Source organism: Ixodes scapularis, unplaced genomic scaffold (assembly GCF_016920785.2).
Source record: "Ixodes scapularis isolate PalLabHiFi unplaced genomic scaffold, ASM1692078v2 PGA_scaffold3__209_contigs__length_174095766, whole genome shotgun sequence".
Classification (NCBI taxonomy): domain Eukaryota; kingdom Metazoa; phylum Arthropoda; class Arachnida; order Ixodida; family Ixodidae; genus Ixodes; species Ixodes scapularis.
Window position 1 is genome coordinate 146,729,102 of NW_024609868.1, and position 144,179 is coordinate 146,873,280.

General features: G+C 46.4%; 3 protein-coding genes, 3 long non-coding RNA genes and 1 pseudogene across 7 annotated transcripts in view; 2 read left to right on the forward strand and 5 right to left on the reverse strand.

Annotated features, from left to right (window-relative positions):
- The first annotated feature begins 17,126 nt into the window (after nt 1-17,126).
- LOC120849806 lies at nt 17,127-77,380 on the forward strand. The gene is made up of 11 exons (XM_040222042.2): nt 17,127-17,162; nt 28,630-28,716; nt 31,097-31,182; nt 38,220-38,427; nt 39,885-40,181; nt 43,444-43,538; nt 48,238-48,454; nt 56,759-56,853; nt 62,476-62,689; nt 65,021-65,197; nt 77,109-77,380. The coding sequence occupies exons 2-11, from the start codon at nt 28,653-28,655 to the stop codon at nt 77,216-77,218; spliced, it is 1,563 nt and encodes a 520-aa protein (XP_040077976.2). The 5' UTR covers nt 17,127-17,162; nt 28,630-28,652; the 3' UTR covers nt 77,219-77,380.
- Nucleotides 77,381-111,655: 34,275 nt separating this feature from the next.
- Nucleotides 111,656-112,552, reverse strand: LOC121837421. 2 transcript variants are annotated; one of them, XR_006078162.1, is made up of 4 exons: nt 112,449-112,552; nt 112,250-112,357; nt 112,051-112,158; nt 111,656-111,760 (listed from the first exon to the last, which is right to left on the reverse strand). It is a non-coding gene; the product is annotated as an uncharacterized LOC121837421 (long non-coding RNA). The 2 variants fall into 2 exon arrangements; XR_006078161.1 differs by lacking the exon at nt 111,656-111,760 and adding an exon at nt 111,858-111,959.
- Nucleotides 112,553-116,854: 4,302 nt separating this feature from the next.
- Nucleotides 116,855-117,522, reverse strand: LOC121837422. The gene is made up of 4 exons (XR_006078163.1): nt 117,424-117,522; nt 117,225-117,332; nt 117,026-117,133; nt 116,855-116,934 (listed from the first exon to the last, which is right to left on the reverse strand). It is a non-coding gene; the product is annotated as an uncharacterized LOC121837422 (long non-coding RNA).
- Nucleotides 117,523-117,626: 104 nt separating this feature from the next.
- Nucleotides 117,627-118,637, reverse strand: LOC121837423. The gene is made up of 5 exons (XR_006078164.1): nt 118,618-118,637; nt 118,220-118,327; nt 118,021-118,128; nt 117,822-117,929; nt 117,627-117,730 (listed from the first exon to the last, which is right to left on the reverse strand). It is a non-coding gene; the product is annotated as an uncharacterized LOC121837423 (long non-coding RNA).
- A 217-nt stretch (nt 118,638-118,854) lies between these two features.
- Nucleotides 118,855-119,964, reverse strand: LOC121837424 (annotated as a pseudogene).
- A 19,936-nt stretch (nt 119,965-139,900) lies between these two features.
- On the reverse strand, nt 139,901-141,941 carry LOC120850061 (protein RFT1 homolog). The gene has a single exon (XM_040222400.3). The coding sequence runs from the start codon at nt 141,634-141,636 to the stop codon at nt 140,017-140,019; it is 1,620 nt and encodes a 539-aa protein (XP_040078334.2). The 5' UTR covers nt 141,637-141,941; the 3' UTR covers nt 139,901-140,016.
- Nucleotides 141,942-142,278: 337 nt separating this feature from the next.
- The window catches only part of LOC8041913, a 71,398-nt gene continuing 69,497 nt past the window's right edge, over nt 142,279-144,179 (forward strand). The window contains exon 1 of the mRNA XM_042292641.1: nt 142,279-142,532. Coding sequence (XP_042148575.1) covers nt 142,336-142,532 — 197 coding nt within the window. The 5' untranslated portion in view covers nt 142,279-142,335. The remainder of the gene's footprint in view (nt 142,533-144,179) is intronic.

Below are 144,179 nucleotides of genomic sequence, written 5' to 3' on the forward strand. Positions count from 1 at the left end.
ACTCCTCCACGGGCGGTAGAGTATAAATTACGTCCACTCCTAGTTCAGCACATTAAGAGCGTACATGAACAGGGAGAGTCCCTAATTTCATCCCCCTTCAGTAGCACCGGTCTTGGTACAATACAGATGTTTCACTTTCTCTGTTCAAAGTCCTAGTGGGCCTCACACGGAAGCCGTCTCTCACCAGAGAGCCCTTTCAAAAGTAGCTAACTAGCAGCGGCAGAATATTGTTTTAATGGTGGCCTCTGCTCCCTGTTCCACCGGAAATAGGTCAGACGATCCTCACACGCAAAAACTTGAAAACTTCGTGATTTGTCACCATACCGCTGACACTACTTAGGATTTCAATCCAGCGCGGTTCCTTTGCCATGACATGGCAGCTTCCTTTACAAAGTACCTGCGGTACAGGTCTCTCACTGCGGTGGCCACTGTGTTTCATTTTCCGGCAGATTGGTCGACGTGCCGCGATTTCAGCCTCGGTAGGTAGAGGAACGCGTTTGTCTGTTGAGAGACCTCCTTGCGCCACTGGCCATCAACGATGTTGCTGAAGTGGTCGACTTCAATCCGCATTGGCATTTCGCATGGGCAACTTGTCGTCTTGTAGGTAGTTGTGCAGTACACAAGCTGCGCGGACGACTCCAGTGGCGTGGTCTGGGAGGAGGTCGATTGGCCTGCGGAAGATGCAAAATCTAGTATCCAAAATTTCGAATGCGTTCTGGACGCCCCTTCTTGAAATGGGACAAAGACAACACTGCGATTTTTGTTATTATAATGCAATTAAAACAATTTTTAAGGTTACCTCGCCCTACAAAGTCGATAGTTGAATATTTTTAGATAATCGCTGAGGTATCAACCAGGACAGGGCCTCAGAAAGTCCGACCTCAGTTGAAATGCCTCCTCTCCAACGAAGGCGGACGCGGCGATAACATGGGAAGATGGCAGCAGATTTGGTGGTGGACAATTCAAGGCAGCTTGACTGAGGCACTGTCCTATCCTTGACGCCTTGAAGACGCCACCATCACTTTGGTGGCCATACGCTCCAGCGTCTATGGCCATAAACCTCAACTTGCTGACCACGACGGCCATCAGCACTATAGAGTAGGTTACCCTGGAAAGCCGAATGTTACCTCACTTCATGCGCTCTTGCAAAAGATGATATGTGTTAAAGTAAATTTGTAGACCCATATACAGCACCTCGTAGTTATAGTACAGGCTTCCAGAATCGGCAAGGGCTTCGATATGTCCGTGTTTTCCGTCAACGCTCCCCACACAATGAGGAAAATTCCGCCCTGTCTCAAAGCCCTTGGCAATTTCCCTTAGTCTGTGATTCTTGATGGGAGCTAGAAGTACAGCACAACGTTCACACATGGTTTTACGTTGTTATTTAAAAGCCGTTCATGTAATCTTACTTTACCTCTAGTAATACTGGTAATAAATGCATCCTCAAATATGAGAAATACTTGTTGACGCTTAACAATTGCGAATACTTTTGTAACTGAATCTGAAAAGCTGTGTGTCTGTTTTTTTTTCTCCCTCGCTCCGTTTTTTCTACGTTCAGCTTAAACTTTTAGAAGCATGTTTAGCCAACTAGCCCAGCTCCAGGAACTCACCACTTACTTTTGTAAGCTATCATATTATGCCCAAGTCAGGCCGGTGTCAGACTGCTTATACAAAAGACAAAAAAACTGTCTGCAGACATCGATCGAACACGACTCACTGACGCATCCGTGTTTCATAGGCCGCGTGCCAGGCTGCTCCTTTCATTGGTTGCCGTGCGACATACAAAGCAGGGATGCTGCGGTGCCTCGAATTACTATTTGTCTGCAAACTGTATTCGTAGGATGCGTAATGTGTGACCCCGTCTTTCGAAGGTGGCGCAGTAATAGCATTGGGGCCCTCAACATCCTCAGGTCTGCAGCGCTCTCTTCCCCAAGTTCGTCCCTATAATCATAGATCAATGGCTCTCTGTTGTGTAAACTTTTTGAGAAACCATTTTTGACAGTACAGCTTTCAACATGATTCATTTAGATATTTCGGCTGCGAATAGTTAGGAGCAGCTACAAAGGACGAGTTTGCTGCAGTGATTTGTACACCCGACTCCCATAATTATCTTGAAGTGGGGTGTGACATCCCCCCCCCCCAGAATGTCTTAAGCAATGTATATAAACGTAAAGCCAGCCCCTTCCAACACCCCCCTATTTATCTCCAGGTTGGGGCGACACCCCCCAGAATTTCTTGACCAATGCATCTAGACCTAAGGCCACCCCCTCCCAACAGCACCCCCCCCCCCCTCGAATAATTGCAACACCCCTGATTTCGAATTCTGGATGATTCCGTGGTTTGGTAGTGTGTAGAAAGAGTACACCGGGGCATTGGGGGGGGGGGGGGGGGGGGGGGGGGGGACTTGAATTCATCAATTTCGCAACACCACCACAGCGAGTCTTGTTGTTCGCAATGATCTACATCTTTAAAGGCGGTATTTAGTGGACGCCGTATTGGCGCGCATTGTTCGCAGCTAGAGCTCAAAAAGAACTGCTACGTACTGCTGGCAAAGATAAACAAGCTTGACGGTGTGAAATATACGTTGCAGAAGCGTTGTGCAAATTCACTAACAGCACGTGCTCTCAACAGCAACCGGCGCAAGCTATGGCCCCCAGTGAATACCACACGACTGGAATACCACCTCCATTTTCAAGTGTTTTTTTCATTACGAGACGCCAGCGACTCTTTCACAGCATGCATGCGACAATAAGAATATGGTTGGTTTTGGATGAGGCGCATTTTTATTGGCTGTCTTTTCGTACCGTCGCAGCGGCGCTGGTGACGTCTCGAAAGATGTTTGGCAATTGACACAGCTCCGATTATTTCATAATCGCATTGAACCTGCCTGTTTGCCGCAACAGCGCCGTCGCAACTGCGAAATCGCAACTAAAATCGGCTCCATGTGAAACCGTCCTCTTTTCCACAAGTTACCAAAAACGAAATCAGATGTTTTTGCTTACCTTCATGTGTTTTGGGCGAAGCACCTTTCATATATGCGGACATCTCTCATGCACGATGGATGCCCCTGTTGACACTCCAACCTTGAATTGCAGTGCGAGATCCTGCATTGACGTAGCCGATGACAGGTACCTGAGTAAAAACAAAACATTGCTGTGTACGTTAATGTCTGGAAGCCGAGAAACTAGTAATGAATTCGCCATATAAACCAGTTTAATTGCACCTCGTATTCACGCCAAACAGTGCAGTTTAAAGAGAATACCATTTTACCTCAAAGTGATAGCAAGCCGCACCCGCGACGAAATGGGCTCTCTGACGACATATTGCTTCGTAAGCTTTGTTTCCAGGCAAGCGTGTAGTCTTTCAAAGGCGTTCGGCATTATCCGGTAATATCTTCGAAACTGCTCCGGGTCCCTGTGCAGCATAAAGAGGGTCTGCAGAGAAAAAGTATTCCAGAAACCTGCTCGCAGAAAAGCACAAGTCGACTTACCAATGAGTAAAACTCCGATCCTTTGGCTCTGTTTTGCCAGCACGGCCTGACCCACCATCACCACGGGCTTCCGTCTAGGAGCAGCAGTTTTTTTTTCGCAGAAGTAGGTATTCCTTTTTACAGAGCAGTCTGAACTCGTCGGTCATCTAGAGTAGCGGCCATCATGCTCTATGAAAGTCAAGACGCGCTGCTACTTGCCCTCTTTCAATATGGAACATCGTCCACGTGACGAAGCCACCGGGACAACTGTTCGCCTTGCGCGACATGCCAAGCAACGCAACAACTAGCTTGCTCAAGCAGTTATGAGCTGTGGCTCTCCCGGTGTCCTTGTCGCATTCGTCGTACTCGTTGTTTTCGTCGTTTTCGTTTATGCGAATGCAGTCGATGCAAACATCTGAATCGGCCCTAAATATAAGTATACCGCGTACTTTTTACAAACAGCTAATAAATAAATCTGAAAATTTTATAGTTTTGTTAAATATCGAAATTAGTATCGTCAAACGAATTCAAGGGTTCCAACCATGTGCTTCGCAAGTGCGGAAAATCGCATATGTTCTCAATCAATGTGAAAGGCAACGCGAAATTTCGCATGTGCGGTTCATCGCTTCACCGATTTCGCAGAAGAAAATCGCACCATGTGAATCAGGCTTAAGAGGTCATTTTTTTGTAGTGAAGATTGACGTTTGTGATTTTTTTAATTTCAAAGGTCTAGAAAACGGAGCAAACTGCCCTCCTGACATCAATGTGTGGCACTGGCCTTCACTTGGCCAGTGACGGCCGTACAGACTCGCCCGGCTATTCTGCCAAATATGGGACCTATAGCTTGCTAGATACCAACATCAACAAGATCCTGCACTATGAGGTTGTCCAGGTAAATACTGGTTACAAATTTTTTGGAAAAGTACTAGCCAATCATGTTGCGTACGTGAAATTTTCTGCAATACTCTGCCTTTTAACGTATGAAACACAATTGCCTAGCAATTTGCCATACATTTTAAATGCGAAGCATTTCTGAGTGTACTCTTCTCCCTTTCCACGTGGGCTGGTTGGGTCGCAGGTCACCGCGAGTTCTGTTTGTAACCATGAATGCGCAAGACGCCAGAAGGTGTCGTTCGTGCATTCATGTACAGCACTCTTCACCAGAAGTTTAATGTGTACCATGTGTACACTTGATAGTTGTTCCTAGAATGAAGCGATACTGGTAATGATAAACCTGGCGATCTTCCAGAGCCTTCCATATTCGCAAGCTTCTCTTCGTCAGTGCGCACAGGCGGCCGAGCACCCTCTTGCCTACTTCACGCGTCGCCTACCCCTTCTGGTCATGTGACCTCCCCCATATACCAATCGGCATTGAGCTTGAAAGCCACGCTACCTTGCACTTCACTTTTCAGGCTTCACAAAATGTTGAGCACCTAGCCTAACCTAGCTAGTATGTTTCACAGTAATAGAACTATTCTTTGGTCATTGCATTGCTTGAGTAATGATTTTGTTACCCCTCTCTTTCTACATCAGTCGAGCGAGGTCAAGTCAAGCAACCACATGGAGACGGAGGGCCTCAAGCGTCCTTTCGACTACCTCAAGGGTTGGGGGTTCTTCCCGGATGTACTTGTGACAGACCGGCACTTTGGAGTGAGTGCCCCCATGAAGGACAGCTACCCGAACACGAAGCACCGTTTCGATGCTTGGCCCATTGCTAAAGGTAACTAACCTTATTTTAGAAAATATTTACAACAGTCGCTACCCTACGGGACCACCTCAGATTAGATGTTTTTCTTCAATAAATAGGATATTTGGGTTCTCCCATATGCATAATATATTTTACCAAGCTATGCTGAAACTGGTTTTCCTCTTATAGCATAATTTCGTCTATATCAGGATCTCCTCATCACACAATCAGTATAGTGTGACATGCTCAATAATCAAGTTTTGTAAAGTGATATTCCATAATGGTTTTATTCGCGTCTCGAGCTCGACGCTCGCCCTCCCGCGGCGGAAACGGGAAGCACTCCAGCGAGGGTCCCCCGATTCTCCTGCTCAGCGGGCACGGCGGAACTGCTCGCTATCATGGTTCGCGAAATGTCATTTCCGAATGCAAACAACACTCTTCACTGTCCCAACGGAGTGCTGCAGCCGGTATGGGATTGTACCTTACAGGAGAGTTTTAGTATTGGGCATAGAAGCAAACGCAGGTGGTGTGCGTTTGCGTAAGAGTTGCAAGCCCCACGTTGCGCGTGCGCCTCATCGCCATGCGCCATCCAAGACTGCAATTTTAGGCTCCGCGCTTGCGCAGTCTGGAACACGCAAATCTAACGCAAACACACAGCACTTGCGTTCACTCGTATACATAATACTAAAACTTACTACTGTTTCACCGGCTTCCAACGCCAACGAAACGTGCTGCAGTGAGCAGACGTGCAAGCAAGTAGGCGTTCCTTCGAACTGGAAAGGCTGAGATTGGCAAAACGGCAAAGCGTAAAAATGAAAGTAACTAAATGTTATAAAAAATAATAATTAAAAAAATTATTTGGGCATTCGGTCTGGAAGGATATTGGGGCGAGTTACGCTGTGCCGATTGTCAGAAGTCGCGACTTTGATTGAAAAATATACTTTAACCACAATTAATGTAATTTTACATGGATTTCTCACATTAGCTAAAATGTTTTCATTGACTTTGGGCTATTTTTATATTATTACTTGGTAATTAAAAATGCTGCAATTGGCACCAGTGATGATAATTAGCACACTTTTGGTTGTCATATTTGTTCGCGCGTTTGAAATTAGATCATAAGCAACGCTTGAAAAAATTACGTATTAACAATATCTGAATTTTAATATTATTATTATTAATACCAATCACGGCAGTGTATGCCCCCAATTATCGCCGAGATCACGAAAATACGCCGTTTAACTATAATAGTCTTTCCAGAAAGGTATAATTTTGTTTTCTTTTTAGTATATGAAAAACTCTGACATCGTTATCAAGATAAACAAACAGTCAAACACTGGAGGTAATATAGAGTCCTATGCGACACGCGTTGCTATAAAAAACACACGCACACACTTTAGCTGTCTGACTCGGATTCCGTTTTTGGGTTGTTGCAGTGAGAACAATGTTTATTAATTTATACGGTTTGTTGGCACATTGCAAAAATTAGAATTATTTTTTATTCTTGTGCAGGGAATAATGTTAAACCAATTAATCATCTAAATACCCAACAACTCATTAAAAGGCCCGCAGTTCATTATTTCCCATGGCATTTATCTGAGCAGGAAAAGGCAGCGAGAACGCACAAATAGCAGGGATTTTTTCAACAACTACAAATATCAGCCTGGATTGAAACATGTATGTCACAAAATAAAGTTTCGGCAACAACTTCTTTAACTAAATAATTACAATGTGAGACACAACTTGAGGTATGAAAGAATCCGAAATTAAAACCTATATCGAGAAATTAAATCTAAAATAGAGATTAGTTTCGGTTTCGCTCCAGAATTAAAACACGCATCCTTGCGTAAATATTACGCTAAACACCGTTCTTGTTTTCAGCGTAAAGATGTGACCTGCGCCAATAACACCATAGCTTCCTCGTATTACCAGAAATAATTTGTGTCTCTCAGTAAAGCCAGCGCACTAGACAGGCTCAACAGCAGCACGCATCTCCAACCCTCACTATAACCGCCATTTTGGAAAATGAGTGGCGCCACCTATAGTTAGTTGGAGTCGCGAATACACTAACTCCTGTTTACAAGCTTGCCATACTCTGACGGTGTCCAGTTTACTTAGTCGTCGACGCTCATTCTCGCGTGCCAAAGTGCTATACCTCAGCTTGCCAAGCATGTACATTTTTTTAATATCTAGGAATTGGGAGCAAGCTTGCTACCGCAGGAGAGACAAAGCGAAACAGCATCCTGAATAACTGGGTGAAGACTCTTCGCGCTCATGTTTATGGGTGTGCTCAAACCAGTAACGACAACGGTGCAATGGTGCTGGCCAAATGGAAGTCGTCGATGCGACATGCCGTAGACGTGCACCAGCACCCTGACCCGATGTACACTGTGTGCACTCATGGCTCGACAGAGGACCGCTGGTGGCTTCTTTAAGGTAATGCTAATTGCTGTTTGATATATTTGTAATGTTAATTAATGGTCAGCTAGGCATCAATAACACGATTTTTGCTTCTCTTGTTTCATGCCACATTGTATTAGCAAAGAGAGAAGGAAACTGCAGATGCTGGGAACTAGTTTCAGGAAGTGGTTCAATTGGCCATGACTTCTGCATAACCTTGAGTAGATTAAAAAGTGTAATAAACAAAATGGAGGGTGATTAAACACTGTCTGCTCTTGATTGGATTAGCTGACAATAACATATGCAAAGAAAGAACAGATTCTGTTACTTCTATGCACCTTCTGCACTGCTGAATGAGGTGTATTCGGTGGTAACGTTAGTGTGGCTGACTTATGCTGAAAACCAATAATTTCGTGATCTAATATATGTAAAAATATGAATCCTGTGTGACTTATTTCTTTTGTCCATAATTTTTAGGCTAAATTGTGCGTATCTTCGCGATTTTACTTTACCCTCTGTTGTAATGTCACAATGCATGAGCTGCCCTGGCCATTTTGCAATACCATAATTATGGTATAGCAGCAATTCTTATTTTTAACCAGCAGACTTATTTTGATGTCATGAAGACGCACAGAATAAGAAAGCCAACTTTTTAGTCTGCACAGAGGAACTGTAGACATGACCCAGGAAGTGTTCTATGTGCATTGCCCTAGCGATTAATGTGGCGCTGTTTCTAACTGCAGGATCTGAGCCATACATCGCACTGGAAAAAGTTGTGATGTCGCGTCAGCTTTTGAGAGACATTCCAAGGATCTCTGAAGATGGCCAGACGTACCCCTTGGAGTCTTTCCACAGCCTGCTCATCCGGTTCACACCCAAGTCAACTCACTTCACTGTAGAGGGCATGGTGGCACGGTAAGCTTAAATAGTGTGACTTGCTGATGCCACGCTGTTTCCCTTTATATTTGTATATTGTGAAGTATGCTAGGAACATTTTTTATAGTCATGGGCTATATTTGGAATCTGAAAACTTTTCGAAAAAAAACGGCAAACATCTGCACACACTGAAACCCTTGCGAAGATTTTGGTTTTATTCCATGGTCATTCATACAAAACTAAACACAAAACTTGTACTGGACCTTACAATCCAAAACCCCAGATCCTCCCAGACTTTCTCAACCTTTGCATGTGTCCAAAACACACAAATCAGCATTTTTAAAGGTAGAAATGAGAAATCGCAAACATATATGGCTCCTACGTGCATGCAAAACTGACCTTGAATCAAAGAGCCAGCATAGTTATATTATTGTTACCAGGCACGTAGCCAGTATTTTGTTTCGGGGAACGCCCGCCCATGACAAAATGCTGTATGAGGAAAGGGGGAGAGGAGGCCCCAGCAAAAAGGAAGATTTCAAGGGGGGGGGGGGGGCCAAAAAAGGCCCCCCTCCCCCCTGGCTATGTCCCTGATTGTTACCTCTTCTGGTGGAGGCTCAGTATAAACATTGTTGTTACACTATTGAACGATTTCCACACATGAAAATCACTTTGATGCAATGCTTCTGTAGAATAGCAATAAACAAAAAAATATGTTTTAAAAAGCAGAAAAAATTTTTTTACAGAAGTAAAGCGTTTGCGAGATTCGGCAACCCTGCCCAATGTGTGTAAAGGTTAAGCAGGAAATTAAACACCATTCGGAAAAAGTTTGGCCCATCACTAGCAAACAATCGTGCCTGTTCTGTATTGCCTTCACAGGACTTCCATTGCTGTCCTCCACTAGAATGAAAATTCAGAACGGAAACAAGCCAAAACAAAAGACAGCAAGGAGCGGTACGCACTCCAATACCCGAAGGCAAGAAAAGGCGAATGGGTCGTAAAACAAATCATAGAGCCTGCGTCATACGGTAAATGGAAACATATTTATTGATAAATCGTCTGGGGTTTAGTCATCACCATTTTTACTTAGATTATGTCCACAAGCTTCTCAGCTGCTGCCTGGAGTTGGCGGAAGCCGTCCGCACCTACAAGGAGGCCGAAGCCGCCTATGTTCCCTGCTCTCGTAGGCAGCCTTTGTGCAGTGCATCCCAGAGGCCGAACAAGGAAGCTGCAGTCCTAGCCCACAGGACCCGGTTTCACACTCAACAACGCCAGGGCCAATGTTAGGCATGGGTGAGGAAAATGGCAAAATATTTTAAATTAAGTATTCTTACTACGGATTACAAATTAACTCAGTGTATTCTACGATTGAATGAATAAGAACCTGTATGCTAGCTAGAATGTGCATAGTATGTGTACACAAGTTCGACTGCCAGCTTTGCTTTATTTCTGAAATGAATGGGATGTTTTATAACTTTTCAAAATCAACTTCTTTATTTTTTCCCGTAAGCAATTACAATTTAACTTTAGAAATAACGGGCAGATGCCAGCGAGCTGGTGAACTTTCATCATTGTAAAACTGAAGACTTGGGGAAAAACAAAACAAAAAAGGGTCAACACAGAAACAGTTTAAGTTTGGGCTAGCTCATATGTCATGGTTAAAAATTAAAAGCAGGGGAAAGGCACGAACAAGAATGAGAAAATAGACAAACCTTGCACTTTTTTTAATTTTTAACCATGAATTACCCAATAGCCCAAACTTCAAATGTGTCTGCGTTGTCCCTTTTTTGTTTTGTCTTTCCTAAGTCTCGGCTTTTACAATGTTGATAATTTAACTCTTTGTTTACACAGCGTGTACACTTCAATCCCACTTTGGACGGTTCGCAAAAATCGGTTTCTCAACATATCGAGCTTGAATTTACTACAAAGGTGCGGCTAAGCAGTGCATGCCGGGAGGAATTTAAAATATCGTCAAATAAACTTGCCTTGTTCAAGAAATAAAAAAATGACCTGTTTCGGGCAATCTATAAAGTCTTTTTCGCAAGCGACGCAGACGGAGCTTGTTGACTTTGAAGTGCTGCCAACAGATGTTCCGCCTGCGCCACCCGGAAAACGGCTTCATAGACTGCCCGAAACAAGTTATTCTTTTTTTCTTATTACTTGAACAAGGCAAGTTTATTTTATGATAATTTAACTCCCTGTGTGCACTGCTTAGCTGTACCTTTGTAGTAAATCCAAGCACAATATGTTGAGAAACCGATTTCTGCGGACAATTCAAAGTGGGATCGGAGCATTAGTGCACATGCTGCATATAATAGATCAGGTACAGGCGTGGACAGTGATCAACAATACTGGAAGCCCCTTTATGTTGCAGATGGAAATCGCTCCCGGATCTTGCCGACCACACAGCATGGGAGCCTGACACGGCGGTGACGGCCCAGCTTTCCCCAGACCCACCACATGAACTGCTTGTAGGCTGTGAATCTGTATGTTCTGCAAATGATATGCCCACAAACACTCATTAGTTTGCGAAAACAATCACGAACAGCGGTGCGTGTTGGGAACAAACACGCAATGCAGTGTAATGAACATGTGATGCTGATGAACTTTCCGTAGAAGTTCACGAGTTCCAAAAATGCTCCGAGTTCTTTTTGGTCTTTGGGCGTCTTCACCTGTAGGATAGCATCCACCTTCTTGGGATTTGGGTGCATCCCTTGTTGGTCTGCGACATGTCCTAGGTAGGTACTCGATGGAGTCCTGCATGAAGCAGCATTTTTTTCTTTTCCTTGGCGAAGGCCACTTTCCTTGAGTTTTTGCCATATGTGATGTTGATCGTTCCTGCCAGTTACCACAATGTCATCCTGAAATGCACCTGTGTATGGTAAGTTCCCAATGAGTTCTTCGATGACGCGTTGGAAGATAGCTGATGCTGGGGGTTATTCCAAATGGCACTCTGTTCACCTGATAGAGCCCTTTGTGTGTGTTGATCACTGTGAGATCTCTTGATTCTTCTGTTCAGGGTGTCTGGAAGTAGGCTTGTCTGCAATCCAGCTTGGTGAACTTCTCTCTCCATGACCAATCTTCACCAAGAGATCTTCGGTATTGAGTGTAACCTTGTAATTCCCACATACGCGAGCGAACTTGTCCGTTTGCCTTCATCACCGGAACAATTGGAGTCGCCCACTCACTCCTCATCACAGGAGTCATTATGTGCTCTTCCTCAAGACGTAATCTTTTGTCGGAGGGCGTATGGATCTGACCTTGGTCTGAGAAGCTTTGGTTGAGCATCATCATTCACGCAGACTTTCACGGCGTAGTTCTTCAGCTCTCGGACCTTCAAAGCATGGTTGATGAAGCTTGGCTTTTCCTTTCTTCTTGAGTCTTGTGGATCTCGTTTCCTGTCACGGCAGACCATTTGGAAGTGTCCTGTTCTTCCGCATATTTTACAAGTCTTGTTATTTGTAAATCAGCTTTCAGGGTCGTGAATGGTCTTGCCACAACGGTGACATGGGGTCCTGCTTGTGCGAGATTTTCAACTTGTGAAGCGCCTAAAAAACACGAGACAGGACCAAGCGCTGCGCTTGGTCCTGTCTCGTCTTCCTCGTGTCCTCGTTTTTTAGGCGCTTCACACGTTAAACGTGTACCAACTAGCCCACCTATCCATTTTACTGCAAGATTTTCCTCTTCCCTCGTTTGCTTTTTTCGGAAATGACGTCTTGTATTTTCACCCTTGCACCAAGCGATTGATATCTTGTTGGGTCTCGGGTCTCGCTCCTTATTTCCTTTGCATCCTTCATGGCTGCCTCCATCGAAGTGGCAAGATGCGCTGCTGCCTTGAATGTTGACATCAGTTCAACCAGCAGTTTTTCGAGGATGTTTTCGTCCTTGATGCCGATAATGAGCTTGCCTCTAAGTCGGGCGTGGAGGGAAATACCAAAGTTGCATTGCAGCGAAAGCTGTTTCAGTGCAGCTACGTAGTCTGCGACGGTTTCGGATTCCAACTACTTCCAGTGATTGAATTTGTAGCATTCAACCATTTGATTGGGCAATCAGACCGATATGGTTCTACACTAGTCGAACGATCACATGCGCAATCGTCACAGGACGATTCGTCAGATAGAAATATTAGTCACAGGATGACTCGTACTGCGGGCAACTGGTCACATTGATCCGGCAGGGGACTATAGTAAATTTCAACAACTGCCCCCATTCCCGGATGAGGAGTTTCACGACTTCCCACTGTCACATAAACCAATGAATAAAAAAACTAATCGCACAATACTCATCCGCTTTTTCTTGCATTATATTACGAGCCTTCAGCAAGTTGACCTCAGTTGCTGGCTTGAACGAGCAATAATCCGACTGGCAGCCAAATCAGTTTTTACTTTTGCCTTGCATACACCTATTCGACAAAACCAATACGTATCGGAATTCGTTCTGCTGAATGTGTACGAGTAACCCTCGTGCAGCATCATGGCTCTACCTCTCTCTGTTGCGATCACCTCCATCTTTTTTAATGTAGTCCGAGTTCAAAAATAGTCACTCTTATAAGCCTCCGCATTCACCGTTCGGGACGAACCCAGAAGTTAAAACGTCTTTTACAAATTCTTCGCCATTCAGAAGCCAAAGACATACTAAGATAGGAAGTGAGCCGCTTTGTCCGCCCAAACGAAATTGAACAATGCATTTTTTGGGGGACGAACTATTATTGGACCGGTTGGCCACGTGGCGAGTCATCCTATATGACGAATGTTCCGGTGTGACGAATCGTCCTGTGACGAGTGTGCATGTGACGAATGGACCGCATCCCGTACGCAGACCATAATCGCGATTTATAATCAAATTCTTCAATTTTCCCGATGCGAGGGATTTTTTAGGTTTGAGATCGAAAATCACTCACGTTACCGCTGTCTCCTTTGTCGCTCAGTTGTTTACATCCGTCTTTGTTGCATGGATCTCATCCTCGTCGCCACTGTGATTGATGTACCGGTTAATTTGGGACAGTGCAGGATATAGTTATTTAACTGTTAGGTTACAATCAAGCCCTGCACGCTAGGAAAAAAAACAGACTGGGAATGGTCGCAGACCATGCCCAGTCTGTTCTTTTCCAGGCGTGTGGTGCTTCTCCCTGGCTCGCTCTCCCCCGCCAGCGTCTTCGGTACACCCGCGGTTGCCTTAGCTCAATAGGTTGTGTTCGCTATACATGGCGAACATGAACATAATAGATGGCAGAACCCAATGATTTTCTTATTTATGATCTGTAGTGTTTTTGTACTAAAACAGATTTATCAAGGGGGGAATCTATCTTTTGCAATATATACTACCCAAGAATTGATTTCACAGGCAAGCAGTGCATTAAAACATAACTGTTATCGAAGAACTGGTCTTACTTGTTCTGGTCCCTAGCTGCTGGCTCGAAATAAATTGGCTCATAAGACGAGAGCTGCTTATAGGCTATATTGAGCAGCCTCTCGTCCAAACACACGAGTCCGAAGAGTGCGCCGTCTGTGATACATTTCCCCACAATCTTTCCGGCTACCCTCGGAATGACACGGCAACAGTGCCCCTCTTCCTGGGGGCAGCTTTTACAGGTGCACCTGGAAGAGTGTAAACCACGAAAGAATTGTATTTTATCCGCAAAGTTTCACTGCAGCTGCCGCAACCATCAAGTGTTGTTTCATTCCTATAATTGTGGGTTTTCTTAGTTTGCTGTGTTACATCTATCATGAACCAATTCTAGTGGATGTGAAATTCTGAACCGATAACTGAAATAAAAATGATTTTGTAGATACTTTTGGTTGTTTTCTGGCAATCAGAGGAAGTACATATATACTGATTGAAACAAGGCATGCGTGGACTGATCAAATAATTTACCTGACTTGTGACACGGGGATGTGATCTCTGTCACGTCGTTCCCTCGCTGGTAGTGGAGGGTCAAACCGGTACGGATCGGGGACATGCATTGCCCCTTGCAGCAAACCTCCAAAGTCTGCCTCGCGGGGTAGGCTGTCGTCGTCTGACATTTGTGCTGAAAGTAAGCGTATGGATTAATTGTCAGATTCTAAAAAAACACCCATAGAGGCCCACTGAAGAGGAACACACGCCTGCTAAGATGTAAACTTTATTGTTTAAATGGGACTAGTAAATTGTGTATTCGAGGTAAGTTCCAACTTTATACGTTGGGCCACTTATTTTTTAGCGTCTCAAAATAAAGTTACCCGCCAAAAATCTGCGATGGAGATATTGACTTGAAATTCCCGGTTGAAACTCCAGCCTCTAGTACGAAAGAAATGAAAAAATAACCCAATCGGGGCATTTTCTTTGTACTTGGAATTGAGACCTAAAATTTTAATGTCCAAATCTGACCAGTAAAAGACGTATTCAAGGTAAGTTTCAATTATATGAGAGTTCCTGATCTTTGCTGGCGATTTTAAAGTCAAAACTTTTAATATGCCTGAGCGTATGTGTTGTAATTCTGCATTCCTGCTTGAGGGAGCCAATAATACAATTGATCTCAAACTGATTATGTCATACAGCGACTCCATATAAAGAAAGTAATATTACTTGGTAACTTACATAATGTCACTAACCACGGTCGGCTTATGCTAATAATACTTCACTCTCTAGGCCCGTTCACACTCTTGCAACCGAGTACGACCGAAAGAGACAAGACAGGTTTTTAAGAATCTTGCGACCTCTTAGGACCAGCTCCGCTGCATCGCATCCGGTCCTAAGTCACAAAAGGCTTAAAAACCGGTCTGGTCTCTCTCAGTCTTACTCGGACGCAAGAGTGTGAACGGCCCACTGGCCACAGAAAAGTGAACGCAAATTTGTTTGTTTGTACCCTGCAGTACGTATGCACACGTTTTGTAAGATTTACACGCGATATTTTTTCTGGCATTGGAGATACAGAGGGGTGGCTCTATCGTTTCCGTTTCGCAAAAACCACCGAAACGAGTTGCCGCCGCCTGTGTATGGCTTTGCTGTTTGACTCGAGCACATCGCTTTGGCATAAGTACGTGTTGTGCGATTGATGCAAGAAGGGAATTTCAGTAAAACGCAGCATAATGTGCGATCGTGAGCTTTCGAGAGGTCATACCCTTCACGCAGCGTTCACACGCTCATTCACACTCGAAGCGGATCCGCGTTCGCAAAGCGGTTGCGCACGCGGTTGTATAAAGATCCAGTATAATTGCACGCGCACTCGATGACATCAAGTGCGCGTGCAATTGTACTGGATCTTTATACAACCGCGTTCGCAACCGCTTTGCGAACGCGGATCCGCTTCCAGTGTGAATGAGCGGTTAGCGCTAACACGGCGTCGGCGTTTACTCGCGTCTTGCTGAAACTGTCAAATTATGAGTGGAAAGGTTTACCATCTGAGCTGTTGACGAGAAGAGCCATTTTTACCAACAAAGGGGGACAGTCCTATACGCGTACATTAAACGCACTGAAACAATAATTTAACTACACACAATCTAAGTTTTAGCAGAAATTGCCGGCGACAAAATACTGAAAGCAAGACACGTCTGAACCTCAGACTCAGCAAAGCGTATTTACGTGCGCTTTCCTGGAGTTTGCCTTCCACGAATTCCTACAAATTAGGCCTTCGGGGAAACTTACCTTTTCGTGTGTTTTTCCCACGAAATCTGTCGGACAAAACGATGTAGCGGTGGCACGTGCTTTGCAGACGACGCGACAATGACTGCGAAGCGGATGTCCGCGTGATAGGTCACGTGACCCCTTGTATATCACGTGGGTGTACATGGTCAGTGATGCCGAAGATACAATGTTGCCCGGCGTTGCCACCGTTTCGGTTTCGGTTTGCGATCATGGCTAAAGTAAAATTGCACGAAAAATATTTTATCTTTTTGCGGAACCAAAGGATTGGGGATTGTCTTTGAGTGCTTCTTAAAGCAAAATCGATCACTATCTCGAAATTTACGAAATTGAGCGGAGTTGCCCTTTAAATGACCATATGTCAAAAAATCAAATACATTAACATAAAAAATGTACCTGGACACAGAGTCCCTAATGAAATAAATATAAGATTTCAAACAAAAAAGGCTGAGGTGCAGAGCTCTTATTTCGATATACCGACACTGAGGGGGAAGAAACAGAAAACTGGGTGCGCTGACGGTATGACAAATAAGTGTGTAGCTGGCAAAATCAAAGCAGATACCTAACACTTCGGACAAAGAGGTATATTAAGGAACAAAAAGATTAGAAAAAAGTGCGACTTCTTATAATCTATAATATATTCTATTTCTCACTTTTTGTAAAACATAAAAAAAGAGCTGGTAATCTTGGTGTCTGTCGAGGTCTTGCCCATGGCTGTCCGAAAGAAACAACCAAACTAGTTGTTGAAAAACTCCTTGTCTGCATGGTTCATTTATAAAAGACAATACTTAGTACGCTCCGAAGAGAAGACTCCCAGCGCAAATATTTTGGAGTATATAACCTTGGTCGGTCACAGTGCTACCAGCCACGCTCCACGCTTTCCTTCGCATCTAGTGACCTCATGTAGGCAGACAGAAACTTGAGCTTATCCTTGAAACCCGATGCCAAGCTAGCTCAGACAACCTATCTTCTTTAAGACATTTTCAGTCCTAGAATGGGATAGTACACAACTGCAATCTTCATAGTAGCGGCATCACGTACCCCAAACACTTTTGAAGTTTACGATGAGCAACCCCAGCACGGTCACCTCTGCGGTCCCGATTTTCATCCTTGGTAAGTGCTTTAACACATTTTTTAAACAAACATACGAATTACGAGAGCGCGTTTAAATACACAATAATTTGTAGGTTTGGTGTCGATTACAAATTATATGTCAATTAATCACCACCCTTTCATCGATGAATTAATCGATTAATTGGTTTCGTTCATTCCAAGGTACAATAGTTCTTAAAAAGTAAAAATTTAATTTTTTGCCTCTGATGAATACATGAGGAACGGCAGAATGTACAATTTCGTAGATTAAATAAACCTTGACGTGTAGTTGAGAAGTCATAAAACACCTAAATTCAAAAATTATTGCATCAGCCGTGAATGCAAATAAGTTCCGTGATAATCTCAGGCAATACCGAACTCCTTTGATTGTTCACAGTCTCTGCCGCGCTAAACGGACACTTGCACGGCGTTAAAGTGTCTAGAAAACATATAACATTATCAACATGTTTGAAGCTACAAATCTCACACCTTTAGTTTACTTTAAGTCGAAATTTCACTAAAGGTTGCCTCAATGCAAGTGTACTCGTTCATGACTGAGAGGTGAAACCTTTGAATTTTTAGTTTTATTTTTTTTTAAGTTTAACCAATTAACCCCTTTGACAATATTATTTGTGACTGAGACATTAGCCGATTAATCGGTAGGTTAATTGAAGGAATTAAAAATCAATAGGTTTAAAATGACCCATTAATAATGCTCGGCACTTGAACGATGAATCAACCGATTCATCGATTAAGTGCCCTGCCATGTAATTAGTAATTTTTGTACTGTGTGATTTGTGTTCTGTCAAAAAAACGCACTATTGACGCAGAGTATTGACAGCAGCGTTAAGCCTAGGTGAGTTTAGAGCTTACTTATTTCAAGTGTGCTATAAAGGCTCCAATTACTAACACTGCATCACCGTTACCTAATCGATCAGTTATCTTCTACAACAGAGCTAAACGTAGCAAATGCTCAGTGCACAAAACAATGACAGAGTTAACTTCCTACTTTACTACTTATTTAATATCCCTGATTTTTAACAGACTTTCTATGGTCCAAGCCGTGTCGAGAGCCATATATATTTAAATGAAAACAGGATTTATGCCTGTGGAAAAATGCTGATGTTGAGCATAAGACACGAGTTTATTAGTGAAAGCTGGTGTTTGACATTCTGAATGCAGCAAATATAAAATTTAATTAATTTTTATGCTATACGCGCAAAAGTTAGGTCTGCTTATACATATATTTGTAGTAATTATAGTGTTATGTTTGGGGCGTCTCGGCCCGTATATCGACGGAGACCACTTCAGTCGCTGGCTGAGTACGAACTGCTTTTATTTCCACGATCTTCGTACGGCCCAGCCTGCTCGCGTTGCGGGCGGCTCGGCTAACCCGATCTCCGGATGCCGCAGCGGCGGGATGGCGGCACTACGTGATCACCCGAGTGGCGCCGTAGTGTTCCACAAAGCGGCGGAATGTTGCTCGTAGAGAGTTCCATAAAGCGGCGGAATGTTGCTCGTATTATACATAACATCCCTTCCTCCTCAGATTGAGCATCCGTAGCGGTCCGGGGGACGCCGTTCGCGCTGGGGTCTTGGCATCGCAGTGGAAACTGGCGCTGACTCGCTCTTCCGCTGGTCGGCAGGTACCGTGCCGCACGGGTCAGATTGCGCACCAGCTCCATCTTGGGACTCGGGCGCTGGAGGTCGATTGGATTCGGACGATGCTGGGAAGTCCGGCTGTAGAACATATGGAGCCGGAACATGGCTAGTCACCGGTTCCTTGCTGTAATTGCGTGATGTTGGGCTCGTTGTCTTATTCTCCTGTGCACCGGGTTTAATGTGATCCAGGTGTCGACGAACCGTTCCATTCTCGCACTTCACCAGCCAAGAGCGGTGCCCCAGTTCTTCATAACGGTTCCTTTAATCCAAGTAGGGTTTCCAACGAAGTTGCGGACGCAGACGAATTGTCCTACTGTAACTTCTCTAGGTGATTTTTCTCTGCGGCATTCCGATGCCGGCTCTTCCGGCACGCGGGGCTGTAGGCGTGTGAGCGCTGTAGAAAGTTCGCGGCTGAACATGAGCGCCGCTGGTGTTTTTCCAGTTGTTGTACAAACGGTTGTGTGCTGTTTTAGCAAGAACCTTGCCAGTCTGCACGCGAATGTTGCTGTTTCGTTTTGACTTTTTGCCAACGCCTGCTTCGTCTCGAGGACCATTCTTTCCGCCTGTTCGTTTGTGGCGGAATGGTAAGGCGCACTTGTTATATGAGTCACACCATTTTTCTTTAGGAAGTCTTCCACCTCGGACGAAAGAAAGGATGGTTCATTGTCCGTTACCATCTTTTTGGGGACTCCAAACGTTGCGAAGAGTTCCCGCAATTCCTCAATCAGCGTGATTGACTGTATGTTGCGCATGCAGCGTACTTCTAGCCACTTGCTGTACGCGTCGACAACAATCAGCAGCATCTTCCTCTCCACGGGGCCGGCGAAGTCCGCATGAATGGTCTGCCAAGGCGTCGTCGCGCGCGTCCATTCGGGGATTGGTGCCTTGGGTGGTGCCTTCTGGTGTCATCGACAAGTTTCGCAGCTTCTTGACAGTCTTTCAATGTCGCTGTCAAGACCTGGCCACCAAAAGTAACCTCATGCGCATGCCTTCATAGCTACTACACCCCTATGACCTGCATGCGCCAAGTCAAGCACATCTTTCCTCGCCTTTGTGGGAATGACCACTCTGGAACCTCTCAGGAGGCAACCTTGTTGCGCTGAAAGTTCTGTGCCGAGTCTGCAGTACGGTGAAAACTGTTTCTATGACAGTTTATGCAGTTCTCCACTTGAAATAGCTGTCAGCACTCGAGACAAGAGTGGATCCTGTTGGGTCATTTGAGCGAGTTTACGTGGCGATAGTTCGACACTTGGAGGTGACGCTAACATAAGTACGTCCGCCGGGGGACAGGGCTCGTCGGCTTGTGCCGGAAGCGGCAACCTGCTGAGTGCATCAGCGTTTTGATGAAGTCTCCCCGGTCTTTAGACTAAATTGTAGTCGTAAGTGGCAAGCTTGTGGCACCATCGTGTCATCCTAGGTGATAGGACTTGGGGCACTTGCTTTTTTTTTCCCAAGATGCCAAGTAGAGGTTGGTGATCTGTTAAAACTGTCACGTGTCTGCCTGCGATGTACTGGTGAAAACGACTGACACCGTAATCTACTGCCAAGCCTTCCTTGTCGAGCTGGGAGTAATTCTTTTCCGCGGCTCCCAGTGTTCGCGACGCGAAAGCTATAGGGGCCTCTCTGCCGAGTTCAGCTTTTTGGGTGAGCACGGCACCGACACCGTACGGTGACGCGTCGACAGACAAGAGAAGAGGCTTCCTCTCATCGTAATGAGCAAGCACAGTGGATGATTGAATCAAGCCCTTAAGTGCATCAAAAGCGGTCCAAGATTCCACGATCTTCCAAGATCTTCGTACGGCCAAGCCTGCTCGCGTTGCGGGCGGCTCGGGTAACCCAATCTCCGGATGCCGCGGCGGCGGGATGGCGGCACTACGTGATCGTCCGAGTGGCGCCGTAGAGAGTTCCACAAAGCGGCGGAATGTTTCTCGTATTATACATAACATATAGAATCATCAGGGGGAATGTGATAGCCATTTTCCCGGTAACAGTGCCGTAACATGACCCAAAGAACCCAACACGAAAAAAAAACGTAATAACGTAATAAACACTCAATCATTTTTAATTTGCATATATGTTAGTGATTTAAGCTTGTGCAAAAACCGGGTCGATTTTTGGTTTCGCATGTTCAGCTTAAAACATTTACAGAAGACAAATTTTATTGATTAGTTGCCAACCATAACTTAAAGTAATATCATATTTTTAGTATCCAAATATTCTGTAGACACCGAAACGCACTCTTGAAAATCTCTAGTACTTAGTAATGACCAACCGGCAGCGATTTTCTAAAAAAAAAAAATTGTTTATGTAAGTCGCACCTTCATGCTAGCAATTGGGCGTCAGATGATGGGCATCTCGGCACGAATTTGTACACGTGATAGAGATATTCGTCTGCCGCACCTTTTAGTAGAAGCGATCGTAGCATGGGACCGTATTTATTTCTGCATCCTACTACTTCTTCAGATAAACTTAAAAATTTAAGGATGCGGGTTGTGTGATGATCATCGATAGTCGTAACTCTAAGACCCATAGAATATCTAAAATTTTATTCATACTTTTCTTTCTTCCTATTTCCCCTAATAAAATGTCACCAAACTTCGCTTTACACCCTTCTTTTAACATATATCTTATCGGAGGGGGCATACATACACATATCTTTTGGAGTTCCGCCCTAAAAAAGTACACCTTTTATTTTTTCAATACCAAGATTTTATCTTTTCTTGTAATGGCGTTTAGCACCTGTAAATTCAAAATAGACTCAAAAAACGAGAAAGAAAGGCGATACCAATACCCACATGTGAAATATTCCGTGCTTTTCAGTGGCATGATGCCACTTACAGGCATCACTAGATTTCTGGAAAATGCAATATTTTGCGCTCGTTTTCGCGCTGGTGAGTGTGCATTAAAGAAAACTTCCACATAATATATGTCACCCAATGAAACGTCTTGCAATCACTTGGGAACATATTCTGCAGGACATGTTCGCACGTGAGAACTAGAGAAAATGAGTTCTAGAAGACGTGCCCGCGATGTATTAATTTTAAATAAATACCTTCATTGAGTAATCCATTTCCCTGTCCTTATGCCATCTGCCCATGTTTACGGTCCAAGGAATAGGTCTGCGACTTTCTTCTACTTTTTATTTTGTTAATCAAATCATCTCAAGTAGCCCCATGACTCTCATGAACCACTCGAATGACCGCCTCGGTGTATTAGATATTCACGTTTTTAACTCCATGTTTTCAGCATTTAGGTTGCCAGACTAAATTATGATTTATGACCAAGGTATCAGCAGTTCCTGAACACATTAAATAAATAAATTCTTTAATAAAAAATTAGTTTAAAAGGTCAACTTAAACCACATCATGTTTTTTTCTCCCGCGGGCTTCACTATATGTGGCGACTTCAGGAACTGGTATACACTCGAAAATACGCCAGAAACAACTTTACTAAACCACTCAGTTGGGAAACTCGGCCTTGAAACCTGGGCCGCTGGCGCCCACCAAGACCGAGGATGGATGAATGGATGAATGCGGCTGAGCCCTTTCGATCGGGCGGTAGCTTATGCCACCTAGCCATTTTGTTTTACCAGTTAAGCTTAGAATATTTAACTGTGAAATCTATATTCACTCCGCTCTGCAAAGAAAGGGGGGCTATAAAACCCCCTTGCCATTAGTTAATAAGAAAATACCTAGTTTTCCTTCGCTTTCTGCCACCATTATCTTAATCTTTGCTTGGTAATCTCTACAGTCTTGAAATCCACTCTCCCTTCACTGTCTCTAAAACCCAATGCCTTTATTAAGTCTATGTTGTCATCGGTAGGCATAGGGTGAAGCCCTTTACAGTAGATTATCAAGTGCTCAGACGACTCCTCCTCCTCTCCACAAGCAGTGCGCACTGTATCCATTTCCTGGTACCTCACTCTGTGTCTTCTGGTTCGCAGAACGCCCATCCTCGCCTCAAACAACAATGAGCTTCCCCTAGAATTGTCATAAATGCTTTCTTTGGCAATAACTGTTTTGTTTAATCTATAGCTTTGCAGAGCCGTCTTTGTCTGCATTCCGTCTAGCCACCGATCTCTTTCTGTGGCCTTAACTTTCTTCTTAACTGAGACCTGCTCTTCCCTATCACCACCATAGCCTAAAAACTTTCCTCTCAATTTCCTAGTGCGCTGTCTCCACTTTGTGTCTATGCTCCTCATGTATAAATAGCTGAAAACCTTTCGTGCCCATTGGACCCCATCCATTTGCCTCAACCGATCCTCAAATTCTATCTTGCTCACCGTTTCCCTGCTCCCAGAAGACGCCCATCTCATGTCTCCTTGTACTCCCTTGTTTGGCGTTTTGCAATGTGCTTCGAAAGCCAGCCTACCTACTCCGCGCTGTTGTGTTTCTAGTCTTGCATGCACTTCGGATTTCGTGCATAGCACTGCGTTTCCAAAAGGCAAGCCAGGGACCATTACCCCCTTTCCAAATCTATCTCATCACCTCATACCTGTTGTAATTCCAAAGTGCTCTACTTTTCATTACAGCTGCATTTCTGTTGCCCTTACTTATTATATACTTTTCATGCTCACTGAGATATTCTGCACCGTCACATATCCATACTCCTAGATACTTGTATTTACTAGCTGTCTCAACTGTAATATTCTGTATTTTCAGCCTCTCAACTTCATCATTGTTAAAAATCATGACTGCTGATTTTTCCCTACTGAATTTTAAACCTAATTCCTCTCCTTCCCTACCACAGATGCTCATTAATTCCTGCAACTTTGTCCTGTTGTTAGCAGTTAGTACGATATCATCCGCATACATAAATCCCGGTAAGGATTGCTGAATTTTTCGGCCTAGCTTACTGTACGAAAGGTCGAATCCAAGCCCACTCTTCTCTAGTCTATCCTCCAATCCTCTCAGATACAACATAAACAGCAAAGGCGATAACGGGCACCCCTGCCTAAGGCCTCGTCTTATCTCTATTTTCCCCGTCGCCTTTCCTTCCTATGTTATAATCACCATATTATATGTGTAAATGTTCCTTAATAGGGCTGTTAGTCCTTCATCTAGGTTTAAGCTCTCCACTATGTCCCACAGGTTCCTTTGGTTCACATTGTCTTAGGCACCCTTGATATCCAGAAATGCCAGCCAGAGCTCTCTTTTTTGTTTTTGCGCTATTTCTATACACTGTGTTAGAGAAAATATATTGTCCTCCAACCTTCTTTGTTTCCGAAACCCGTTCTGTAACTCGCCCAGTATGCCCTCGCAATCTACCCATTCCTCCAGTCTGTTCTTTATAATCTGCATTACCAACCTGTAAATAACTGGTGTCACGGTTATGGGACGATAATTCCTAATATCAAACTTATCTCCCTTTCCCTTATATATCATACTCAACCTACAAAGCCTCCATTTATCTGGAATATTTCATTTTGTTATCATAGTGCTCACTACCTTCCTTAGTTTTGCCTTAGATTTAGGACCCAAATTCTTCACCAGCTTGATTGGGATCCCATCTGTGCCTGTCTATGTGCCACTAGGGACTCTTCGTTCCGCCTTTTCCCATTCTCTTTGTCCAAAATCCGCGATGTCACAAGCTGGGCTGCTACTTCCTTCGGTTCTCCTATCTTCCACATGTACCCGTTCCCGAAATTTCTTCTCCATCACTGCTCCTATATATCGTATCGCATCACCTCCCTCTAATTGATCTCCCTGATGCGAGAGTATGAACCTCTGTCTAGCTTGCGTCATTTCACCGAGTGAGTTCAAGTGCCCCCAAAACTTCCTAGCTGCGTTTCTATCTTTCTTGCTTACATTACTCATCCATTCCTCACCCTTTCTCTGAATTTTCGCATTGATCAAACTGGATGCCTCTCGGCGACATGTCATAAACGTGTCCCATTTTCTCTTTACTTCCGTTTCTGAATCTCCACTGCGCTTGGAATACCTGTGTTCTCTAGAGGCTCCTTGACGTTTTTGTATCGCTTGCTTCACTTCTTTGTCCCGCCAGCTTTTTGGTCTATGCCCTTGCTTCCCCATTCGTTTGCTCTGAACTTTGTCAAGTTCCAGAGCAAAAAGCCTGGTTAGGCTCTCATAGGTCCAATCTGTATACCGTTGCCCTGAAACTGCTTCCTCTATTTTTTATCAACTATTTCCAACTTTTTGTCGCTGCAGAAAGTTTGCTTTGAATTGTGTTGTCTAGTTTCAGCTATTATTTCTCTGGCAAAATTCAGCTTAGTACGCTTGTGATCACAACCAAGACTTTTGGAACCTTCTTCCTCTATTTTCATTACTTGTAACTTACCATATATTTTGTGTGACATGAGTACGTAATCTATAGTTGAATGTAGATTGCCAGTTTCCCACGTTATGTGCCCGTCGCACTTCTGACTGGTATTACATAAAACTAAGTCATGTTTTTCTACCAGTTCTAGTAATATGCTTCCAGTTGAGTCCGTATACCCCTCCAGACCCTCGATATGGGCATTCATCTCTCCCATAATAGTTATTTAAGAACCTTCCCCTAGCTCACTAGTGTCTCTTGATATGCAATCAATCATTTTTCTGTTTTCCTCTTTAGCACCTGTCCCTGTCCAGAAGTAAACAACTCCAAAGACTGTTGATTCCCCAGCGACTTTTCCTTTCAGCCACAAATGTTCAGCGCACTCCTTTCTGATCCTTTGAAAGTTCATTGAAAGCTCTGGTGTACCACAAGGTAGTATATTGGGTCCCTTTCTCTTTAATATATACATAAATGACATAATAAATATAGATTCAGAAGCGAAATTTGTAAATTATGCTGACGACACAAGTATATTTTTCTCTGCAGAAAATACCGACTTATTATTTGATAAGGCGAACCGAATGCTCTCCGGGTTGAATTTGTGGAGAACATATAATTCACTTCAAATAAACACAGAAAAATCAAAAGCAGTGCTTTTTCGCCCTAAAAATAAAATAATCAACACTACGAGAGATCTTAGTTTAGACTCAACCAAGATTGAGATTGTAAATTCCTTCAAAATTCTAGGCGTAATTTTTTCGGATAATATGTCGTGGGATGAACATGTTAACTACCTTATTACAAAACTGTCTAGAACTGTCGGCATGTTAAACCGCCATCGTTATACCTTACCGATACACGTCAAGTTACTAGTTTATAATTCCTTGTTCTACTCGCACTTAAATTATTGTAATTTAGTTTGGGGTACCACCATTTCAACGAATCTTGAAAGGATACATTTGTTACAAAAAAAAGCAATAAGAGCCATAGCCGATGTCCCATTTCAATCGCATACATCCGACCTATTCAAAAAGTTCCGCATTATCAATGTACACACTTTGTATGCTTACAGGCTCAGTACAAGCCTTAAGATAGAACTAATTAGGAACACAAACTTTCTAGTAACCCTTGGCCGCCTCTCAAAAAATATTATTACTTATCCTACTCGTGGCGCTGAATGTTGGGGGGTGGTCACGCCAAGAACAAATTATGGCACTCAAATGCTGAGGCACAATATTCCTAATTTATTAAATCTTTACGAATCGAAAAACTTGGACTGGAATAAAATGTCAATAGGGGAAATCCGTTCATTATATATTATGGGTGGTCATGATACCTAGTTAAAACACTGTTCTCGTATTTGATTATATTGCTTTATCTGCCATGGTGAATTTTTGCGTGTTGCAACCTCTGTGTGTATGTATGTTTTTTTTTTTTCCTGTTGTGTTCCGTCGCCGTGCACTGTAGGCGGTCAAGGGCTCGTCAAGCTGTGTATGCAGCTTTTTCCCTTGGTCGCCACCATCGAGTGTGATGGAAATAAAAATATTATTATTATTATTATTATTATATTCTTCTTAATAAAGGCTCCAATTCCACCTCCCTTCCTCGTTCCCCCCATTTTGTTGCATTGTTCCCACACAAAGTCAGGGTTGCAAGGTGGCTGCTCCATGTCTCTGAGATGTGTTTCCACACACCCATACACCATTAAATCCTCCTTTCTTAGTTGCTCCTCTACCTCTTCTCATTTTAACCTATTTCTACCACCCTGCATGTTAATATATCCAATGTCTGATTGTGCTGTTTGTTTATACCTGTTCTTACGTTTTCTCCTCTTTTTAACCCTGGGTGCCTCTCCTGACTTTGTTGGGTTTTCAGTTACTTCAGTGCCCCCAGGGCCCTCGGTCCCCTCAAAAAAGCAGTCACCGTGCGGCCCATCCTATCCCCCACCCTGTAACCCGTGGCCTCACTGTAGTGAATGCCATCTGCAATAGGGTGGGAGCCAGCCTCGTACACTTCCCTGTTTACTTCCATTTCGTTGTACCGAAGCTGTCGACTCATACCTTTAATTACTCTGTTGGCTTCGACAACCCTCCTCTCCGTTGCCCCGGACTGCCCCCAAACTTCTGGAATGGTGCACACAATCAAGTGCACATTCTCAGACATGTCCCTCAGCTTACGCATTCCCACGTTTAGCTGCTTTCCAAGGTTCTGGCTCCTACACTTGAGCACATCATTAAGCCCCGCATGAACTATTACTAGGTTCCTTCCCTCCCGGTTATCCCACACCCCCTCGCGTGCTGCGGTCATAGCATCCACAACAAACTTCCCTGGCTGGACCTCTACGGTTACCCTCTGGTCTCCTTCACCCTGTTATGCACACCCCTCTCAACCCGTGCTACGTTAGAGCTCCTCACTACCAGTACCCTAGATCCCCCTGGTGCCTGCGCGCCTTTGTCCTGCGACTTATCTCCTGTCTCCTGACTGCTCGACGCCTGCTGCTCGAGGGCGCCATTGAGCTGAGTGTCACTCAGCTCCAGCGTCGTCGAGCCCGCCAGCCAACAGGCTGGACTCCCGACCACCAGTGACCCCAGCCTGCAGACTGGCGGTTCGTCCCGCTAGAAGTGACACTTCCTCCTTTCTTCCCTCGCTACTCTCACTCGCTCGAATTACCCCTTCCAGGCGCTCTACCCTACTGTCACACTCCCTCTTACGCTCTTCTAAACCCGCCTTCCATACTTCCCCCAGCTCTTCCGCCTGCTTCTCGAGGCCGACCCGCTGCTCCCTCTCATGAGTAAGCTGCCTAGTCAGCTCCTCAACCTGGGCCTCGAGACCCACCCGCTTCTCTCCTTCTACCTTAAGCTGGGCCTCAATTTCCCGAACTCTACCCTCCCATTCCCCAGTTACCTGCTGAAGCTTCACACAAAGCCGACACTCGAAACTCCTCCCCGCCGCCTCCTCCAGACTTCCGAAACCCGTCTCCTCTAGGTAACACCACCTCCCACACCCCTCGCACTGCACCAACTCGTCCCCACCCTTGTCATGCCGACCCAAATCTAGATCCATGTCCAGACCGGGAACAAACCGTCCCTTCCCGCCAAAAATTCAAAGAGAGCCTACTTTGCGAAACTAACTTCAAGTGCTGCTGTTCAAACCGGTTCAAACCTAATACTGCTACCGCATAGTCACGTCCAATCAACTCTCAAAAAAAGAGAGAAAAAAGAACAAAAACTGGCACTTAGCTTCGGATGCTCGAGGAGAACCAGGAAACACGTCCGCTCACCGGACGTGTTTCCTGGCACAAAATACGCGATTAAATATTTTTTTTAAGATACCTAAAGCTTGCAGTTCAAGGAATCAAGAATCTTTAGCCAAAGTTCAGTGAAAATAATTTAATAATAATATGTTCAACTCGATCTCCGAGGTTAATAAAATAACGTTTTACTGCCGATTAGCCCGTTGTTCAAAGTACTATGTTTAGAAGTAGGTTTACAATTTGTCTTGGTAATGCATCTGATCGGTGTAAATGACAATAATTGTACACTTCCCATAGGAGTGATCTGCACCTCAGCTTCTATGGAAGTTAACAAGCAGATTGAACAAATGCGACTGCAAGTAAATAATTCATCTTTTTTTCTGGGTGAGTTCTGTTACTCATTTCTGGTCATATCTTTAAAGAAACATAGTTTACATTTTTTTGCTTTAAAGCACTCGGTTTAGTTTTTGGAGGCATTTAGAGAAGCATGTTAGGGATACAAACGCAATGTTGCCATCCTCTAGCCAAACGAACAATAATTAAAAAGAGTGGGAAAACAACGTCCTTTGACTCAATTCGTTTTACCGAAAATTTTCAAGAGCAATTGCGATGAATAAAACTCTTTCGAAGGTGAGCGCTAGTATAGCTGCAGCGCGAATTGTTCAGTTCTAATATATTTTGTGCAGGCACTCAGGCATGCTTTGGGCAATAGTGTTCTTCACCTTTTGACACGAGCTCTAGTTTGATCACGTGTTTTACCCTCAGAGATCTGCACGAAGAGTCGGGAGTGGAGATGTTGGTGGGTGGGATTTGACAAAGGGTCAATTAAGGCATTGAATATGTTTCAACAGAATCATCTAAAATCAAAATGTTTCAGTTTATTCGTCCTTCCGTTTATTTCCCCAATACATTTTACAGGTATATCAAGGTCCCGCCACGTAACGTCTCCTGACGTCAAAATTAAGTGTCCCAAAAACGTTTTATCCGACCCGCTTTCTCACAGTGCATTGTTTAATAAAGATTTCACGGCGCGGATGGCCATAACAATGTCGAGTGATAAATATCCAAACACACCAACCTCTAAATTTAAAATTAAATTATACAAATTACAACCTTTTAGTTAGTTAGCAAGCTAATCTTAATTTCGCTTCCTTTCAAATAATTTTGGACCGACTAAGAAAACCACTTTGTATATGCCCTGATACTATTCATAATCGTAAATATAGAAACGCTAATACGAGCCATGGACAGCAGTTTAGGAACCAACTGTGTAAATGCATCCCTTGTTTGTCTCGTTGGAATGAAGAGATGTTTCCTCAAGACTGTTCAAAATATTAATAACGCCCTTGGGTCACGAGTACACGGAGAGCTTTACTGTCCATTGTCCCTTACTGGTAAAGTGACAAGACCTGGACACTGAACAATGGTTAAATTCGTCAGGGCCTTCCCGCATAATGAGGAAGTTTCTCTTCTCTTTCTATTTGTGTCAGGGCGGCGGATGACAAACGTGACGAGCATTCTCTAGTTTTCTAGACAACGATTGCTTTCTTAAGCGGGAGAGACATGGAGAATGTTCCTTACTGGTAGCAGATATTTTAAGTTTTTTTTTCTGTTTAATAAGGCATTAAGTTCCATAACCTATGACCAACAAAACGTTTCAATTTATTTTCTAAATAAAAAGTGTATTTTGGTGGCGGCACGTTCTGTTTGCTATTAGTGATCTCAACCTTGATTCCTTGTTATGCACGACTCACATCTAATTATAAAAGAATGTTATAAGTAACGGAGGCGTCCATATTGTGAGGGTATTTATCCGGTATATATTTGCTCATGAAATCTGGACAAAATTGCACGGATGGCCGGTACGAGTACAACCGAACTTCTCACACAAGAACAGTCTCGATTTGTGTGGCAATTTTTATGAAGCTGTCTCTTTTAGAGCGCAGCTCTTAGGCGCCCGTTTCCCGCTTGAGCGGAGTCGCCGTTGGTGTCGCCGTCGGTGTAACCGCGCGGTGCATTATGGGACGCGTGACGTCACTGATGATGTCATCGGCATCCGCATCGGCATCGTCATCGTCACTGATAACGTCATCAGTGACGTCACTGATGACGTCACCGGCATCCGCATCGTCATCGCCAGTGATGACGTCATCAGTGACGTCACTGATGACGTCACTAATGACGTCATTGTGATGACGTCATCGTCACGTGACCTCACATGGGTCACGTGACCCCGGTTACGTCACATAACCCCCATGAGGTCACGTGACTTTCATAAAGCGACGGCGACGCCGCTCGGAGAGAGGAATAGCAGACAGGATGGAGGAGGAGGAGGACGGGTATACTTTCCCTCAGTACCCTTCCCTCCTCGTCCTCAAGAGCTGCGCTCTAATTAGGTGTTACAGAGAGTTGTAAACGGCTTTCATTTTTTTTTCCTAACAATATTAACGATATATGAGTACATTGAGAACGTCGCCCATAGGCTATCTTGTAGCCCAGACCGAGCAGCCGGAACCATGACATCTAATCACAACCCGTGATTGCCGTTTTTTTTGTTTTTTTTTGTCGATTTCGCGTCTGCAGAGTGAGCTAATGCAGAGCTGTTGTTAATTCTGGCAATACCTTCTACTGTGCTACTGCAGGGATTCTAAAAAACATAATTGCAGGCGTTTTAACGCCAGTGGACGGACATTTTAGTGACAGAAATAAAGCCGCTTGCAAAGGCTAAAGTTAATATGCTTACAAGTTGATATAATATTTTCAGGGATAAAAGATGTGGGTTTTATTCCGTTGAAGCCATACTCTGCCCTTGTTACTTGGACGGCCCTTTGGGACAAGATGACTTTCAATGTAAGTATTAAACCATAGCAAATACAGAGAACCTATATCAGCAATTTAATATAAAGTGTACAAAGAAAACACCTAGTGAATTAAAGCATCTACAGCGATAAAGATTCCTATATGGTGGATTCCTTACATAACTCTAGGTGCAAAAAGCGTCCTCTTACAGAATTGTATTAATGTTCATTAACAAAGTCGAGCAACTGCCCAAGTTGTGCGCTGTTACGTTATTCGGCATGAACTAAAAACTCGTCCAGTCAGCAGTCTTAACAGCACAGTGCATTGCACAAGAACAAATCAAATGCAAATCTTAACTCAAAAAGTAAAAAAAAAAAAAATGCTGGCCAGAGTCTCAGTATTTCCTCCCTAAATTGAAACCAAAGTTCCACAGTTATGCTCCTGTGAGAGGGGCTAATTTCAGTCGAGTGCACTTGAGCTTACCGAATCTCACTTCAAGTGTTTCAATGCCACAGGGAAATAATTAGGTTCGCTCGCAAATGATGTCAATAACGATGGGTAAAGTACTATTAGGCAGGTCAAATGGGTATTTAATGAAGACACGTTACAAAAGAACGTTCTGTTTATGAGCGGTCTTTACGCCAATTGGATGATCGATCAACGCAAGCCAAGTTAAAAAAGAAAAAATATCCAACATTTGCGCTCCGCTTTGTCCCACTAGGGCAGTGGTTCCCAAATAGGGGTCCGCGGACCCCAGGGGGTCCGCGAAGCCACTTCTGGGATCCGCGAGACCCTCAACAATTTTTTTTTTTTAGTTGGCACGTTTTATTGTAGTTTGAAACGCGAGTTTTGATGAACTGACCAGAATGAAGTGATGTGGCACCTTTGTTTTATGTTTTCCTGCTACGTAGCAATAAAAGGCACCTGTTTCATGCTCCAGATGTCTTAACTTACTAACGTCCCCCCCCCGCTGGAAGGGGTCCCCCATCACTGCCAGCGGTCCGCAAGGGGTCCCCGACACATCTATGGCTGGGAACCACTGCACTAGGGTCTACGAAAAGGCTCTGACACTGCCTTGCTAAATCATGATTCTCGCGCTCTCTCGTTTAACAACATGCTGAAACGAATGCAGGCTCTATCTTCCTCTGCTAACCAAGATAACATTGAAATGACTGATAATTAAACTAGGCTTCGGTCTTCGTCTTTTATCGATTTACCGCGGCGATAATATTGGTATAGATCAGCCTAATCTTTAAGGTTTTATCCGCCACACTATCTTTTTGTTTTTTTTTTGTTTGTTTTTTTTGCAATGACCCCCCCTTTCTGTACTTTCAAAAAATTCTTAATACTATTTTAATAAAATTTACTCCAAGTTCTAGGTTTCTGTGGTGTTATGTTCTACTTTTGAAAAACTAATATCGAGGTTACGCACTGATCGAGTGAAGTAAGTTCGTCAAATTTACGTGAAACCAAGTGTATTAGTCAGGAAGATTTCGTGTGGCACACCACAGAATTTACACTCAAGGCAAGTGCACTTGGCGGAAGTGCAATAAATTATCCCCTCTGACTGGATCATTAGGATTAACTCTGTGGCTCTTATGTCGTCACCTGGTTTCTTTGGGCCTAGTTTCTGAGGGAATGCCATAATTAGGCTTAAATTGGGGTTCGATAATAATTTGGAAATTTGGGCCTAAATTGCCACATAAATGCCAAAACTAGGCTATGGGCTTTTCTTTTATTTTTTTTTTTGTCGGGTTGAGGTGGCATTCTTGCCAAATATCTGGCACTTTGGCAATTATAAGGCTAACCTGAGAAAAACTTACACTTAATAAAAAAAAAGAGTACTTCGGCAACAAATAACGCCTTGGGGCCAAACCTCACGAGACCCAGAAGAATTTAGAGTGTTCCGCTGGAAGGGAAATATTTTACTCAGAAATATCCATTAAAACATTTTCACGCATTACCCGACGCCCATTAAAGGAGGGTTAAAGTTTGGAAGGAAGGATCTCTTTATTTTAACGCTGTGGGGTTGCTCCATAATAATCGTGGCCCGATCGGTCTGCTTCGCTCCTCTCCCAAAGTGTGACACTACACAACGAGAAGACAGCAAACGAGTTTACTGTACTTCCCGGTTGACCGTCCTCGAAAGCCGGCAGTCCCGGACCACCGACCCCGGTTATCGCTCGCCGTTCAGAGATTGCAGTCGGAGTCACTGTCCAGGTGTGCGAATCGTCCTTACCACACCTGAGATGCGTAGGCTAGCTGTTCCGGGATATCATAGCCCGAGTCTGGCTGCGGAACCACTCCGTGATCGCCATTGCATAGACCGGTATGGCCAGGGCTTGCCGTTCCCGGCGTGTCCATATATACGCTATTGCCCATGCGCGTCAAGTTTTCTGTGTCTGTCAGGATAGCACCTCCGTCAGTCAGAACTTCCAGCGGTTTAAATGTGTGGGCCAACCCACTGCGTCGTACCTTTCCGAAGACAGCGTGGGTGCTTTCCACTCATAACGGAGTAGTCTACGCCGGTGTCTACGTGGGCCGATCTGTCGTGACAGTTTATGGTAGCGTTAAAAGGTTGTTAGGAAACTTGCCAGAAGCATCGCTCTGCTGACTGGTGATTTTCGTGGAGAGTCTTTGCACAGTTGGTCTGTGGCAACTCCACCTCCAGGAGTTGCCGCGCTCAGTTTCCCCGACGAGGGTCGAGAGGCTCTCACGACGACGTTTGTGCATTGGCGAAGCTGCACGCCATGATGACGGCGACCGAGATCCGCGGTGAGGTACAGAAGGGAGATACTGAGGTCGTCGAATGTACTCGTCGATTTCCCGCGATCGCTGACTTTAGCGTGGGTGTGTGTCGTTCGGGAGGAAGTCACGCAGCCCTGATTGATGGTAGGGGCAACGGCGGTAGATTCAGTCGAACTCCCCGTAATGGTAGCACAGCGACCAGTGATCGGCCGTTTGCCACACAACGGTTTTCCCCGGCACAGCTGGTTCCGAGCGGGCGTACTGGGCCTAGCCGTCTTAACACAGAGCATACACTTGCGTCGGTGTGTCCCGTCGAGGCGGCGCCGAGTATCGACGGCGCACTACAGCTGGCCTCATGGTCATCACGGTGAACGTCGCCGACGGCGCTTCCTCAAGCTCTGTTGCTAGGTTTAAGGAAGCCTCAAGTCGAATGGCTCGTTGGACCTCCTTTTTTACCATTTCCGCAAAGGAAATTAAAGACGGGCGATCGGCAGCAGGCAGAAATTTTCTGAGCTCCTCCCGGATGACGTCGCACATCATTTCTCGAGTGCACGGAAGCAGGCCGGCGCCGGTTTCGAGGCTAGCCAACGCAGAGCAGTGACGTTGGACAGTCGTTGAGTGTGTGGTTCGCGCTTGGTTGTTCGTGTGGTTCGCGCTCCATCAAGAATACGTCGGCCGTCGCAGGCGAGTTTCAAACGATGCCCCCGAAGATGCTTTTCTTTATTCTTCGCATAAGAATAGTGAGCTCCACACTTCCTGTGCTTGGAGATCGACCCGGTTCAATAGCTGGAGCACGTCTTCGACGAAGCTTTCAACGCTTTTAGTAGGTCCTTAAAGTTTGGCCAGGGGTAGTTCTGCGTGTTCCCGACGCTGCTGGATCGCAAGGACATGGTGCAGCTGCTCTTTGCAACGTTTCGTTGGAGGTGGGGGGTGCTTTGTGATTTTGGATCCAGAGACAGGCCGTTTAATCCAGTGAGAAGTAGGTGTTTTGGACACTCTGCTCTAGTGTCCATGGGTTATGCCGTGCTAATCGTTGTACTGCTCTATACAGTCGTCAAGGTATTCGTAAACTTCTCCGTGGTAGGGCGTCGGCGTACAAGGTGCGATGGGCAGGAACACAACAGCGAATGCAGCAGCAGGCGTCTCGATTGGCTAGCCCTGGAGCATACATGGGTAAATTACTTTCAAAATGTAATTTAATTACAATTACAATTACTTAGCTCCCAAAGTAGTTTAACTACAATTACAATTACTACTACGCGAAAGTAGTTCATTGCAATTACAAATTACTTTTTAAAAGTAATGCAATTACTTTACAATTACTTATTTCTGAGAGTTACCCACTTTGGGTCATATAACTGTAAACGAGTTATATGGCCGCTGTATAAATGCCACGCATTGTACTTTCCTTTTATGAAATTTGTTAAATGGATTATAGAACTTAATAGTTTGGAGTAATGAACTCCTGCATTCTTATATTCTCAAAAACTAAAAATAAATGGCGACAAAATTCACAGGTGCCATGTGAATCTCCTTAGAGCTTATGCAAACGGTATCCAAGTCAAACCAACGAAAAATAAACTTAAAAATAATACAAGGAAACAAATATGCGGCAGTACGGTATCATAAAACTCACGTAAAAATAGCTAATAAGAGAAACTTGTAAACGACGTCAAACATTTAAAGAATACGACAACTTACGAAAACATTTCAGCCACGATGATTCGCTGCCTCTCCCTGTCTGTGGACTTGTAACATGCCGGATGTGGGTAACCGTAGCACGCGAACTGTGGTCGCTTTCACAAAATTAGTGTCACAATAGCAGCAACTCTATTGCCAGGGATTCTGGGTTAATTCACTGCACGCTAACACCGAAAAAGCTCCTGATATAGATAATAAATTTAGGATTGTCATACAGCTAATCATTAGGATAGCAATGATTGTATCGATGTTATGCGTCTCATAAAGAAGACCGATTTGAATTTAGCATGGCAAGAACAACCAAATTACAGTGCATTATGCAAATTCATAATGCACTGTAAACGACTTTATTTGTGCGAATTTCGCGATTCGCCTACAATTCGCGAAAAATAAGTCCCGCGAGCAATTCCGGAAAATGTAAACACATTTGAATCTATAGTGCTACCCCACCGCGTCGCGAAAATTAGAATCCGCGAATTATTCCAGAACTGCGGCCTCTTGGATGCCTCAATTTCATAATTTACTTGAGCGTGTTGCAGCTGGAAGATATAGACGAGCCATTATTATTTTTTTTTTAAACTAAGTATTATTGAAAGTGACAAAAAAGTTGCTAACCTGCAAATGTTTCCGCAAATTGGAGGTCGCCTTTCGGTTTGTTGAATTTGTTTTCAGAGACGGTGCGGAGAGTTTTGCACCTCACAATTATATTTTTTACACTGCTGCTAATCTGTTTAAAGAATTTTTCGTAACAAGGCCCCGGCAGCCTTTTCTTTTCCATTGTAGATAAGACTGTTGCAGGTTCTCAATGCAAAGCAGCACTGCGCGCCTCGGAACGGCTCCACAGGCCAGGACGAGAGGACAACGCGTGGAGGGTCATGATAGAGGTGTAAAAACAAAGTGCAAGTCAAGCCCTCTATAAAAAAAAAAAAAGCCTTCAACGAACAACAAATGTAAAAACAAGCTCCCTACAGTCTAAAGCCGCGGTTTGTAAGTTTTGGAATCTCGTCCAATCAGGCTGACGAACGGTTGAAAGGGTTAGGTAGAGCGAACACTAAATAATGAAGATTTATACAAAAAGGCAGACGAGGATTGGGAGAAGGAAGAGCAGTGTAGCAACAACAGTTGGAAGTAAGGCAGGGTGCGTCGTGTTAATGAGACCTGCTGCTTCTTTGCTTCTTCGCCTCGATGTTAGAGTAGCACGACTTACTGTTAGTGGTACCAGCATACGAGATAGAAGAGAAGGACGTAAAAAACTCATAAAGAAAAGAGAATAATTTCATGAACAAAAAAGTCCCCAAACTTGACTGAAATATGTAAGCGAATATGCTAGCGGCGAAGACGCGTAAGGAGAACCTCGAACCTCCCCGCCTCGACCGGATGATGTGATCGGAGCCAACTAGCTCGACTTCGACCCCCGATGCCCCCGTGTGGGAATGAGAAATAAGAAAGACCATTAGAAACAGGAGCAACAGGAAGCGAACGAGACGAAGTGTCAGATTCAACTACGACAGGAACAAAAACGGATGCGAATGTAGCCCCCTCATTTATCAAATTATTTCTCAAATTCTTCATTAAATCGTTTTAAAGTCTACAAAATCCTTCATTCCGTTCTATCCCAGCGTCTCTTTCCCATCCCTCTTTTCCCTTTTTTTTTTTTGAGCAGGTTGGGAGACACTCTCTCCCTTGTCGCTTTGGCAGTGCTGTCGTCTCCGTGGCCAGGGGGGAAAAGCGCCGACGCCGCAAAATCTTGCAAAAGTAATTGTAATTGTGCCTGAAATTTAGCAATTACTGACGCTAGAAAGTAATTAAATTACAATTACAATTCCTTTTAGCCAAAAGTAATTATTACAATTACAAATTACCAGGAAAAGTATTTAAATTACAGTAATTTAATTACTGTAATTGAATTACTACCCAAGTATGCCCTGGAGTAACATATCCTGGCTCGTCGAATTTTTCATTTGTACTTTCACGAATGGACCAAATGCAGGCGGCTGGCCTTAGGTACTGTGACTTGCTCGGGTTTAGGGTTCCGCGCGGTCAACTTTCGGGGATAGGTTTACTTGCAAATTTTCTGCGCGGCTCCCCCCCCCCCCCCCCCCCCCCCCCTCGGGGTCGCACTTTCTTCACTGCTCCTCGGGGTGTACGAAGTAAGGGTATATAAATTACCCCGCACCTCTAGCAGAATTGCTGCGGATGGTGAGGTGTCGACAAGCGTCAAACTAAAATTCAAGCCTCCGAATCCCTATCAATTACACTCGGTGTAATAGGAAGCACGAATCTTCTAGAGGTACGGATAATAGTTCCTTCTCGGCCACGCAGGCGGTATTATTGCCCTCTAATAATCTCATTCAGTAACGTATTTGTAGCAGAGCACTGATGCGTTGTGGTTCTCGAAGTTGCGATCTTAGTTCGACTAGAAGTTTTTTTCGGTCGTTTCAGCAACCATTTTTTGTACTGGCGATGATAGCTTCCTTTGTCATTAGACCACGTTTTCTCATATCGTCGTCCTTTTTCGCAGTTTAGAATAGATAATCCATAAAAATAATTTACTGGTATGAAATGTTTGTTTCTTCAGTCATCATGATGTTGCAATAAGCGCTCATATAACCAGATGGTTTCCTTCGCTTGTATCTCAGGTGACCTACTTTCCTCGGGGTACCAAAGACACAGCAAAATACAAAACGGCGTCTGTGATTGGTGAAGATCTTTCAGACAAAAACCAGAAGATGGCTCGGCTAACGGAACTTCACCCGTTCATAAACTATACGGTTATTATACGAGGCTGTATGGAGAACAACACCTGCGGCTTGCCAACGGAATCATGGGTCCACGGCAAGTCCGAAGGTAGCTAAGAAACCTTACTAGCATGTTATACTTGATGCTACAAGTAAACAAGATTATTGTGTCTTGACAATAACCAAGGAGCGCGGAAATAGGTTTTTTGGAATTATCATAAAGCTAATTTAATAAAATTTAAAAACAAACTGTTTACGCAGGGGCCATTCAAACCAAAGCGCGCGCCTTTTTGCCTCGTCACTGAGCAGCCGGAGCAACGAAAACTTATATTTAATGTAGGTCTATGTAAAATTACCATTCCATGAAAACGATATAACAAAGGTGATGCTTCGGCAATAGGACGTTAGCATTCCAAGTGCCGCAGCGCAGGTAGGTTTTAAGGAAATTCATCAGCATGTTCACCGTTTACCTGTTGACGTGAACATTTAGGGACATACTGTGACAGCTACAACCGCTACCGCTTGAGTGAGAGCCTGACAAAGCGGGAGACGAAAAGTAGGGAACGTCACAGAACAACAAATGTTGACCCTGCAAGATGAAAGGAAGATTTGTACTGTCCTTAATTGTTTTGGTTTTATTTTTCACTTACGCTTATATTTGTAGCTTAACCAGCACACTTCAATACGCCGAGGAAGAATGAGTAACACAATATGTTTCAGGATATTTACCGGCGTAATTCCTCACTCTAAAAAAAAACCGTGCGTCTGCTTTCCCGCACAGCACTTGGAGAGCCAATCGCCGCAACATGCGGAGGCAGCTCAGCAAATGACAATGCCAAAACATAAGTTTAGACCAAATAACGCAGTCTGAGTTGTGACATTAAGCAATGCAAGCGTGACGTTTTGCATTGCTTAATGTCACAACTCAGACTGCGTTATTTGGTCCAAACTTATGTTTTGGCATCGTCATTCGCTGAGCTGCCTCCGTAAGTTGCGGTGATTGGCTCTCCGAGTGTTGTGCGGGAAAGCAGATGCACGGGCCTTTTCTAGAGTGCTCACTCAGTGAGATTGATTCACATCTGTCGTTTGTAGAGGTTTAACGTACCTGCTTAGTTTAACAACTTTGCGTCTTATCTTAGTCAAAAGGAAATAAATAATTTTCAAAAGTGACACACAAAAGCGTTCGGAGTCGCGTCTCACTTTTAAATACAATTGAGCAAAAACAAATTTGACATACATTACACTCAGCTTAATAAGGACCTTTGAGCAATTATTCTGCCGGAGAGCGTGGCGGATATGTAGTTAAAAACAACGATACTTATTGCTAGGCTAACGCGCTACATCTCCGCATGAGTCTGCGCTAGTTGCTTCTACCGTAGAACTGAAGCTATATAAAAATATAAAACACGCTATCGTTTGTTCTTGCTAATTACGGCGACCTCTGGTTGAAAGGATAACTGCAGAGCTTTAGGCATGCCAAAAACCAATTAATCCCGTCTTAAAATTTTAAACAGTTGTAGAGGCTGATGTTAAGGTACGCAACATTAGCCGCGCATTTTTTTTCAGGCTTGCTTAAACCAAGGACCACAACTGTTGAAGCAACTGGCCCATTCTCTCTACACGTGAACTGGGCCGAGTCAAGGAGAGAGCATGAGATGCTTGACACTTATTTGGTGCGGTGCTGCGTCGAGAGAGAAAGCAAGTGCGTCGAGGTCGAGACTACCAACAATTCTGTCATGGTCAGCAATTTATATGCGGACACCGTTTACACTGTCTACGTCGGTGCTGTGCTCATGGGCCTTGGATGGGGAAAGAACGACGTCGCGCGGTTCGCGCTTGAGCACGCTCGGACCTGGAGCCTGAGTGAGTTTGTCCATCGGCATGCTCTTCGCTTAAATGTGGATAAAAATACCGAACAAAAAGTGAAAGCCGTTTGTAACGCCGAATTAGAGTGCAGCTTTTGAGGAGGTGGATGGAAGGGTACTGAGGGGAAGGTATACCCCACCTCCTCACCTCCTTATCCCCCTCCTCTCCTCATTCTTGAATCTCCGGGGGGGGTTATATGACCTCGGGGGGAGGGGGGTCACGTGACCTCGGGGGGGGGGGGGGGGGGCTCGCGCGGTGCATTATGGGACATTTCCCATAATGCACCGCGCGGTTACGCCGACGGCGACGCCGACGCCGCTCAAGCCGGAAACGGGCGCCTAAGAGCTGCGCTCTAAAAAAATGAAAGCCGTTAACAATTCCCTGTAACGCCGGATTAGAGCGCAGCTCTTGAGGAGGAGGATGGAAGCGTACTGAGGGATAGGTGACTCCTTGAAGTCACGTTACCTCAGGGGGGGGGTCGTGTGACCTCAGGGGGGTCACGTGACCTCAGGGGCGTCACGTGACCTTAGGGGTGTCACGTGACCTCAAGGGGTCACGTGACCTCAGGCGGTCACGTGACCTCGGGAGTCATGTGACAAAAATTAGGGGATCACGTGACCTCATGAGGTCACGTGACTTCAGGGGGTCACGTGACTTCAGGGGGGTCACGTGGCCTTAGGGGGGTCACGTGACCCCAGGGGAGGGGGCCACGTGATCTCGGAGGGGTCACGTGAACTCGGGGGGGAGGGGTGGTCGCGTGACCTCGGGGGGGGGGGGGGGTCGTGTGACCTTGGAGGGGTCACGTGACCTCGTGGTCACGCCAACGGCGACGCCGACGCCGCTCAAGCCGGAAGCGGGCCCTTAAGAGCTGCGCTCTAAAATGCGGATCAAAATCAGCTACATCAACGAAGTAAAACAAAATATACTTGTTCAATTGTCCGCCGCACAGTTCGCTAAAATCGTGCTTTTTATGCACATGTTCACAAAATTAAAATAATTATAAACACAATATGAGCACGTCACGTTATTTCGTATTACCATAGCCAGTACAAACCAATGAATAAAGGCACATGGGTAAATATTGAAAATGTATTCGGAAAACCGTGAAAACTGCTGCGAGAAAAGCGCGAAAACTTGTTCTATCATATAGTGCCCCAGCTCAATCTTGATTAACTCCCAAGTTCCTTGTTTGTCGAAGCTATTCATTTGAAATTGAAATTTATTATATATGTCCTCAGTATACTGGTTTGTGCGTTCCATTCCAAGCAATTGTTATGATCTATTTTTTCGTCTCGCACTGTTCGCACCGTTTCCACAGACAATTATTCCAACTGGAAATGGAGAAGATATGTAACGTAATCCGAACATGATCGGGCGTACGCCTTATAAGAATCACTGTTTTTCATGCAGTTGAGAACTGTGTGGATAAGTCCAGGAAAATGTTGTACAATTTTTTTATGCTCCTACTGAAGCTAAAGACCATTTAGCCATTATTTTTAGCTGGAGGGTCGAAAAGTGATTGAAGAGGTATTGTTACATATTTTGCCGTTCCGTCGGAGCCATTCGATTGGATGGTAACTATAATCTGGTAAGGTATAAAATATTGAACTGCTAACTTTTTGGATATCATAGTAGTTTTTGTAGAGATTTCAAAACTATAAAATTGTGTGACTTCAACACAAGACGACGCAAATTTGTTCCGAAAAACCTCTTGCATAGTCGGGGATTTTATGGCGCTTTTCATAGCATAATATACCTGCACGTTATGTAATCGTAAACAATTTTGCGTGATGATTGGAGCGCTTTTATATTAAGATCACAAACCAAGCACAGCTGACTGGTCGCAAATCTTATGCCGCGTTATAACAAGTGCCTAAATCTATGCCGAGATTAGAAGACGAAGCAGCTTTAGTGTGAGGTAATGTGTATTAAAATTTTTATAGCCACTCTTATGTTTACACAGGTAATCGAACATTCATAAGAAAGTGACACCTCGTATCCTAAAAAAATAATCATTCGTGAAATATAAATACTCTAGAGCTGTCTCATATTTTTTCACTTAACTTAAAAAGTAATGCCCCTAGTTAAGTTTTAGAGCACTAGAATCAGAACCAAACTGTTCACCCCGAGAAAATATTAATTTTTTACGAGTGTTGTAAGCAGTAATTGTATTTCATATTTTCCGTTAAAAAAGTAACCAATTTATTTACGAAAAGCGTGAAGTTGTCGCATGTCAATAGCTTTAATCCGTCCCAAACCGTGTGCATGTGGCAGAATGCACTTAATTGGATGCTTCATACCTCATAAATTCATTACTATAATTTCTCCGCTTTTAATGTGCTATCCTTAATACTCACATGACACCGAAAAGCTGCCGGCGTTCGTCCGTGCTGTAAACAGTGCAAAGGAAACCGCTTTCCGCAGAGAAGAGGAGACTAGTGAAGGACAAAGGCGAGAGAGGCCACGTCACGAGGCGGAAGCCAGGGCGCGCGCCGATGCTGAGGCGAGTAAGAAACCGCAGGTGTGGGGAGTGCGTATGCTTTGGTTTGTGCTACAAAATGGAGTGTGCACTCTAAAAAAAAGCCCGTGGGTCTACTTTCCCACAGAACACTTGGAGAGCCAATCATCGCAGTTTACGGGGGCAGCTCAGCGAATGACGATGCCGAAACATACGTTTAGACCAAAAAACGCGGTCTGAGTTGTGACATTAAGTAATGCAAGCGTGACGTTTTGCATCGCTTAATGCCACAACTCAGACTACGTTTTTTGGTCTAAACAGATGTTTCGGCATCGTCATTCGCTGAGCTGCCTCCATAAACTGTGGTGATTGGCTCTCTGAGTGTTCTGTGGGAAAGTAGACCCACGGGATTTCTTTTAGTGTGAACTAAGTACTGGCGCTAGTCCAAGTAGGCGGCAAAAACAAATTAAAGAAAGTTTTATTGGCGGATCCATAGGGAATGCGTTAGCATGACCCTTGAGAAACGCCACATGCGGCATCCTTTGGAAAACGCTAACACAGACCCCGTAACAAAGCCAAAAATAGGCAAAAAAAATAGAGGGAGCGAAAGGGAGTCAAACAGAAAAGTGAAGGGCTCAGCGTTAGCGTTTCGCAAAACGGGGGCGTGTGCGGCGTTGCCCAAGTGTCATGCTAATACATTCCTTGCAGATTCATCAAGTTCTTCTTTCTTTAATACCCTTGGCTAGCGAAGCTTCCACCACATGCTAAATGTACTCTGACCAGCAACCACGTTCCTTGCAGTTCCTTCTGTACCGGAGCTTCAGCATTCTAGACGTAACCTCCACACCATCGAGATCCTGTGGCGTTTTAACAGAACTGCCCTCAACTTTTTACAGGTAAAGTCATTCGTGGTGGTATTAAAAAATGTTAAAAATGCTCATGGTATAACCACCAATTGTTGCATGCCTCATTCCTCATACTCAAATCTTTTACGGCGCGCCGCAGTTTCTCTCTTTGGTACGCTCAAAGTAATACAATCTCTGCTTAGAACGTTAGAAACTGCTGAACGTTACACAAACCTCCAAACACAACTTAGGTTTATTTTACGGAACACAACTTTAAATAGACGACCAAGACAAAGAACTTGAACATACCACAATAAGACACTTTTGACTATGTTGACGTCACGTGTACAAAAATCAGGATATCTGAAGGGGTTACACATCAACTCCTAAACCACTATTCCGCATAGAGGAAATGGTAGATTTCAACGTGATAAGTACAATACCAACAAAGCACATAGTGAAGAAAAAAAAAACGAATGAACGCTACGCAGGAAAAGAAGAGGGCAACCCGCTACTATATATTTGTGGGTATGTTAGTAGTTGATTACCTAATGTTTTTTACTGCTTAGGGGTCATTCGGTTTTTCACGTTCACTGTGTTCTCAGTTGGTCTTATACGTATCGCGGTGAAACCTATCATCTCCGATTTGTGGAGTCTGGACTTGGTTCGTTTATGTGTTGTGACCTCTTTAGACACTTATATTCTGATTGAATTCGGGAGAAAAGCTCACAGGACAAAATCTCACCAGAGAAAAGCTCACTCGAGAACTGGCGAATGCGGATAAAAGCTCACCGGCCATTGATCGTATATGCGGAGCAAAGCTCACCGATTTTTTTCTTTTTGTATAGAGGCTGCCTAATCCCGCGTAACATACACATATTATTATCATTAAAATTCGTCATTTTTGTTAAGCTTATTGGGTATATTCCCCATTTAAATATTCCGGCCCAGTGTCTTTTTTTTTGTGTGTGTGTGTAGTTTATTCTCTCGGCAACGAAAGCTAAACTGAAGTCTTTATGAAGTAAAAAAACAGGAAAAAGTTCAAAAACTCAATAATGTCCTCCTAAAACCTTAAAAAAGCAAGACTGTAGATGGCGAAAATTCGAATGGGCATGCGCAACAACGCGGTGCCTGAAATTCTTTTTGAAGCTTTTGTTAACCTTTGGAAGCAGGATATGACTGTGAGTAGGTTATCAGGTATCTTAATTCCACGGACATGCACGTTTCTTAGAAGTTCGTGCTGATTTTTTGACACGTTGTCTTTGTGTGATTGTGCCCCTCTCACCGTCGTTACACGTGACTGACCTGTATAAGAACTATTCTTCTGTTAGATAGCGGATAGGGCGAGTTGGTAAACGTTATACATGATGAAAACCGCTCAAACGACGACGACGGAGTGAAGAAAACAAACACGACAAGACGAAGCTGGTCTTGCAACTTAAGTTTTATTAGTGAAAAAAAACACAAATAAAACAGCGTAGCCGACACTGATCAAATCAACAAAAACTTACTTATCTATGAGCCACCACACAATATTCGGAGATTTATTTTAGCTCGTAAAAAAACAAACCTCGTTATCTGAGAGAGCTACCGACGGCGCGCTGTCAAGCTGTCAATATATTGCATTTTTTACGGGTCCCCCATGTTCTGATTTTATATTTACGGCGTCATTATTATAGAAAATAGGTGATTACTAATTTCCGAAGAGTTAGTAAATGTGCCCGATCTTCAAGAGTATCACACAATAGAGGACAATTATTTTTAATGAAGTGGCAAATTCTAATTGTGCTAAATTGCCACGTCTGACGCACAATCAGCTAAGCTAAGATCAAATAGAAAAAAATTCAGTGACCTTTTTTCTGCATCCGCTCAAGTGCGGGTGAGCTTTTTTCGCATCTGCCAGTTTTGCGGTGAGCTTTTGTCTGATGAGCTTTTCTCCGGTGAGCTTTTCTCAGCCCATCCTGGTTCGGGTAAGCGTGACGTCAACGTTGTCATAAGTCGCTTATTTCTGTCCGTTCGGGTTATTTGTCTTGGTTGTCAATTTACGGTTTTTTCTAGTAAAATAAACCTCAGCTGTGTTAGGAGATGCGTGTTGTCTTGTCCTTTTTTTTCTACTCTCCCGGGTTAAAAAATAATAAATCCAGGATTTCTGTAGTTCATGCACACGTTGCAGAATTAAATGATTCTTCTTAGGAACAGCGGTAATCAGTGATATGATCGGGATAAACAGCAGCGCAGTAAAACGCATGTTCTGTACAATTGCTAACCACAGTACTTGCTATGATGCCAGTCAGCACAGATGTGACTGAACTTAGAGACTGACTACGGTACGTACTAAATGTGCAAACTGCATATGGCAGATGAGAACTTAAAGAAAGGACAGCGCTATACTCAAAGCTCGAGTTTGGTTTTAATGAAAAATATAAGGAAGGTAAGAAAGAAGTGGAAGGAGCTGTACTAAATACAGAAATGAACTTAAGAAAGAAGTGAAAGAAACATGATAAATCAAAAATTAACTTATAAAACAAAATCACTCAATAAAGTCACTAGTTAAAACTGACATATAAAAATATTACGGAAAACAAGAAAACGACCTATTAAAAGTTATTTCAACAATTCTTTGAAAGGAGTTAAAAAATTGGAAGCGACCTTTACCTTCAAGGTTCTAAATGCGCAAAATGTATTACAGTGAATAGGTTTGTCATGTGATGTATGTGTAGAGCTCAAAATACGTCAATATCGGCCTAAATTTAGCGGGGAATCTGAATATATGTTTTGGACAGTAGACGTTAATTTTCTCACTAAATTTAGCGGGGAAACTAAGTTGACATACAGGTCACGTGCCGTCAATTTCTCCAAGGATTATAGGTCACATGACGTTAGGTGACATCAGGTGACATCACGTGACGCCACTTTCCCCGCTAAATTTAGACCATTTCCGGACGGATGGATGGACAATATTTCTAGATTGGGGAGTAGCGTTAAAAAGCATTTTATGCTTTGAAACGTTCCCTACTGCTAGGGAACCGCCGCGCATAGCAAGCATGACGGCGGAGGTATATCAGTTCTTCGTCTGACAATGAAACAGATGTCGCACTGAAACATCCGTCTAAATAAGCTTTCATTATCTGCGCCTCGTAAAGCTCTCAGTAGCATTGTTCGTAGAACTAGCTCTGGACCTTTGTCCGAAGCTAAATCTCTTTGAATATCGGGGTGGTATGGAAATCTTCATATTTTTATCTGTCCTTTCTGGTTTATATATATAGCATGTTGAACTGACCATCTTACTTTAATGTTTTACTACAGCACCTATTCCTATTTCCTACTCTGTTTTCCACCTGTCCCCAGGATGGAATAAAACTCCTATCAACCAGTTTTCGATCACCTGGTTTGAATCTGAAATATAAAATTGCTGGTTCGACACGACGTGCTATAATTTGGTTCTATGACCATCACTGGTTTGATTTTTTTTTTTATTTTGATTTGGTAAGTTCGACACATATATTCTACATAAGAAAGCCTGACCAGAGCGAAGGAGCAGTCGACCACCTAGCCTGTACCTGTGGTAAAAATTATCTTGCTCAACTCTTAACAGGTTGATTTGCGAATATGCATACACCCATGAAAAAGAAAATGCTATACAGTTTTGTTCTTTAAGAAACCCACAACTCCTTTAGTTTGTAATGATAATGCAATTAAATGCAAAGGTGCAAGCGAGCTGGACAAGAATGACGAAAATAATCCCTGGAGAAGGGGAACAAGAGGTACAAAGACAAACATAAATCTCCAAACACAGCTAGGTGACTGGTGAGCGACCGAAAAAATCCGCCTGGTCCGGTATCGAACCCGGGACCTCTCCATTACAGATGGAGCGCTCTACCAACTGAGCTAACCAGGGGTTGGACGTCAGTAGAGCAAACGGGTTTTATCAGCTGCCACCAGTCTTCCACCAACAAGGGTGAACCTTGCAATTTAAGGTTGTAATGATAATGCAATTAAATGTAAAGGTGCAAGCGAGATGGACAAGAATGACGAAAATAATCCCTGGGGAAGGGGAACAAGAGGGACAAAGACAAACATAAATCTCCAAACACAGCTACGTGACTGGTGAGCGACCGAAAAAATCCGCCTGGTCCGGGTATCGAACCCGGGACCTCTCCATTACAAATGGAGCGCTCTACCAACTGAGCTAACCAGGGGTTAGACGTCAGTAGAGCAAACGGGTTTTATCAGCTGCCACCAGTCTTCCACCAACAAGGGTGAAGCTTGCAATTTAAGGTTGTAATGATAATGCAATTAAATGCAAAGGTGCAAGCGAGCTGGACAAGAATGACGAAAATAATCCCTGGCGAAGGGGAACAAGAGGGACAAAGTCAAACATAAATCTCCAAACACAGCTAGGTGAGCGGTGAGCGACCGAAAAAATCCGCCTGGTCCGGGTATCGAACCCGGGACCTCTCCATTACAAGTGGAGCGCTCCACCAACTGAGCTAACCAGGGGTTAGACGTCAGTAGAGCAAACTGGATTTATCAGCTGCCTTTAGTTTCCCAGGGTATTCACGCATTTCTCGAGATCATAAATTTCCTAAACAATATAAAAGTAAACGTGATTGAAATCGAGTATTTTGAAAAGGTAATTGATTCACAGGATTAAAATGAATCGTATATTGATTTACCAACCGAGTAACCGAAAAACCAACAGTGATAACGGAATTGCAAAATATTGAGTTTGTGTACTTTCTACCTACAGATTTCCCGAGACAACTCTACCTGGAAGAATTGCGACGCTGGCAGTGACTGCCTGAGCGAAACTAAACCTAAGCTCACCGAGAGACAACCTTACGTTACGGGAATCGTCATACTAAGTAACTTAGAGCCGAATACAGTCTATACAGTGTTCGCTAGAGGATGCACTTCCAATGGCTGCGGTTCACCAGGTCGTATTCGCGCTGCAACATCATCACCAGGTAAATGCCGCTTTACTGTCAAAAACTGCAATATATTTATTAAAACATAAAATGTATAAACAAGTCAGTATTGAACCATGGTTAAAAGCGCTAAAAAAGACGTACACAAGAAAGAAGACAAACACGGGCGCTACTCACAACTGTATTGGGAAAGGAAGATGGAAGTACATATATATATACATATATATATATCTGATACACTTATCGTCACCCAGGCTACTCATGCGCGAGATACAAGAGCATAAAACCGTTTACATGTATTTATCGAAAAAACGAATCTCAGCGTTATACAATGCTATTGACGTGTCGCTGACGCACTGGGGTCCCCTCTTCTTGATAAAATATGCCTCTTGCAGTCAGTTATCAAGAAGTCGTGTGCTCACCGCATGCAGGCCAGCTTCCACAACCAATTGACTAGACTATTGTCAGCGGGCTTCCCTCAAACGGTCTTGACGAGTGTGGCAGAGGTCACCCTACAGAAAGTGAAAGGCCACACAACCAGGAAAGTGACGCAGTCGGCACTGAGCAATATGAGGGCAGAGGTTGTACCATATGTACACAAAATGGCGCACAACCTCAAGAAGGTTGCGAACAGGTACGGAGTACCTCTCGTGTTTTCAGCGCCAAAGAAACTCGGACAACTTTGCCCTCGAATTACTAAAGAAATCAAGAACGATCGAGGATGTGGCACGAAGCACGCCAGGCCGTACATCGAATGCGTCACGGGGGTCGTGTATGAAATCCCCCTAACGTGTGGAAAATCTTACGTTGGACAAACGGGAAGATGCACGAATGACCGTTTAAGAGAGCACGCGCAAAATTTAAAGACAAATGACGGGGCACATTTGCCCGCGCACTGTAGGGTCTGCAAATGCGAGCCACGCTTCGGTGATACCAAGATTCTCGGTAGAAGCAGAATTCAAAGGGCACGCGAACTGCAAGAGGCATATTTTATCAAGAAGAGGGGACCCCAGTGCGTCAGCGACACGTCAATAGCATTGTATAACGCTGAGATTCGTTTTTTCGATAAATACATGTAAACGGTTTTATGCTCTTGTATCTCGCGCATGAGTAGCCTGGGTGACGATAAGTGTATCAGATATATATATATATATATATATATATATATGTACTTCCATCTTCCTTTCCCAATACAGTTGTGAGTAGCGCCCGTGTTTGTCTTCTTTCTTGTGTACGTCTTTTTTAGCGCTTTTAACCATGGTTCAATTCAGTCAACACCAACTAGCCCAACAACAAGTTCTTTTACAAACAAGTCAGTGTTTTTTGTTTTTTTTTTACTTTTATGAAACGTCCATGATTAATTAGTGATATTGCCGCGCGCCAAGTAGGCAGCGCGGCCGTAGCCTAACGGTTATCGCGCTTACCTCCCACGCGAAGGGCCAGGGTTCGATTCCTGGCCGCGGCTATGCATTTTTGTTCTGGTGAAATCGAGAACCGTCTAGCTGATTCGAGGTCAGAATGTTCTACGCGTCGAACCTTCTACGTCGAATGCTCCAGAAGCCAACGTGTGTACAAAAGCGGCTCCGCGGGCAAGCCGGAACCAGTTTTCGCCCAGCGTTCGACTCTGCTGCTACGCCGACTTCGACGCCCGCGACGCTCCGTTATTATTTTTTGTACCCTTTTATTTTTGGCAAAAGTTCGCCACATTAAACGTTTATTTCTTTCTGTTTATTATTGTTTATTGGTCACCACCCGTGACATTTTGGTGGGGGTGCGGGGTAGCGCATGCCCGTGCAGCGTTCCCCTGCCAGGGCCCGCAGAGCAAGCCCGATTCCGAGCCCGGTGAGAAGACCACCTGACGCGGAACCTGAAACTCGGACCAGTCGCCGCACCCAAGGTCTACACCCGGAATACGGACTTCTGCCACCCAGGACCAAGCAGCCAACGAAGCCGACGATGGACGGCCAGCAGTCACAGACCCCGGCCGCTCCTGCCTTCATCTACCTGCCAGTCGCACCCCGGACTCCGACGCCATTCCAGGGGGACACCCACGAAGACGTCGAGGACTGGCTTCAACAGTACGAGCGGGTGGCCCAGCACAACCGATGGACGGAGGACCAGCGCCTGCAGAACCTTTACTTCGCGCTCGAAGGAACGGCCAGGCACTGGTTCGAGAATCGGGAGACATCATTGATCTCGTGGACCGCCTGCAAGAATGAGTTGAGGCGAACTTTCACTAACCAGTATCGACGGGAGAGGGCCGAGGACCTTCTTCGAATGAGAACCCAGGGCGCAAACGAGACCATCACCAGTTTCGTCGAGGATGTCCTGCGCCTGGTCACTCGCGCCGACCCTGAAGCCACCGACGAAAAGAAGTTGCGGATCCTGATGCGAGGCGTACGAGATGACATCTTCGGAGGCCTCGTCCGCAACCCGCCGACCACCGTCGAGACGTTTGTAACAAAGGCGACCAACATTGAACGGGCCCTGCAAGCACGAGCCGCTCACTTCCATCGAGCCCCTGCCGTCGCTGCACCCACGCCGTCAAGCTGCGCCCCCAGCCCCAATATTCCGGGGATCCGAGAATTAGTCCGGGACATCGTCCGTGAAGAACTGAAGAAGCTGATACCTGCCGCCGAACGTCCAGCTTCACTCTCGATCGCCGAGATTGTTCGAGAAGAGGTCCAGCAAGCGCTCCAGCCAGACGTTCTCGCCGACGCCGCACCGGAACCACCAGCTGTGACCTATGCTGCCGTTGTTCGTCGTCCGCAGCCTCCTATTGCTCGGCAGTACCCATCTGCACCCCAACGAGAAGTCTCTTCGCCGCAGTACGCGCCGCGCCAAGAGCAGCGTGGACTTCGAAAGACCGACGTGTGGCGCACGGATGACGGACGCCCGGTGTGCTTCCACTGCGGGGAGGCTGACCACGTTTACCGGAGGTGCCCCTACCACCAGCTCGGCCTGCGAGGATTCGCTCCAAACGACCGTCGACCTCGTTTTGGAGAACGACCAAGGGACATCGAGGAATACCTCCGTCGCCCTCCGTCACCAGCGCCCACCGCACCACGAGGTTCCCGTTCTCCATCCCCCCAACGTTCCGCGTTGCCTTTCCGTCGGTCGCGCCGTGACAGCCTGTCCCCCCTATCTCGTCGGGAAAACTAAGTGCGGCAACGCCTGGAGGTGCCGTTGCCGAAGACGACCCGAGTAAAGAGCCTCCAAGAACGCCGGAGCGCTCCCACTCTCCCGACGCCACGCATCGCTACGACGCGCCTGCAACGGTGTCCAACAACCTAAACGTCGTCATCGACGGCCACGACGCATCGGCACTCGTGGACACCGGAGCAGACTACTCAGTCTTGAGTGGGAGGCTCTCCCGCCGCCTTCGAAAAGTCATGACGCCGTGGGAAGGACCCCAAATACGAACCGCCGGAGGACATCTCATCACACCAGTCGGGAGATGCACTGCTCGCGTCGAGATCCACGGTGAAACGTGCCCTGTCAAGTTCGTCGTTCTGCAAGACTGTTCGAGGGACGTTATCCTCGGAATGGACTTTCTCTGCGAGTATGGCGCCGTCATCGACCTCGGAACAAACCGGGTGACGCTACGAAAACCTGCTCCACCAGCAGAGGAACCCCAAGCGACGTCACCCACGGTCCGAGTCCTCGCAAATCACGTAAACCTACCACCACGGTCGAGTGTTTTCGTACTTGTCGGGATCGATTAAGCTTCCTGTGGCGAAGTTCTTCTCGAGGGAAGCCTCCAATTGCTCCTAGGAAGAGGCATAGGCGTCGCAAGGGGAGTAGCTGAACTTCAGGATGGGCAGACTGTGGCCCTCGTGACGAACTTCCGAAACGAAACGCAACACCTCACGAAAGGTGCAGCCGTGGGCCACGTCGAGAAACTCCGAAACCCCGCCGAAATCACCGCGATTACTGACGAATCCTCGCCGCCCCAGCAAGACAGTACGTCGCCAGCGCAGCTCGACATTGACCCTAAGCTTCCGGACCATAAACGGCGTCAGCTGGTTAACCTCCTCGCCGAATACCGCGATTGCTTTGCGACGTCGTCGAAGGTGCGCCAGACCGCGGTTGCCAAGCACCGCATCGTTACCGAGGACGACACGCGCCCTGTGCATCGATCGCCGTACAGAGTCTCCGCTAAGGAAAGGGAGGTGATTTATCAGCAAGTTCAAGAGATGCTGAATGACGACATAATTCAACCTTCAAGCAGTCCATGGGCCTCTCCAGTCGTGCTGGTTAAGAAAAAGGACGGAACTCTTCGGTTCTGCGTGGACTACCGGCAGCTCAACACGGTTACGAAGAAAGACGTCTACCCACTCCCCCGCATCGACGACACTCTAGACCGGCTGCGCCACTCTCGATACTTTTCATCGATGGACCTGAAGAGCGGCTACTGGCAAATTGAGGTCGACGAACGGGACCGAGAGAAGACAGCCTTCGTCACGCCGGATGGACTGTACGAGTTTAAGGTGATGCCCTTCGGACTATGCACGGCGCCAGCAACTTTCCAGCGTGTCATGCACACCGTACTGGCAGGGCTGAAGTGGCAGAGTTGTCTCGTCTACCTTGACGACGTCGTAGTATTTTCAGCTGACTTCAACGAGCACTTGAGACGACTCCGAGCTGTTCTTCAAGCCATTCAGACCGCCGGACTCACACTCAAGCCGTCAAAGTGCCGGTTCGCCTATGACGAACTGAAGTTCCTTGGCCACGTGGTTAGTAACGAAGGCGTCCGCCCAGACCCCGAGAAGACTCGCGCCGTCGCGGCATTTCCAGCGCCGACAGATAAGAAGGCCGTGCGAAGATTCCTTGGACTTTGTGCCTATTATCGACGCTTCGTTCGGAATTTCGCAAGGATTTCCGCACCACTTACGAATCTCACGAAGGACGCCGAGAAGTTCGAATGGGCCGAGGAGCAACAGCAGGCATTCGACGAACTGAAACGACGACTCCAGACTCCTCCTGTGCTTGGACATTTCGACCAGGATGCGGAAACAGAAATTCACACGGACGCAAGTAACGCGGGACTGGGCGCAGTACTAGTCCAAGTGCAAGAAGGCATCGAGCGAGTCATCGCCTACGCAAGTCGGACATTGTCCAAGGCGGAGAAAAATTACTCCACGACTGAGAAAGAATGCCTTGCGGTCGTCTGGGCAATAACGAAGTTTCGTCCGTACTTGTACGGGAGCCCGTTTCGTGTAGTCACGGACCACCACTCGCTCTGCTGGCTTGCGAACCTGACGGACCCGTCAGGACGCCTCGCTCGATGGAGTCTTCGACTACAATAGTTCAACATGACAGTGGTCTATAAGTCAGGCCGCAAGCACAGCGACGCCGACTGCCTGTCCAGAGCACCCGTCGAAACCCCTTCCGGCTGCAGCGACGACAATGACGACGAGTGCTTCCTAGGAGCGGTGAACACCGACGATATGGCACGACGTCAACGGGACGATCCTGAGCTGCGCGCATTAATCGAGCACCTGGAAGGGGCCAGGAGTACCGTGCCACGTGTCTTCTCACGAGTACTGCCGACCTTCGCCATCCGACAAGGTGTACTCTACAAAGAGAACTTCGGCGACAACAACACACCGTGGTTGCTGGTAATCCCAAGTTGCCTTCGAGAGGAGATCTTCCAAGCCTGCCACGACGACCCGACATCCGGACACCTTGGTTACAGCCGGACACTGGCCCGTATTCGTGAAAAGTATTACTGGCCGAAGCTCCCCAAGACCGTCCACCTATACACACGATCATGCCACGAGTGCCAGCGACGCAAGAAACCGCCGACGAGGCCGGCCGGACTTCTGCAGCCCATTTCTCCTCCAACTACACCCTTCCAGCAGATCGGAATGGATCTACTTGGTCCTTTTCCGCCTTCGACGTCGGGGAACCGCTGGATCATCGTCGCCACAGATTATCTCACGCGGTACGCCGAAACGAAAGCTCTTCCTTCGGGGACTGCTGTGGAAGTTGCTAAGTTTTTCATTGAGTCCATCGTCCTCCGGCACGGCGCGCCAGAAGTTCTGATTACAGATCGCGGATCTTCGTTCATGGCCCAGCTGACGCAAGAGATCCTTCGTCTCAGTGGCACCGGCCATCGTCGAACCACTGCATACCACCCGCAGACCAACGGGCTGACCGAGCGACTCAACAAGACAATCGCCGATATGATCTCTATGTACGTCGACGTAGAGCACAAGACGTGGGACGAGGTGTTGCCCTACGTCACGTTTGCCTACAATACGGCGGTTCAAGAGACCACCGGATTCACCCCTTTCCAGCTGGTACATGGTCGGAAGGTAACGACCACGCTGGACGCAATGCTGCCCCATGAGCCATCTGACAATGAGAGCGACGACGCCCAGGCGGTTGCTCAACGCGCCGAAGAAGTCCGCCAGCTCGCGCGACTCATGATTCAAGACCAGCAACGCGTCGACGCGGGCCGCTACAACCTTCGTCGCAGGGACGTTCACTTCCAGCCCGGAGACAGGGTGTGGGTGTGGACGCCCATCCGTCGCCGCGGCCTCAGTGAGAAACTGCTGAAACGGTACTTTGGACCATACAAGGTACTTCGTCGCCTCGGCGAGCTGAACTACGAGGTGATGCCCGACGGAACAAGAACATCATCACGGCGCCCACCACGACCTGAAGTCGTCCACGTCGTGCGCTTGAAGCCGTACTACGCTCGATAGGACTGTGGATCTTATGTGTTTCAAGTGACTCTTTAGTTTGCCGTTCTTTTTATGTGCTTCGTTTTGTTTTGGGATGCATCGGGGCGATGCACTTTTTAAGGGGGGAATAATGCCGCGCGCCAAGTAGGCAGCGCGGCCGTAGCCTAACGGTTATCGCGCTTACCTCCCACGCGAAGGGCGGCTATGCATTTTTGTTAACACTGTAATGTGATGTTCTGGTGAAATCGAGAACCGTCTAGCTGATTCGAGGTCAGAATGTTCTACGCGTCGAACCTTCTACGTCGAATGCTCCAGAAGCCAACGTGTGTACAAAAGCGGCTCCGCGGGCAAGCCGGAGCCAGTTTTCGCCCAGCGTTCGACTCTGCTGCTACGCCGACTTCGACGCCCGCGACGCTCCGTTATTATCTTTTGTACCCTTTTATTTTTGGCACAAGTTCGCCACATTAAACGTTTATTTCTTTCTGTTTATTATTGTTTATTGGTCACCACCCGTGACAATATTGTTGGAATATAACTAATGATATAATTGATCATACTACAAACAAGCAACAACTATTCTTGTCGGTCTGGAATTATTAAGCACAATTATTTGGATTATCAACTGCCATACACTTAGATATAAACGTCCGATTATTAGAAATAGTTCATCCAAAGAGTAAGAGCGTATTTTGATGTGTTTGCTTTTTTAAAGTAAGTGTTTCTCGGAATATTTAAATATCTTCTAGAATTTCGACAACCTGGATCCGTAACTATATGTGTTGAGGTTAGGTTTGGCTAAAAATAATGAGAACAAGTATTTGGGAACACAAATACTGAGCTACCGGGCAAAAAACACTTAAATATTGCTACAAAAATAGGTTCTAAAAGATATAGCTATATGCATTAGGACAACAGTAAAAATATAAAAAAAGTGTTATAATATACAAATACAGGGCTTGATTTTAATCGTGCAAAATACAAAGACTGAAGAACATTAGTCTCAAAACCACTATGTTACGACCAATAGAACAGGTTTGGAGCACTCGCTAATTTATACGAAACAAAAAGAGCACTATCTTCATTACCATAATAGAATACCTTTTGTTGAAACCACGTAACCAGTACTCACCTCAAGATACAGCCAGAATTTCGCCACGACTTTTCTGTGCCCGCGTTTTCTGTGAAGTGGTTCGGTAATGTATTAAAAACACGTCCCACAAAGGTAGGAGTGCGTATTTGCATTGGAATCGCCCACACTTCTTGGTTGGAATCATAAAAACCTTTAAACCAGTTTTTTTTTTACTCCCTAAAACATTCGAGGCGTCTTCAGGTTCTTGTTTGGGGAGCCTGTTCCAGAAATAATCTTACGACGTCACGAAGCAATAATAGCTTTATTATGTATTGATGGGACTTTGCATCAACGCAATAAATATGCGACATAGAAAACTAATTGACAACTTGAAGTCCTTGAAAGCATTTGTTACCTTCGTATGATAAAGCACTTGGTAACCCCCACCCCACCCACCCACACAAATATAAAAATATGACCAGATTCCACCTTTGCTGAGAGTAATAATAGTTTCTTCGGTGTCGAAAATAAACTTTTAAAAATGCATGCCAGCCTTTTTTATTAAAGACTTGTTCATTCCAGTTCCAGCTTCACCCTCTATTGAGTTCATCGGAAGTAACGCACAAACATCTGTATTTACTTGGAATTTCAAGGACACAGAAATGATCTACATCCAGGTACGTTTAAGGACGCTGTGGTAAATAGGACATTTTATTATTTAGTGTTTGTACTTCGATAACTAATTTCCCTACTCTCCTGGCTTCAAAATGCATGTTATAATTATCAGGCACTGTTATAATAGCACCCAAAAGTATAAAAGTCTTCACGCAAGATCGATTCTCTTTTATTGTATCGCATCATCATACCCTTCTTTCTTTCTAAGATGTCAACACGAAGGACATGTGATAATAATATTCTCATGTTTATTCGTTTTCCTTAAAAAGCTATATGCTCAATATTACAAATTTTACCTAACATAATAAAGTATACTGCGCAACTTTGTTCCTCCGAACACGACATTCGAGTTTTTTTTTTGCGATTTCCTCCAAAAATATTTACCGCCTAATTTAGTGCCCCAAATTACCATTTTCACATTTTTATGGTATCCCTTTAAATCAAATAGAAAAACATAAATAAATCGGCCTTTAATATTTGCTTTTGACGTGCCGCGCAGTATACACAGTTGTGTAATGATATTAAGGACTTTTATATACAAGCCATGAACATACGCACCAAGAGTCGATCTAAAATGTCCAGAAACGATTTTTTCAATTTTTTACGACCGCTATGTTGGTTGCACTGTTTACTTTGAATATAGAAGACTTTTAGAGCGATACAATAGTTCTACTTTGAGTGCCAGACGACGCGACAGAGATCTCATATTTTTGTTCAAATGCCTTCACGGAGTCATTGATTGCTCTTGCCTAACTTCATCGATAAATATTCATGTTCCAAGAAGATTTTTGCGAATTTCTCTTCCATTTCATGCTAATGAATTCTTCCGAACCTGCCCCATGACGCGTATTCAGACCTTGTATAATACTTTCAATGATTCTTGCATTGACATTTTTAACCCATCATTTGCAGCGTTCAAGTTTTCTCTTACAAATCTATGACCATCTTTTGTTGCGTTCAAGTTCTCTATTGTCAATTTGTAGAATTATTCTTCTTTTTGCTGTATGTTAATTGTGCATCATTATCAAGGCTTCAAGCTGTTCATGAGCACAAAAAATAAACAAATGAATTAATGAATGAATGAATTTCATTATTTCTGCCTATCGCTTTCAAAGTAGAAAGTCACAAGTCATGCACGAAGGAGCCTGTTCATGTATACATTGATCACTAACAAACTTTGTAGGTTCGCGGTGACTATAAGGTGAAAACTGTTCATGCATTTGGGAGGAAGCGTGATAGACTTTACATATTTACTTTTCATTTCGCGCGGAATTGGATATGTATAGCACATGGTAGACCACCGTGTTCACTCGCAAGGTAAACATATAAAACGCACTCATTCAGAAGCTCCGGTTTCGGCTTCATGGTTCTGTTTCCAAAACCACAGTGAACTTACAGCACATAAGGATTTTACGAGGGGAGATCACAAAAAAACATTTTTTTTTAACAAATCGCGTATTAATTTTGACACGATAAAATGGCATTTACATTCAAACCTCACTCCGCCTGATACAATTAATTGTTGATACGTTTTATTTAATGCTCAAAATGACTTTTAAACTCGTTGAAATTAAAGATTTTTAGTACATCCGACGCCTCTTTTTTACCTTCTCCAAACCGGCACACCTTTTCCTTTGACGACATTTTTCATCAGGATAAATAAGCAAAAATATTAACGAGGTGAGGTCGGGTGAGAACGGTGGGCGGGGTACACGGCTCATGATTCTGGTAAAAAAATCTCTGAACACTCAGCGCGGTGTGCCCCGGTGAGTTGTAATGGTGGAAGAAGCGATCTCCTGTTTGCCACAACTCGTGAGGTTTCTTCCGCAAATCGTGACAACTTTCTCAATACCTCCAGATAAAAGGAAAAAAGAAAAAAAAAACTTTTGACCCGTTTGGTTCGGAGGAACGAATGCGAATGCACAATATTCCTCTCACGTCAAAGACACACTCATTAATTGTTTTACTGTTCAATATCCCTGGCCGTGATTTCTTAGGTTGGGGGGAAGTGTTAGTTTTCCATATGCCGGTTAGCTGTTTCGTTTCGGGGTCGCAGCGGTAGCACCAAAACTCATATACGGCTATGACAATAAAAAAATCAGGGTCGTCCTTCAATTTATTTGTAACACACGGATCTTTGTCAAGCGATTGGTTTTTTTAGTGCACGCGGGAGCAGAAGACGTACGAAGTTTTCTTCAACAATTTGGTTTTGCAAATCATACGACAAAATTCACTGACAGTAACTTCCCGAAACTCTAGTCAATTCCACAATTTCATCACTGACTCGACAATGGTTATCGAAGATTGCTTTACGAATTCTTGCCGCAGCCTTTTTAGTTTGGCTGGTCGAGGGACACCTGAACGGATGTTGATCGTCAGTCGACAGTTGTTCGTGTTTTAAACTAGAATTCATTCCTAAATTTGTGTTTTGCTCAGAGTAACTTCATTGTAAGCCGTCTATACCATAGCAAACGTTCCCGCCGGATTTTTCTTCAACAGGAAACAATATTTCAAGGACACATGTTGGTTGTATAGATTCCTCACCACCAAATTGATAAACACTTTAAAGGAATCTCCATAAAAATAGTTTACGAGCGCCGAACGCAGCGTCTCACAGGAACACCGACAGCTAATGCAGATGGGTTCGTAGAAAATGCGCCTAGCGAGGAAAGCTTCTACTACAAGGAGCCCACTCTCTTTAAAATAATTTGTGTCACTTTTGTGTAGACACTCGAATATTGCTTAAACTAAAAAAAGTAAAACGCGTTTCATTCGTCAGTTTTAAATAAAAAACGAAATCAATTTAAAAATAAAATAAGCAAAAGCATCTCCAAGTGAGCATTAAGAACGCCATTTTTATTTCATATTTTTAAGAGTGTATAAAAAACCGTTTTTGTGGTTTATAAACGACTAAGATATTCGAATTAGGTCTCAAATATGCCGTCTTAAAAATCTGCTCACCTAAACTAACGTTAGAATCGTAAAACGCACTCAGGCTGCTGTATCTAATCTCTTGGAGATGAGCTCGGAAGCTCAAAATAACGTATGTCATCAAGCAAAACATGTACATATTGCTACATATAAAATATATACTAAAATTTAAAAAAAAAAGAAGACAAATAAGAATAAGACGTGAACAGATTTACTCGAGTAGTTTTACTCTTCTGTGAACCCAGGAGCGATAGAATTTGCTATTTGCGGTGCTAATATACCATCATTGCTCATTGCAAATCTTCCGGCTTTGCGATCAGGCAGCGGAGTTGTCTTCTTCTGGGCTCAAAACTGTGATATGCAGCTTTGAAATTTAAAAGTGCCTAGAAAGTCGAATTACAAGCAGTTGGGTCGATTATATTGCTGGAAAGTAAAAATAACTTAGGATAGTATGAGCTGTATTTAAGCAAAATGTAGCAGATAACTGTTTTGTATCTCGTTTTTTTGGATATTCCTTACATGAGGAACAAAAATATCAATATAATTCTAGTTAAAAAGTTGGTAAATTAGTTAGCGCATATGGCTGGAGTGTTGTAAGATCAATAAATCATACGGCTGTCAATAGATGGCTGAAAAATGTGAAAGTGTTTATAACAACTGCAAGACGAAAGTTAAGTTGTATCCACCATAACAAAAGAACGCATGAATTACCACTGAAATAATGAAGCTATGTCATCAATACTTTAAAAAAAACGAGGTGGAGGTGATTCATGGTACTAAAAAACTGAGACTCAGGAACACGGAAGGGGACGAACACAACACAACGTCTCAACACGACGTTGTGATGTGTTCCACCCCTTCTGTGTTCCTGAGCCTCGGGTTTTTATCACTATGAAGCTATGTCATGCAGCGCGCATATTGTTGCATATATTCTAACCTAATCTCTGAGATAGGTGAGTAAAAAGTGAGTAGAAGCTTACAGCATATGGTTGGTTACCCGTGAGTGCATTTAGGGTAAATAAATAAATAAATAAATAAATGAAATACAGGCAAAAATAAGAGGCCTAAAAAGTAACTATGTCACTCGTTTGCACAGACATAAAATAAACATAAAAGAACCCGGAATGTTGTGCACAAGGTAATTGGTTGTAAGGTATTGATACAACAATATATGGCACTAAAAAGAACGAATTAACCTCTCGCTAATAGAATTATTCCCAGCGGCCTAAAATATATGTTGTGAGGTCCATTTTAAAAATGAAGGAAGTAAACAAAAATATGTTGAATGGCAAACTACTTTCTATTCTGTCGGTGATATAGATGATCATGAAAAGGTTGTTCGTGTCAATAACCTCATGTAGTGAAAAAATATATATTTGTTTACTGTCCTTTTTAGTACGGGTTTTGTCAGGAGAGAGGGACAATTACAGTACTTGGAGATTCTTCCGATGGCATTCAAGACAATATTTAAAGAAACAATTTTGTTTTAAAAAAATGTTTGAACTAAAAAGCATTTGATTCAATTAACAACGGGTTAGTTATATCTAAATTGCAGGCCTCCTGGTTCTGATGTCCGTTTATCAAATTTTTAGCTAGTTAAACCTACACCGAGGAAACAACCTTGGTTTTGGCTGAAAATTACAGATTCGACGCTGTATCATCATTCCGTATTAATATATGGTGACGAATGGCATGTTTTAAAACAACCATCTTATTTGTATCATCAATAAAACGAAAATAAATTGCTTCCAATGTCCCCACCAGATAATAAGACTTACCGTGCTATAATTCCTACGTACATCAAATTGTAAAAACAGTAAATGCCTACCACTAAAGTATGTATAATCGACAAACTATCTGGGTGTTTTTTTTATGAAGATTTGTCCTGAAATTCACACATTGATTACCTAGCCAGACCCCTTCATCTCTGTGTATGTCTATATCTAAGGCACACGATCCACGACTGATGTGCCTCTTAAATTCAAGGTGAACGCGCAGGGACATTTCTTCCTTTAGCACAAAATAATTATTTATGGTTCTTGCTCTAATTATCGTGAAACATGGATCATTAATGTATTAGATCATGCAAAGGAAACATAATAAACAAGCATTGAGGTGAAAATCAGTTTAGAAATGCCGAATCTACAAGTATATCCAATTTTTAAACATGAATATGTATGCAGCACGAGTAAAACATATTTCAACAGCATATACAACCCGCCGCTAGACAAGCAAGACACGCAAGTAAGAAAGAAAGGTTTATTTTACCGAATGTTTTTACAAATTGTGAAAAGACTGCGGTATTATTACCTGCCTCCTTATTATTTTCCCTGCTGAACTCGTACAAGTATAGTAGCTTAGAGCAGGCAAGAAGAAGGCCTTCGATCCTGGTGTATAAACTATGATTCCTTAATTTTTATTTCGAGTTGTCTTGGTTGTTCTGTGTTTTCTTCCTCCGAGTTTATTTATTTCTTTTTTTTTCATTTCCCTTTTGTTGAGATTGTATAACTACCCAGTACCTCCGTTGTCTGTCAGGCTCCGCGCACAAGCATGCTTATGCTTCTATGGGTCTGTAACTGATTCAGCATCTTTCAATGTGCAATAAATTGTATTATTTTTATTCAAATCATTATCGAAAACCTCAATTGATCCTGTCAACACAGCGTGCATGAAATTCCATTCTATTTCTGCAGGTCTCCTTGGACAACTCCACTTGGCTCAACTGCTCAGTAGAAGCGGACAAGTGCAGAATCAGCAGGCTGACAGAGAGCACGCTGTTCGATAGCAGCGGAATTACGACCATCAATGACCTAGCTCCCGGAGTGACGCATACTGTGTTCTTAAGAGGCTGCAATTTCCTCGGTTGTGGAATGTCTAACTCGTCAGAAGTACATGTTCCAGAATTGGGTAAGGAATTTAGATCGCGAAGTACGCGAACCTCCGCAAAAATTGCATAGCCTAATTAAACTAGGGCACATTCGCACTAAACTGCGGATATTTAAAAGACTATTCCCTAAACAAAAGCTGCAAATTGTCATAATATATGTTCTAAGAACTCTTATTGATGATTTGATGTTCATTGGGTTTTCCAATTATATCCACTGAAATTATCTTTACAGGAGCCCACACCTAATTGTTGTCGTTTGAGGAAATCGCATATATTTGATGCATGACAGACTAGGGAAATTTCAATCTAGTGCACAATGGCACGCTTTGAATCCACCTTCTGATTGAACTATGGCAAAGCCTCATCTATACTCACAAAACCTGGCAGTTTGACGACGGAGCCATAGAGTGCCCGGTCGCAGATTTGGAGCTCGATGATCTGGTAGCACACAGCATTAAAGAGCCATTTCTCGGGGAACCTGGACAACTCAACGCACAGCTTTTGCAGCGGCAAGGACTAGAAACATACTTGTTCGCTCGGGATAAGTGTGTTTCGGCGTCTCGACACAGCGGGGCGCCAGTCACGTGGCTCTCCTCTAATCCGCTGTTTGCCATTCCACCTTTTCTATTTCGGCGGCCTCTTCTCGTGGCGATCTGCCAGGCTTTCTCAGTATACAGGAGGCTATGACTATGGTTATTGGCAGGGAGAGAACGGCAGGGCGTCTCCTTCCAACACACGACCTCCCACATGTGCCGGTTACCTCTCACCGTGCTTTAGCTCTGCGTGCAAGCTCGAGACGCACGCGACGCCAAAGCGTTATCGAAGGTAGCGAGTGCGCGCTGAAGGCAGCAGTATTCAGACACTTCTCTGCCGTTCTCATCCTGCCAGTAACTATAGGCCAAAGCGCTGTTTACAAACGCATTCACACGAGGTGTGTGCACTGTGCGTCCGCAGAAACGAGATTCGCGTGAAATAAAGCGTCTGCACATGCGCCCTGCCGATAGCAGCGCCATCGCAGCAGTGTCACATAAGGACCGCGTGTTGGCTGTTTTGCAAAAACATGTTATGTTTATGGTGCATTCTTCGTAACACGTGGCAGTTTTCTTTCACGTCGTTAGCATTCAAAGTTTTTATCATTGACAGCTTTAGTTTAATGGCATGTTTTAATTCACTTTCGCATTGTTTACATATGTACACGTGTCTTCGCTTTCTCGTAGGACTCCTGGGAAAGCACGCGCCGAAAGAACGTAAAGACATACACAGGACGCTCATGAGGAATGAGCATAAAGTGTGCGACCGTTGCCTATCTCGAATGATCTGTTGCTATGTTAATTTTCGTTATTACTGCGATAGCAGTTTGTGGCATACTTCGCGTTTTTCGCGCCGTCGACCGTGCTCCGTATCGACGAGATGCCATTTTCGACACTCCGCCAAAAGATTTTAAATTGAGGTCACGCTGCGCACCGCGCCGCCTGTTACCCTCCGTCAGCGGATTCCATGATGTTGCATTTTCATGTCGAGTCCCGTTGCACAGTGACGCCACGCGTCTTAATGACGTTAGGCGGCACCTTGAGTCACGTGATGTCATGACGTCACGTGACATTCATATGTCATGTGATCATACGTCGTCACGTGACACCATGGCGATGTGTTTTCCTTTGTCCCCCTTGTTCCCCTTCTCCAAGGAATATTTTCGTCGACCACGGCGGCACGTAGAAACATAAACATGACACTTCCCATAATGGAAGCAATAAACACAAACAGTCTTCGCTATTAATGCCAGAAAGGTTCTCGGGCGACCCAACGAATAAATGTAGGTAGGTGTTAAGCCGGCGAAACCACGGGCGTGAAGTTAGGTGGAGCTACAATGCTTGAAACTCGAGTGCGCGATTTCGGAAGTGCTTTTCAGTGACCACAAGTCGGTGTTAGTGCATATGCAAGAGCATTGCATAAGACGTTCAGGCAGCCACACCAACGGCAGGAAACGGTTCATGCATGCATATGCACTTTCGAAGTTTCCCCAACTTTAAAATTGGGCGCGCATTTTTTTAAAGGTTTCTTCAATTACCACAAGGCGGTCCTAGTTTGTGCCCAATATAATTGTTTAACAACTTCACGAAATTCTGTCTACTTAATCAACCTTTATTGGTTACAAAACACGATGGAACTCCCGTCCGGTGTATTACTGGGTTCATTAGCAAAACCTATGCGTACTCTATGGTGCGCATTCGCACGTTTAACGTGCATTTACTTCATCTGCTAGAATGACACCTTAGGGGCACTGACGTCACACCTCAGCTTTCGCATTGCTTTACCTTACGGGTTGCCTAATTGCCCTAACTTTTTTGCAGTTCCTCGGTATCCGACCAATGTCACATTTACCGTCCTGCCAAACAACACGGCAGTGGTGAAGTGGATAGGTCATTCTACCTTGTGGGACTCCAGCCCACCCTACGATGTGACTTGGAAGTGCGGCAACGGTCCAAAAATGGTCATGATCACAACGCTCAATACGCTATCTATTCATGGTAAGACGCGTACATCACGTTGAACCTGGGCTGCACTCTGTGGGTTCTTACATATTCACCACAAAATCTCTGAGTACTAATTGTTGTGATTCACTCCCTGGGAAAGTATACTTTCCCAGGGAGTGAATCACAACAATTAGTACTCAGAGATTTTGCAGCACACTTCCCTGGCTCATACTTGAGCCAGTTTGGCGCAAGCTTCCGCCAGGCTTCAGCCAAGCTGGCTCTAGCTCGTGCCAGTGCGGCCCAAGCCTGGGCCGAGGAAGTGTGCTACTTGTGTACCAAGCACTTGACGCGCAATGCTTCTAAAAGTTCGAGAAACGAAATTATTTGTCGCTGCATTTTCATCCTAAGTATCTTGTCAGATCAGATATTTTATGCCCCGTAGACGATTATAATTTTTCCCTTTACTTGATAACAACTAGTGTACTGCTTCATTCATTTATACATTCCTCGCCCCCACCCCCAAGTTTTACGGGCTTTCTTTTCAGCGTCTTCTTAGGGAGAATCAGAAGTTCTAGAGCCAGTGTATCGAAGCACCTCTTTTTACAGCATATACAATAAATAAAACTACGAAAGCGAATCATGACCCAGATGCTTATATGTCAAATTTCCAACAAAGCACGCGTATAACTGAGAGAACTACAGGAGCTGCCTGGTAAGTGAGAAAGTCATAATGTGCTTTAACTAATAACTTGTCTTTATTTTTGCATTACCATGACGTCTCCTGTGTTCTTGAAATGTTCAGTTTGAAAGCATGAGGGAAACTTTTCGTCATTGGAACAAAATATGTTCGTTTTCCTTCGGTGAAATATAAAGATGTCCGCGAATAGGTTTACCTGAGACTCAAATAATACTTACGAAATTAAAATAAATGCGGTATCAATATCTCGGGTAGTGGTTTGATAAATGACAATAAAGAAGTATGTAAACCTTGTAATAGAACTAAGTTTAAATAACCTAGTACTTATTTAGGTGGTTAATGCGGAGCCAAGAACAACGGGTACAAAATGTTATGTTAGTTCGTGTGTACCAAGGTATTTGTATCGCGTGACGTTTGAGGAAAAAATGGAAATGAGGAAATTGAGCAGCTTTGTTCGAAAAGCAGATCCGGCGACAAAAAATGCATTGGCAAAGCAACAACAATGCACTACCTCAAGGACGACAACAAAGCAGAGGAAAATTCTTCTTTCAAAACTCATTAAAGCAAAAAATCGGATGCTCTATGTCAACTTACAGCATTTGTAGAGCCAGCTCTCATGGTCTACGTGTCCACGGCATGTAGTCTCGATGGTAAAGTCTAGATGATAACGTCATGGTGTTCGCAATAAATGCTGTTTGCCCGTGAAGCCGGAACAGTGATGAGTTTTGAGAGAGAAAACCCTAGGGTCATCCGTTTCTATGTGAAGACTGTGATGTTTCGTCACATCATGACGTCATATGACGGTGGGAAGTCACGTGTTACCGCGACGTCATGTTACATTGACGCCAGGTGACACACTGACGTGCATCGTTATGTCAACCGGGTACAGCTGTAGCCTCCACCGCGGTAGCGAAAAACTAGCGACACGAGTCGGTGCGGGTATCGCGACTCCAGCGACCTATTCGCGACTCCAGCGAAGCGGACGCCACCAAGCGGGAAAACCGGGAACCAGCCGACCCAGGTCGCTCCGCGCCCCTCCGCGTCTCTGGTGGCTTTCGCGGACACGTGTTGTCGGCGCGGTGGAGAACAGTGTAATTTCACGAAGGTTGGAAATCTTTTTAAGCTTGCCTGAGTGTTCATTAGTGTGGTGAAGCCTGAGTGGATTGTTTCCTTCCATCACGTGTTTGAAAGCCCGTCTACTCCACAGCACACGGTCGCGTGCTTTCGATTTCTTGGATGGAAAGGAATCACGGAAAAAGGTCTTGATTTCTTTTTCTGTCTCGAATCACATTCAAAGTGACGACTACTTGGTAACTGATAAGTAGTTTTTTAACCACTTATAATTGGGCTCCACCACCAAATAAACATGGCGGCTGGGTCCAGGTCGCGTCGACTCGGCCGGGCCACCTGAACGGGAGGCGCATTCAATTTAACAGATTTTCTTTTGTTTAATGCCCCATTTTATAGGTATTTGAACTACGACGGTTAAGTGTAGCCGGTGCACATAAACTCGCAGTCAAAACTTTTGTTTTCTCGGTGTATTTTGTTGTTTTCATGTCAAACGTTCGTTTCAGAGATTTCGTTCAAAACCGAAACTATGGGCTCCGGAGAAACAGTGATAGACTCTGATCAGGTTTGATCAGCTAAGGAAAGCGGCGATGACTACATAATTGTTCCACCGAGGGTAATTTTTAGCTAACTCGCATGCCTCGACCATGCGACTTATCTGTCCGCGAAATCGAGCTTTTGTGCGTACCCGCGTTTAAGAAACAGCTCCAGTCGTCTGCTCGGTCAACAACACAGGCTTCAGGAAAATTACGAAAATTAAGCAAGCGCTTCTTGAGCCAAGCAGCATTTTAACCCGTGGGCGCCCCACTAAGCAGTTGATACTCTTATTTCAATTCAGGTTTTAGTAGCAATCTTGAAGTCATATTGAAGAATATGCTGTATTATGTAGTATAATACGTACTATGTCCCACTAAAGCGATATTAGTATATTCTTCGGGTTGAAATATGAGCTTCGTTGACTAGCTATTAAGTGAACTGCTCAATAAAAGTTTATTTGACAGACAAAGAGATACTACTTAAACTCAGCCAAATGGTTCTAGCCGGCAGCACGGAGACAAACTGAAGAGAGTCTTCATCGGAGATTCACGCAGAACCTCTCTGCATTGAACTTGACTTCGAATCCTGAACGGACAAAATTAGTATTTTTTGTGGCCGGTCAACCTGAGCAATGTAGACGTATATTGCTGCTGGCTTCGACGGGGATATAATAGAAATATTGGAGGCGCGACAGATCATAATGCCGTGACAGCTACTAACTTTGCGAGACGCGGCCCCCACCTTTTGAAAGCAGACAATTTCCCTCATTAATGGTATGCAGCGAGCAAGTTTTCCGGAATCAAGTAATTGCGAAATCAGTCCAACTCCTTCGGTGTGGTCCAGAGGCTTTTCCGACAAAAAGCAGTCAAGATGAATTGCGAACGCACCGACCGGCGTGGGTGCCTCAAACTTGAAGCTGATCGAACACAACCAAACTCAAGAAAAGCAGCTATCGAACCTTCCCATTCACTTGACTGCAAAATTGCTGTTCCCTCGAGTGAAACACCTCGTCTATCGTCCTCAGTTCACTGTTCTACATTCTTATAAAGAAACCACTTATCAGTTACCAAGTGGTCGTCACTTTGAATGTGATTCGAGACAGACAAGAAATCAAAGCGTTTTTCCGCGATTCCTCCCCAACCAAGAAATCGAAAGCACGCGACCGTGCGTTGTAGAGTAAACGGGCTTCCAAACACGTGATGGAAGGAAACAATCTACTGAGGTTTCACCACACTAATGAACACTCATGCAAACTTGAGAAATTTTCGGACCTTCCCCAAATTACATTCTTTGCCACCGCGCCGACAAAACGTGTCCGTGAAAGCCACCAGAGAAGCGGAGGGGCGCAAAACGACGTGTTCCGGCTGGTTCCCGGTTTTCCCGCTTGGTGGCGTCCGTTTTCCTGGAGTCACGAATAGAACTATAAGTCTGGGTAGAAGGAAAAATCGGCACAGAGCTGCCGACAGATGGCACAAACGGCGCGGATCGCGCGGCGCGCAGGCCGCAACTGCCACAGCCCCCCCCCCCCCCCCCCCCCCTCTCTTTCGTTTTTCCCCCTTCCTCTTTCTGCTTCGAGTATGCTATGTTCTTGTCTTTCGTTTTTTTGACTCTGCTGGTGCGGTGGCGATTTCCAAAAGATCGTTTGTTTGAGCCCGAAACGTTTTAATACAGCTTGTGCGCTCCAACAGCTATCTTCGAAAAACGCATGAACCCGCAGAGATAGAGGGTACAAGGCATTATATCAAGCAACGAATAATTCTGACAAATTTGTATTGCTATATTACAAAGAATAATACAGTTCCGCAGTCACTTGCCTTGATGTATCCTCCACTGAATTGCGCACTTATTAAAGAGTACTTTCATGGAGTTGGCGCTGGGAGAGGTGAACATCTTAACAGCAACATTCTGACAATATTTAGAAGAAACAAAGACCAAAATCACTGCACGTGCGGGTGCTTCGGCTCGCTTTAAACTGTTTAACGTTTAGCGAGAATAAGTTGCAAATACCTTGGGGAGGTTAAGAGATAAATCAGGGAATCCACGTCTTAAAGAAAAGAGTTTTTTTTTTATTTTATGACCATTCGCGGACAACTTAATTGTCCTTTGTTTTTGTTTTTGTTTTTTGTCTTACGACTACATATATTTACATACAGGTAACAATCACAGAATCCAGCTGGAATTCACCTGCAGTAAACAAAAATCACGTGTACCAGTCTTCCGCATATTTCCGATCACCGCATCATAGATGAGTGTGCGTGCTTTGAGCGAAAACCAAAGCATTGCTTGGGCCTCATCCACTTCTAGAGGCGGAATGGCCTCGTAGGAAACACGCACGGCAAAAAAGATGTTCCAATCCCGATGTGTCGATTTCGGCAAACTTCGCGTCGGCGCATGCGAGCCATCTGCTCTTCCACGCAGCGCGCGACGAGACCAGACCAGAGAAAACCGTTGCAGCAGCCATGGGTAGAAAATCATAAGCTGGCGCCGCTGGACTCGTGATTCCGTCGGCCCCCAGAGTGGCCTTCCGAATCGCTCAGGCTGACGGAAAACGTCGACGGTATGGTGATTGAGATCGTCTTCTAGCGCAGCGCGTTAAAACGTAGCGGTGAAGACCTGAACTAGGTGCAGGTGGAAACGCATGAACGGATGTTGAGATTCGTAGCATGTGGCGCCTCACCTTGGTCAATCTAGAAAATTCGGAGCTGCACTCGGCTGGTTGTGTCACGAGAAACCATGACGTCTTGTGACACTGTGACATCACATTACGTGATCACGTTGCATATAGTGAAGGGACCACGTGATTTGCCAATATTCTCGTCACACTGCGACGCCACGTCCTACCATAATGTCTCGTGACGACGTGATCTGTTCATACAACACTGTGATGTCACTTCGTCACATGACGTTAAGTTACGTGATCTTGTACTTTCCTGTTGATATTGTGACACTTTTATCTTAATGTCACGTAACGTGACTTGACGTCAGGTCACGTGGCGCCATGAAGTCAAAAAGGACCTATAAATGCTATCCATTTAGACCGCATCTTGGATTCACCGGTGAAAAATCCGTCTTATGGGGGCCAACCGGGAAGGAATTCTAAGATTAGAATACAACAATGTACAACATTTTTCGGTTATTAAACTCTTAAAAACATTTAGGCGTCTACTTTCCCTCAAAACATGTTTAAGCTAATTATTATGATGTCCCGAGCAAAAACAAATTTGAGTCTGCCCTGATTGATTTAGGCCAACACATTTTTTGGCTCAGAGAGGGTTTTAACGCTCGAAATGATTTTTAACGCGACACATCAATCATAAACTTCTGGACGTCTGTCCGTCTGTTCGTCCGTCCGTCCCTTTTCCGCTAAATATAAAAAGGAAAAGCGGCGTCCCGTGATGTTACGTAACGTCATGTGACCTATACATCTTGGGAAATGGACGGCATGTGACCTATTCGTCAACTCAGTTTCCTCGCAAAATTTAGCGTAAAAATTCACGTATTGTGGCCAAAATATTTGGGAGTTTTCTTAGACCGCGTTTCCCCCTCCGCTAAGCCCTCCTCAACAAAGAAGCCGCTACTGCGGCTGCGCCTCGATGGCTTTGACTGTAGAGTTCCGGGTATCGCAGCGGGCTGCGGAGGGCGTTGCGGGACTGCGAAAACCATGTACGAAAACTCTTCAATAATGCAGTTTCCCTGCATAATTTAGCGGAAAATATTGACGTCACGTGACGTGACGTCAGGTGACCTATACAACCAATTTGTTTTTCTGATAAATTTAGCGGAAAAATACACGTCACGTGACACACCGACTCTCTCATCAATTCCCTCGCCAATTCCTCATAATGCATCTTATGCATTAAAGCACTTTGAAGCTAAAAGTCGCAGACAATTTTTTTTTTCTCTTTTAAGGACAATGACGAGAAGATCATTTTTGCTTGTTCTCCGTATGCGTGTGGCTTTGAGAGTCACAGCGGGTTTTGCGCCACATGATCGATAGACATTTTCCTTGGATTGCAGTAACTCACCCAGTCTGTACATAACAGAGACTTCGAAGAACAAACGAAGAAACGGAAATTCTTACTTCCCAGTGGCTGAACTCATTCACAAGTTTATTCGCAAATCCCCGTTTTTTTTTTTTTTTTTGTTTTTTTTTTTTTAAGTTGCTAGGATTACATCTAATAATTTTTAAAAAATTCTCGTAAACAAGAATCCGGAAGTCTCGCTGAATTATCGTATTTTTCCCTCTGGCAATTAAAATATAAATGTTCCTCGCCTTATGTTTTGTAACAGTAAGAGCAATCCGTAGATGGGTGTCAATCATTTACTATTGAACACTTGAAATTATAAGAAAACGTACTGACACAATATACATTATGCATGGCGTCCCAAAAAAAGTTGCACGCAAGTTAAAAAAAAGAAGACACCGTTCTGCGAAAGTGAAACCAAACGTATGTTCTAGAAAACGCCTTACGAAAGTGCGCACTTTTTTTGCGTGTGCGTTTAGTTATTAATATTTAACACTAAGTCTCTCACTGATTAATTATGCATTTAGAAGCCCTGGTGTGTAAATCAAAAGTTGTAAAACGCACTCACAAACACCCAACAAATCTATTTGCTACGTAATACTATTTACGCGTTCTTTTTTTTTTATGAAAGTTTGTGAATTATAATTAAAGACCACGTGACGACGCGGCCACGAGTCGCGCTTGCAGTGCTCTTAGACGCACTCTGAAGGACAGTGAATTATCACTGTCGCGCTATCCGAAACAATGATTCGTGCTCTGGCATGCCTGGCACAATATAGGCCTGTTTTTCTCGGCCAGGGGGAGCGAGCGCGCCAAGTATACACGCCCCTGTAACGGTTGCATTCAGCATAAAGGCCGGTTCACACACACACACAGCACGGCGCCACATTCGCGCTGGAAAACGGCGCTGATGCAGCTCGGACTTGCACCTGACTTATCGCCGATGTGGTTACGCAGTGGTAGGGTTCGGTAGGTATAGTCTGAACAATATTTGGAAATACAAATATTGAGATACAGTACAAAGAGAGCTAAAAATACTTGCATTTAAATATATTTATAAAGATGTATCGTGAAACGTCAGAAATACATTCGAAAACAACGAAAGCAACGAAAGTATTTGGAAATACAAACACAGGAGTACTATAATACATTGTCCATACAAAACCATTATTTCAAATATTTCTTCACTGCGTAGAACTATTTCTTTGCACTCAATCATGTATGCAGAGGACCAAAAATTCTTACAACCTCCAACACTCTATAAGCATATGATCCAAATTGTAAGATCACTTTTTAAGCTAACACATAACTACTCCCTGTGAGATACAGCCAGGCGTTTTACCTCGACGTCTTTTCGCTCCAATTAAATTGACAACAGCTTTAGCAACTCGCATTTTTCATTGTAGTAAGGGAAGCAACTTGTTTGTTTTTCACCATGACTCGAGCGCGGGTTTCTTTATGCATCTGTTATCCTAGTGAGGCAGAATCACAAATACCCCTAAATTATTTTTGTGTCCTCTCAAATCACCTCGATAAGTCACCGGTATTTTGACCAACCCTGGTGCCTCTTTCAGCCTTAGTCTTACGACGTGCAAGGAATGAAGATCAGGTAAACCGTAATGTTTTATCCCTCAAGCGCGCCGGCTACGCCGTGAAATATCGAATACACACGAATAATCGACCACCTAAGTCAGAGAATTCATTTGAACTCATGTGCAGAATAGAAAAGGGGCAGTATGGTCAGAGACGAGACGTCCCAGATTAAACTTGTTCTTTAGCTTCCGTGTAGAGGTCAACGATTCCACGATAATTGTAACGAAATACATCGGCCCCTAATGGTGCTGCGATACCAGGAAAACACCCGAAAATGTCTTTCTGTGAAGAAATACAGAATACAGTTAACCGTTCGTGTTGCGATTAAGAAATAGAAATATAAAATGTACATTTAAAATACTATCGCGATGCATCTGCGTCACGATACTTCCCAACTCTGCACTGTGATGCACTTGACTTATCGCCCAAGTGTCGAAGTGGTGAGCGGCGAAACTGAGCCGATGCATCGACGCTAATCCAAAAAACTCGGCTCAGCATCAGCGACCTATCGGTGTCTTTATCGCCGCCGATACGGTGCTGCGCTGTACGTGTGAAGAGGGATTCAGTTCGGGGTCACACTGCTCACACATTATACAAAAGACAGTCTGCGCACAGAGTCGAACGGGGGTCACCGCGAGATCCGTTCTTCGAATGCCCCATGATGAGTTCAAGCAGAAACCTTGGCACATGGCATTCGAACCCCAGACATTGCGGTGACTTGTGTTTCCCACGGTCCACTACAAGTGTGAGTCGGCATCTGTTCAAGTACAGTAAGAGAGTGTCTGAAAGAATTGAAAATATTTAAATAAACGAAATGAAAACGCAACACGCCATGCCCTATCAAAGCGATAAGGGTGTTGTTCTTTTAGCTTTTCTTGTTTTTGTTGTATTGTTGTCTTTTTTCGGTTGCGCAATGATGCGTTCAAGTTTACAGTAAAATTACTGTAAAATGCAAGATGTTTTGCCATTTTGATAAGATATTCTCAAGAATAAGTGCAGACAAAGATTAAAACAGAACGAACTCGAAAATGTTTTCCAGGCTGCAAAGGATAGGCAACAAATTTCTTGTCTCTTTACTAATTTTGAAATTTGTAACATCAATGCCCTAGATTCGGCTCAAAGTAACCGAGCTACACTTGACGCCGTAGCTCAAACGTTTAATATGGAGCTCAAGAACAAATGGCACATTGTTGCCTCAAGCAACGTAACAGTTCACCACAGCACAAGGTCCCAGGACGCAACAGAGTACAATCCTACGTACTTAATGGAGCGGAGGAGGCGAGGCGTTCGTTACAAGACAATTCGTAAAAGGGAAACTCGTAGCAGGGCTATTGGTCACAGGGGAATTTGTCATAGGACAGTTCGTCGCTGGGTCAACCAGTCGAACACCAAAAAAAGGTGGCATGCGAAAGGGCTGTAATTTGGGCGAGTTGGTATGATAACATGGAACGTGTATGTGTAAAGATGAGGTTTGAAAGAGAAATGTTTTCGCACACTTTACGGTTTTGGAGCTCTCAGTCACTTTTGTTGTCTGGGTTTTCAGTTAAACCCTGTAAAGGAATATATTTGGTCTGGTTTCCAAAATTTGCGAATAAAAAAAGGACCTGATGGACATTTTAACTCATAAAAATGTTTGCCCGATGGACATTTTGACTTGATGGAAATTTTGAACCTATTGGATATTTCGTCTCGATGTTGATTTCGACACGCGTCTCACGTTACCTGTTGGACATTTGGACCTGATAGACATTTCGTTCCCATGGACATTCTGACCAGAAGCCCGTCCCACGTAACCTATAAGACATTTTGACCCGATGAGCATTTCGTCACGATTTACATATTGACCAGAAGCCGTCAAACTCGTTAGGAACGCGGAACGCCGGCGTTGGGCGTTTGGCGTTTGCGTTCGAAAGCGTTAGAAAGTTGAGTGGAGGCGAAGGCGAAGGCAGAGTTTTATCTCCCCTGCGTTCGTAGAACGCGCGCCACGCCGGCATCTGGCGTTTTGCTCTCGCATTCGAGCGCGTTCCACGAGTGCGGAGGAGACAAAGGCAATAAAAATTCAATGAGATCCAACACGAGTGGTTTCTGCAGCCAATTTTCTATTCGAAATATAAAACAAACACTTAGGTCTACCTCGTATTCAATTGAATCAAAGCTCAGCATTCTGACGACCCCACGCGCTCTCGTCTCCTGTTTTCGTCAGTTACTCGACGAATATATACTATTCTTGCAGATTTCTCCGAGTGCGGTGTAGGCTTTTATTATATATATAAATACCTTTTTTTCATTTGCCTCGTTGGGTCGTTTCGCTCTATAGTGATCACCGCCCCATCGGTCTGTGATTCGCTCGTCTTCCAAGGAGTGACACAACACAGCGAGGAATTAACGAATGGGTTTACTGTGCTTCCCGATTTCCCGTCCTCGAGAGCCGGCACTCCGGGCCCGCCCACCCTGGTCGTCGCCTGTCGTTCAGAGCTCGCGATCGGAGTCCATGTCCAGGCCTGCGAATCGTGGTTCCCACGCCAGGGCTCGCTGCGTCGGCTAGCTGTTCCTGACCATCATAGCCTTAGTCTCGCTACGGAACCATTCAGGGATCCTCATGGCCAAGGCCGGAATGTCCAGGGCTCGCCGTTCCCGCCTGTCTTGGTCCGAACTTCGCTGGTGGACCGTTCCGGGGATCGCCATGGGCCAGACCGGCTGCATCTTTCTGCCGGGCCCCTTCCTCGCGCAGCACGCCCTGTCTAGCTCCAGTTCGGCTTCCACGGCCAACTGCTTGTCACACGCCCTCCACCCAGTCCTGTTCCCCACTCGTCTCGCGCAGCCTTTACCACAACCTTCTTCGGCCCTAGCTTTAAATGACACTATTTGTGTGCGCAAAAGACAATTAACCTTTATATGTCCAGCCTTTTCGTCCTCTTTCTGCGTGCGGATAAGCAATTCTCTGGTCGAAGCGAAGAACACACTGGCCACATTCGCGTCTCGGCATTTCATGGTCGTATTGGAACGCGGCTTTAGCGATAGAAGTTGCCGAACGGTACCTTCCAACTCTCCCCAGTATACATAAAGATACGGCATCGCAGTCAACATATAACGTCGGCGTTCGGCTCAAAACGTAAACGTCAACCGGAGTGTAATACGGCGTGCACTTTCGACTGCTCCTTGCTCAGCTTCAGCGTTTGTCCCCCCCCCCCCCCCCCCCCCCCACCCGAAAGCGCCCGCGCGCTTTTGCTTTCCTCTGACGTCAACTAGTGAGGGGGGGCGCCTGGGTCCGTCGTCACCCCGCGTTTCCCGTGGGTTGCGTGCTCTCTTTGTGTTCCGATGCGCCGAAGACGTATTTTAGAACACTCCCTCGACGTACGCCGACACTGGAGCTCGTAAAAAATTGGTCATCTTACAATAATCTGAGCGAAATATTAGATGTCTCATGTCGCCCGTCGACGCGAATGACTGACGTCATCATGATACCGTAGTTACAGCCATATCCGACGCTCGTACTTAGCTCATGAAGTCTGGTTATGAGGACACCTTCCGCAGAAAACACTAAATATCCAGTTGGTCACCGATAGCAACGTATTTAAAGAACTAAGGGGGAGATTTCGTGGGAAACCTACAGTATTCGTTTTACGTTAGTAGATGAATAAGGACGATCACGCAAATGCATGTAGGTAATATAATGAAGGGCCATGATTCCCAAAAAGCATGTAGATCAAATATTTAGAAAAAAAACGTTTCGCGACCCTTTCATATGAAGAGTGTGATATGAATAAAAATGGAGCACGGTTTAGCGGTTTCGTGAATTTGAAGCACTTCAAATAAATGTTTTTATTTACGGTATTTTTTATTATTATTGTTATTCATATTATTATTGATATTTTATTAGTATCATTACCTTTAACATTGGTTCATACCCCAACTTTAATATAAAGTACACGTCTCATTAAACCAATCACGCGGTAAATGTCACACTATTCCTCATGAACGAATTTACCCGTCCAAGTGTTCAAATCTTAAATCACAAGCAAATCCTACGTTATTTTCTTTTCAGATTTTATTGACGCCGACTGTCAAGTGTGGGTGACGGCAGTTTCTTCGTGGCGCGATTTATATGTCCACCGAAGTCATGAGGTTCGAGCTGTTGTTCAGAACGACCAGTAGAGTAAAAAGTCATAAGCTTATCGCGGCAAAAAAAAAAAAAGTGAGATCACTATATTATTGTTAATCTGAACTCACCAACACCTCGCATGGCCGTACGTATGATCAACTGGTTCTACTTTCTCAGCTCAGATTGATTTCAAAATAAATCACAGCGCTCTCCAATTCATGTTCTTCTTTTTTTGGCGCACGTGTGTTTCGCTGCATGTTTGCATTCCTATGACATTACAAAATGGCTTCTTGAAAAAAAAAAAGAAAAGAACAACATGTTTTTCTTTTTTTTTAAGTCTGGTTGGGACACGCATGTCAAAAGATTAATTTTACGCGAAAAAGGAAATAGAGTCATGTTGACTGCGAGAGAATTATTTAAAATTCTGCTCGCGAAGTTCCTGACGTCACGGTTCATTCCGGAATGACCATCTCGGTCGTGAAGGCGAAGCCGATGCACCTCTTTTCCACGCGCCTGAAACGCCGAGAGAGAAAAGAAGTGGAAAGGAGGTGACTGCCGACAAAATCGCGTCTCGCGCCGTCAATGTTGCTCTAAATTTTTTTTTTTTTTTTTTTTTGCGAGAAAATTATTTTTTGACGCGCGTGTCTCTTTCCCCCCCCCCCCCCCCCCCCCCCCCCCGACTGTAAAAAAATATTGTTTTGAATCTTTTCGGGGGCCCTTTAAAGGGGGACTGTAACGATTTTAGGACTTTGGTCAAAATTTGGGAAAGTTGCTCTCTGACACTTCTAAAGTAAAAAGCAGAAAATCTATTTTGCCTTCGTCTCCAAGTTGTTATGCAAGAAAAAAAAAAGAATAAATATTGGCATTTCTGGCACCCCTCAACTCACTCGCAGACTTCACGGTTACGCATGGTCGCACTCCTGGCGACGTAATTCGGGGTGCCGTGTAGCTTCCCGTGTTCTTTTTTAGAGGACTCTTCCTCTCCCTCTTTCTGCTGACATTAGCCGGTGTTATGTTGCAGTTTAGAGCCGAGCGAGGTCGCGTAAGCTTCTTGCCGTAGCTCCTTCGCATGCCACTCGCGGCTGCAGGTGGGGGGAAAAGCTCGACTTTTTCATTGCGATTACACAGAGGAATCGTGACATGTTTTAATGAAAGAGATGTTTTTCTATCATCCGGGACACAATACACAACATAAAAACGACGAGATACAAATTATTTAAATCTTAAAATCGTTGCACCCCCCCCCCCCTCTTTAAAAGACGCCGGTGTCGCAAACTCGGGGCATCTCATGACTGCTCCAGAGTCAATGTGATTTAGCTGATAACAACGGGAAAGAATGAGTGCCTAATCAGAAGTGTAAACATGATTGGCGAGCAGCGCGTTCCCTAAGTGGTCAGCGACTATACAGGGTGTGCGCGTCACTTCCGGCCGCCATGACGAGAGGAGAGATATGCTTCCGGTTCTCCTATGCTTACCTTGTGTTTGGGTGGGTACGCGACCACTCTTGACTCCTTAGCGAGCGATTCCGTAAAAGCTACGCTCTAGGACTGTGCCAGTGTCGTGCTTTTAAGTTGGCGATGCGTACCGGTACAAACGAAATGTATCAAGTGAAGTTACTTCGATTATCTTAAGACGAGGGACGCTGTCGAGTCCGGTTGATCGCAGGACGACGGCATTGGTAGACGGTGCTAGCCTACTTCGTTCTGCTGTTGACAGACGGCGCAACGCGACAAACGCGAGAATGCGGCGCCAGCGCCTTGGCGGCGGCTACGGCGCCTCGGCCGACCATCTTCGTAGAACGATGGACCATAGTCGCACGTACGAATGCAATGTGCAGGACGCTCTGGGAAAAAAACCTTGAATACCGAAGCAAGCAAGTCAAAACACTCGAAAATTGTGCATTACAGAGGCGTCGCGCCAAAAAACGCGTAATGAAATCTTTCGGAATATTGTCTGCTAAAAACAAGACCCGACTCTGCGACCGTGCTCTGCGGGGAAGCTCGGCACGAATCTTCGTCGCGCGGAAAGGTAGGTGCCTATCGCCGATGCCTTACCGTTCAAGAAGTAATTTAACACGTTTAGGAACGTGTACCTTGGTTCTGAGTCGTTTGCGAATAAACAAGGCGAGTCGAATAGGTAGTCCCGAAGATGCGCCCACGATACCTTCGGCAGATTTGTCACTTTTCTGATGAACAAGCGCTCTACCTTCTCACCAATAGATCGAGGGCATGCGTATCCCGTATAAGTAAATTTCTGGAGGTAGTCTTTGGTGGTGACACTTTTAGAATATGCGTTACTCGCTGAGTGTGCTCAAACACAAACAAAAACAACAACCGCAAGTAACATACTTTCCATCGAGACAACTGCAAGAAACATACTTCACCTCAAGACGGCAAAACGTCTGGAGTTGATTGACTGATCGATCCTTCGGAAATTCTTATTGACATAATTAACGAAGTCAAAAAGGTTGCATTGTTGCCAACCTAACAGTCAATGAGTAACACTCTAAAATCTGAAGTAATCATGTGCATTTGCTGATCATGTACATCCACAAAGTTTAACAGCACCGTTTAGGATGTGCGTCACTGCAACCCACGATGCGTTAATGTTTGATTCACCATAAACACGAAGTTCTCGTTAAGGAATATTTTCAAAGCCGTACCGAAGTTTCGTACCATCATGCTGATCGGAACAAACGAGCTGTTGAGAAAAGTCGCTGAACATCTCCTCTTCCAGTGTATTGACCTACCAATCGCTGTTGTCAGTATTCGTAGCATGTTCGCACGTGCTCGCAGTGACATATTTCCTTCGTCTAACTTTATCGGGATTTTTAAGCGGAGAATGCGTGCGTCTCTTGTCCAAAAGTGCGTGGCGACGAGCACTCCCTCATAACTTGTTTTCTTGTTTCTACCGACGAGCAGTAGTTGCAGTAGCTAGTTCATGAAAGGCAACAATGACTTAGGCATTGTTTTGTATTCAAGATCTTTATTTCTGCCCGCCATTGAAGGTCACTTTCAGGTACGGATGACTATGAAGGGCACGAGTTTCGCCATCTTTGTTGAAATCTGGAAGACAATGTCGTACCGAGACCTTCCTGCAGCTCCAAAATACGCACTGCTGGAAGCGACAACACGTCGTCCACACTCCGCATTCCTTGAATGTAGTGGAAATGCGCGACAACTGCAGCGTAGTGTCGGCAAGGAGTCTTTGTTCTTATAACATCGTTGAAGTTGGTGAACTCGAAAAGGTGACGACCCAGTGGTCCAAGTCAGTAAAGCTCAAGAACCCATGCCTGCTGTTCCGGGTGGGGCAGGGCACGGAGCGTTGTACGAAGAACAAGGTTCCGAGCAATCAGAGCAACGTTGAGACAGGGTCATCCGCTACAGTGTACGGATTTGTGCTGTACAACCCGTTGGACACGCTCCGCCCTTCTCTACGTTCTTAGCCTCGATCCGCATCTCCGAGGTCCTGCATTGTGGCTTTCCGCTGGCCGGCCAGAATACAGTTATGGTTCGCATCTTCGAAGATGACGCCAGTTTGTTTGTCTGCAACTTTTACAGTTTCGAGGCTGATGGACAGCTGTTCTCGGAGTACGGCGCTCTCTCTCTGGAGCGTTTTCAAACACTATCAAGAGCCAGGCTTTGGAGTTTGAAAGATCCCCTCCCACTCTACCTGCGGAGAGCCAGGTCGTGAACGAGCTCTGAGTTCTTGGAGTGCTTTTCGCCTCTCGTGGAGTGATACCCGCACGTGCGAGTATGTGGCCTCCGCGCTTGAACGCCAGGTTGCTGTTGCGGGGACCTTTACGCTTTCTTTCCCCGACAGAGCTTACCTAGTAACGGCTGTTTTTCTGTGGAGAACTTTTCTACGTTTCTTACGTTGCACTTCCCCCTCCTTGGTTCCCTGGCGCGTAACCTTATGTCTCTTCCGGTTTTACTGGAGCGGGGGCACTGAGACAGTTAAAAGGTCGGTGCTCCTCCGCCTTCCCACGTCACTTGGCGGCAGGGGCATGCTCTGCATTGGCACGGTTTGCCGCCTGCTCTCTCTCCGCACTGTTCTCTAAGGTTTTAGATTACCCAGACCACCCAGCATAGTCCCTCGCTCTTTGTGCTTGTCCCTCGCGCGTTGGGCAACCTTTACTTGAGCGCAGAAGCAACGCCACCATATTACCAAGCGGTTGTGGCTTGCCATGTGGAGTTGAGACAGGCGTTACCAGACCTCGAAGTGCGCGAACTGCCACCAGCTCGCTTCGTCGAGGTACTTTGCATGACCCGGTTCACTTTTGAGCAGAGGGATCGGGCGAACGTCTTTCCGTGGACCTGGTTGGTTTCTCGTCGCCTTCCCGGACGTGTGGAGAATTCTAAATGGCGTCGGGGCTGGGGTGTTTTTGCAACAAGACAACGGCTCCAATGCTGGGCCATTGTTCCCGTACTGAAGTGCCCCAACTGTCGGAAGGTGAAGACGAACACATAAGCTTTCTCCGATTGTTCCGTTGCGACCACATTTTGGCACTTGGTGCGCCATGACTTCCGGGGTGTAGGCATCTGGAATTTTATAAGGGGTGATAGGTGCCCCCGTGGGGGTTCGCACTGCTCCTGTTGGCAGTCGGCCAAATGGTTCTCTGGCAGAATCGTTGTGCGGAAATTGGCCAGCAACGACGGTCTCGTGCAATGTGGCCCGTGCACTCTCGACTGCTGGGTACCCTGCTCCGCCACATAGACTCCGAGCTCTTTTGGTTCGGCGAGGAATAATTCCTCAGGCGGTGGTCTTGTCACTACGGTAGGATGGTCGGTGGTCTTATTCACTTGCTTTTCGCGCCTCTCGCACAGGTGTGAGAGGCGCGGGGGGGGGGGGGGGGGGGGGAGGGGGAAAGGATCGGACGTTGGTCAACCGAACACTATACCTGGATAGCATTGTTATTTAATAGGTAAAGGAGAGAACACTCCTTATGTGTGCTGAAGAGGTGTAAGGTGTGGCCATGTTTGCTTCGCCATGTTATGTCTGTTTGTTACTTCCGCCCCTGGATCTTTGTAGCGTACATGTTCCTGTTGTATACCCGTTTCCCGGTCTGATTTATGCCTTACGGTGTATAGTGTCAATAAAATTTTCTTCGTCAGCCAATCGCCTTGCGAGGTTTTGGTCGTCTGTATCCGTTTATGTCCGGCTGGAAGACATAAAAGACAATGGCGCTGTTTTCCAAGAATCCAGTGACTTTTGCCACCCACATGTAGTTTTAGGAATGTTTATGCAGCATTTAGTGCACCCATACACCGAACAATTTTTTTTTTACTTTCTCTAAATTTTGACGTTTATAGCTATGGTGTCCTCCCGTTTTGCCGATGGTCGCAGAGTCAATTTTTTTACCATAATCTCGTTGCTATTTTTAACACAGTTGCAGATGATGTTGCCACGCGCGCCGACGAGCGAGCGTGAAGCCTAGTTCACATGCAGCGGTTTTGGCCCTAGAGCGGCGCGATTTCTGCCGTCGCGGCGCTCTGGCCAGCACCAGCAATTCTGCGGCACAAGCGCCGCGACGGCAGAAATCGCGCCGGGGCCGCCCACACTAGCGAGAAAACGCGCCCGGCGCGCCGATAAATCGGTTAAGCGGGAAGATAGAGGGCGTGTCTCTGCACGCGCTCGTGGCGCTGACTGTGCTTCGGCGACATTTTGTTACTTGCCGCGATCGGCGTGCCACGCGCGTTTTCTCGCTAGTGTGGGCGGCCCTTTAGGGCCAAAATCGCTGCATGTGAAACACGCTTGAGCGTGGCAGAATGGTTAGCGCGCTTGACTGTCATGCGGAATGTCTAGGTTCGATTCCAGGCAGCGGAATGTCCTTTTATTTATTCTTTCAACTTGGCGTTCTCGTAAGTTCAAGAAGATTGAAGTAGAGTAGACAGTTGGGCGAGTTGGTAGTTATTGAACATAGTGACAGTTGCGCACACAGGGACAAGGACAGAGAAGAGGAACACGTAGACGACAGACAAGCGCACACTCACAACTCATGTATTGACAAAAGAAGAAAAGAAAGTGGTACAGAACGCGGAATCCGCTCGAGCGTTGGTCACACAGGCACGAGGGACAAGAGGCCCGAGGGCTCGAGGGGTACTGTTAAAATTACCCACACGAAAATGATTTTAAAAAGGCAATTTCCTCCTCTGTTAATGACACAGACGGAAAGCTGACACATCGCTCGCCCATGCTTAGAATAATGAAAGCTTCAAAAATCTCTCTGGTGTGTTTTTCCCGGTACCTGCCTATTATCTTGGTGTCCGCTAAGGATGGCGTACAATTACACGATTTACAGTGAAGGGGTAGATGGCCCCCCACCGTAGACTTTAGAGAGAGATTGTGCTCTCGTAGCCGGTCGTTCACACACCGTCCGGTCTGTCCAACGTAGCTTTTACCACATGAAAGAGGGATACTATATACTACACTCAGGGAGCAGGGCACATAAAAGTGGGAGTGGTTCTTGTGGCACGTATGTTTTTTAAAATTGTTTACCTTAGCATGAACTTTTTGACAAATTTGAGCCATTTTTTGGGGGGCTGACATCACTAAATTGACCCCGTAACGGCTAGCCACCTTTTTAAGATTGTGGGAAATTTTATGCATATACGGGACGACCACAATTCTTTTTTTGTCAAAAGCGGGCTTAGGTTTTTGAACTCCCTTCACTCTCTTGACCAGAGTTCCCACTACCTCAGTCAGCACCTGCATAGGAAAGCCCGAGGATGTCAGCCTCTCAATTCGTGCTTCAAAACTACATTGGAGGGTATGATAACAAGACTTATTTAAGGCGCTTGTAAGGCATGACATAGCTATACCCCTTTTAACGACTTTGGAGTGAGAGGACGTGTAGTTTAGGATGCCTTTCTTGGAACGAGGGGAAAAGGTCCAGCACAGGTGATTGGGTAGCAGAGAAAGCGAAAGGTCCAGAAATTGCAAAATTCCTTCCTTTGGCGTTTCACAGGTAAAGACAAGTCCCAAACCACATTTGTGGAAAATGTCCATTGTCTTACAGACAACATCATTATCGACCGTTTTTTTGTACACCAGCAAGAAGTCGTCGACATATCTAAACACTTTTGTGACAGTCGTGGAATCAATGGAAGACTCAATAGCACGGTCAACACCCGAAAGAAAAATATCGCTTAAAACCGGTGCTACACATGAGCCAATGCACACACCCGACTTTTGTAAATAAACCCCATTTTGCCACTCTATGAAGGTGGAACTAAGATAGAAATGGAGAAGTTCTAGGAAACTTTCCAACGTTATCCCACTTGAGTTCCGGAACGAAAGTTCATCATGTGACTCAATGCAGGACCTGACAGAGGCGAGCAAGGAATCATGGGGAAGTGAGTAGAAGAGGTCTTGAACATCCACGCTGAAGACACTGTGATTGTTAAAGTCATTTGTCTTCAGAAATTCAAGAACAGCCTCCGAATTGCTGATCAAAAAGGGGTCGTTAATTTTTAACCCTGAAAGGTGTTTCTGCAGATATGTCGATACTTGCCGTTGCCACGAACCTCTTTCAGTAACAATGGCTCGGAATGGGCATGCTTCCTTGTGTGTTTTGGCACTGAAGAAGATTTCTAAGTGCAGCTCTTCAGCTTTTCTGATGTTGGCAGCTAACTGTGTTAACGTGAGACGTTCACACAGACTGAGAGCCTGGCTCTTCACTTTTTTCATCACAATCTGCACCTGTCGGAAGTTCTTTTGTACTGCTGCGCAGGCTATTTCATTATACATGCCTTCAGGCATTATCACGAAGGAGCCTTCTTTATCGGCCTCCAAAACACGCTGTTGGTTGTCGACCAAGAAGTTAACCAGACGCATAGGATCCTGGGTCTGGACTTTCCCCGAGACAGAAATAGCGTCAACACATTCCGATATACATCGAGGTCGTATCTTCTCATCAGTCTTGTACGCCACCTTTCTTGCCAAAGTAAGTAGTTCCGGAGGGCGCAGATTCGGTTGAAGGCAAAACTTGGGGCCAAGATTCAAGGTTGATTGAAGGGAATGGGGGTACCACAATATCCCCGAGGTTGGTAAATCTCACTGCAGCTGTAAAAGGTTTTTTCTTCTTTTTGGGGAGGTTTTGTCGAACTCGCTGCCACAAAAACTCGGTAACATTACTCAATGTCCTATTCATTCCAGAAAAGGATCGTCGTTGCCGGTACGAATCGGCCCCATTGGCGCCACAGGCAACCCACAGGCAGTCTTTGAAGAATCTAGCCTGGCGCCAGTACTCAGATCTTAAAATTTTGCAAACCCTTCTCACATGCCCTACGGAGGGTGTAAGATAGCCACTCAAACCAAGTAGTTCAACAGGGCAGGTACCTTGTTTGATGTGCAAGGACGCAGCCCGGGCGCTGCACACACTTTGGGCAGCCAGGTTGACGAGAAGAATAGGGTTAAGGAAGGGAAGATTGCAGGAGACAGAAGAAGAGCCCGATGTACAAGAAATAAACTGAAGTAGAGTAGACAGTTGGGCGAGTTGGTAGTTATTGAACATTGTGACAGTTGCGCACACAGGGACAAGGACAGAGAAGAGGAACACGTAGACGACAGACAAGCGCACACTCACAACGCATGTATTGACGAAAGAAGAAAAGAAAGTGGTACAGAACGCGGAATCCGCTCGAGCGTGGGTCACACAGGCACGAGGGACAAGAGGCCCGAGGGCTCGAGGGGTACTGTTAAAATTACCCACACGAAAATGATTTTAAAAAGGCAATTTCCTCCTCTGTTAATGACACAGACGGAAAGCTGACACATCGCTCGCCCATGCTTAGAATAATGAAAGCTTCAAAAATCTCTCTGGTGTGTTTTTCCCGGTACCTGCCTATTATCTTGGTGTCCGCTAAGGATGGCGTACAATTACACGATTTACAGTGAAGGGGTAGATGGCCCCCCACCGTAGACTTTAGAGAGAGATTGTGCTCTCGTAGCCGGTCGTTCACACACCGTCCGGTCTGTCCAACGTAGCTTTTACCACATGAAAGAGGGATACTATATACTACACTCAGGGAGCAGGGCACATAAAAGTGGGAGTGGTTCTTGTGGCACGTATGTTTTTTAAAATTGTTTACCTTAGCATGAACTTTTTGACAAATTTGAGCCATTTTTTGGGGGGCTGACATCACTAAAGGGACCCCGTAACGCTAGCCGTTACGGGGTCCCTTTAGTGATGTCAGCCCCCCAAAAAATGGCTCAAATTTGTCAAAAAGTTCATGCTAAGGTAAACAATTTTAAAAAACATACGTGCCACAAGAACCACTCCCACTTTTATGTGCCCTGCTCCCTGAGTGTAGTATATAGTATCCCTCTTTCATGTGGTAAAAGCTACGTTGGACAGACCGGACGGTGTGTGAACGACCGGCTACGAGAGCACAATCTCTCTCTAAAGTCTACGGTGGGGGGCCATCTACCCCTTCACTGTAAATCGTGTAATTGTACGCCATCCTTAGCGGACACCAAGATAATAGGCAGGTACCGGGAAAAACACACCAGAGAGATTTTTGAAGCTTTCATTATTCTAAGCATGGGCGAGCGATGTGTCAGCTTTCCGTCTGTGTCATTAACAGAGGAGGAAATTGCCTTTTTAAAATCATTTTCGTGTGGGTAATTTTAACAGTACCCCTCGAGCCCTCGGGCCTCTTGTCCCTCGTGCCTGTGTGACCAACGCTCGAGCGGATTCCGCGTTCTGTACCACTTTCTTTTCTTCTTTCGTCAATACATGAGTTGTGAGTGTGCGCTTGTCTGTCGTCTACGTGTTCCTCTTCTCTGTCCTTGTCCCTGTGTGCGCAACTGTCACTATGTTCAAGAAGATTCTCGTCTGATCCAGTTCCGACTATTCTACGCGTCAAAATTTCTACGCCGAATGTTCCAGAAACCCACGAGGGTACATAAGGGACTCCGCATGGCGAGCGGAGTCAGTCTCGCCCCAGCGTTCGATCCTGCTGTTACGCCGACTTCGACGCTCGCGACGCTCTGTTGTTATTTTCTATTCCCTTTTTGTTTTTGGCACAAGTTCGCCAAAGTAAACGTTTATTTCCTCCTGTTTATCGTTCTTTTGGTCAACACCCGTGATATTTTGATGGAGGTGCGGGGTACCGCTATCCGTGCAGCACCCTTCCGAGTTCCCACAGTACAAGTCCGAACCCAAGCTCCCGAGGACCTAAAGAAAACCAGACGGAAACCCGATCAAGTCGCCGCAACCAAGACCTATAAGAGCTGCCATGTACCACCCACCCTCGGCGGATTTTGAAATGTTTATTTCTTTTCTTGAGCTTTTTCTAGATTATGTATCAGCAAATAACTACACTTTGGTCCTAGGGGGTGACCTGAACGTTAATTTACTAGACGACTCTTTACAAACTAAGGCACTCAATAATACGCTGCACTCTAACGGGTTTTGCAATCTTATCACGTCTCCCGCTATAATCACTACATCCATATCAAATGTAATTGACCTTTTTATTACCAATATCACAACCAACGTCAAAGCAACCGGAACCATAACCTGCGACATAAGCGATCATATTCCAATCTTTTTAACTTTACATAATCATTACCCATACAAAGGTGCTGCTAAATCTTCAGTAACCTACCAGGAAATGACTAATGACTGCCTACTCGCATTTAGGAATGCAGCATTCAACTGTGATTGGACATCGGTTTTCTCTAAACTAGATGTGAATGATGCATATAATGAATTCTTAAATATTTTCAAAGCACTTTATGCCCTACATTTCCTGTTTAAAACTGTAACCACGAGCAAAAAAAATAAGAAAACCTTGGGTATCCTCAGCACACATAAAAATGACGAGGAAGAAAACTCGCTTATATGAAACATTTTTAAAGACGAGGGATCAAAATAAACTGTCATGTTTTAAAAAAAACTTTGGAACGAATTGACATCTGAGCTTAGAAAAGCAAAATCTTAATATTACAAGCAAATGTTTCATGAGGCTACTAAACAACGCCCTGACGTTATGTGGAAAATTATTAATGAAGTTTTAAATTGAAGAAAGGTTTCCCACTCTATTGGCGAATTAACTATAGACGGTCGTAACATGTCAGGTGCACGTTTGGCGGTACATTTTAATGCTAACTATTCCAATGCACAACCTAATGCACAGGCCAACGTAAATAATGAAAATGTCCTTTCTTTTGTAGAACATACTGATGATACGTTTTCTCTCAATTCAACTGACGAAGTAGAGGTGTTTAACATATTTCTAGGACTAAAAAACCGCAAAAGAATTGACATTGATAAATTACAAATAAAGCCAGTTAAATTTGTAATTGATATAATTGCCCCACACTTAGCATGTATATACAACTTATCATTATCATCTGGTCAGTTTCCCGCAAACATGAAGTTGGCTAAAGTCACTGTTGTGCATAAAGGAGGCGATAAGCATGTTATGAATAACTATAGGCCGATATCTGTGTTACCTGTCTTCTCTAAGGTACTCGAAAAGATTATCCTTACGCTCCTCGATCACTTTTTTTGTTAACATTCTATATTAACAGACTATCAGTATGGCTTTCGCAAAGGCAAATCTACGGAAGCCGCCCTGTTTTATCCAAAAGAAATTATATTACGAAATATAGAAAAAAGGTTTATCACTTTAGGTGTGTTCATTGATTTCAGTAAAGCGTATGATGTCCTAAATCATAGAGTACAACTTATGATACTTAGTCGATATGGCGTCCGCGGTGTACCACTTGCCTTACTTCACTCGTATCTAACAAATAGGAAACAGTGTGTAGCTATTGATGGCTTTTTTTTTTCTTCTTTCCAAAGTGTTCTTTGTGGTGTGCAGCAGGGAAGCATACTTGGACCTTTCCTATTTAACGTCTACATCAATGACCTAGTAAACATCGATAACCAAGTGCAATTCGTTATATGTGCGGACGATACGAGAATGGTTCTCTCTGCGGCCGATGCTGATACACCGTTATGCCAAGCCAATTCTACTCTTAACAAATTTGCATTTTGGTTTGGTACTAACGGCCTTGAGGTAAATAAAATGAAGTCTAAAGCAATCTTATTTAGATCAAAAATAAACCCATCTCAATAAATTACACTCTCTCACTAGGTACGTCGTCAATCTAAATGGTCAGCCAGCATAAAACATTAGGTTATTTTTTTCGAGAATATGACGTGGGATTGTCATGTAAATTATTTAACAGCTAAACTTTCTCGGATCGTTGGTATTGTTTCTCGTTGTCGCAATGTTTTACCACTCAACATTAAACTTAAAATTTATTAGCCATTATTTCAATCCCACTTAAGTTATTGTCACCTTTGTATGGGCTACTACAACAAAAACAAACTTCAACACATCCTATTACTATGCAAAAGAAAATAATACGATACACAGACCACACAGAACCTTTATTTCTTAAAATATAAAATAATTCCGGTTTAACGCATGCATGAGTATCGTTTTCTTTGTTCCATTCGTTTCTCCTCCACACTATTCATCGATTTCTTATTCACTATTTCTGAGCTTGTGGGGCATAGCAGTAATGTCAACAAACGCCGCAGAGAAGCAAGGATCCTCTCTTGTTCCCGCACAAACTACAACTTACAAACTTTACATTATAATGTGCCACTTGTTTTAAATAAATGCCTCACAAACAACATAAACATATACACGATTAGGAAACAAGACTTGCGCTCTTATATCTTCGTTGTTACCTAACTCAGTTTTATAATGCTTACAAATTTCAGACTTTTTTTTATCAAATGTTACGCTAGTAGAGTGTTGCGCACTACCAAGCTGCTGCCAATGTAATAGGGGTCTCAGACCCAGTCAAGCTGTCTCAACAGCTTTTTGTCTGGGACTCCTTCCAGTGTTTTTGGAAAATAAAGCTTTGATTTGATTTGATTTGATTTTAATTTGAGTATATTAGCAACAAGCTGTGAAATAGAATTTTCAGAGCATGCAATATTGTGCCTGCATTTCATTCACCAATCATTGATTTAAGAGGGAGCTTTTTAAATGTCCGAATATACGCAAATGTAGCATTTTTTTAGCATAATTGAAAAACAGATATTTGAGTGGCTTGTACAGCATGCTCTTGGTGATAAGGTGAATCATTAGGGCAAACCTCACCGACCTGTCAGTCCCGAGGAACCATTTTGAGCGCGCAGCTGCTGCGTCATTTTATTTGGCAGTTTCCTTAATTCAGAGCATTAAGATGGTGATTGCAACTGGGTGGATCAATGTTATTTTTAGGAGGCTGCCACTTTTTTGTCGTAGTACGCGGTGCCGATCTCGGACCAACTCAACACTGCAACGTCAAGTGAACCCGCATTCAACTGTAATCATACTCACTTTGCAAAGCCTCGAGTTTGGCGTCTGCGCCAATCCAACCATGCTTATCTTGTGGAGCCATTCCTTCCGTCGTATTTTGTTCCTGGTACCGGTGGGAATCAAGAACAGTGTCTTGCCACGTCCAGAGCGAGTCGTACACGCTATAGCGCAGCGGCTCGGCATCACGACTTCGCGAATACGTGGCGCCGAAGCGCGCCACAAAAGCGCGCCAAGTGATGCAGTGAAATCACTGTCGATCGGAATGTCTTAAACAATTCAAAAGGTGCGTAACTAAACAAGTATCAGACGTCCAGAGTGCAGTCGTATTTGCATTTGAGCAGAGTACCGAATATCATCAAACGCTTTAGAGTTGCTCTGATGAGCTCTGTATTTTCCTTGGCGACGACACTCCGCCAAAGCGCCCCGAAGCTAGCCTTGAGCCAGAGCGGAGCGTCGTCTGTTACAATGTTTCCCGAGCCAGAAATGGCGGCGCGTCGGCTGCGGCTAATAGGAACGCGCGCGGCACGATCAGACAATGGTGGTGCATGGGTAGAATATATCTCATCCAGTGCTTTACCGCGTCCACGGCTCTGTCCGTGTCGTTAGCCGGGTCCTCCGAAACCAGGTTGACCAAGTCCCTCGCGATTGGAAACCAAGCCGACGTTTTCTGCTCCCAAATTTCATCTGCGTTAGCTGTCGGACAACATGGTCCGCCGGACCTGCTTTTGGTCAGGGGCGACATGACTGAGCGAACAAAAATTGCCATTTATAAACATTTAGTAAATTACTCGGCCCAGGAGGCAACGTGCGAAAGCTGTGAAACAAAACTTTGAACGCCATTGAATACGACGACGCCACTTGCGAACCATTTGAAGGACAAGCATTTTTCTTTGCACAATGTGTCTTTGAGAGACAACGGGAAGCAAGAGAGACCAGACGTTGCGCAGCCGCTCATCAAAAGTGCGCTGAAGTCGGGCAAGGACCTATCGCAGCGCAACAGAACGGCAATAACTACCAGGATTGCCCAAAGGCTGGCGCTCGACTTTCAGTCGTACAGCTGTGTCGAAAATCCAGGTTTCAAAAACTGATGAACCACATGGAGCAGTTGTACAAGATACCCAGCCGCACGGCGTTTTCGAGGACAGTCATCCCGGAGTTGTATAGAGACCAAGTCAAGGCTGTCAATAGGATAATACGTGCGGACTTCAATCAATCAATCAATCAATCGAGTTTATTGTCATGAGTTGCATCGTACAATTTATTGAGAACCATCTGGGCCCATAGCCTTTTGGCTAGTTTGGGCCCATTTTAATAATAACATATTAGGACGGCAGCACTCTTAAGAAATATTACTGGAAATACAATAAAAGGAAAAGAAAAAAAAGAAAGAAAGACAATAGAAAATAAACGTAGAAAGTGACTTGTTCAACTATATCCGGTAATTTATACATTATATAATAAAAACACAAGGAGCACGAGTGTATTCAAAGTGAAATGAATTTTTATGAATTCAATAACAGAATATGCGATTGAGTTTCAGGATGGTGGGAGACATGTTCTATTTAAAAAAATATAGTATTTCAAAGCGCTGTTAAAGTTGCCTGACTGGGTGACTGAAGACTTCCAGGAAGGCATAGAGTTGATCTCGTTTACAAGTGACATGTGAACATCGAGGTCTAACCAAAGTTACATCACTCAACTGCCACTACTTAACTTGCAACTTCAAGATGAAAAGCTTTGCGTTGGACAACCGGCATGTGATCCAGAGCCACATTGCTTGCAACATTCTGGAGTACCTGCAAGTAATGATAGATGACTAGAGCTGCCTATGCAGAAAGTGCCACTCTATGTTTTGACGGACAATGCACGAATTTTTCATGCAGCCCTTAGAGGAATTTCTTGCGTCCCAATGCAGTGTATGGACCATACACTGCAGCTAGCTATTAAAGAAACAAAGGAAGAAACAGCCGGAGTTCCTCCCGTTCTCAAGAAGTGCCGCGTTATTATTGGTCATTATAAGCACAATTCTCAAGCTGCGGCAAGACTCCAGGATTTCCAGCGACGGATGGAGCTACCCGGTTTGAAACTTATTCAAACTCTGAAACAAGGTGGAGCAGTAAGCATGACATGCTCCCCGTCTTCTGCAGCTGAAAGAAGCCGTCGGTTTATAGCTTGCCATCTCTGAGACAACTGTGTACAACCTGACACCACAGGAGTAGAAAGCAGTGGCTGGGCTCGTCCAAGCCCTTGAACCAATTGCGTCGGCGACCACATACCTCAGTGGCCAGAAGTATGCAACTTTGTAATCGGTAGTGCTATTTCTCTATGAAACACAAATGGTCCTAAAAACTGCATTGCAGCAGATGATGACACTTCAGAGATTGCAAGAAACTAGCTGAAGAGCATGAGGACAAGGTTTCCAGGACAGAATGAGCAGAAAGGAGTATGTGTTGGCAACCGCCTGTGACCCAAGGTTTAAGAACCTCTTTTGTGCTCAAACGCTCCAGGAAACAAGGCTCTTGGAGCGTGCAAGAACTGAGTTGCACAGCTGTCCAGGAGCAGCATCAAGTGACTGCACTGAACCGTCAACGTCTACATCTCACAAGGCTCTTGAAGCTTGCAAGAACTGAGTTACACTGCTGCCCAGGAGCAGTATCAAGTGACTGTATTGAACCGTCAACGTCTACATCTCACAAGGAGCGCATCAGCAGTTTCTAGGACAGCATTGAGAAGCTGGCAACATCATCAGAAGAAAAAACAGTCCTCCCAAACGGCCAACATCAAGGAGTTTCAGCGGTACCTTCTAGAGCCCACTTGCAGCAAGAACCAAGACCCGCTAACATTCAGGAAAGAAACAGACAAACAACACTTCCCAGGTCTGTGCAAGATGGCCATGAAGTGCATGGGCATTCCAGCAACGAGTGTACCAAGGGAAAAGTTGTTTTGGACGGCTGGCAACATTGTTACGGCCAGGAGAGAGAATGTGACCCCTGATCACTTTCAACAGCTGCCTTTCTCGCATGAGGACTTGTAAATCTTTGAGCTCCTGTTGAATAAATTTATTATTCGATATTCGATTCAATATTTTTTTTTTGTTTTTTCTTAATTCGAATCGGTATTTGATTCGAAACTTACTATCCGGTATTCTCACACCCATAGTAAAAAGAATGAAAGAAAAGCAATATTTGCATTCTAATTAGTACATAGGGTTAAAATACTTGGAATAATTCTTCGCAAGCACACTTAAAATGACTGCAATCAGGAATGTTCACCATTAAAGGAGACGCGGAATGCTGTTTGGGGCGACATGTGTGCAGCCGCATTTTGTGCTGGTGATCGTGCCTGGGAAATATTTGGGGGGGGGGGGGGGATAAAAGCGGACTTTAAATATGTGGATCATGGTAGTATATGTGGCAAAGGGTCAATCGCGATACTTTGCATCTGTTACGTAGAAATGCCAGGCCAGCTTTCGACTTCAGGGCTGTCGCACTAGACGTAAAATAATAATTTTTAAAAATTAAGCGAACGGCTTCGTTTAGGATCGATTCAACTTTTTTAATTAAGTACCCTATTGAAAATTCCATCAAGCTACGTAATTTGGTACACTGACTGCCAGTCAGCAGCCTTGGTGGAACGTGGTGGACCATCAGACGTCATCTGATGGTCCATCAGATGACGTCTGACTGCCACTGCCAAGGGAATTTCATCATCAAGGGCAGCATTTATATAAGAGTAAAGCTATACGCACTCATAAATATCGCCAAATGCCTCGATAAAACAAAATGTTCGAGAAAAAGAAAAAAAAAAAAAAGCAGGACCACCGCGGATCGAACCCGCGACCGCTTGCTACGCCACCGCTGCAGAAACTCGATTTGACTATACGTTTTATACGAGATGCTTCGGCTGCAAATGCAGTTAAGCCGTTAGCATGTTATGAAAGCACTCGTACATCACTCGCCGTACTTCAGTTCTACTCACCTGCCATGTAGAGTACTTTCGCGTCGTAGAATGATCCTTTTGTTCGCGCGTCATCGGCCCAGTAGACCTGGTACACCTTGTCGTCTTCAACTACACCGCTAAAGTCCCTTACATCGTCGGAACTCACAACAGGCTGGGTCTTGTCGAGTAGAAATTCTACTAAAACATAAGACATTGTAGAGCCCGGGCAGGATCGACAGGTTGGAGCAAGCGGGCAAACAAAACGAGTCGAGAGCGATCGTTCATGAAAGCTCGGCGAAGCCTCCATGGGCGAAGCGAAGTGCGAAGTGTCGCGTTCGACGCTTCGGCGGCTTCGGCGGGCTTCTGATCAAGGTTGTCGGTCGGTTGCGTGTCACATCTCTAACGTCAGCGGTTTTATGGGCTCACGTCCCGAAATCGTTTTCTCGTGCATAGATTACTTTTCGTATTCATAGATTTGACGAAATAGTGGTATCCGAACGAACTTTACGTCCTTTGACCGTACTTCTGTCTGCACGTCAAAGCTTTCTGACGTACAGTCAGAGACAATCGATGTACAGTCAGAATCACCACCAGGACATCCTGATGGCATTTCGCGGCGGCCGACTGCCACCAGGAAACCATCAGAAAGCCGACAAGCGGGGTCTGACTGGAGTTTGACTGTCGGTCAGAGTAACTTGTTGTCCAATCAGACATGCTTGACGTACAGTCAGGCACAGTCAGCGGTCCACTAGAAAACATTGACTGCCAAGCAGCGTTACATTGATGGATTTTTCCTTCGGGTAATCTTGCCAGCGACTACATAATAGGCCGGCGTATTCTACTGTGGAACAAATGAAGGATTTGTAAGCTAAGTTCCGAGGTGATCGATCTTTTGATGAAAGTTTTAATAAAAAGTTAATGTAACGTTTGGCTTTTTAGAATGCTCATGACACTTAGATTGAGTTACTAGCTGAGATAAGCACAGAAAGTTTTTTAGTGGCCCTTTAAGGGAAATGCAGAAGCTAAATCGAATTTTTTATTAAAACCCTACTTCACACGGATAAATGTAATTTTTGGGTAATAATTTTAATTTTAAAAAAATATAATATTATCAAAAAGATAAGATTTTTCTACGTCCACATTCATAAAAACCTAAACATTTTCCTACCGAAACACTTTTGAAACACTAATTTAAGAGTGGTATTTTGTTGTTGTTTTTTTTGTCTGCTTTTTTGCAACATAAATTTATCGAAGACCTATGTGCTCCAGTTCGGTGATCTGAAGCTGGACTAAAGTCTTGTCTGGCATATATTTTTTTTAATTTGACAATTAATTTCTTGACAATACAGTAAGCTTTTGGTAACTAGACCTGGATGGAACCTTGAAATTTGGTCGAATTATCCGAATGATGAAATGGAAAAAACGACAAACAAATTGTTCAAATTAAACTTCCTTTTATTGTCCAAAGTACTCAAGGAATCTCTGCTGCCGTCTGCGCTTAAAACAGGTGTCCAAAAGCATGCTCCAGAGAGCAGCGATGTACCTCAGCGTGGACTCGGCATTTTCCACGTGGGAAAAGTACAGCTCAGCAGCCTGAAGTCCCACCTCGGATGCTGTACTTGTGACGGTATCTTCCTCTCTTTCATCTCCCGTGCCCACCCCGCGGCCGGTCACGTCAGCCACGATGTCGTCATCCGTACGTTTCCCGCATATTGCGACACCATTGTCCACATTCACAGTCTTCAAACGAGACGTCGCCCAGGGCAGGAAGCAAATACGAGTCTTCGGTGGAAGACAGCTCCCCGACAGTAGCACCTGCATCGTCCCCAGCGCCCGGTGCAGACACGGCATTCGAGGGCACGATAAACGCGCAGGTCTTGAAACTGATGCCAATCGTTTCCGGTTTAACTAGCTCCCACGCACGAGAAAGCATGTGCATTGTACCAAGTATGGTGATATGGTAGTCCTTGCCACTTTTAAAGCAGATAATCATCTGTTGCAGCAGAATTTTCTATTAGAGAACCTTCACGATTTTTTATGACACCCTGGTCGAGTGGTTGCATGGTCGCAGTCACATTTGGTGGCGAAAATTCAAGGCGCTCTGCCCGCAGTCCTTGGACGTCACCATGTGGTCAGCAATTGTCCATGATGAGGACAACTCGACGATTCCTAGACGCAAACTTTCGATCCAGCTTAACAATATATTCCCTGAAGAGTTCTGCCGTCATCCACGCTTTGGAGCTTGCTGCATAGTCAATGGGAAAGTTTTAATTTCCTTAAAACAACGTGGCTTGGACGCTTCCCCCAGAACGAGCAAGCGGTACCATTCTGTTCCAGACATGTTGGCGGCTATCCACACAGTTAGTCGCTCTTTGCTGCGCTTTCCTCCGGTGCACAGGTCGACCTTGATTGCTAGCGTTTTATCCGGAATCATTTTGTAGTAAACAGCAGTTTCACCTTTTTTGAAGATGCCCTCTGGGTGGTATGTCCTCAGCATATCTTACAGCCGGTTCAAACCGTTAAAAAAGCAAAAAAAAAAACCAAGATAGAGGAAAATAAATTTCACGAACACAATTTTATTCACTATTTCTCTGTTTCTTAGAAGAAGAAAGTTCAGCCTTTCTGTACCACATCTCGTCTGTTCGATCTTTAAAAATGAAAACTTTAATTATGAACAATGAAAACACTCAATCGTAAAATATAACGGGCTTTGAACAAAAATGTTCAGACAGGCCCACTTCTCTGCGGAACACTCGGGTATTCAATGGCTAAAAGCTACGGAGGAGTGACACATAATAATGAAGTTTAAAACTGCAATGCGCACTGGGGCGATGAGCAAGTAAAGCGTCACGTTCATTGTTCCTGTGGGGATCACATTTTTCAGAAGTTTTCGTGCTATGGTCATGCTTTGAATTCTTCGTGTTTTAGAGCGCAGCTCTTAGGGGCCCGTTTCCGGCTTGAGTGGCGTCGGCGTCGCCGTCGGCGTAACCGCGAGGTCACGTGACCCCCCCCTTGAGGTCACGTGACCCCCTTAGGTCACGTGACTCCCAGAAGTCACGTGACCCCCCGAGGTCACGTGACCCCCTGAAGTCACGTGACTTCTGGGGGTCACGTGACCCACCCAGGTTACGTGACACCCCTATGTCACGTGACCCCCCGAGGTCACGTGACCCCAGAAGTCACGTGACCCCCAGAAGTCACGTGACCCCCCTAAGGTCACGTGACCCCTGAAGTCACGTGACCTCAGGGGGTCACGTGACCTTGTGGGGGTCAGGAAAGACGTCCGTCGATGAAAATCAACAAACTTATCTTTATCACCACACAAAAACTGAAAAGAACATCAAAAGGAGTCCGCTGAGACCGCCCTGCTACATCGTCGAACGCTGCCAGGCTCGTGCTGTTCTCTTCAAACCCGGAGCCCGTCGGTGCTGCTCGTGCCGCGCGCTTGATACGTCATTAGCTGCTGACGTTGCGTGAGTCACTGCTCTAAGTCTCGCGCTTTGGCGCCACCGCTGTAAGTCTCGCGCCTTGGCGCCACCGCTCTACGTCTCGCGCTTTGGCGCTACAACCCTACTGAAAATTCTTATTTGTATGAGAAATTTCTGTGTCCAATAAACGCATATGAATCATACAAGATATATAAGAACATATAAGAACCAAATAAGAACCATATAAGGACTATATGAGATATATAAGAACATGGAAGCACCATATAAGAAACTTGTGAGGAGTTTCTTATAAGTTTCTTATATGGTTCTTATATATCTTATATAGTTCTTATATAGATCTTATATGGTTCTTGTATGTTCTTATATATCTTGTATGATTGATATGTGTTTATTGGACACAAGAAATTTCTCATACAAATGACTTTTTTCACTAGGGAAGGGCTCCCCCCCTAGAGGAGTCGCTAGGGCGATGTTGTGCCCAAGAGACGGAGCGATGATGCTGATGCTCGGTGGCTTGTAAGGATGGTGCCGACGGCTGGCATGAAGGCGGCCAATGTAGAGGGTGTAGGCTGGATGCGGGCGATAGTTCAATGTGAGCAGGCTTCAGGCGGTCGACGCAGATGGTGTCATGCCGCCCGTTCAAATCCAGAACGAAATACTTGTCGCGCCTTTCGAGGACCTTGAAAGGGCCATCGTAAGGTTGTTGCAGAGGCTTCCGGACTGCATCTCGACGCAAGAAAACGTGTGTGGCCGAGGTTAACTCGTCGCATACGTACGTCGGATGACGGTCGTGCTGCCTTGTTGGTGTGGCACGCAGGTTCCGCATAACTTCTCGAAGCTGGGTGGCATAGCTGAAAGGATCGGGCACGGTAGAAGTAAGAGACGCCACGAACATTTCTCCTGGGAGGCGAAGTGACTGCCCGTAGACTACGTCTGCGGCAGTGCATCCCAAGTCTGGCTCGAGTGTTGTACGGAGGCCTAGAAGCACGATGGGAAGAAGTGTGCTCTTAGTGCGGCCTTTAGGGTACAATGAAATCTTTCCACAAGGCCGTTAGCAGCGGGATGGTACGCTGTTGTTCGAATTCGGGAGGACCCGATAAGAGTCATGATCTTGTTAAACAAACGAGATTCGAATTGTGCCCCTCTGTCGGTGGAAATAGATGACGGAACTCCAAATCGTGAAATCCAACCACTGACGATTGCCTTCGCAATGGTTTCCGCGCGGATGTCTGCGATAGGGAAAACTTCTGGCCAGCGGGTGAATCTGTCTATGCATGTGAGCATGTAGATGGGCTCCGTCGGATGGTGGCAAAGGACCGACGATGTCCACGTGGATGTTGTCGAAGCGAGCGGTGGGTGTCTGTACTGTGGCGAAAGGTGCAAAGGTATGTCGATGAACCTTAGACAGCTGACAATGCAGACAAGTGCGAGCCCATTCACGCACATCTTTGTTCATCCCTTGCCAAACGAAGCGTTGGGCGATGAGATGTTGGGTCGCCCGAATGCCGGGATGAGAAAGGTTGTGCAGTGAGTTGAAAATGGATCGCCGAAACGTTGGAGGTACCACCGGTCGGGGTGATCCCGTGGACATGTCACAAATTATTGTGTCGCAGCCTGGCAGCAACACGTCACGCAGGTCATGGTTGCTAGATGCGGATCGTAGCTTCGGGATATCTTGGTCGCCTTGCTGTGCTGCTGCTAGAGCGGCGAAATCCACAGCGGTGGGAATGGCGTTGCAGCAAGGTATCCGTGACAACGCATCAGCAGCCGAGTTGTCTGCGCCTTTGATATGGCGGATGTCACTTGTGAACTCCGCAATATATGACAGGTGTCGACTCTCTCGAGGAGAGATACGGTTGCTGGTTGTTTGAAGTGCGTAAGTTATCGGCTTATGGTCGGTGAGGATGTGAAATTGCCGACCCTCTAAATAATGCCGAAAATGTTTGATGGTGAGGTATATGCCTAGTAGTTCTCGTCCAAAAGTGCTGTACCGGGACTCGGCTGGCGCCAACTTGTTGGAAAAGAACCCAAGGGGCTGCCAGTTTCCATCAGTGAACTGCTGCAGTACTCCTCCTACAGCGACGTCCGAGGCATCCGTCATGATCGAGAGAGGTGCACCAGCGAGCGGGTGCGCCAACACTGCGGCTTCTGCGAGCGATGACTTGATGGTTAGGAATGCCTCTGCTGCCTCTGGAGACCATGGTAGAGGTGTGGTGTCCCGCTGAGTTCTCTTTAGGAGATCAGTCAGGGGTTGGAGGACAGTGGCGCAATGCGGCAGAAAACGGCGATAGAAATTCACGAGGCCAAGGAACTCGCGAAGCTTCCTGCGTGATGTAGGCGTTGGGAAGTTCTTGACTGCGTCGACTTTGGATGGAAGAGGGCGAACACCCTTGGAGTCGACCCTGTGGCCAAGAAAATCCAGTTGTGAAACGCCGAACTCGCACTTGGCCTTGTTGATGATGAGCCCGTATTCCGCCATGCGCTGGAAAAGGATCTCAAGGTGTTCGAGATGTTGTTCGGCGTTAGCGCTGGACACCAGGATGTCGTCGACATAGGCCAAACAAAAGGTAAGCCCACGGGTGACGCTGTCGACAAACCGTTGAAATGTCTGGGCCACGTTACGAAGGCCGAAGGGCATCCTCACATACTCGAAAAGTCCAAAAGGTGTTGTGATGGCTGTTTTCGGTATGTCACCTGGTTCCACGGGGATCTGATGGTACGCTTTGACCAGGTCAATTTTCGAAAAGATGGTAGCTCCCTCCAGGGACGCTGAGAAATCCGTGATGTAGGGTAGGGGATAGCGGTCTGGAACGGTGGTGTTGTTCAGAGCGCGGTAGTCTCCGCAGGGCCGCCAATCACCAGGGGGTTTCTTCTGCACCATATGGAGGGGTGATGCCCATGGGCTCGACGATGGTCTGATGATGCCGAGTTCAAGCATGTGCTCGAACTCGGCTTTCGCTATCTTCAACCGTTCGTCCAGAAGGCGTCGTGGACGAGCATGAGTGGGAGGTCCGGACGTTACGATGTGATGTGTCACGTCATGCTCTACTGGTTGCATAAAGTTGGCGGGACGTGTAAGCGGCGGGAACCGTTGGAGTAGGTCTTCAAACTTTGTAGTGATTGGAATGCAACGTTCTGGGAGTGTTGAGATGGATGCTATGCCTTGGACAGCTAGGTGAGTCGTGGCATCTACAAGGCGTAACCGTTGCATGTCCACAAGCAGGTTATAGTTGTGGAGAAAATCTGCTCTAAGGATCGGGTCTGTCACGTCGGCAACCAGGCAAATCCATCTTAGCGGTCTTCTCAACCCGATGTTGAGGGTGAGAGCTCGTTCACCATACGTCGCGATAGCGGATTTGTTTGCGGCCTGCAAGGTGACGTTAGCGCGTTGTGGCTTGGTTGACATGGCCGTCACGGGTAGGACGCTTACTGCGGCGCCGGTGTCGACTAAGAACCGAAGACCAGTATTCTTGTCTAGTACAAAAAACAGACGGCTGGTTTCGGAACCGGAACCACTCGCCGCCTCTAGTGGTGAGTCTGGGCGCTTTCCGAGGCCGTGCATGGCGAAACACATTTCTTGGCTTGCGCGCCGAAAGTGCGATGGTACCAGCACGTACCTTGGGAGGGCGAGCGATGTCGAGGCCTACGCTGTCGGGAAGATGACCTTGATCGTTGGCCTGCTGGAATGCAATCGGTGAGAGCGGCGATCTGTGCAGAGAGTCGTCCAGTCTCTCTTTGGAACTCCTCGCGAAGGTTGTTGACGTCACATGGAGGTGTCACCGCTTCGGCCGAAGGAGTCGTGGGAAGCGATAGTCCGGACTGGTTTGGGACGTGTGCGATGGTGGGCACTGCGACTTCCATGACAGAGTCCGCGAGTTTTGCCAGATCCTCAAGGTTGAGTTTAGTGGCAGCGGCGAGAACCATGCGGACACCTGTCGGGAGCCGTTGCAGAAAAAGTTCTCGCAGCAGCGCTACATCGAATGTCGGCGCCTTCTCACCCAACAGTTGTTGAAGGCGACGCAGTAGTTGTGTTGGCTTGCGGTCGCCCAGCTCCTCTGAAGTAAGGAGCTGTTGTAGTCGGCGCTGTTCCGACGACGTGGTCCTCCGTATGAGCTCCACCTTGAGGGCGCCGTAGGGGGAGTCTGCCGGCGGTGTCAGGACCAGATCCCGAATTTCCGCTGCGATATTCGGCGGAAGCGCTGCAATGATGTGGTGGAACCTCTGGACTTGTGATGTTATCCGGGCCGTGGCGAACTGGCTCTCCACCTGGGCGAACCAGATCTGAGGGTCCGCTGGCCAGAACTGAGGCAGTCGAAGGTGTAAAGCTGAAAGTCCGCCAGTGGCGGGTTCACCAGACTGCGCCATGACGACTGGAAGCGGTTGATGAGATTGGCGCAGCAGGGAAAGTGCTTCAGAGGTGCGGCGTTCCTCAGGTCACCAGTTTGTGAGGGTCAGGAAAGCCGTCCGTCAATGAAAATCAACAAACTTATCTTTATCACCACACAAAAACTGAAAAGAACATCAAAAGGAGTCCGCTGAGACCGCCTTGCTACATCGTCGAACGCTGCCAGGCTCGTGCTGTTCTCTTCAAATTCAGAGCTCGGTGCCGTCGGTGCTGCTCGTGCCGCGCGCTTGATACGTCATTAGCTGCTGACATTGCGTGAGTCACTGCTCTAAGTCTCGCGCTTTGGCGCCACCGCTGTAAGTCTCGCGCTTTGGCGCTACAACCTAAGGGGGTCACGTGACCCACCCATGTCACGTGACACCCCTAGGTCACGTGACCGCCTGAGGTCACATGACCCCCAGAAGTCACGTGACCCCCTTGAGGTCATGTGACCCCTTCAGGTCACGTGACCCCCGAGGTCACGTGACCCCCAAAGGTCACGTGAGCCCCTGAGGTCATGTGACCCCCTGAGGTCACGTGACCACGTGACCCCCTGAAGTCACGTGACCCCCTTGAGGTCACGTGACCTCAAGGAGTCACCTATCCCTCAGTACGCTTCCATCTTCCTCCTCAAGAGCTGTTCTCTAACTGGCGTTACAGGGAATTGTAAACGGCTTTCATTTTTTTCGATCTCCTTTTAGGAGACAGGGGCAGAAAGAAGTACCGGTTTTTATAATCTCGTGGGGTCTAAGCATATAGTGGAAGCTGCCGTTGGTTGATAGAAAAAAAGCGAGAGGACGCTTTTGGGGTTGACTTTGATGTTCTGGTAAATGTTCAGAAGCGCCCCCCTTGGCAAACGCTCCTGGGACGTTGAATCTCTCGCGTATGACTTGAGTCTTCGGAGTCTCGAGAACAAACGTTCCGTTTTAGCGGTGCTAACGGTCATGGTGGCTAAGATTTGCTGCAGGCGGTTTACATCTGGATACAGTGCCTCCGGACAAAAACAAGTTGCGTGTACCGCTGAGACGCGCTAAGCGCTGTCGTCCTTTCACAACTGTGTCCAAACCAGAACTTCCCCAGGCAGTTGATTGAACGAAACGAATGCTCCGCACAGAATGGAGATTTGCTTAAAGTCAAGGTTTGCTACAAGGGTACCGACGTCACTGGCCACAACATCGCTCCCGTCTAGGGAAGACTATGCTGCCAATCGTGAATGTGCCGCCTCTTTTGGAGACCTTGATGGCACGCTTGAAGCTGTAGGTCAATAACATTCTTGAAAAAAGTGTCAAGTGACAGTTTGGTTATTTAACTCGTTACTTTCACGAATCACGTGCTGAGCGTTACCCTCACGAAGCACGTGCTGAACGGCAGATTATAAACATTATCGACTGCAGCGATTAAAGAATTAAACTAGGTACACTTTGAAATCAAGTGACAATGAGCATTCCAAAGTTGCTTCCATGGTACATATGCTGCTACTCTTCTCTCACTTTTTTTTTTTTTTTTATTAAGCGGGATTTTTTTTTTTCGTTTTGGTTGGTGTAATACTGAAAATAAAGAAGTGCAGGCTAGTAAACTCTAAGAAAAAGGGACAAAAAAAAAGCGCGCTAAGCTGTTTGTTATTTTGTCGTCTTGTTTTCATTGTAGGGTTTGCTGCCCTGAAATTGTCATCGTGTCCTTGAGACTATGGGGACTTTAGTCAAGCCGACTGCATTTTCCGAGGCGAGGCCAGCGTCCTTCGAGGTCAGGATTCTGCGGCTCTTGTGACGTCGAGAACTGAACCATTCCCAGCTGCTAGCCTTAAGAAAGGCTTTAGGCTCGCAGGTCTATCAGTGATATCCTGCTCCTTATAGTTGGACTGCATAAAATATCCCTACGATGTTGTTGTTGTTTTTTTGCCCTTTTTTTTTTTTGCTATCGCGTGCTAATAAAGCATTCTGGTAAAGCTGATTTACGAAATTGTATTGTTATGTTTGTCAGTAATGTCGATACAAATTACACAATGCGGAAGTATACTCAAAAGTAATTGAACTATATTTCTATGAACTTGTACTCTACTCAAGATACTTTACAGTGAAGGTAACTTGAGTAGTATTTTAGTTACTTTATGAAGAGGTATGTAGTCATTTAACTTAAATACTTTTATTGAGAATTTTCTCCAACACTGAATAAAACAGTTGGTAGTCCAGCGGTCGGCTCGCCATTCTTTTCTTTTGTATCCCTCCTTCCTTTGTTCAGCTGGTTACTTGAGAGGGAAGGAAATCAGGCAAAAAAGCGGAGATGCTCGCAGACGATCAACGCGTTCGCCACTTCCTCGCAGCTTGTATTGCAAATGTGGCCCATAAACCACGTGAGCCTTATCCAGCAGTTGAGAACTCTCTGTAACACAGGCCCCCTAAGCAAGTGTTGCGAGTAGGACGGAAACTACCCGAAGTCAACAAAACACTCCCCTCTACACTTCATCCTTGAAGAATAAGCAAAACCGCGTATTAACTGTTGAGGTCAAAGATGACAACTATACAACTGTGGGTAGGGTCATTGCAAAGCTAAGGAATAGGCCAGATCCTCGAAAGACCTGTGAGGAAATGGGAAGGCTTACATGGCGTCGGGCGGGACGATGAGAAGGCGATGGCACGAGACCAAGCGTGCACACTGGATACACCGAGGATAGAACAATGCGTCCGACCAAGTCGGAGGTAGAAACGGGACTGTTGTATTTTCAACAAAAGGCGCAGTGCTCGGGCTCGGTGCGCGAGTCCGCCGCACGCGAACGTGACACGCCAACGGGCACGCCGGGACAGCATAGGCTACGTTTGCCTGAATGCAATTGTAGCACATCGAATCGAGCAGGGACCAATCGCACGCAGCCTGTCTTCATACTTCTTACTTTTCTGCCCATTTGCTGCCAATCTAAATATGCAAATCTCGATTCAATGCGTTACGGTTTCATCCATGTAAATTCAGCCACAAACACAATAATACATGAACACTTGTGGTCTCTTGCTAATTTAAGATCGGCTACCTGCCGCGAACATGCGCAAAGCCGACATGTTGTGGTGTTGCAACATGACCAAACCTGAGCTTCAAATCTTTTAAGATTTGAGGCAAAAGGCTCGGACCACCGCAGAATAAATGGAGTTCACGAGCGCATTCGAGAACGCTACCGGAAGTTCTCCGTTACACGTGTCCTCGGTATTGCGCACGTGACATGGAAGATGATGTAAGAATTGGTGTGCATCACCAACTTCAATTTCTTCTTTTAATAAAAGTTAGAGCGCGTAACCAATAATAGTTTTATGTTCTTCATTCGGTACTGGAGAGAACCATAATTCCACAATTTCACAAACGTACTTTACTCACATCCTTATCACTACTTGTTTCCTCATATTCTTTGAAAAGGCATGCCTCTATTCGTCAGTCAAGGTTTGCTTGTTTGGCTGCTTCCCTCTAAGAAAGCGTTCTGACTGTGAGCGAACAACTGGCCCTTTATATTCTTATTCGTATAACTCTCCTAATTCTGATTTTATAAAATGTATATCGTGAATGCCTGCTCCAGAATATACAATCTCCTTAACAAAGGCTGCGCCGCGCCGTGCAAAAGCAGTCCCTCTCCAGCGCTGGGTCCGGCTACTACGCCGCCATCGACGCGACGTCAGCGCCGCTCCTTCTTTGATGTCTTACTCTTACTCGGCACAAGTTCGTCACATTAAACGTTTAGTTGCTGTTTATGCATTTATCGCATCAACAATTTTCATTCGGGACATAATGAGTTAATGATTTTAAAAACCACAGCTTGTGAGTCGTGAAGCACTGGTCAGGTGGACCCCTTACAGCGTAGACATATGGCTCCGGAGGCCGCCGTCTAAACACATGGGTATATCACTTTTGTAATTTTGCGCGACTTTAGTCTTACTCAGAGTAATGCCTTATTCATATGGTTCAAGTTTGCGTACGATTACGCAGTTGAGACGTTCCCCCTGCAGCAAAAAGAGCGTGGTGAAAGCATCTGTGCTCACCACTACACTTGCGAAATTGCAAACAAAATCGCACCATCTGAATCGGGCTTGAGTCGGCGCCAAAAGTGCACAGTTCGTGCATTTACTGTTGGACCTTAGCAGTTGCCCCGGAGAGTCACGACAAGCCTGCTGCCTTCTAGCAGTAGCATTTTATTCTAGAATATTGTTTTTTTGTTTTTTTTTAAGTTGACGAAGGAAAGTAAAAAAAAAACGAGAAATTCACCAGGCATTGTAAATGGCAACTTCTGCACGATTAAGTGCTTCTTGGATTATCTCAAAAATCAAACTTACACTTCACTGCACACGCGAACAGGCGTGCATCAAAAGTTCTCTCACACGAAGAAAGAACTCCCACACTATGCCTACACTGGACCACTCCAAAATAGTGCGTGTGTTTTGCTAAGTTGATGACTTTGTATTCCTTGACATTCACGATAGCATCTTCCCCAACTTAGTGGTCTGCGTCCTTTTCACTTTCAAAACCTGCCCATGAACTCCCGGTTGAGCGATCCCTAATATTCCTAGACTTTCGGTTGCTCATGATTAACTATGACATCTGCTGGTCCTATGAACATAGGGAAAAAAAACACTCCTTATGTAAAGCTCAGCACACTCAAAGCTTGTTAAGAGGGGCAACTCAAAACTCTAAAAATCTTCCTTAAGAAATTATACAAGCATGCAGTACATACGAGCTTCGATGTGCAAATCTCCCGGTTGGTTTCCGCAGGGTACCTTTCGTATATATTAGCCACAGTTGCCAAATGCCTACTCAGGGAAGTAAAGCATGAGGAAGTTATGACACGCAGTCCGAGAGACCGCACTACAAGGCCTGTTATTGTGCTTATCTTCACAACTTTTCCCACAAGCTAAAAAGAAACAATGAAGCCAATGTAGACGTCATCTTTCCCGCTCCGTATTAACTTTTTAGCTCATATAAAAAGGTAAATGGGCCTTCTTTTCGACCAACCTGCTGCAGCAAGAACCAAAAAAAAAAAAGGTTTGTTCCTTGCACAGAAGGAGTGATTTATAAGTTTCTCGTTTCCTGTGGAAAACGCTACATCGGACAGACAGGACGATGTCTCAACGACCAACTTCGGGAACACAATAACAGCTCCATCAAGACTGACTCTGGCCATTTCAGAATCCACTGCCGAGATTGCGGGTGTTCTCTGCTTCTGGCCAACTCCACCATCCTGGACAGGAGCAATAACAAACGGATGCGAGAAATGATAAAAACCGCGAACATTTTCAGGCCAGATAGCATATTTGTTAGGACATCTTCGGTAGCAGTATAAAAAGAAGTGTTACACTATTTAGAAAAAAAACATTAGCTAGTAATATCAGCTGTAGTTTGAATTACTTCTTTATTTATGATAGTAATAGAAGATTAAGAAGCGTATTACAAACCAGAGTTGGGAGTCAGCGCAGTGTGGTTGTTCTTTCTTTGTGTGAGTGATTTTTGACGTGTGCTTGTCCTAGCGCGCTGCGGAGTGTAATCATGAACCACCAACCCGCCCATGAGTATTATATCCACTCCTCATGTGCCTTCGAGGATATTTAATAAACCGTTGAATCTTAGCGAAAAGCGGAGACATCACGACAAGCTTGTCGTGTTCCAGCAGTTGCAGTTGATTCCCAAGATTTAATTTTTAAGTTATGGGTTAAACATTAGATAGTGAGAAATTCACAGAATATTGTGAATGGACACTTTTTTATTTTATTTATTTATTTATTTATCTACCTGAACTGGTTTTCGCACTAATACAGGAACAAAGATCAGAGAACATAGTATGTCAAGGAGCCCGTGCACAAACCAAAGCCGACATTCCTGATCTTCATCTCCACCATGTAGTAGACTTCGTTGTCAGAATTTCTATCGTCTTGATTATACCAGGTAATGCAGAGGCCCTTTTCCCCTTCCGGAACACGGTTTCCGAGTTTAATCCCATTAACATTGCAGTGACCACAACCACGGTCCGTAAACCACCAGCCACCACTTCGTCGGTGTAGCAACCGTCTCTTTCGGACCTCCTCTTCTTGATAGTGAACGAGGCTCCGTCGTGGGATGACAGCGCGTCGTAACCTGCACACATGAGCAAAAACAGCGTGATTGAATCATTGGCATTGACCACTCTAAGATTATTATATACTCACAAGATGTAAATCAAAAATAAGTTGTTCTATTGAATGGAAACATCTAGAAACCTCTTGCTGCATCAGTGAAGTGAAAAATGTTTTTCTTAACTTGCCAACTCTTTAAAGCTCTGTTTTTACAGCGGAGCTGTCAAGGACTAGGTTCCCCAGGATCGTGTCCGTCTATGCCGACACGAACCTACCTTTGACCTACCTGGACGTCTACCGCCATCTATAAGGGGCGGCGGCAAGCACACAACCAGTATGGTTTCCGCCATCGCTCGTAGATGGCGGCAACCTTTCCAGCTATAATAGAAGAATGGATAGTCGGGCGCGTTGGTGGGAATTCATCGTAGAAAACAGCGCGAAAAACAAACGACGACGAAGAAGAAACACGCAGTGTATCGAGTACAGCTCCGCTAGGGTTCCGTGAATGAGCAACGGGTAACTGTACCGTACACAGACCTCCTTCGTCTGTAGTCTACGCAAAATCTGGCTGTGCTACCTTTTTTTAAAAGTTAGAACCACGGGAACATTTAAGGGCTCTTTGGCTCACGTACTGCACCTGTGTCGATAATCTCCTGAAGTGCCGTGTCCAGGAGTTCCCTTTTGTGCTCGCTGATGGGGGCGCGGATTGCACCTCCGGGCCGATGTGTCACCGGTTTCGACTCGGTGCAGCAGGAGGCCTGTCTTTCCTGGTCGCTCCGTGAGCATCGAACACGCTCAATTGTTTCTTTTTTCTTTTTTTTGTAAAGTTATTTCCCTGGAATTTCTGCAGTGCAGCGTGAATGCCTGCAGGCAGAATAAAGGCCGGTTCACACATGCAGCGAAGCGCTAAGTTAGCGCTACGTGAGCGCTCCAAGGAGCGCTCATGTGGCGCTTCCTAGCGCGTGATGTAGCGCTCGGTTAGCGCTTCAGTAGCGCTCTGTTAGCGCTTCAGAAGCGCTTTGTTAGCGCTCTGTTAGCGCTACAGAAGTGCTTTGTTAGCGCTCTCATGCTCCTTGTGCCGTGCTTGCTGCTACGGAACAGCGCGTGCACGGCGATTCCTTTGTTGTTGTTTTTCCTTTGGTATTAAAAGAAGAGGAAGTAAAACAGCCGCTCTCCAATCAAGGGGTCGGGCAGGCGATTCGGAGTCATGGACTGTGAGCGACTAATTGATTGGGTACGACCTCATCGCTTTCTATTTGATATGCGTGACCCTGGTTTCAAAGACACGCAGTTAAAAATAATCGCCTTCGAAAGAGCTCTGTATCTCGGTCCCTCAGCCTATGAACAAGGTTCGCCGGGTACCCGTCAGTATCTCGGTGGCGAAAGATTTCGCGCACCCAGAAGGCTCTTCTGGGCGTTAAGCCGTCCAAACACATATGCACTAATTGCGTATCTAAGAGCACTTGTCGCATTTCTATTTCAGCATCCCACATGTCCGCCATGGTGCTGCTGATGCACACCCAACCACAAGAACCGGAACCGCAGTGCACGCGCTAATCCGCTGCACCGCGGTACAAGAAGCGCTACTGAAGCCCTAACAAGGCGCTACATGGAGCGCTAACAAGGCGCTACTGGAGCGCTAACAAGGCGCTACAGAAGCGCTAATCGCGCGCTATGTTCGAACAAAGTCACGTGCTAGGAAGCGCCACATGAGCGCTCCTTGGAGCGCTCACGTAACGCTAACTTAGCGCTCCGCTGTATGTGTGAACAGGCCTTAACTGGGGCAGCCGTGAAATGGGTCGGGAGTGTTGGGCCGGTAATGCAGTCTTCTTGCCTGGTAAACGGAGTCAGCTTCATCTGGCATCCTAGCCGGTGGCCTCCACCAGGTAAATCAAGTGTCGTCTTCTCGCCTATTATGAAAGTCTCGGCCAAAGGTTACGGGTATACGGTAAGCCCCGGTAGATAAGGAAAGCGCTGGCGCCGTGTCTTCTTGTTGAGCAAAATATTAGGCCCCGCAGGTTTTTTCGAAACGAGAAGATAATTGCAGAGGCGTGTCAGATGAAGGAAGCGTTATTTTTTTTCTCGATTTGCATAGTTTGTATGCAACCTCCCTAACACGCTAGATAGTTGTCCCGAACTCCAAAAGCGCAGAAATAGGAAAACAACGCAAGGTAATTTTCACGCGTGTTTCGATCATTTGTGTGGTAGGCTGCAATCGACATATAAAGAAAAGCGTCGCAGCTTCTGTACTCCCAGATGTGCGAGCCGTTGGCGACTGTAAAACTGGGTTAAACACTGCCGGCCGTGTTGAGTTCGGGACTCGTGTTCTTTCAGAATTTTGTATTCAAAACCAGGGGGATGGAACTCATCTCGGAATCTCCGCTCAAACTCAGCTATGTTTTTGAACGTAGTTTGCAGCGTTTACCAGCACGCACCACTTGACTGTAGCGCAAGCAGGAGTATCCTCTCCATCATGAGGGATTCCGATGCTCCTGAGGTGGCTTTGTAGATGTCTAGCTCACCCAGGAAATCAGCGACCGGCTTCTTGGGTGAGCTGCGCGAGCTGCAGCCAGCTGTCGGCGCAGTTCCGGCTCACGTGCCGCCCTTACGCCAATACCCTGCGTGATGGCATCACACTTGACTGCTTCCTTCTCGAGCAGCTCAGCTTGGACGTCTGCCTCACCTGGGCAATCTGCGTTCGCTTCGTCAGCCATCCGTGGTGGAAGAAGCAAACAAAACATACCGAGCAGACGAGCAACCGTTCGCTCTTGAGCGCGATAATCGCGCACTAGCAAGGAGTACACGCCTCCAAAGCGACATAGGTTTTCGTGACGCTGAGTTGATTAATAGTCACGCAGTCGCTAGTCAAAATAATGCGGACGCGGTTCGTCGCGCCAAAAAAAAAAGCATTGGATTGAAAAAAAAAAAGCTCACAGTGTGAAGAAATCCGAACCCCATGTCATTCCGACAGGAGGAAAGCTAAAGCACGTTGGGCGCCATGTGCAAAAGTTGCCTTGCTGCATTCCCAAAACAGGGCCAGCAAGAAGCCAGGATTTCGAAAATTCAGGAGCAACAAAGTGAAAAGGTGCGGTGGTCCCCTCTTACCTGGCCGCAATCAGTCAGTGTGGGAGGCTGCTTGTCCGTCGGTGCAGCATGACGCGGCGTTCCCGAACACTGTTGGTGTTTCAGGGAACCATGGCTCGAGCAGTCAACCTGCGTGGTAAAAGAACAGGGCGCTTCGAGTTGAGAGACGGTTCCACTATCAGCAGCAACAAAGTGAAAAGGTGCGGTGGTCCCCTCTCACCTGCCCGCAATCAGTCAGTGTGGGAGGCTGCTTGTCCGTCGGTGCAGCATGACATGGCGTTCCCGAACACTGTTGGTGTTTCAGGGAACCATGGCTCGAGCAGTCAACCTGCGTGGTAAAAGAACAGGGCGCTTCGAGTTGAGAGACGGTTCCACTATCAGAAGCAACAAAGTGAAAAGGTGCGGTGGTCCCCTCTTATCTGGCCGCAATCAGTCAGTGTGGGAGGCTGCTTGTCCGTCGGTGCAGCATGGCACGGCGTTCCCGAACACTGTTGGTGTTTCAGGGAACCATGGCTCGAGCAGTCAACCTGCGTGGTAAAAGAACAGGGCGCTTCGAGTTGAGAGACGGTTCCACTATCAGAAGCAACAAAGTGAAAAGGTGCGGTGGTCCCCTCTTACCTGGCCGCAATCAGTCAGTGTGGGAGGCTGCTTGTCCGTCGGTGCAGCATGACATGGCGTTCCCGAACACTGTTGGTGTTTCAGGGAACCATGGCTCGAGCAGTCAACCTGCGTGGTAAAAGAACAGGGCGCTTCGAGTTGAGAGACGGTTCCACTATCAGCAGCAACAAAGTGAAAAGGTGCGGTGGTCCCCTCTTACCTGGCCGCAATCAGTCAGTGTGGGAGGCTGCTTGTCCGTCGGTGCAGCATGACATGGCGTTCCCGAACACTGTTGGTGTTTCAGGGAACCATGGCTCGAGCAGTCAACCTGCGTGGTAAAAGAACAGGGCGCTTCGAGTTGAGAGACGGTTCCACTATCAGAAGCAACAAAGTGAAAAGGTGCGGTGGTCCCCTCTTACCTGGCCGCAATCAGTCAGTGTGGGAGGCTGCTTGTCCGTCGGTGCAGCATGACATGGCGTTCCCGAACACTGTTGGTGTTTCAGGGAACCATGGCACGAGCAGTCAACCTGTCTGGTAAAAGAACAGGGCGCTTCAAGTTGAGAGACGGTTCCACTATCAGCAGCAACAAAGTGAAAAGGTGCGGTGGTCCCCTCTTACCTGCCCGCAATCAGTCAGTGTGGGAGGCTGCTTGTCCGTCGGTGCAGCATGACATGGCGTTCCCGAACACTGTTGGTGTTTCAGGGAACCATGGCTCGAGCAGTCAACCTGCGTGGTAAAAGAACAGGGCGCTTCGAGTTGAGAGACGGTTCCACTATCAGCAGCAACAAAGTGAAAAGGTGCGGTGGTCACCTCTTACCTGCCCGCAATCAGTCAGTGTGGGAGGCTGCTTGTCCGTCGGTGCAGCATGACATGGCGTTCCCGAACACTGTTGGTGTTTCAGGGAACCATGGCTCGAGCAGTCAACCTGCGTGGTAAAAGAACAGGGCGCTTTGAGTTGAGAGACGGTTCCACTATCAGCAGCAACAAAGTGAAAAGGTGCGGTGGTCCCCTCTTACCTGCCCGCAATCAGTCAGTGTGGGAGGCTGCTTGTCCGTCGGTGCAGCATGACATGGCGTTCCCGAACACTGTTGGTGTTTCAGGGAACCATGGCTCGAGCAGTCAACCTGCGTGGTAAAAGAACAGGGCGCTTCGAGTTGAGAGACGGTTCCACTATCAGCAGCAACAAAGTGAAAAGGTGCGGTGGTCACCTCTTACCTGCCCGCAATCAGTCAGTGTGGGAGGCTGCTTGTCCGTCGGTGCAGCATGACATGGCGTTCCCGAACACTGTTGGTGTTTCAGGGAACCATGGCTCGAGCAGTCAACCTGCGTGGTAAAAGAACAGGGCGCTTCGAGTTGAGAGACGGTTCCACTATCAGCAGCAACAAAGTGAAAAGGTGCGGTGGTCCCCTCTTACCTGCCCGCAATCAGTCAGTGTGGGAGGCTGCTTGTCCGTCGGTGCAGCATGACATGGCGTTCCCGAACACTGTTGGTGTTTCAGGGAACCATGGCTCGAGCAGTCAACCTGCGTGGTAAAAGAACAGGGCGCTTTGAGTTGAGAGACGGTTCCACTATCAGCAGCAACAAAGTGAAAAGGTGCGGTGGTCACCTCTTACCTGCCCGCAATCAGTCAGTGTGGGAGGCTGCTTGTCCGTCGGTGCAGCATGACATGGCGTTCCCGAACACTGTTGGTGTTTCAGGGAACCATGGCTCGAGCAGTCAACCTGCGTGGTAAAAGAACAGGGCGCTTCGAGTTGAGAGACGGTTCCACTATCAGCAGCAACAAAGTGAAAAGGTGCGGTGGTCCCCTCTTACCTGCCCGCAATCAGTCAGTGTGGGAGGCTGCTTGTCCGTCGGTGCAGCATGACATGGCGTTCCCGAACACTGTTGGTGTTTCAGGGAACCATGGCTCGAGCAGTCAACCTGCGTGGTAAAAGAACAGGGCGCTTCGAGTTGAGAGACGGTTCCACTATCAGCAGCAACAAAGTGAAAAGGTGCGGTGGTCACCTCTTACCTGCCCGCAATCAGTCAGTGTGGGAGGCTGCTTGTCCGTCGGTGCAGCATGACATGGCGTTCCCGAACACTGTTGGTGTTTCAGGGAACCATGGCTCGAGCAGTCAACCTGCGTGGTAAAAGAACAGGGCGCTTTGAGTTGAGAGACGGTTCCACTATCAGCAGCAACAAAGTGAAAAGGTGCGGTGGTCCCCTCTTACCTGCCCGCAATCAGTCAGTGTGGGAGGCTGCTTGTCCGTCGGTGCAGCATGACATGGCGTTCCCGAACACTGTTGGTGTTTCAGGGAACCATGGCTCGAGCAGTCAACCTGCGTGGTAAAAGAACAGGGCGCTTCGAGTTGAGAGACGGTTCCACTATCAGCAGCAACAAAGTGAAAAGGTGCGGTGGTCACCTCTTACCTGCCCGCAATCAGTCAGTGTGGGAGGCTGCTTGTCCGTCGGTGCAGCATGACATGGCGTTCCCGAACACTGTTGGTGTTTCAGGGAACCATGGCTCGAGCAGTCAACCTGCGTGGTAAAAGAACAGGGCGCTTCGAGTTGAGAGACGGTTCCACTATCAGCAGCAACAAAGTGAAAAGGTGCGGTGGTCCCCTCTTACCTGCCCGCAATCAGTCAGTGTGGGAGGCTGCTTGTCCGTCGGTGCAGCATGACATGCCGTTCCCGAACACTGTTGGTGTTTCAGGGAACCATGGCTCGAGCAGTCAACCTGCGTGGTAAAAGAACAGGGCGCTTTGAGTTGAGAGACGGTTCCACTATCAGCAGCAACAAAGTGAAAAGGTGCGGTGGTCACCTCTTACCTGCCCGCAATCAGTCAGTGTGGGAGGCTGCTTGTCCGTCGGTGCAGCATGACATGGCGTTCCCGAACACTGTTGGTGTTTCAGGGAACCATGGCTCGAGCAGTCAACCTGCGTGGTAAAAGAACAGGGCGCTTCGAGTTGAGAGACGGTTCCACTATCAGCAGCAACAAAGTGAAAAGGTGCGGTGGTCCCCTCTTACCTGCCCGCAATCAGTCAGTGTGGGAGGCTGCTTGTCCGTCGGTGCAGCATGACATGGCGTTCCCGAACACTGTTGGTGTTTCAGGGAACCATGGCTCGAGCAGTCAACCTGCGTGGTAAAAGAACAGGGCGCTTCGAGTTGAGAGACGGTTCCACTATCAGCAGCAACAAAGTGAAAAGGTGCGGTGGTCCCCTCTTACCTGCCCGCAATCAGTCAGTGTGGGAGGCTGCTTGTCCGTCGGTGCAGCATGACATGGCGTTCCCGAACACTGTTGGTGTTTCAGGGAACCATGGCTCGAGCAGTCAACCTGCGTGGTAAAAGAACAGGGCGCTTCGAGTTGAGAGACGGTTCCACTATCAGCAGCAACAAAGTGAAAAGGTGCGGTGGTCACCTCTTACCTGCCCGCAATCAGTCAGTGTGGGAGGCTGCTTGTCCGTCGGTGCAGCATGACATGGCGTTCCCGAACACTGTTGGTGTTTCAGGGAACCATGGCTCGAGCAGTCAACCTGCGTGGTAAAAGAACAGGGCGCTTCAAGTTGAGAGACGGTTCCACTATCAGCAGCAACAAAGTGAAAAGGTGCGGTGGTCCCCTCTTACCTGCCCGCAATCAGTCAGTGTGGGAGGCTGCTTGTCCGTCGGTGCAGCATGACATGGCGTTCCCGAACACTGTTGGTGTTTCAGGGAACCATGGCTCGAGCAGTCAACCTGCGTGGTAAAAGAACAGGGCGCTTCGAGTTGAGAGACGGTTCCACTATCAGCAGCAACAAAGTGAAAAGGTGCGGTGGTCACCTCTTACCTGCCCGCAATCAGTCAGTGTGGGAGGCTGCTTGTCCGTCGGTGCAGCATGACATGGCGTTCCCGAACACTGTTGGTGTTTCAGGGAACCATGGCTCGAGCAGTCAACCTGCGTGGTAAAAGAACAGGGCGCTTCGAGTTGAGAGACGGTTCCACTATCAGCAGCAACAAAGTGAAAAGGTGCGGTGGTCCCCTCTTACCTGCCCGCAATCAGTCAGTGTGGGAGGCTGCTTGTCCGTCGGTGCAGCATGACATGGCGTTCCCGAACACTGTTGGTGTTTCAGGGAACCATGGCTCGAGCAGTCAACCTGCGTGGTAAAAGAACAGGGCGCTTCAAGTTGAGAGACGGTTCCACTATCAGCAGCAACAAAGTGAAAAGGTGCGGTGGTCCCCTCTTACCTGCCCGCAATCAGTCAGTGTGGGAGGCTGCTTGTCCGTCGGTGCAGCATGACATGGCGTTCCCGAACACTGTTGGTGTTTCAGGGAACCATGGCTCGAGCAGTCAACCTGCGTGGTAAAAGAACAGGGCGCTTCGAGTTGAGAGACGGTTCCACTATCAGCAGCAACAAAGTGAAAAGGTGCGGTGGTCACCTCTTACCTGCCCGCAATCAGTCAGTGTGGGAGGCTGCTTGTCCGTCGGTGCAGCATGACATGGCGTTCCCGAACACTGTTGGTGTTTCAGGGAACCATGGCTCGAGCAGTCAACCTGCGTGGTAAAAGAACAGGGCGCTTCGAGTTGAGAGACGGTTCCACTATCAGAAGCAACAAAGTGAAAAGGTGCGGTGGTCCCCTCTTACCTGGCCGCAATCAGTCAGTGTGGGAGGCTGCTTGTCCGTCGGTGCAGCATGACATGGCGTTCCCGAACACTGTTGGTGTTTCAGGGAACCATGGCACGAGCAGTCAACCTGTCTGGTAAAAGAACAGGGCGCTTCAAGTTGAGAGACGGTTCCACTATCAGCAGCAACAAAGTGAAAAGGTGCGGTGGTCCCCTCTTACCTGCCCGCAATCAGTCAGTGTGGGAGGCTGCTTGTCCGTCGGTGCAGCATGACATGCCGTTCCCGAACACTGTTGGTGTTTCAGGGAACCATGGCTCGAGCAGTCAACCTGCGTGGTAAAAGAACAGGGCGCTTCGAGTTGAGAGACGGTTCCACTATCAGCAGCAACAAAGTGAAAAGGTGCGGTGGTCCCCTCTTACCTGGCCGCAATCAGTCAGTGTGGGAGGCTGTTTGTCCGTCGGTGCAGCATGACACGGCGTTCCCGAACACTGTTGGTGTTTCAGGGAACCATGGCTCGAGCAGTCAACCTGCGTGGTAAAAGAACAGGGCGCTTTGAGTTGAGAGACGGTTCCACTATCAGAAGCAACAAAGTGAAAAGGTGCGGTGGTCCCCTCTTACCTGGCCGCAATCACTAAGTGTGGGAGGCTGCTTGTCCGTCGGTGCAGCATGACACGGCGTTCCCGAACACTGTTGGTGCTTCAGGGAACCATGGCTCGAGGAGTCAACCTGCGTGGTAAAAGAACAGGGCGCTTCGAGTTGAGAGACGGTTCCACTATCAGAAGCAACAAAGTGAAAAGGTGCGGTGGTCCCCTCTTACCTGGCCGCAATCAGTCAGTGTGGGAGGCTGCTTGTCCGTCGGTGCAGCATGACATGGCGTTCCCGAACACTGTTGGTGTTTCAGGGAACCATGGCCTGAGCAGTCAACCTGCGTGGTAAAAGAACAGGGCGCTTCGAGTTGAGAGACGGTTCCACTATCAGAAGCAACAAAGTGAAAAGGTGCGGTGGTCCCCTCTTACCTGCCCGCAATCAGTCAGTGTGGGAGGCTGCTTGTCCGTCGGTGCAGCATGACATGGCGTTCCCGAACACTGTTGGTGTTTCAGGGAACCATGGCACGAGCAGTCAACCTGTGTGGTAAAAGAACAGGGCGCTTCAAGTTGAGAGACGGTTCCACTATCAGCAGCAACAAAGTGAAAAGGTGCGGTGGTCCCCTCTTACCTGGCCGCAATCAGTCAGTGTGGGAGGCTGCTTGTCCGTCGGTGCAGCATGACACGGCGTTCCCGAACACTGTTGGTGTATCAGGGAACCATGGCTCGAGCAGTCAACCTGCGTGGTAAAAGAACAGGGCGCTTCGAGTTGAGACACGGTTCCACTATCAGAAGCAACAAAATGAAAAGGTGCGGTGGTCCCCTCTTACCTGACCGCAATCAGTCAGTGTGGGAGGCTGCTTGTCCGTCGGTGCAGCATGACACGGCGTTCCCGCACACTGTTGGTGTTTAAGGGAACCATGGCTCGAGCAGTCAACCTACGTGGTAAAAGAACAGGGCGCTTCGAGTTGAGAGACGGTTCCACTATCAGCAGCAACAAAGTGAAAAGGTGCGGTGGTCCCCTCTTACCTGGCCGCAATCAGTCAGTGTGGGAGGCTGCTTGTCCGTCGGTGCAGCATGACACGGCGTTCCCGAACACTGTTGGTGTATCAGGGAACCATGGCTCGAGCAGTCAACCTGCGTGGTAAAAGAACAGGGCGCTTCGAGTTGAGAGACGGTTTCACTATCAGAAGCAACAAAGTGAAAAGGTGTGGTGGTCACCTCTTACCTGCCCGCAATCAGTCAGTGTGGGAGGCTGCTTGTCCGTCGGTGCAGCATGACATGGCGTTCCCGAACACTGTTGGTGTTTCAGGGAACCATGGCACGAGCAGTCAACCTGTGTGGTAAAAGAACAGGGCGCTTCAAGTTGAGAGACGGTTCCACTATCAGAAGCAACAAAGTGAAAAGGTGCGGTGGTCCCCTCTTACCTGGCCGCAATCAGTCAGTGCGAGAGGCTGCTTGTCTGTCGGTCGAGCGTGACAAGGCGCTCCCAAACACTGTTTGTGTCCCATGGAACCACTGCTCGAGCAGTCAGCCTGTATGGTAAAAGAACAGGGCGCTTAGAGTTAAAAGACGGTTCCACTATCAGAAGAACAGGGCGCTTAGAGTTGAGAAACGGTTCCACTATCAGAAGCAACAAAGTGAAAAGGTGCGGTGATCCTCTCTTACCTAGCCGCAATCAGTCGGTACGGGAGGCTGCTTGTCCGTCGATGCAGCACGGTATGGCGTTCCCAAACACTGTTCGTGTTCCAGGGAACCACGGCTCGAGCAGTCAACCTGCGTGGTAAAAGAACAGGGCGCTTCACATCCAGCGTTGCTTCCTCCATTAAAAGTAAAACCAAAGTAGTGCACTATGCAACTCATTTACTGCATCCAGATTCCAATTACAGGTGCTGGTGACTGGAATATCAATGCTACTGGTCATAAAGGAATGATACTAAAGGTAATTTAGGGTGCTGCGAGAGAACAGTAAACACTGAAGGCAAGTATTTGAGTGGTCAGTTGTTTCCATGATTGCTATATAAAAGGCATTAAACTAAGGACATTCACTATAAAAATTCCACAACAAAGTTTACCTTTGCAACATCTTGGTGAATTCCCCCACAATGTCCTCCTCCTGCTTCAGGATCACCATGTTCAGGATACACCACGGGTGATGCAACGCAGCTGGGATTAAGGTGTCGTCTCTCACACGACTCTGTTGCTGCTCGGGGATCATCACGCTCAGGACACAGTACGGGTGACGCAGTACTGCTGAAATCAAGGCGTGGTCTTTTATACGATCCCGCTGTTTGTGGATCATCATGTTCAGGGTACACCACTTCCGCTGGCGACCCGGCACTGTTTGAGGAAGCCCGGCTGGACTCCAAGGACAGATTAGTGACAGATGACTTCGAATGATGTCGTTTACAAACGCTCGTCGTAGCAGGTACTCTTCTTCGAGGTGGTTTTCTGGGCTTCTTGTGTCTTGTTAGGTACGTTGGGCAGCCCGGAAAAATGCTGGGTACAGCGTCCACTGACAGCACGGGCTTCTTTGGGGCATCCAGAAGAACTTTACCGTCCAACTCTCCGTAATACGATCTTGACACCATCTCGGGAGGAAAATGCTTCGCGCAGACATGGCCACTAGACAGCAGTATCCGATCAGCTCTCGGGATTGCACGGCGCCACTTTTCCAGGCGAGCAGGATCCGAAGGAGCTCTGAACACGGACACAGTCTCCGCACACGACCGGTAGCCCGAATTGCAATTCGGAACAAAACAATGCTTGCCCATTTTACGACATAGCGGCAACTACCTACGTACCTCCGAAACGTCCACCGTAGCTCCGTTCCCCGTTTCTATCGTCGCCGCTACCTCGAGCTACGCACGTAGCACTTTTTTAACTTCGAGGACGATATTCTCAGCCCCTCGAATGAAAACAAACCCCACTGAAAACGGTCCCACCACAGTTACATGTCACATCGTCAACGTACGCGGCATACCACGGCATACTGAGTCCGCGGTTTTGGGCACTAGGGAGGCTCAAGTGAGGGTGGGTGCAACTGCTAGATCGGCGATCACGGGACATGGACGCCATTTAATTGCTAAATTTTGCTGGGAGTCTATGGGGCAAAGGGTCGTTTTCTCTCCTAACTCGGGTCATAAATGCCCATTAAGGTGCTTGAATAATTTACACAAGGTATAAATGATTACTTTTCCATAGCCACCAGTTTTGTTGCGATAGGTTAAGTATTTTTTTAACGCGAAAAATGTTAAATTCCGCCATCTTGGACGTTGCTGCTTGTCTGGCAACTTTGCTTTCTCCGCTCGACGTTTGCAATTCTCGGAGCGAGAAGGAAGCGAGAGAGGCTGCGCCAAGGCGCTCGTTGCTTGCAATGGGAGGCGAGAGGAGGAAAGGCGCATGGAGCAACAGAGTTGCAACAGAGCGGGCGCCTGCTCTCGTGCAGGCAACACTGGTGCATATCCTTTCTCGAATCCTCTCCCTCAGGCGCCGCCATTAAAGGAGCTGTGCAACAATTTTTGTATTGTGCACAAATACCGCATAAAACGGATCCCTAACGTTAATGACCTATGAAACACGCGTTCGTTTTTCACTCCACCCAATAGAAGTCCCAGAAAAAAAAATTAAGAAAAACGAGCAGCGTTCACCCCCTCAACTCGCAGCCAGAACAAGCGGCCACGCGATCTGGAGCCGATTATATGCCGCCAGTGTTGATCATAGCCACGCGCTGGGGTTGGCAAAGCGCAGGACACGCGCTGAGTTCCAGACATTGTTATGGCTCGGCTGTTGTCGTCGTTGCAGCGATTGGACACGGGTCACAGCCCGAATGCTTCTCGAGCTAGCAATTGTCACGAGCCCAAGTCGAGTGCCCGCGCAATGCTCGGGTTCAATCTATGAACCGCATTCAAATATCGTCACTTGGGTGTACTGCGATCCCCGAGTTACGTCATCAAATTTTGCAAAGGAGAGATTGAATGAAAATTATCGCTTTTGTTCTTGAAATTACACCGCAACAAAGGAGTTTTAGGTCAATGGCGTTGCGTGCGAGTATCCTTGAGTCCCAGGTATGCCAGTAAGCTCGTGTAGAGGGAAAAACATTCCAATTGAATATCGTTGCACAGCTCCTTTAAATTGCAAACGCTCTCCAGGTTTTGAGTTGCGCCCACCCTCACTACAGCCTCCCTATTGGGCACCCGATCTCGCAGCGCCCCCTAAGTCGACGGTGTCTGCGTTCGAGGCACACAGTCCTTCTTGCACCGCGGTTCGAGGATATCCCCGAACATTAGCAAGTTTTAGTAGACCGTGTTTCCCCCTCCGCTAGCTCTCCGCTACGAAGAAACCGCCACTGCGCCTGCGCGCCGATGGCCTTGGCTGTAGAGTTCCGGGTAGCGGAGGGGCTTAGCGGAGGGGGAAACACGGTCTACTAAAACTCCCTATTATGTGACCGCGCTCGCCTGACGAGGAGAGTGGTAAGTGTCATCACCTAAAGTCCTTTCTTGCACCGTGCTACACACTTAGCTTGACGCAAAAATGGAAAACATCCTGCTCAGTGTCAGAGCGCGGACTCAGTCTCCCATTTGCCGAGCTTTCTCTCTAGCGTGATTCAAGAAACACGTTTAGATGATGCCACTCAATTCGACAGAGAGTCCTGATTATGCAGAAGGGTTTGGATTTGGGCTAGTTGGTTGAACATGTTTAGGGCTTAAAAGCGCTAAAAACGACGAACCAGTAGGAGAGACACACACCACAGAGCGCTCTGTGGTGTGTGTCTCTCCTACTCGTCCGTCGTTTTTAGCGCTTTTAACCCCTAAACATGTCCTGATTATGTTCGGCGCGCCTGGCGCTTTTCTTGAACGCGGATAGATGGCGCCAGGATCACGGGGGCTATCTATCCGCTTCTTCCCCAATATGTCAACGCTTCTTTTTCATTATATCAGCATTAATATTTTCTTCCTTAGATATCTGCTCACCTTCGTGGGTGAGCCTCTTCTGCCTCTTTTTTATTTGACTGTGTTTCACTAAAGACGCTTAATAAAATTTACGCATGGCGTTTCTTACAAGTACCGCCAACCATTGTTGTGGGAACGCGCATGTGTGTCACGAGCGAGCACTCCACTCCCATTCGCTTCCAAAGGTTGCTAATTTTAGTGCACCACCGCCATTTGTTTCCAAAGGCTGCACGTCGCATGCACGTCGTGCGCTGCTAGGTCTTCTCTCCATCTTCTATTTCACTCTGTGCCTCTAAAGTCCCTTGATAAAGGTGTTTTCACAAGTACCGCCAACCATTGTTATGGAAATGCGCAAGACACGTGCCACGAGCGGGTGCTCCGCCGCCATTCGCTTCCAAGGGCCGCCCATTTCAGTGCTGCGCCGCCATTTGCTTCCAAGGGCCGCTCGAGACCTGGGCCACGTGCGCTCGCGCATTTGGCGCTACTTGCAAAGACAAACGAAAACATATCGAGGGGCTTTATGTGCCTCTAGGTCGGAGCGCCCTCTACGTTCGCGCGAAACGAACTAGCCCTTGTTCGAGGCTAGATCCGAACACGATCTGTCCGCGCCTCCTTCCCGGCGACTAGTGGCATATAAATATGTTTCTTGCGTCGTGCATCTTACATGGCTGCGATTGACTCTTCCAACTGCTTTGTGGAAAAAGTAGGTGCACAACGCTTTGTCCCGAGACAAAATGCGAAAGCCTGTTCTTAGAAGCAGTTTATCTGCTGCAGGTTTGCTCGTAAGTTCGCATTTTAGTGCAAGGGAAATCTGTCATACAAACACATCGAGGGGATTCGGGCATTTAAAGCATTTTTTTATAGGTTTTGAGTTTTCTGTTGGAACTGACATAATCGTCATCCAGTAGGAATTAAGAATATGATGGAATGTTTTATTTTGAATGCTTTCTAGTTTATGTCATATGTCCCTTTTTTCTTGATTTGCTTAAAAATTTAAAGCGAAGAGAAATATACATATCAGTTCTAATTAGTTTTCTTCTCGTTTTTGCACGTTTCAATAATTGTGTTGCCGAAGAACACTGTGTGGCTTAAAAATAGGTTCTGTAACTTTTGACTGTCTTGTTTTTACAGCGAAGCTGTTTATCGCTAGGGTTCCGTAAATTTTTCGTGTGCGTCAATAAAAACTCAGTGAGGGCTCTCACCGCCCTCTTTTTGTTATCGTTCCAAACCAAGGAGGTTGTAAGCACTAGGAGGGGGCATGTTGTAATATTGGTGAAGCTCAATCATAAAAAGCTTAAACGATGTTGTGGCCAAGGGGACCGTAGATCTCTCTGGCAATTTGTGCGAGTGACATGTCACGTGTAAGATGGATGGCTGATTGCAGAAGGATTCCTTGCAGGCTTCCGCGCGCTCCGTCCGGTAGGTTTTATCAGATCGAAGGCTAGCTATAGCTACGGTCACATGATGTGGTCACGTTGACTTGATAAGTGAGGTGAGTAAGGAGGAAAATGAGAAAGAGGCGAGGCGTCAATTGAGCATGGCTTGCGGAGGCTACACTTGAAAAAAAAAGGTGTAAAAGGGTGTATACGTACACCCTTTGTCCCATATAATACACCCCAAAGCTTCAATTCGACGTACAGCGCCATATAGTCGAACAGACGGCCCCAAATTTTACAAGGGGCTTGATAGCCGTGTGGTAAAATTTATTAAATTAGCTAATGTACGTGTTACTGACTAGAAAAAAAATACTCGGGGGTTTTCTTGGTTTTTATGCAAAAACTCAGTGTTTACTTTATGCGGTCTTTGATACGTACTTTGGCTATTTTATAAGTTATATCGCACCGTTATCACGCCCCTCGGAAAATTGCGGCCCGTCTGTTCGACTATAGGGCGCTGTACGTCGAATTGAAGTTTTGGGGTGTATTATATGGGACAAAAGGGTGTGAGGTGGTACCCTTTTTTCAGAGTGTACGCGGCTGACGTCATGCCCTCTCCTCCCCTTCTATCCTCCTTGTTCCAAGCCCGCTTGCGTGCCTAGTTTCCTTTCCTTCCGCCGGCTGGCGGTCCCGTCGCGCGTATCTAGTTTCCTCCGGCTCCTCGGGGCGGCGATAGTCCTCGACATGTGTGTGCGTAGCTTTCCTCACGATGACCACCGATCAAGATAAGAAATGTGTTCGTACCTTGGTTCAAAATTCCGTGTCACGTCTGTGTCGTCTGCTAAACAGCTTCGCTGGTCACCCACCTTCACAGAGTGGAATGGCTCATGATTTTTTATTCAGGTGATCGGGCCGTGAAAAGTTCTAGACTGAGAATGTTTTGAATCCCATCGTTGTGTTTTGTGTGACTGTAGTCTGAGCTTTCTCTATTTTTGTGCAGTAAAATTTGATAGCAGCGCCATAGAAATATTTGTGCTGTGTTTGTTTTTTATTCCTTCTGACTCCACTGGGAGCACGAACGCCATTAGGTCTTGCTTCTGACTCCACTGGTAGCACGACCGCGAATACTACTTGGTGCGAGGCACCACAATTACACGCCCAGTCCCCGGCTCGTCTCGGCTTCCCCCTCCCCTCGCGTCGCCTACGAGTGAAGGTCGGTAAACAGGGAAGCGAGTCACCCGTTTCGGGTAAGATTTCTAGGAAAACCGGGTCGTCTGCATGGTATACAAAAGGGGCTGCCGGTGACATTCCAGTGAAATCTGTTTGCCGGCAAATAATCTACCAAGAATCGGTAAACTGATCTGGGATGAAAACGGGTGAAAGTGCCCTCCTTTTTGGATCGTCAAAACAGTTCACTGCACGCACTTCTTGAGGATTGCAACGTCGTCCCGAGCTAAAACTCGCACTAACGAGAATGCCGCTAGAGTGGTCTCGTACCTGCTCTGGCCCAGACTTTTGCCTGTCGCAAATATCAAGTTGCCGGTGATCGCTGCCCAGCTTTTTGGATCGTCAAAACAGTTCGCTGCACGCACTTCTTGCAGAATTGCAACGTCGTTTCGAGCTAAAACACGCACTCACGAGACTGCCGCTGCATTGGCGGCCGCCATTACAAACACAGTCCCCCTGCTCGTCTTGGCTTCCTTGACTTTAGCCGTTCGCCTTGCGTCGGCTTCTAGGGATATTCTGTGTCCGGCAAACAAGAGTGGCTTCCGGTAGGATTCCAGCGGCGGGTAATCGAAAGTGGTTCTGGTATAACTTCCAGCGAAAGTGGCTACGCTGGTTTCTGATGAAAATGAGTGGAAATTAACCCGTTTCCACCGAATCTGACTGGAAGTTTTTGCCGGATTTTAACCGTAAGTGGCTCCGGTAAGAGGTCCAGCGAAATCTGGTTACTGGAAGTGGCGGCCGGTAATATTTCCACCAAAAAACTGGTAAACTACGCTGGTTTCTGGTGAAAATGAGCGGAAAAACCCGTCTCCACCGAATGTCACTGGAAGTTTTCGCCGGATTTTTCAATAGGGCTGCCTTCTTCACGAGAGTGGAAAGGCTGAACGATTTTATGTCGGGATTTAGGTAGTAACTTTTATATGCCAGCGTATACGAATGTCTTTAGCCGAATAAAATGGTGAACTATATTTTCCGGGAAACCACAGTCAGTGTTTACCTTTTAAGCACAATTGACTGTTTCTTCAAGATGAAGAATTTAAAGAACTTTTTGATCCAAGCGGCTCGTCTAAAATCAGCGGTTTGGGCGCCTGCATTTAACAAGCTCAAACTTTCACCAAATGGGTACCTTGGTGGCGAATATGGCCGTTTAAAAATTGAAGGTGTCACTTTTACATTTTCAACGTCGGGCTCCGACGCAGAGTTGTGCTTGGGGCTCCATTTTCAGAGAGGTGCCACACGTTGACAACGAGGTCGTCTTGTTTTGACCATGGGCTTCGAGATCCCAAAGCGCGCGAACGCTTCTCCGGCCGTCCCATTCGTACGGAGAGGGCGTAATAGACTAATTCCATAAACCCCTGAATGCAACACGGCACGCGTTGCACTCTGGGAACTATAGTTGGCCAGTGAGGAGAGTTGCATGGTTTCGGTTTGGACTATTAACGGCTGTTATCTCATGTTTACTGGTCCCGAGAGCGTCATTTGTGGTCTCTAAACTAACCTAAATGGTCAGACCTCGAAGCTTTAGCGCAAGCCCGAGACGTGTAGCTTGTCTCAACACATGCTTGTTGTATTTTTGTACGTGAGCCTTTCTGTTAGCGTTTCGAGGTATGGTGGACGAGCCAGTGCTGGGAATCTCAACGCTGCGAAGCTCAGGGATCATGCTTGTGTACGAATCAACAAGCTGTAGCAACCAATAAGCATGCATACATCGAGCTCGCGCCTTTACATTAGTGTTGTTGATCAGGAAGCTTGTTTCTTTCGTGCGTCCATAGACGAAATATAACTTTTTGCAATTACTGTTTTTCTTAATACGCCTGAGTACGCGAGGATAAATGGTGCGAGGCAGAAGAGTTCAAGAAAAAGTCTTTTTACCTCGAGTTACTGCAACTTATACTTACAAATATTTGTGTATTGTGCTAGAACGGTGAACAGCTGCGCTGGGGATGTAGGCAGAAAATTTGTGATCCTCATTTAATGATTCAGTTTGAGATATTCATCTCGACATGTGGCGGCTAGCGCTACAAGCGCGCCTTTGATGTATGTGACTGCAATCTGTAACACATATAAAACAAAAACAAAATTAGCTCCGTACATAAAAAAAAATCGTATTCCCCTAAATAAAAATAATCATGCTGCAATGTTTTTTCTTTACTTTTTTACCTTCGCACGTTGTTTGGGGTAGATTTTTGAGCCTCACGCCGAGATGTTTCGGTGGCGCCCTCTTATGGTTCCCTCCGTGACGTCACGACTGGGATTCGCCTCGCCGTGACGTCACCAGTTGTTATTCTGGCTACTTACCACCGGGGGCGACGACGAGTTCAATGGTGTGTTTAAAAAGCACAGTAGAAGCTAGGAGTCATCACCATCCGAAACTAACACCGTCAAAGTTGGCAATCTGCCAGTGCTCATATGCCCAAGGAGGTTAGAAGTACTAGGAAAGGGCACGTTGCAATATTGGTGAAGCCTAGTCACAAAAAGTTTAAACGATGTTGTGGCCAACGTGACCGTAGACCTCTCTGGCTATTGGTGCGCGTGACATGTCACGTGTGAGGTGGATGGTTGACTGTAGAAGAACACCTTGCAGGCTTGCGCGCGCTCCGTCCGTAGGATTTATCAGATCGAAGGCTGGCCTGTGGTGTATTCTAGTACCCCATAGCTAGACGAAGGCTAGCGACGGTCACGTGATGTGGTCACGTTGGCGTGGTAGCTGAGGAGAGTAAGGATGAAAATGAGAAAGAGTCGAGGCGTCAAGGGAGCATGGCTTGTGGAGGCTACACGGCTGTCGTCATGCCCTCTCCTACGCTTCTATCCTCCTTGCATATGCCCATGGTTAGGCCAATCGTGGAAAGGGTGGAAAGTTGACCACAGCGACGCTTTTGGCCGCGCACATTGCTAATATAGTGAAGTCCGTGTTGTCCTTTTAATATTCATTACGCAATTTTTGCAGGTGTTTGCTTCCACTAGAAGTACCTTTAAGCCGGGGTCATACTACTTATGCATTATATAAAAGACAGTGTGCAGATATCAGTCGCCACGATATTCGTGGTTCAAACGCCGCGTGCCAAGTGTTTCCTTGAACTCGTTGCCTTGCGGCATTCGAAGCTCAGATCTCGTGGTGACTCGAGTTTCAATCTGTTTGCAGACTGTCTTTTGTGTGATGGTACGAGCAGCGTGACCCCGGCTCTGGGGCAAAACGTAGGGCGGTAAGGTACAACCACTTAGTTCAACGTGAGCGCGTTGGTGAAGTTAAATAGAAACAGAAAGAATAGACATAGGGACGGACAGAACATCACCTCTTTCGAAAGAGGTGTTGTTCTGTCCGTCCCTATGTTTATTTTTTCTGTTTGTAGGTCCAACCACCTCGCAATCATTTCGCCATATGTTTTTACAAACTTCGCGATACTTGTAGGTACTGATTGAAAAGATTGGGCATTATCTTGTAAACGTATAGTTTTTGGCACATGTAGCACAGACCACCGTATCCCGTAATGCACTTTGTGATGTAACTTAACTGATATGCAAATAAACAATGGGATCTCAAGAGAAAGAACTCTTGTTTATTTATAAATTCCAATCTTCTTCCAACCTGGTTTATTCGGTATTCCAACCTGGTATATTTACTGATTCCAAACCTTCATTTTTAAGGTTAGACGCGAAGTACTTTGCTTGCGGTACAAAATGGCTTCAAGCAGTTTCTTCCGATACGCTACTCTGTCTTGTTGACCAAGAACTGCCGTACAAACTTTTCTATAACAATCCTATAATTTTTTGTCTCATGGTTGCAACTGCTACACATAGGTTGATTACGATACCCAATAGTAAATACTGTAAGCATTTTTTTTTGCTGCTATTATTAGTTGGACCAATCTGCAGGCCTAGGCAGCTTGTTAAGAAAAATCACCCGACCTTCCTTCTCTGCGATCAAACACGCCGCAAAGGACGGAAAAACAAAAATGACAAGCAGAAGTTAACAAAACCACGTGTCACAATTGGAAAGGAAGGGAAACATCGCGACGGGTTTGGACAAAAGACGGGCAAAGTTCTAATTTAGCCACTCTCGCTGCACACAACATTTAAAAAAGAAGAAGAAGAAAAAAACAGCAATGTCATTGTCTTTTGCGGTGGTCTGCGAGAAATTGTTCAGGAAAAGTACCCCTCAGGGGGAACCTCACACCCCTATTGGGGATGCAAGCACTCGTACGTACAGATGGTTTACGCCGGCGAGGGTACGCATTGTATAGGCGCGTGTACAGGGTATCACAAAAGAAAATTTGCACGGTCTTTTTTACCGAAAAAATAAATTAGGCATCGCCGAACGCTCATTCTCCGCCCAAAGGTAGATCTAGAGGTCACAACCAGATGCCAAAGTTTCAGCCCGATCCCATAACTTAATCAAAGGTTATGTGATTTTCCGAAAATTTCAATGGGAAAATGGAAGCATATTTTTGCCCGTTTTCGGTTTCTGGTGACAGAGTCCCATGTGTTCGAAAACTCCGCCGGCCGCTATTTTTCCATTGAAATTTTTAGAAAATGTGACGCTGACGGCTCGCCCCTCTGTTATGATGATGATGATGATGATCTTGCAGCTGTTCCCTTTGTATCGGGCGGTTCCGAACCACGTTCGTACCTAGCCAAAAAAATATATTAAAAAAAAAAAAAACACTTATTTCTTTCACTTTCTCCTTGTCCTTCGAGTTCAATTTGCTTTTGTCCTTTGCCACCAGTCCTCCAGTCTGCTTTTCGTTCTTCGGATTACTTTCCAGCTCCGTCCAATCGGCTTCGTGGACGCTGCGGCGCGCGTTTCAACCCACTGATCTCAATGACAATTGCTGGATCGCGCTTGCCGCTCCCGCAAGTGAAGCCACCGGGCGTCACTCGCTTGGGATACGATTTGCCGTTTTTGCTAGCCTTTGCTGCGGTTTTCCAGCGTGCTGACGACACGTTTTCTACTCGTTCGTCGTCATTCGCCGAAGAAGTTTTTTGAAGACTCTGTGTATTGTTGAGACTTTCCGTTGTGAACACGTGGAAAATTTTACGAAAGTGCAGTGTCGCAGGAAAAAGGCACAACGCGTCGAAAGGAAGGGCTGGCGGCGTGTTCAAAGCATCCTTGGCACGCCGAAGTGCCGTGTCTCTGTGCCTTCGCGCGCTTGGATACCGACCAAGAACCGACGCCGTGTGAATGTGTTGCGCTGCAGCTTCACTTGCGCTTCACTTGCGCTGCAGCGAACAAGCGGGGAAGCGCGATCCAGCAATTGTCATAGAGATCAGTGTTTCAACCTCACTTCGAGGGATAGCAGCAGCATCTCTATCAACGAGGTAGAGGGGCTTAGAGTGATAAACCGGAAGTTCCGAAGTGGCACCCCCCCGGTTGCCACCATGGCTATGTTCCAAATCTTACCCGAGTAACCTGCCTCCTACGTCAGCGGGTAATACCAGGTGACATCGCGAGGATCGCGAGTAAACGATCCGCGACTCGATTTTGGAACGGCCAGGATAATCACCTGGATACTACGCGGATTGGCTTCGTCTTGGGCGACGGCAAAAAGAAAACACAGCAGCGATGGCAGAAAATAGCAGACGATTTTTTTTATCATGGAGAAAGCACCCGAAAAACGCTAATGTTAATGACGACGCTGTGTTTTTTGAGGTGGATCCACCAGCTCCTTTTACTCACCTTCGTTTTGAGCTGTATATTGAGATCAAAATTACTTACTCCTTACAGCTAGACATAAAAAAATATGTTTTTATTAATCGGCGCGATCGCTACAATTCTAGTCACGGTGCCCTAAACGCATATATTCCACGCATTGTAATTTGCACCGATTATGTTTTGCAGAAATATATTCCACACGGTGTAGCGGTACAGCGCGAGGGTGCTTTCTCCAGAATGATATGAAACTCACGTTCGCTTTGACGCGAATGTGATTACAGTGAAATTTTCGAAGCCTTCACTGCTTTACAAACGTTATCCTCTCATTTCGCACACTCTGGAGGAAACAAAAATACTACATTATCATATACCGAGTTCAAACATTTTCGGCCTTGAACGTGAGAATACGGCATTCCCCCAACGCCGAGGACGAGGATGCGGAGAAGCTTCTGTTTACGCTCGCACTCAGATAATAACAAGTACACGTTCCCGGGGAAGGTGGACGGTGTAATGCAGACAATTCCTGTGCTGACAACAGCAAATCGCAATAACCACACATGCTGCACCTAATTATCTGTCATTTCGAACGTCCGCCACCAAAACCAACGGAGCAAGCGAGCTTTGACGGCTGTCGGCGCAGAAAGCAGACGACGAACAGATCACGTGACGTATTTACTCGATTTGATCCGACTTTACCCCACGATCGAGGAGGGTAGCGCGAGTAATTACTCCGGAGTAAACAACCCGCTTCTGGAACGCGAGTTCTGACGTCATCGAGTAAGCTCGAGTAAGTTTTGGAACGCCACGGTACGAAACTTTTACTCCGGAGTCGGATCGAGTAAATTTTGGAACACAGCCCATGTTTTACGCAAATGTGACCACTCGTCACGTGACCTTACAAGAGCCGTGACGTCGCAGGTAAGATGGCAGCGCCCAGAGCTGGCGGATGCGAGTTTGTTTGGTGCGCGGCAGCCGCGGCAGCCGTGATGTGCAGCGGCTTTCCGACGATTTCGGGCTTTTTCGTGCTTGCTGACGCAGGTATGATGTGAAAATATGAAGGAATGAGACTTTACACCCTTTTTGCGCAAGATCGCTCTGGATAATCTGGATATTAACACCTGTGAGACAGCATCAGCCGTATCGCCGCCGGTGCTCGGATTCCGGGATGTGTTCAAGGATCGATAGAACTTTGAGTGCTTTTAGCATGAAATTTTTTGCGTTCTCTTAGCTTTTTCTGAACGTTCAAATGTCTATGAATCGACGCGAAAGGTATACGTCGCGTTAGGGCCTAGGAGAAGTTGTTTCAGGCCTGCGTCACCGAATAACCATTGGGCAGAGCCGTAAATGTAGAGAGTTTGGCCATTCGTTGGGAAGTATAGGAGACAAATGAGGAGGCTCCATTGGCCGAAAGCGGGCTGGGCGTGTTCCAGGGCGTCTTCAGAAATTCGAATGTGACCAACCAGAAGCCGGAAATAATACCCTGGCGGTGGTCGCAAGAAACAAACCTGATAACTGCATTGGAGTAACTCTCAATGGCTGAAAATATGGTACACGTGATGTTTCAATCACGTTAATCCAAAATGATGGTGGAAGAGTGCGACTAGCGGAACGATCGACATGATCCGTACGCCAAGCGCCCAGGGCCGGGAATCTGCCGTCCGAACGTCCGTGCAAAACAGAGTTGCGCGGTGCATTCGTTTCTTACATCTTTCTGCATGATCATGATCAAAGCAACACGTGCACCCTATTTTCAACCACGAAGAGTTACTACACTTCACTCTTACGCATGTATTAAAACCATATACGAACATAGACTTTTGATCAGAACTGTTTGCCGCTACCACCGCCAGGGGATTCTTTTCGGCTTCTGGTTGGTCAAGAGAGCATGCCAAGCCCTCTTTCCGACTCTGCCGCACGCCCTGACTCTGGGTATTGATGTCGCTGGCCTGTAATAAGGCGGAGCCTCCGGGGCAATAACGGGGGCGCGCGTTAACCCACCCGCCGCGCTGCGCTTTACGCCGCTTCGCGGCGACAGTCTGAGGCGGCTCATTACAAAAAATGTGAACCCACATGTGTGTATGTATTGGCCCACACGTAAACGCCGCTTCGCGGCGCCCAACTATTCGCTAAAGTATCATTCGGTGAACCGCCCCCTCAGGAGGCTCCGCCTTATTACAGGCCAGCGACATCAACACCGATCTTTAACCCTTTGTGCTAATCGACGATTCTACATTCGATCGCCTTTCTTCCTTTTTTGGTGAGAGCGAAGTGCACACTTATTTTCAGCTACGAGGATGACGTTTTATTGAGTGTGGGGATGAATAAATCGTTGCAGGTACCTGCTTTAAAGCTATTCGACTTGCAATAAGAAAAACTGTTTTGGTGTATGCATAGATTAACTGCACCTTTTTTTCTTTCGTGGGATTTATTGCAGCAATACTTTTCTTCGTCAAGAGTGCATTGTAATAGTCAGTCAACTATTTACTTGTTCTAATTACCTGGATAAGATGATTCATATTTGTGTTCATCCCTTGCCTGAAGAGCAGTCTTGTTGAAAAATGTTGACCATCCCTTTCGGTCTCTTCAATAGCCTTTTTTGAAAAGTGTGGGTTGCCTATACTTCGTATCATTGTAACCTGGAAAAGGACAACCGCCACAGCCCCCTCGAGCCAATCAGAGAGACAGATCGAAGGTGTGTGACAAATCTGTGCAGACGAGCACTCTGAATGACATGTTGTCATGTGCCTCTCTCCAACGTGCATATTGGCTCACCGAGACTGTAGCCTTTGCTGTTTGCCAAATTATGATGAAACAATTTACAGTAGCTACTACTATAATTACCCCAGGCTTTCATACTTTGGTCATTTGTTCGACAAGAATGTTACGTCCGCCATCACTGTGAACTCGGCTCAGCGCCTATTGGACTCGAATGCTGCATTAGCATTTGACGTGAACTGGGGCCCATTTGTTTGCTTTACGCCGAAAAAAAATGGTAACAGTTGTGTTGCTTGATGGGGTTCTGCAAAGGGTCTACGTATAGGAAGTGTCCTGCTATATAACAATGCATCAACACATATGATTAAAGTATATGCTCAGAGGTGTGTTCAGGAAAAGTGGAATGAGTGCAGCCCAATGCAACAAGTCTGCCAGTCTGGTATGTCGCATTAATTAATATTGAAGGGTCAGAGATGCGAGTGTCCTCAAAAGGACCTGCGCGTGCGGTGATCACAATTCTTGGTGTATAAACTCTCAAGGCGTAAAAGCAAGCAGAAATAGGTTTATCTGGTTAGTGTCTCAAATATGTTTATTTCCACTGTATTACATAATTATTGATTCTTGCCTAATGGTTCCAGAACGAGTTCCTTCTGCGACAGTCTCCTGTCAGGCGTTCGGTCGTAATACCTGTGGACCTTGTTGTGGGATGACGCTCCTGGCACGTCGGTGTTCAGTTTGGTCGAGTAGCAACTTTAACCAACTGATGCCATCTTGTAATCATACGTCATGTGCGCCCACTGACATCGGATGCACTGAAGCTGCAGGGCTGGCTTCTACTCCGCAAAATTTTCCTGGTAGTTTTCTGCATCAATGCACCAAGCTCGGGCATGTGTTGGATATGTGGCTGTGCCTTTTGCTGTACCGTTGACTTGATAGTTGGCAACAATGTTTGTTTGCTATCCAAGCCATTTCACTTCCATTTCGTAGTGGAGATTTATTGTGCATCCCACGACCACTGCAACTTGTGCAAGTCTTGTGTGGCAAAGTGAAGTCTCGTGATGCTTGCGGTCCACTTTTGAGAGCAACCAATCATTCTATTTGTTGAGGTCACTCAGCGGCATTCCCCCTCAAAGTTGGAAATTGTGTGCTTTGTGGCGTGGACACAGATAATTAGTGTCAGCAAATTATTAGGTATTGTCCTTGGACGACAACCGACACCAGATCAACTCTCCTTGCATTGCCGCTCACCTGCTTTGTCGTGCTTATTTCCCGTCCAGATGAAGTAGATCACGAGCTTCGGGGTAATGTCGGCACCAGAAACAAAGACCATCGAAGATAATCCTCAATCTTCCCCGGACGCTCGTCAAGACGTGGTCGAGGGTCGTTCGGCACGAACCCTTGCAGGCCAATTCATTGGTACGGGCACCTCCAGTAGACATGGTCGGCCTCATGCAGTGGTAGCAGAGTGGTTTTCGATCGGCCATTCGCAGTACCTCCGTTTTCCTTGGTGTGCTTTGTTCAGCGCGGACCTACACTGGTTCTTCTCGATGTCAGGAATGCTTCGGCGTTGGGGTGTTTTGCTGAATTGGTGGTCGTTGTGACTCTGTGGCATAAGTCGCCCTCGTTTCGTCAGATGCCGCTTCGCTTGAAGAAGTCTCCAGTTGAAATCCCTGTCGAACTTCTTCTGAAAAAATCTCGGCGATCAAAATTAAAGCCGGGCAACTGATGGCAGGGACTAGCTTCCTTATCTCCTCCCGGACACCGTTGTCAATGATGTCACGGATGCCTGGGGGGCTGGCGTCGAAGTTGCAGCTGGACGGCTTGAGTGTCGCGACGCTGGGGAGTTTTTAATAGTGACATGCTCGGGCCTGCAGTTTACATTCATTGTTGGAAGCTTCATTGATATGAACCCTTCGACTGTTGTCGTGGGGTTGCGGACAAGGCTGCTGAAGGTGTTGTCCCTCACATGAGGAACATGGGAATCTTAGCTTCTTGTCTTCTGTAGCATCAGGGTTGGCGTGGGTGCTCGATCAGAAGCAAAACATCCTCCACGAAGGTGGTGATGCTCTCGTTGGGGCCGTGTCCTGGACAGAATCAGGAGTTCGGCTCTCTCTCGTCAATGTTGGCTGATGAACATGCACTTCAGCTCGATCTTGCAAACTTCCCACGACGTTAAGGAGGATTCTTGGTTCTCAAACCAGTGTCTCACAGTTTCTTCCACGAGAAGTATAGGTTCTGCAGGAGCTGGTTGTCCATCAACCCACTGCGGCGGGCGACACGGTCATATTGTTCAATCCAGCCCTCGACGTCTTGCGTGAAAGGGCATCGGAGTGCGAGGTGCGACGGGCATGCAAACGATGGTGGGAGCGGACGTGGTTTGCTGCTACAGGGTTGTCATTGTTGGCTTAGTCAGCTTCCGTTTTTCTAGCAAAAGACCTAATTCCGGTGGTTCTTGCTGGTAGCAGCGACTGGTTTGGATTTCAAGTTCTTCGTGGTGTATTTCCGAGTTTCGCCCTTGTGGTACTCGCTCGTCCTGCAATTTTGCTGTCGGGCTCGGGATAGAACTTGGTTCACGGCTCACCGGGAGTTTAAGACTCGGGATAATGTGCCACCCGTGTCTTGTTATCGGGCAACTCGGCTGAGGAGCCGCCAGGGCAGACACAGAGTGAAGGGCTATGGGTAAAGTGCGCAGCACCTCCACCAGAACATACAATGACAGCTGAGCATGGCCTGGAACTTTCCAGAATAGTAAATATTGATAGAAAACAGGACTGGAGCAAGCATCCGAGACAATATAACAAAACAGTCAGAAAAGAGTCTATCCTGACCACTAAAGAAGTTGCACTGCTTTAGTGGCATTCTGTCCGAATAAATCCTCTCCTTCGGGGTCTGGCGACTGCCGTGAACGAGCTGAACTGAAATCGATGTGAGACCACTATTCTGGTAATGAGCCGCTACAGACTGCCGTCGCAAAGCGGGGTGAATGGGTGGACTGGGTAGGTAACACGCGCGATGAAATGCCCATACAGCTTGCAATTCGCGTAACAAGTGTTGAAACTTTGGTGTCGACGAAACGTGCGACACACCAGCGGAATCAATACCAACTGCAACACCTGTGCTCCGTGAAGGTGCACGTCTACGCCACAACAATTTAGTAGGCAGCACAGCATCACCTAAAGCACGGCACAGGAACACCAGCTTGGAGGCAGCTCTTCGGCGCGCCGCACACCTGTGCTCCGTGAAAGTGCACGTCTACGCCGGAACAATTTGGGAAGCAGCACAGTATCATTTAGCACGGCACGGGAACTACAAGCGGCAAGGCAGCTCTCCGGTGCACCGCACAACCAAAGTGAGCCGTCGGGCATTTGAACGAAGCGGCACCACGATTGCACACTGCCAAGCACGACTCACGCAATTTCCGTCGCTAAACTGTGTATCCAAATATATTGCACACGCTTTACTGCAGATCTCGAAGGTTCCGACGGTCAACGAGACCACAAAAACGTCGCCTTAAATTTTATCCTAGCGGTATCCGAATCAATCTGAGGTGCGAGCAACGTAGGGCAGATTGTCTCTTCCGTGGCAATATCGCCGTCGGTCACAAGCGAAATGCACACCGTTCCTCCGTATTTTCACCTTGTACCTACGTCAGACACCACGCTGAACTCTGAAGTCGCTGTCGACCGGCCTCATATGACGGCTTCTGCGTCTGAAATCAACTCGCCGAGACGAACGACAACCAACAAAGCATACGACAAGCTCCGGCTCAGCTGGGGCCAGCCGCTGCATGGGCGCTGCCATCTTTCCTGTGACGTCACGCATTTGGGTCGGTCATGTGACGAGTGGTCAAATTTGCGTACAATGGCAGCCGCCTTATGGGGGTCACTTTCGAGTGCTGACCGGAACCCCGGTTTATCGCTCTAAGCCCCTCTACCTCGTTGATCTCTATCTAGAAACGCGTTCAGCGCTGGCCTTGTCGCAGGTGATTGGAAGCCGAGTGCTTCCGCCAGCAATGACTGGGCAGACAGCGCCGCCTCGCGGCGAGCGACGGAGTTAGCGCAATCACACCCTTCTGCTGGGGAGCGAGACGAATGGGACGGCCAGAGAAGCCTTTGCGCGTGCGCTTCGGGATCTCGGAGGCCATGTTTTGACTTTAGTGTTTGATGTGCGTGTTGGGAGATGGCGCCACCAATACAATTCTCAGTGACGTTAGTCGACCGCGTTGGCGCATACCGTTCAATACTCATGCAGAATCATTTTCTAGGAACAAAATTACGCCGTGAAATATCACTAAATGAAATTTTCCGCGTCAAATTTTTCGCGACAGGGCGCTGATTTTTTATTTAAATTTTAGGGCGAGCAACGAAACTGATAAGACCCTAATATGTACAGGGTGTTTCAAAACACAATACATTGTTTGCTTCTTTTTTCTCCCGCAGCAAAGAGGATATACACATTTCCGAACGGTGTGTTTGAGCCCAGATATACTGCTGGCGGTCCAGGCCACATGTCAGAAAAAGGTGTAGCTCTTACACCCCTTGTCACATACACGACACCCCAGAACTCCAGTTCGACATACAGCGCACTAACGTCGAACTGACGGCCTTGACTTTTTTGAGAGGCTTGATGATCGTGCAGTGTAACATATGAAATAACGAAAGTATGTATCAATGACTACAGAAAAAAAAAAAATTTATGCGGATGAGCTCTGGGAGGGGGGAGAACAGTTGTCATTGTTCGCAAAATCGAGTCGAGGGCCGTTCGACATCCTTCCTTTCCTTCGTTTCCAGTGAACGTCGAGCAGAAACGCCTCAATGACATGCATTTACCAGCCCTATTTCTCACAGTAGAAGATAATACAGAAAGGGTACGCAGCGTGCATCAGAAAAATGAAGTGGAAACTTTCAAGAGGGGCCAAAAAACATTAAATACAAAACATAGGTAAAAATTGCAGTGAGTGGGTTTTCACAGTCCAGGAGAGTGGCAGAAAATTTCTAGCTGATAGGAGGCGCGAGAGTTGCACGAGCTGTATCAGCATCAGCAAATGGCAGCAGCCAAGGAGCGTTTTTTGGAAAGGTGTATACGGCATGCAAGTTCTACTCTGTTCACGCACAGGCCACTGCATCTAGGAAGCAGGATCGAACTCCCCTTCTTGGAAGGCAGTGGCTTATTCCGCTCAAACACACAATCACATGTTTTTATACAACTTTCGAACCAGCGTCTGCGTGGGGCTGTGCATTCCAGACTATATTTTCCAAAATTGTGGATATCTCGTCAATAAAACAAAATTAAGCCCCAAAACACACAAAGAACGGCCTCCAGCGTTGCCCCCTTCCCCTCTTCTCCCCAAAAGGAAAGAAAGACTGCAAGGGGAACGTATACAGAAATACCAGAGCAGGGCACGCTGACTAAAAACCTGCACCGACGCCAACGGCACTGAACTCGCGGACTCAAGGCCGCTTGTTAATATATTGGAGCTGCTCTTTTCTATTGCAACTCCTTTAATTTTCCAGTTAGAGTCTATGGCTTGGCTGCCATGGGCTTAGCGGAGCAGGGATAGGGCTCTGGGGTAGGTGACAAAGAGGGCGGAGGGAAAGATGCAATGGTGGAAAGGGTAGAAGGAGGCAGAGGAGGAAGCGAGAAAAAAGTGTGGAATGGTCATTGGCATTTAAAGCTTGTTCGTGTGCCACCAAAACTAATATATCATTGTTGCTTGCCAATGTCATGGTAGCTTCACGACAAAAAACTTTTTCGCGTGTCCCAAAAACTTTGTTGTAGGGGGGTTCAACTGTATACCGATGAACCTCGAGAAGTAATCCCCAGGTCAGTTTTATCAAAATCGAGGGGGTAACAAACCCTAAATTGGTGCTGTTCTTCAATAAGAATAATCCAAGCTCCATGGGAAGAATTCTTAATCTATGGCTTTGTTTTGTTTTGCCCCAGGACACAGCCTGCACAGAACTCTTAGTGCAAATGTTTTTTTCTGCAGAAGTTACACCCATTATCTCGTTTGCTTCTTTAGTTGTTACCAGGATGCCTTCTTATCATTCATGTGATGCGCACGTTCCACGGAAGTTGGGGGATTCCATGCACGTGTTCCATTTGCCTCAACATTAGCCCGACAAATGAGCCTTTTGTTTGACACTGAAACTATACACAAAATATTTACCGAGTTTGCAAGAAAAAATAAAACCCAAATGCCCCTGAAACATAAAACCCTAGTTATAAATACACGGTGCCTACAGAGACCCGCTCTGCAACACAAAAATCTGCTAAAGAAGTATTCACACGAGGAAGAAATTCCAGAAATTTCTCCCCGGTGCGCCCATCACATGACGAAAATGTCAGATTTTGCGATGTGGCGCTTTGATGTCAGCGACGCGTCGGAGGGAGGGAGAGATGCTCAGCTGGCACAAACAATCCTGATGTGGCGAAGGATCAGTTTGTTTTCTATCATAATTTTTCGTTAAACTATTTGCTGTGAAATGTAGAGCTTGCTAGATTCGTCTGGAGTGATGTCAAGTGTGGAAACCACTCCATTGGACTGCAAACGCTGACATCCCCCCCCTGGCACTTCATCGGAGTGAACCGTGAAGCTGAGAGGAAAGTGCACCTACTGTCAACGTTACGCACATTCCTTAGTAAACATTGCAAATTCTAGTGCACTCCTTACCTAAAACAGCATGTATGTCATGCAGACGCTCAGCTACTCAAATAAACTAATCTGACACGTTAGATTTTTCACATTAAACTCGCAGGGTGGAATGACTTACGATAATATGTGCTTGTGTATCAGCCAAGGGTCATTTAATGACATTTGATTCTGTGACACTCGGCCAAGAATATGCGAGACGTAATAAAACAAACTGATTGTTTGTGGAATCATCTGTTCAAAAAGGGGTAGAATCAGTCACTTTTAATGCCGTCTTGCGGCGCCTTTCTCCGCTCCCCCCAAGACGAAACTAGAAACGTGAAAAGCGCCCTCTCTCTGAAGTACACAGTAGCAGAGACAACCAGAAAACACGCTGCACCAACTGCAACGTGCGCCGACCCCGCCACAACCCCAAGGTCGTCGCCAAACTCGGGTTCCGAAAACCTCGTCACCAGATAGCTGAAGCCGCAAGCACCGGCCACAATCCACGAAGGCACCAGCCCCGACAGGGGACGGTGGCCGCCATCAGCGTAGTACCCACGGATGAATGCCATGCTGTATATGACACGTGCTCCCATGTTGAAGCAGTTGGCCACAATGAACCCGACGGCGCCAAAACACGTCGTCAGGAAATAGGACGCGGTCAAAAAGACGGCGGAGAACGCGGCCAGACGACGGTTGTGTCCGTCCAGCTCCTCCCTGGTCATCGCAGCGAACACAAAGGCTTCCGTGACTCCGTTTAGGGCGATGAAAAGGATGTAACCGGAGTGCCACCTCAGCAGGGTCGGTGCCAAACCGACGCTCAGCGCCCTTCCGCCGTACAGGTGCAACAGCAGTGCAGAGTAAGTCTGGCCGAAGGTCAGCACAATCAGCCCTACGTGCACCATGAGCTTCAAAAGTTGTTCCAGCACGTGAGCGCTGAGGGCGAGGTCATCCGCGGCTTGGAGCTTCTTGTCCCGCCGGAGCACCTGGGCGAAGAAGTGGTAGCCACTCTCCTCGATCGGCTGGAACACGAACCGCGCCGCGAGCGATCCCAGGTTGTTGACGACGTCGTACACACCCTGCTCGGAGAAGGTGAGGAGGCTGAAGAGCGTCATGACGTAGCGCTCGCCCTCAGTCAGGACCTGCTTGAACAGCGTCTGCTTCATGAAGCTTCGAGTCAGCTTCCAAGTGGCGGCGTCCACCTCCGGCACGGTGCCGTCGAGGAATGGAACGATGCACAGCGGGGAGTCGAAGGGCAGCTTTTCGCCTTCACATTTTCTCGCGGAAAAGTACGTGTAGAAAGCGGCGACGTACAAGCAAGAAGCCGCAATTTGAGATACGGAGAAGGCCCACACAGCGTGCTGCGGGTAGAGGGTGACTAGAGCGGCCATCAGGACGCAGCGTAGGGTCATGGATGCACCTTCCACGAAGACCCTGAGCTTGACGTAGTGGAACGCTTGGCCCACGATGTACAGCGGCTCAGCGAGCATCTCGATCACGACGGCGACGACGATGGCGCAAACGCCCGTAGGGTAGCCAGCCACCAGGGACGGTTCGGGCCGCTCGAGCAGGAAGAGCCAGGCGAAGCCGGCGACGGCACCGACGGAAGCGGACACGGGCACGCAGAACCATGCTAGGCTGATGACCGCGGGCCAGCGAGAAGGCTGTCCGTTGCTGAGGCAGGCGCGTCGAAAAGGTTCTCTGCTCAGGAACTGCACGGTGGTGTACAGCAGAAGGAGGCGGACGTTGACGACGCCCAAGACGTCTTTGGAGACGTGGCGGAGGATGAAGGCGTTGAGCACGAACGTGACGACGCGCAGCGAGACCTGAAGCAGGATGTTGTACGAAGCCGCTTTGGTGGCCTGCTGGACTAGGTTCTTCTTCGTCGTCATCTTGACGGTCGCAGGAGCCCGCCGCGGCCGCTTGCGTGTACACGTAAGCGCACTTGAAACGTGGACTTCCGAGTTATCGTTGATGAACACATAGGCCTCTCGTAGGATTCGATGAAGCTACAGAATGAATACACTCACCTGTGTACGAGACGCGTTTCACATTTTCATCATTATTAGAACATGAAGTCCAGTATCAAAACATCTGGGCCCACGAACCTCACAGCGAAACACAGCGAAACTCGCGAAACGACAACTACGCGCGCGGCCATTTTGAAAAGCGTTGCCAACGTCAACCACTCAAGCTTTGTTGTAGCAAAATTTAGAGAAAACTGCAAACTATCATTCTGAAGCAATAAAAATAATAAGAAAAAGTTGCTAATTGTTTCAATTTATTTTTAAGTTTTGTGTTTATAAATTTTCAATTCAATTGACACTTAAATTTAATTGCAGAAAACACTGCACACGAAGCAAACCTTATTCAGAGCATAGATATTCAACTCATTTATTACGAAATAATATAAACAAAAATGTGACGTCGCAGAGGACACAAAATTATAAACAGAAGTCTCCTGCGTTCTGTCGTTTTGTCCTGAATCACTAGTTTTGTCTCACGCAACGCACGCAACGAGGTCCCACGGTCCCAAGTCAGTTTTGTTTAGAGCATGTCCAGCCATTCCTCCTGGAATCCAAATCAATCCAATGGTAGAGCTGGTAGGGTTCAAAATCGCGTCGGAGCAAGCGTCGCAGGCTGTGGTGGAGTTTTCACGATTATTTGTGGATCGTGCGAAGGACATGAGCGCCTCTTCAGGACGGCAATGCTGGGCGAAAGGTTGTCGAACTCGAGCGGGCAACAGCCGTGGCCTGCAGCTCTTCAGGTTTCCTTCCGACCGCACGCTGTGAGTTGCTGCCCTGTGTGTTTCTTGAGTCGCGTGCCTATCACCTCCTTGAAATGGTAGCTGTAGCTCTGTCGAAAAATGTGGGCGGAGGTTAAATACAATTTTTAAAAAAATTACTAGTCCGAGAATAACGAAACGATTGTTTAGAAAGAGTAGACGATCCGGGTTTGACTGATGGCAAGCAATGGGGCCGGCCACACCAGCCCCCTGTTGCGCTTTTTGGACTCCCACGGGGACTAGGGAGAAGGAAGTTACGTCAACAACGCAGCAAACGCAGATTGGATGTTGATTGGTGATAGTCGCTGATGACGAAGTTCCGCAGAAGAAAACAAAGCTCACTTTTTCTTTGTTTTCTTCCGCGGATATTCGTCATCAGCGACTCTCACCAATCAACATCCAGTCTGCGTTTGCTGCGTTGTTGACGCCACTTCCTACTCCCTAGTCGCCGTGGGAGTCCAAAAAGCTCAACATAGGGCCCCTGGCAGGTGTAAAGTCTTGCGAAAAGGTGACGACACGTTGGAATGTAAACTGAACAGCAAGAATTAATAATGCAAAAATTGGCCACCCATGGCAACGGAAGGAAAGGTGATCAAACGGTCTACAATCGGGACGCTACTATACTCTGTTTCACCTTACGTTGGACCCCGAGCCAAAGCTACGGACTGCCAGAGCCAATCAAGCGCATGCTAAGAAGTGACGTCAGCTTGCTCCTCAAGCGCGTATCAGCCAAGGAGGATAGAAGGGTAGGAGAGGGCATGACGTCGGCCGCGTAGCCTCCACAAACCACGTTCCCTTGACGCCTCGCCTCTTTCTCGTTCTCCTCCTTACCCTCCTCACTTATCAGGCCAACGTGACCACATCACGTGACCGTAGCTAGCCTTCGTCTTGCTATGGCGTACTGGAAGACACCACAGTCTAGCCTTCGATCTGATAAAACCTACCGGACGGAGCGCGCGCAAGCCTGCAAGGAGTCCTTCTACAATCAACCATCCATCTCACACGTGACATGTCACGCGCACCAATTGCGAGAGAGATCTGCGGTCACGCTGGGCACAGAATCGTTTAAACTTTTTATGACTAGGCTTCACCAATACTGCAACGTGCCCCCTCCTAGTACTTCTAACCTCCTTGGTATCAGCGGTACCAGTGTGCGGGTTGCAATGGCGCCGTCAGGAAGGTTTAGGCGGGCTCACTGGGGATGAACCGATCGCATCTGCTTTTTTCGATTAGCATACCGTACTTTGTGTAATGTTCTTCGCTTATTACGGAACGCTGGAGCATTCTGGAGTTGTGAGATCGACGCGCAACGGTTTCGTTGCCTTTCTGTGTGGGATAGGCTTACGCAGATAGCTTTACCCGTCGAGCAGAAGCAGGGTCCAAAGAAGCCTTTCGCTTTACTTGTGGCATACAGAAACCCATCTACACGTTTTAAGTCACTCAACAATTCAGGTAAGTGGTAACAATCGAACTTTGACTTTAACCGAAACGCTCTTGCTTGCTTGGAGATTCGCCACATACTCTTGGGGTGCTATTTTGCGCTTTTTGGACTCCCAGGAGACTAGGGAGAAGGAAGTGACGTCAACGACACAGCAAACACACATTGGGTGTTGATTTCGTTTTCTTCTGTCAACATCCAATCTGCATTTG

Bases quoted from the DNA above. Each gene is read 5' to 3' on its own strand.
- LOC120849806 (XM_040222042.2), top strand. From the start codon at position 28,653: ATGGAAGTTAACAAGCAGATTGAACAAATGCGACTGCAAGTAAATAAT. The intron at 28,717-31,096 runs GTGAGTTCTGTT...TAATATTTTCAG, and splicing joins TAATTCATCTTTTTTTCTGG to GGATAAAAGATGTGGGTTTT. The intron at 43,539-48,237 runs GTAAAGTCATTC...TTCTACCTACAG, and splicing joins CTGCCCTCAACTTTTTACAG to ATTTCCCGAGACAACTCTAC.
- LOC120850061 (XM_040222400.3), bottom strand. From the start codon at position 141,636: ATGACGACGAAGAAGAACCTAGTCCAGCAGGCCACCAAAGCGGCTTCG.